Genomic DNA, 144179 nt, shown 5'->3' with positions numbered 1-144179 from the left:
GTCTCCCTCCTTTCTTGTAAGAAGTTAATTTTATGTGACAATGTGTCTGCTTCGATCCATTTATTTATTTATTTAAAAAAAATTTTTTTAACGTTTATTTATTTTTGAGACAGAGAGAGTCAGAGCATGAACGGGGGAGGGTCAGAGAGAGGAAGACACAGAATCTGAAACAGGCTCCAGGCTCTGAGCTGTCAGCACAGAGCCCGACGCGGGGCTCGAACTCACAGACCACGAGATCATGACCTGAGCAGAAGTCGGAGGCTTAACCGCCTGAGCCACCCAGGCGCCCCGATCCATTTTTTTAATAAACAAAGTAAAATAACTGGAAACTGGAATATGTTTACAATATGATCAAGTGTTTGGAAAACTTGAATCATATCTCTTGGGGTAGTCATCTGTCACATAAGAGCAAAGAGTAGATACTTCTTGATGGTGTGGTCTAAACTAAAATTTCATTTCCTAAATTTGGATAATGAGGAAAGTTCTTGGAAAGCAGAATGGAACAAAGCTTAATTATTATACATCAACCTCAAAAAAAAAAAAAAGTAAAGAAACGCAGTAACTACTGTATTTGGTAAGTTTAAGAAAAATGGTGTAAATGTAAAGAAAATGTTGTAAATATTAAAATCCATAATGCATATACTTCAAAATTAGATACTTGAGAAGTGTAAAAATGAGAATAAATTGTACCCTCTAAGCTCATTATTTTATGGTCCTTTGTATTTTAAATAGTCTCTGAAATGGATATTCTTATAAGCAGATGAGTAAATTACCTTTAATATTAGACTTCTGATAACTTTTTTTTAAGGAAAAACTTACAATAACATTAAAAACCACTTTGCATAGATAAAGTTATTTAGAGGACAGTATGCATGGATGCACTTGAATAATATTTTTGAACACAAAGAAATATAGATCGTGATTAGTAATCAAGGCATGGCAAAGTTATCACTTTTGCATGGGTAGCCCTATCCCTGGCACATGAGCTAGATTTTACACTGGAAGTAGGGACACCTGGGTGGCTCAGTCGGATAAGTGTCTGACTTTGGCTCAGGTCATGACCTTGTAGTCCATGAGTTCGAGCCCGGCATAGGCTCTGTGCTGCTTCGAATTCTGTGTCCCTTCTTTCTCTGCCACGCGTGTATGTGTGCGCTCTCTCTCTCTCTCTCTCTCTGTCAAAAATAAACATTAAAAAATTTACACTAGAAGTAGACCACTCCACATATCTAAGTCACCAAATATCTGTATCTATCTATTTGTATTTTTTTTTAATTTGCAAAAGGAATATTCCCCTTTACGCAGGTCTACAAACGAAACTTAAGGTGCTGGAAATAACCTGAAAACTTTAACTGCAGACTTCACTTGAGCTCGGACTTCATGTGGACTTCAGCTGGCATGTGCGTTGTGAGAATGGAATGAATCCCAGGAGCAGACATAATCAGTACCATTATTCTCAGCCTTACTTAAAGAATGGTTTATACAGTAATATGAGCAGCAAGAAATCTGTTCTCCTCCTCCAGCTGGAACAGCCATGCTGGGCTGATCTATTTAATAATTACTGGCTAAATATTTACAGTGAGTCGTTTTTGTTTTAAAGCACAGTCAAGATATTTAGAAACTATGATGAGTTATTTCCAGCAGTTAACAAATTGAAATTCTTGACTTTAGGGAAAGATAACCATATTTGGTATAATGTTTTACTCATGGTGATATAATATTAGAGCCCAAGTCCTGATGGGTGTGAAATACTGAGTTCTTCTCAACCAAAGCTAACCAGAAAGTCAAGGACTGGTTTCATCATTAATTTAATGCTTAAACTACTAGCAGTTTTAATATGTACTAAAGATGATAAAACTTGAACTAATTAATCAGCATGGAAAAGCAGCCTTGTGGGATTACCACCTAGTATTTTCATCAGATTTCATGAGAATGTACTTTTGTTTTGTTCAATCCTTCAGGAAAAAAAAAAAAAAAGGTAAAACTGTATCTAATGATGATCAGCTTTTTGGAATGCACTTTTACAGAAAGAAGTACATGTTGAGAATACGGAGTATAAAGCATTTGAATTATCTCAAAATAGCCCGCCACACATAGCGGATAGCAGTGTGCCTTTCAGCACAGTTCCAGAGGCTGCAGAGATGGGGGCCAACCTGAGGGCACCTCACTGCCTTCTCTGCAATGCCACAGTGTCTGCCTCCGTGGACCTCCGTATGCCCTTCTCCCCTCTGCATTAAGTAGCCTGATGGGTCGTGTGCCCTCTGTCCCTAACTTCTCCCTTCACTGTCCACCCCACCAGGTAGTTGTTTAAGTCACCCTTCCAAGTTCACAGCCTGTCTGTGTGAGTGTGTAAAAATAAAACCTATATAGAGAAGTGCACACACCTGGAGAGCTGGTGATGTGCTGTTTGCACTCTCTTCGTGGTATCTATTGAGGGACACAAGTTCTTTATTTCCATGCGCTCCAATTTGTAATCTTTTCCGTTAGTGTTTTCCGGGTGTGTTCTATTTCATAGAATTTTTCTCACCCAAGGTGATGACGGTATTATCTTATATCTCTTTCTGGACTCTTGATTGTTTTTTCTTCTCATAAACCGTTTTGCTTTTCATGATTCACCTGGAATTACCTTTTGTATCCGTGTCGTTATATTTGGTGTAAGGTAGAATTCTACATTCCAGTCCGAGAGAAGAGCCAGCACAAAGACTGAGATTTCAGGAAAATGAGTGTGACAAGGAGACTGGAGCCGGTGATGGAGGCAGGAGTTGTGGGGGAGAAAGTTGCAGAGGCAGATGCTGGGCAGGTAAGAGGGAGCCTTCAACCCTCCCTAAGCATTGTACTTTCTTCTAAATATCTGAGAAGCTATTGGAGAGTTGGGAGCTATTGGAGAGCTATGATGGAAAGTTGGACCAGGATCTTAATGGTGGAGGTGGGAGAACGTGAAAAGACTTGAGGTTCGTTTTGAAAATAAAGCCAACAAGATTTTCTGATGGATCAGATACGGGTCTGAGAGAGAAGAGAATATGAAACCTGATCCCAAGGTGGTATTTACTGAGACATGAAAACTATGAGTTAAAATTTCACTGGCTCCATGAAACTCTGGTCCAGGTTGTAAATGTTACCAGAAGTAGTCCATACCACCAATTTTGCACTTGATGGTAGAAAGTTACCTTACATTTAATAATGCCTTCTTTGTTAATGTATAAGCTCTTCAATTCCCAGGTCTCGAAATGATTGTGACAAATAATCTCCAGATTTTTACCAAGCATTCTCACAGACACTATTTGATCCCAGCATCTCCGTTAATTAGTCTCCTTAATTGTCAGCTGAAGAATATGATATGCTATTTAATAGACAGTGAAGTTAGGCCTTCAGCTAAGTCTTATGACTTCAGAATTCCTACCTTCTTTCGTATGTCTTCTGTTTCCTCTACAACACCAATATCAACAGCAGAGCGCAAAAACACTCATAAAATATTTGCTAATGTGTTTATTGAATGGACCACACCTGCTGTGCCTACGCAAGAAAGAGATCTTAGCTACCCACTGATTACACCAAAAGGCTCACACCTGGAATTGTATTTCTTGTACTTAATGGTTGTATATGTTTTTAATTCAGTTTATCTAGAAATATTTAACTTTTAAGGCCTAAACCTATTTTGTAATGAAAGTATATGGACACACCCTAAAATTACACCTTGGCTAATTTTTCTTTATCTGCTTGAATTCTCCCTAATGAGTGAGTGTGAACTGAAGCATGAACGGTAAAGAACACAATGCTGTTTCTACCTGAACTTAAAAATTCAACAGAAAGAGCAACTCATCAGCAGCAATTAGTGTGGAAACCCAGATGGTCAGATGAGACCAACCATCAGCTGATTGTATTAATTTCTTAAGAAAATGTTTAACGTTGAGATGGAGTCTTCAGAAATGCACCTGATATGTTATTTTTCCAATAGGCTAATTTAATTAATTCCAACTGGATTAATTTGAACACATTACCATTGTTTATCTAAAGAGAAAGGACAATAAGTTCTAATGTAATGGAGTGAACAGTACAAGACTGAATCTTTAAAACAACATGAATTCAAGTAACAAGAATTTATCATTTGAATACACTGAATATTCCCTCTCAGAGTAAGAATAACAAATTTATAATAATTGGCATTTATAACTTTCACAAAGCACCTGTATACATCATTCCGATTGGATCTTCACCACCCCCCTTAATAATCCCGGTTTACATACATCAAATTCTTGTGCCAGGCACCGTGCTCAATGCTTTGCACATATAATCTTATTTTTTCCTAATATTCTGCAAGTTTGGTGAACTGATTAACATTTGCTGATAAGCAAGACAAATGGATTTGCCTAACTTGAACAAAATAAAATTGCTAAATTTAAAAATCTAAATGCTAAAGTTGAAGCCTGGAACTAAGACTATTTGGAGGACTATTTTTTTAAGTTTATTTATTTTGACAGAAAGAGTGTGTGTGCAAGCAGGGGTGGGATGGGGGGGGAGAGAGGGAGGGAGAGATGGAGGGAGAGATGGAGGGAGAGAGGGAGGGAGGGAGAGAGGGAAGAGAGAGGGAGAGGGAGAGGGAGAGAGAGAGAAAGAGAGAGAGAGAGAGAGAGAGAGAGAGAGAGAGAGAGAATCCTAAACAGGCTGTGCACTGTCAGCACGGAGTCCCATGTGGGGTTTGAACTCACGAACTGTGAGATCATGACCTGAGTTGAAATCAAGAGTTGGACACTTAACCAACTGAGCCACCCAGGTGCCCTTGGAGCACTATTTTTTGGAATCAACCAGTTCCAATGTGTTTTTTCAAACTTGATGAGATTCAACCCAACGTTCACATACTTATCAAAGTCTATTTGGCTTGACTCAGATATTGTACTCATCTCCTTGTCCAGGTGCTTCAGTCTGCTTAACACTAATTTCTGAGCTTTGAAAGTGGAACTAAAGTAAGTTCTTTTTCCTCCAACCCATTTAGCATTTGCACAGAAAATTCAGCATATGAGTTGTAAGTTAGGGGGAAAAAACACAAGAGTCCCTGCTATCTCCCAGCTTTCTAGAATCAGCAGAGAGAAAAAGGGAGGAGTCTCAGGTTACACACAGATAACAAATAAGTGGTCATATGGCTCCTGAAACCTGCAGGTTCCTACAAAACTAGATAAGTCTTAGCTACTCAATAAGAAACAAACCTTCTGGCAATGGGTCCAGCAGGTTTGATGGTAAGGAGAGAGCTGGGTGCCCATGATGTACATGTCTAATCTCCCCTGGAGAGGTGGCCGTAGAACCATCCTCTCTCTTTTGTGTATCTCACTGGACAAAGAAAATAAAAATCCCAAGACATAACAGACAAATATGGGAGAAAACCACTGGGAGAAGGAAAGCTATTGGAACAGGTATGTGTTGTTCAAGCAGGGAGATAGTGAGCTTGCAGTCAGGGGTTGATGACAGCTAGCAGCAGCAGAGAACAGGAGGATCAAATTATGTTCTGATCTTTCTTTGCCCACTGTGTACCCTTAGGATGATCACTAGTAGTCCCGTGGCCTCAGAAGTTTATGGCAACTGCCCTGGGGTTGGTGTTCTCAGGAGAACCATCAGAGCAGCACTGCAGCCTGGCTGGGCATAGGAGCTGATGAAAACACATAATAGCTGCCACCCTTGGTGTTTTACCTCATCCATTCCAGCCCCCCAGGGGTGGTGGGTTAGTCTTTTGGGTGATGGCTTCTTACCAATTCTACTTTCTTCTGAGCATTTATAGATTGGCTGCAGTTGGTCACATGATGGCAAATCGAAATAATTTCTTCTTATGAAGGCTAAGGTGTGTCTTAGATTTTCCTTAATATGTATTGCAGAGTAGTTGATAGCCTTAGGACAATCTAAGCTTATGGGCTAAAGAAACAAGAAATTTGATAACCATTTTGAGTAAGAACAAAAAATCTACAAAACCTATGCCCTCAGTGGCAAATGCTATTATCAGTAGCCAATCATATACTCTTCAAGTGTAGCTTTGCATTTAAATTCCAACTACTATATTAAGACTGAACAGATGTGAATAAAATGCCTACCTGCCTGGCACATAGTACATAAGTAGGTATAAATTTCTCCCCTATGTTTTACAGGCATACACTCAGTAAGTGAAGAGCCAGATTTGTGTCTTTTTTTTCTCTGCACTGATATGTTTAGGCACTGTATTCGTTTCCTAAATTACCACAAATTTGGTGGCTTAAAACATTTTCTATCTCACAGTTCTGAAGGCCAGAATCTAAAATCATTCCCACTGGACTAAAAACAAGATGTTGGCAGAGCTCTGCTCCTTCTGGAAGCTCTAGGGAAGAATCTGTTTCTTGCCTCTTTGGTCTTCTTCAAGGAAAGGCAGCCGACATTCCTTGGCTTGTGCCTGCCGTGGTCCAGTCTCCAAGACCAACATCATCAAATCTCCTGCTCTGTCTTCACATGCCATCTCTGTGTCAAATCTCCCTTTGTCTCTTCCTTATAAGGACACTTGGGTTATACTGGACCCACCAAGATAATCCAGGATAATCTCTGCCATCTCAGCATCCTCAATTTAATCATGTCTACAAAGACCCTTTTATTTTGTCATACAATGTAACGTTCATAGGGATTAGGATGTGGGATCCATTTTTCATCATGTACCACAAGTACCTGTGCCTATGCTGAGTAAGCACTCAGTAAATATTTGTTGAGTAAAGTCTCTCTCCATAGTCTTTCTCATGTCTCTCCCAGCTCCTATAATCTATATTATTGATGGTGCTTTGTCCGACCCTTATATACTCCATAGATACATCATTTGTACATACCTTCTCCCCTGTGCTCCTAGTGATCATCTAACAAAAAGTATTTTAAGCAATATGGTTGTGAAGAAGGAAGCATGGACATGTTAGACTGGAACTAGATGTTGAGTTTAAAATTTTGAGTTTGGATGAAAAGTAGCAAGCAACAAGGGGATGGTTGGTTTTAAAATATATTATTTTACAAATCTATACACTTTTTAAGTCATTTTTTGAATCAGCAAGTAAGAAAGACATTAGGGATTCCTGTAACTCGAAGTTTGCCATCAGAAGTGTCAACTATAAGATTGACCTATCATGGATAACACCGGAATGGCCTTGAAGACTGTAGTTTTCATACTTGTACAAAGAATATGGCTATCAAAAAACAATGTCCTTAGTGATGGAATATCTTAAACACATGAAACACTAGCAGAAATGACTGGATTTTTGAACAGAGGATGTGTTCTAAGCCATGGATTGATACAGTCTGAATGACTAGGGCTGTAGGTGAGGACAGGCTTTGCTTCCGTATACTTTAAGTAGCCTGATATAGTTAAGGAACGTTTCGTAGTCATCTCACAATAGTGAAAGCAATTAGAGTTGGTCTTTGTCTTGTCACATAGAAATTACAAAGATAATGAACTTGTAGATGGAAACATAAGCAGTCAGGTGAATGTGGTACCCATAGCTCTCACCAGAAGCAAATAAACTAGAATGCTACTTCTTCATTCATCATTGTAGAGTGAGCATTCTGAATCAGTCCATCCAGATTAGGAAATACTTATTGAGCATCTATCATGTATCTGATACTAAGTGAGGTGCGAGACATATGATGGGGGAGCCAGACGGACCGAAGCCCTTGCTGCATTCCTCCATACTGACATAAGCATATCCCATAAAACTTCAACAAATTACAAAAAGACCAGTGAATATAGAGATGGATCAGCAAACATACATCACCACCAATAACAACAACAAAAGCATCTCATGTTCTCCACGATGTCATAGCCAAGTTAACACTAAGCCTGGTATTAACATTCATTCATTTATTTAATGAAGAACATACGTGGAGCATCTAATCTATTCCAGACATTCTACTAACCACTAATGATATAAAAATTATTAAAAAGAAGGTCATAATGGACACTTGTTTCATTAATTAACTAATTAGGCTCTAAGGACATTGAAATAAATAGAAATAATACTGAATCAAATAAATAACATCTTGGTTATCAAAAATAACAGATGTGACAAAATAAGATAACATGGTTGAGTAATACATATAAATTAAGGATAATATATCTTCACATTTTTATTACCAAAAAGAAGTGAAATATTAGAATTAATATAAAATTATACATCCAAAAAGACAATAAACTTCTATATGTAATGTTTTCAATTAACAAAGAATCTAATCAAAAAAACCATAAAAGAAGTTCCTTTATCAAGAGAAAATTCACTTAAAAAATTTTTTTGTTAATGTTTATTTATTTTTGAGACAGAGACACAGCACAGTGGGGAGGGGCAGAGAGAGAGGCAGACACAGAATCCAAAGCAGGCTCCAGGCTCTGAGCTGTCAGCACAGAGCCCAACAGGGGGCTCAAACCTGTGAACTGCGAGATCATGACCTGAACCTAAGTCAGAGGCTTAACCGACTGAGCCACCCAGGTACCCCTATCAAGAGAAAATTTAAAAGGAGCTTCAAATTAGCTAATTTCTGCATCAGACTACCTAGTGTAAGTCAAAATACAGAAACTGTAAATGTAGTTAAAATAACCATTAGATTAGCTTCCAAAGGAAAGCAGGTGAAGCCATTTCTGGAGAACTAGTATGACTCACAAGAAAAACAGATTATGCAACATACATGACTCACTTTTATTCCAAGTGACAGAGCAGATTTGACAAGCATTTACAGCCTCCCCACTAAATGACACATTCATCAATATCCCATCCCTATGTTCAAGTAACGCAAGACCTCTACATTTCATTGTAAACTGTCTCATTTAGCCTGTTGCTAGAATTACTCCAAACTCTAACCTTCTGGCACAGAATCCCTATAGGGAGCAAAGCAGCTATCCTGGGTCCAACTGGTTTACTACGGTATATAAACTTACCGCATGTTCTACTTGCTTGGGCATTTTGTTTCCTTTGGCAACATGGTCTCTTTCCGAAGTACTCTGTTGCAGGTGAGACAGGGTCAGAACTGTTAAAGGCATACAAGTGCCAGCTGACAGTGAGGAAGAGTCCAAGGAAACACCAAACAGAAAATCGCGGTTGTCCAGGGCATACTTGCCCATGGACTTCCGAAATCCCCAAGAGCAATGCTGGATTGCAGCACTTTGCTTGAAGTTCATAAGGGGCAATGTGAGTCATCAAGCAAATGTCAACCTATGTTCTAATATTTCCTTTTGACAAAGACTTGGGAATATTTAGTAAACAAATTCAAACTAGAAAGCTTTGTCATTTTAAAGGAGGCGCCAAGACTTACTCTCAAAAATTAACTTGGTTGAAACCCTCATGTTTTTTTTTTGGAAACTGGTATTATCCTTTCACCAAAAGATGCCTCACCAAGTGCTGTGAGATAAGGTTTACACCTATTGGAAGCTAAAATACCACTTAATGAAGTCTACAACATCTGAGGCTCAAATATTACACTCAACATACAAAAAAAAAAAAAACCAAGAAACTTTAAATGAATTTCTCATTCTAATGTGATAATAATAATAGAAATGATAGCAGGTAACATTTACTAAGCACTTATAATGTGTCAAGCACCATGTTGATTTCCTTACAGAGGTCGTCTGATTGAATCCTCCAACAATCCTAAGAAGTAGACATTATTATAATCCCTAAAGTACTCATGAGGAAATGAATACTTTCACTGGCTAGCCTGGGCCCTCCTATAGACAAATGACAGAGCTGAATTTGAATTCTGACCATTTGACTCTGGAGACAGTGCAAATCTCTGATTTAGGTAGATTTCTTTGTCATTGGATCAGGTGTGAGAATGTTCCTGAAAAAAAACTTTTGTGTTTTTTTTTTTAATTTTTTTTTCAACGTTTTTATTTATTTTTGGGACAGAGAGAGACAGAGCTTGAACGGGGGAGGGGCAGAGAGAGAGGGAGACACAGAATCGGAAACAGGCTCCAGGCTCTGAGCCACCAGCCCAGAGCCCGACGCGGGGCTCGAACTCCGGGACTGTGAGATCGTGACCCGGCTGAAGTCGGACGCTTAACCGACTGCGCCACCCAGGCGCCCCAAACTTTTGTTTTTTAAAAACATGTTTTTGTGCTCTCTCTTAAACCTAAATTTGTATTTAAAATGCATTTTTGTGGTTTCAAAGTGAAGCTGAAATTCTTGATAAAAACTGCATTAAGAATCAAAAAAGCTACGAGAGAAATTAAAAATTTTAAGGTATGCATCATATAACAGCAATCAGTCAACAATGTGTGGTTTCATCAGTTTCATGACTACTGTCCCCAAATGTGTAAAATTCCATATATCTTATTAAATTGCTTCACTGAATAAAAGATGTATTAAAACAAACTTGCTAATGTGTGGAATAAAGAGGCAAAATTAGGAAATGTATGAACTATAGGAAAAAATAAAAACTTTCAGACCGATTACAGCAAAAAATACTTTCATAATTATTACTGTCAAATGAATTAATACATTTGTGTAGCTATCAACACACATAGTCTCTATACTATTTTACCAAGATATTTTAAAGTGAAGAGCTTATGTTTTGTGGGTTCTGCCTCAAAAAGAAAGATTCAATTCTTATTATATCGATTTGTTTACAAAAACAGGTTAAGGCTTTGAGGGGCAGTTTAACCTCTTAAATGCCTTGCAATCTAATTTCTTCTGCAATTTTGCTTAGCCAATTCATATGCAGAGAGATTGAAAAAATATGTCCAATCCAGATGAAATGATCACATAGTCCCTAATTAGTGGAACCTGAGAATTTATGTGAGTTCTAATTCAGAAAATATTTAGACCTCTTTATGTAATTGACTGCTCTGTGCTTATTCTGAATGTCAAAACCTGAGTAGGAGAGGTCAGAGAAAGGACCCCAAATGATCTAAGCATTACATGTTTATTTGACTGCTAAGGAAAATTTCAACAAACATTATAGCAGCAAATTGCACGCTGATGATTCAGGCTCCTGTTTAGTTTGGTATTTTCAGGAAAATATAGTTACCTTAGCAACTAACATAGCACACGACACATGCCGTGGCATGCAGAATGTCTCCAAATCAAAAGCATGTCCCTCTGGAAGATATCATACCAGGAATAAGGAAAAGAAGTAAGCCAACATCTTTAGGTATGAATTATTTGTCTCCTTGATAGAAAATAATTTATATTTAAGTCATTTTTTCTTTGCTACAATCCTATCAAAATGACAATATGTATATCACCTAGATGAAGAAAAATACATAAAGAAACTACATAGGTACACAAAGTAAATTTTCAATCGAATCAACTTCTGAACATTCCATTGACTGACGTATAAACCTATGTATCTGAATAAATTTTGGGGGGAAGGTAAGATACTCTTAAAGGTTTAAATAATTAGTTATTATCATTGAACACCAAGAAGGAGAAGTGTTTTTATCCTGATGGCAGTAACTCCAAAGTTGACATAATTACAGTGTGAGAATTTAAAACTATGCCTCTACAAGTCTAGAACAACCTGTTTGAATATGAAATATGCAATTAAAGTGATTGCTATCTGCATTGTGATAGAGCCCCAAGTGGTACTAATTCAAAGAAAAGTAAGTGGCACGGTTTCTTTCAACCCCGTATTCATGCGCTGTAGAAGAAACAAATATTCACCTCTTGCCTTCCAAGAGCTCAAAGTTTTTAGTAACCAGACAGAAAAGTTGCTTGCTTTTGCAGAGTTGATGTTCGAGTTGGGAGAGACATACAACAAAGGAGAAAAGAAATAAACTGGGGAAATTATATTGTGCTGCCTGCCATGAAGAATCTAGAACAGGCCTCCTCTTCCTTTACTTCTTTCTTTTCTCTTCCCGTCATACCAAAGCTATTAGATAGGACAGAGGAGGAGGGCAGAGGGTGGAGGAGGGTAGTACGGATCATTAGAGCCTGAGCAGACTGAAAACACCCGCAGCAGTGAGGCAGGATGGACGACCCTGGAGAATGACTACTACAGGGGATTCATCATGTGAGAACATAGACTAAAAATAATAGAAGCCAGATTTGTAGCTGTTGGAGAAGGGAGTTATAAATTCGGAAACTGGGAAAACTAGAATAAATCCGAATCAGTTAGACTGGATTGAAAAAGTTAGCACTTTTAGTATATGTGCAGAAAAATACAGAAATAAACAGATATGTGTAGAAATACATATATTTATGATATATAACAGATATTTGTGATGTAAATAATATAGTATTATACACATATATATGTATTTCATGTATTTTCTGAGAGGGCTCAGGCACCAAACTCCAATAGCAATTAGCATACCTAGAACCCAGAAATACCATTTCCCACTGAAAGGAAACAGGGCTCTTTGAAAAAAAAAAAAAAAAAAAAAAAAGAAATGATTCTACGGCTAGGGCAGGGAAAGTACAAATGAGCCCAGAACATCTCATCAGACCAGAAAGCCAGGAAACACCACAACAATGACTGAAATATGTCAAAAGGAAAAAGTCAACCTAGAGAGGCTCCCACTAGCCAAACTTGGGACAGTTTCAGCATCAGAATAAGTAACGGTAGCAATGGGGGAAAACATGTTGAGTAAGATAGGGAACCATCAGTTCATATAAACAAACAAGTGAAAAAAAATTGGAAGTCTGACAAGGAAATGATATCTAGAGTTTCAAAGCTCCTCCTCACAAACTGCTTACAAACTACAAAGGGAAGTAAGGAACTTTATAGTGGAGAAGCCTGGCAGACACCACGTTAATCAAGTGATCAAAGTGAACATCACTTGTAAAGGGCAGAATCAAACCCTTTTGCCACCTGGGAGGAAGCAGTGAGAGGGATACAGCATCAGCTCTGTGATATTTTTGTCAGCGATGCACAGCTGAATCTAATCACAGGGAAATATCAGACAAATCCCATTGTGGAACATTTTACAAGATAACTGGCCTGTAATATGGTCGTGAAAGTCAAGGCAAGACTGAAGGACTTCCAGTTTGAAGCAACTAAGGACAAACGCAATATGTGATTTTGAACCGGATCCTTTCGTTATAAAACATATTATTGGGACAAGGCGAATAAAGCAAAACAATTAAACAGCAGTAGTGTGTTTATGTTCATTTTCTGACTTGGTTATATTGGAGCCACAAAGGAGAATGCCCGTGTTTGTGGATAATACCCACTGAAAGAGTGGAGAGAGACAGGGGCATCATGTCAGCATATTACTCTCAAGGGGCTTAGGGAAAAATTTCTTTGTATCATTCGTCCACCTCTTGTCTGTTTGTGATTGTTTCAAAATAAAGAATATGGGACTCCTGGAAGGCTCAGTCAGTTAAGTGTCTGACTTTGGCTCAGGTCACCGTCTTGCGGTGTGTGGGTTCAAGCCCCGCATCGGGCTCTGTCCTGAGAGCTCGGAGCCTGGAGCCTGCTTCCCATTCTGTGTCTTCTCTCTCTCTCTCTCTCTCTCTCTCTCTCTCTCTCTGCCCTTTCCCTGCTTGCTCTCTGTCTCTCTGTCTCTGTCTCTCTTTCAAAAATAATAAACAATAAAAAAAAATTTAACAAGTAAAGGATATGTAAAAAGCTAATATGGCAGATGGCGACCACACAGGAGCAACTCCTTTAAAATGTGTGTTGTCTGAAAAATATTCTCTGAAGAGGTAGCATTTTCAAGCTGAGGACTGAAAAATCAGAGTCGGTCATTCAAAGATCCACTTGAAGAGCATTCCAGGCCGAGGGAACAGCTGGTGCTGAGGCCCCAGGCGTGAAGGAATTTAGTGAGTTCCAAGAATAGAAAAATAAAAGCGTCCAGTAGAGCTGGAGCCTGGTGACTAGGGAGGAGGTGGAAGGTACACGGACAGGCTCTCCGGAAGGGCCCCTGGGTGTCGAGAAATCTGGAACTTTATTTGAGGTGCCAAGGAAAACCATTGAAGGATTTTAGCAAGAATGTAATATGAGCTCATTCATACTTTTGAAAACCACTTTGCAGAGAAAGGAGACCAACGTTCACGTGAAGAGACAAATTAAAGGGCTATGTACACTCGGAGGAAAAAAATGAAGAAAGACGGTATGTACTTTGGGAGTAAAAGTGATAGGGTTTGTCACCATTGTTCCTGAATGAGGATGTTGAGAAAAAAAGAAAATCAAGAGTAAAAAGAACAGTTATTCCTTAGTTAGAGCTTACTCTGTACCAGGCAGCTTTTAATCACTTTATGTACATTTATTTACGCATTTAACTCCCATAACAAGACGAGTACCAGTGCTAGCCCCATCTGGAGATACGGACATATGAAGATGATTTAAGGGACAAGACCAAAGTCACACAGGCTGTAGGTGGCAGAACTGTGATTTGGATCCATAACTGCACACTTAAATATACAGTATATATAGTTTTCTTTCTAAATCCACTTTCTGAGGTATAGTTTACACATAATATAACACACCACCTGTAAATGCACAGTCCAATGATATTTGACAAATGTAATTGTGTATCACCACAGAATATTTTAGCTACAGAATATTTCCACCTCTTAAGAGTTTCCACTGACCTTTTAATTTTTAGTGTTAATTAATTAACATTGATCTGCTCTCTGTGGCTCTCATTTTGTTTTTTCTCTTCTAGGATTTTATTTGAATGGAATCACACAAGTATGTACTCTTGGAGTCTAGCTTCTGCACTTAGCCTAAATGTGTTCAAGTCTCCACCATATTGTTACGTGGATCTGGAGTTTATTTTTCATTGCAGAATACTATTCCCTTGTAGCTAGAGAACATAATTTGCAATCCATTCATGTGTTGATGGACATTGTGGCTTTTTACAGTGTTTGGGTATTTTAATCAAAGATTCCAGGAACATTTGTGTATGAGTCTTCTTTAGAAAACACTTTAAAATTCATTTTGAATAAATAATCTAGGAATGGAATTGCTAGGTCATAGGTCTTATTTCATGAGGAAGTGGCAAACAGTTTTCCAAAGTGATGATACCATTTGATATCCCCATTCAATAAGGTTTGAAAATGTCACTTCCTCAATGTTGCTTTGTCCACCTTTGGTATTATCAGTCTTTTTAAACTTTAGCCATTCTACTATGTGTGTAATTTACATTTTTGTGATGACTAATGTTTGTCAGATACAAATACACAGAGTGAATATTTTCTCCCCACCTATGTCTTGCCTTTTCAGTTTCTAATGATGTTTTTTGAAGTTTTTTAATTTTGGTAAAGTTCAATTAATATTGCTTTCTCCTATATAGCTTGTGTTTTTGTCCTAAAAATTTTGCTTACTTCAAGGTTTCAAGCATGTTTTCCCAGATTTTCTCTTTAAAAGGTATACAGTTTTAGCTTTTATATGGATCTGTGATCTCTTTCTAGTTAATTCTGTATATGGTATAAAGTAATGACCAAGATTATTTTCTTTGATATGCATGGCCAGGTGTTCCAGCAACATTTTTGAAAAGACAATCTTTGCCCTGTTACATTGGCATCTTTGTAATAAATGAATTGGTCATATTTATGTGGGTCTATTTATAGCCTCCATATTCTGTTTCATTGATCACCATGTCTATTCTTACACTAATTGTATGCTGTTTTGCTTATGGCAGTTACACAATAAACCATGAAATCAGGCAGTGTCCGTCTTCTACTTTGTTCTTGTTCTTAATTTTTAAATAGATTTTACTGTGTACCACAGTTTCAGAAAACCTGTAAAGGTAGTACACAAAGTTCCCATACACTCTGCACCTAGTTTTCTATATTATTAACACATTTGTATGGTACACCTGCCACCATTATTGAATAATATTGATACACTATTAACTATTTTCTATCCTTTATTCTTTACCTAGTATTTCTGACTTAATTTTTCTTTCACCTAATTTTTTTTTTCTGTTCCAAGATGCCACATTACAATTACTTGTCATGTCTCTTATATACCACTCGATTGGAACAGTTTCTTAGACTTCATTTTTAATGACCTTAACATTTTCATGGAGTATTAATTATAAATTTTGTACAATGCCCTTCTATTGGAATTTATCTGGATTTTCATTTTATGGTTAAACTGGAATTATGGGTTTGGGAGGAGGAAGACCACAGAGGTAAAGTGCCATTTTCATCACGTTAGATCAAGGATATATGGTATCCATATAATTTACCAATATAATTTATTTATTTATGTAATTTATATGGTATCATCATTTATAATGACCTTGGTCACCTGGTTGGGGTAACTTTTGTTAGATCCCACCAGGGATCTAAGACAGTTATTCTTTTCCCCTGTTTCCAGACTGTACTCTTTGGAATGAAGTCATTACACCAGCCTATAGTTAAGAAATGGGGAGTTAGGCTCCACCTCCTTGAGGACAAAACATCTTACATAAATTATTTGGAATTGTTTTCCAAGTGAGCTTTGTCTCTTATCCCTCATTATTTATTTATTCACTTATTTATTTATATTAGTATGAACTTATAAATATTTATCTTATCATTTAGGTTATAATCCAAAACAACACTATCTTCTTGCTCAATGTGTTCCAGCTTTGGCTATCGGGAGCTCTTTCAGTTGCTTCCTAGGTCACTTGGACAAACACCCATGGATGTAGAGTTGGTTGTTTGTTTTTATTTTTGTTTTTGAGGTTTTCTTCCTTCCTTCCTTCCTTCCTTCCTTCCTTCCTTCCTTCCATCCTTCCTTTCTTCCTTCCTTTCTTTTGTTCTTTCTTTCTTTTTTTGGGTGGGCACTTTTGACCTTTTGGCCCTATAAGATGTTCCAGGCTTATCTAGTATATACCCTGCCCCGGTTCAAGGAAAGCTAAGGAATGCTATTAGAAACCAATATTTATTTACTTACTTATTTGTTCATAATTTTTCAATGTTTATTTTTGAGAGACAGCGTGCACACGCATGCACACAAGTGACAGAGGGGGAGAGGGGCAGAGAGAGAGAGAGAGAGAGAGAGAGAGAGAGAGAGAGAGAGAGATTCTGAAGCAGGCTCCAGGCTCTGAGTTGTTGGCAGAGTCAGACTCGGGGCTCAAACTCATGAACCATGAGATCATTACCTGAGCTGAGGTGGGATGCCTAACCAACTGAGCCACCCAGGTGTCCCTAGAAACCAGGATTTAGATACAAGGTGTGCTCTGCTCTTTATCAAAATTATCTTGGGTTTTTTTGTTTTTTGGTTTTTTTTTTTAGATTCCTTGCATCTCTATAGAAAACCCCACCTGTATTTTGATTGGGATCAGGCCAAATTCCTCCTAGATTTTAGCTTCAGCACTGGATAAACAATTGTACCTTTTACTCAAATTGGAAAATCTACAAGATAATTCGATGGGAATGGAGAAATCAAAAATTCTATTCTGGACATTTTAAATTTAATATTGAAATATTTCATCAAGCCTCCATACATCCTCCCAGTGCTAGGGCCAGAAGATTATTAATGCTAGTTGTGAGATAAGAAGGGCAACATGAGTATTAATTAATTAATTAGTTAATTAATTAAACAGTGCCTTAAAATCTTGGCTGGTAACATGAAAATTCATTAATCATTAATGATTTATGTACTTCTTGACATCAGGGATTATAAATTTATAACTGCAGCTATTTCCACGTGGTTGGATAGAATCTCAGAAGAGGGGACAGATTCTTAAGCACCTATCACATTTTAGATATTGTTCAAGCCTTTTGCACACATATCAAGACTAACAACAACCTAAAAAGCGGGTATTATTCTTCCTAGTTGGCAAATGTGAAGATTGAATTTTGAGAGATTAGGTAATTTCTCAAAGTCACACAGCAGGAAAGGTGGTGCTGGGATCCAATTCATTACCCATGGAATTGTATTAAAAAATTATCCATTATTTATTTGAAATTCAGACATAACTAGGAATCCTGCATTTTTATGTGCTAAATCTGGCAACCCTAATCTAGGACCATCTGGCTTCAAAGGCTGTGTTTTTTCCAGACCACAGTGTAAACACCATACATCAAGAGATACATGAGAAATCTGGGAAAAAATCCTCCCCTATATTCTGTATTCTAATTTGCTGTAGTTCCACATATGCATGAAAGTGGCCTATAGTTAACACTGAAAAGGGTGCAATATAGTCTGAAGATAAAAGGGACATTTTTGGTTTTGGTTTTTGGTGTTTTGTTTTGTTTTGTTTTGTTTTGTTTTGGCAGACAGCTACATAAGCCTTTAATAAAATTAACCTTTTGCTTCAATCAGCTGTCATCATAAGTTTTTCCAACCCAGTAATTCTATTATATGTTTAAACTGTTTTCTAGCACTTACAAATTCAATCTAAAATATCTGGGGAAAAAAACCACAAAGTCTTGTTATATGTGATGTTCTCAGTCTCTAATTAAAAATATCAGGGCAGTAGGATTGCTGCTGGACTTGTTCCTCTTCGGACGAACGACAGTATACCAGAAGAATTAATTGATGCCCTTGCAATCAACTTTCAAGGTACACTTAAAGTCTTCATTAGGAGCTTCAAGGCTTTGACATCTCTTCTCCTTTTAGCCTTATTCTCTTTAAGATTACGATTTTCTATCTAACATGTCCCCTGTTCTCAATTTCAGTATCTAACTGTAATCTTCTTTCCTACATTGATATATTTATGTACCTCTTAATGTTTGTAAATAGGAAAAACAATATACGTTTTGAAAATGTATATAAATATTTTTATAACCTTGGAGTGTAAATGAGACTTTCTAAACAAGATAGCAAAATTAAAAAAAAAAACTATAAGGGAGAAGACTGATAGATTTACAAAAATATAGGATTTCAGGGTAATTAAAAACAGTAACAAAATTAAGTCAAAAGCCAAACTGGTTAAAAATATATGCATATGGTAGCCAATTGTTCATTGGCTAATGTATTCAACATTCATTGACTAATTCTTTCATTTTACATTTTTAAGAATACACAGAAGTGTATGGTTTTTGCCAACATGCTCAAATTTTTCTGTTCTTTTTATTGTTACTTGCATTCCAGTCATTCCATCAGGATTCAGTTTTGTTATTGAGTTACATCCTTTAGTAGCTATCTCAGTAAGTGTCATGGATGGTCAATTCTCTTGGTCTTTCTACATCTGCATTTCACTCTAACTCTGGAATGATAGCTAACCATGTAAAGATTCCAAGGCTCAAGCTAATTGTTCCTTCAGATGGATTCAGTCTTTTCTGAGATTTATTTTTTTCTTAAGCTTTGATGTTATGCAGTTTCACTAGATGTGGCTAGAGATATGTGTATACCAATGACAGTTTTTTTTTAAGTTACAGACAATAATAGTATGCAATCTTACATGTATATATTAATATGCAAGTATTGAAACCACAACATGTAGAGGTCAGAATATATACACACCAAAAATGGACCCAAATTCTGAAGTCATGTCATTTTCAGTTGAGAGTCAAGATTCCCTGAGAGCAACTACGTACAGAAGCACGTGTAGGGTAACCAAGCAGGTGGAAGAGAGGTCAGGCTTGGAAAGCATTTTTTTTAGTCCCTTGGCTTGGACGCTGTACTTCTAAAGAATTATTTTTATATAGGAATTCCAATTTCAGTGGCAGCAGCTCAGTGGCCTAGGGCACACTTAGAGACCATTTCAGAGAAGGAAAACATAGCTGAGCCGAAAAGAGAACCCATGGTGAGTTGAATGGAATTACCACCTGCTGCAAAGATCACAGGGGACAAAAATGCTTCCTGTGCTCTCTTGTACCTCTGTCCTTGTTTCAGGTGTCTGAGGGCCAGAGATTGCACAATGACTTGGGTGAGGTTGGGGCATGGTGGGGGCTTTGGGATGGGATGATCCTGCTGGCTCTCATCTGAGGCAGCTGCTGACTTCCTCCATCCCCAGGTTGCAAGACTTATCCAAGTTTAAGCCATTTGGGGGTAAATCGTGCTTACAGTTTTGGTTAAGCTTCCTAGTGGCCAAGGAGGTGACCAGGAGGGATTAGGATTGAGCTAGGACTAGGAGGAGATAAGCATTCTGGGGAAGGAATAACAACTTTCAATGGAGAAAGGTGAGAATTTGCACAGTGCCATGTTTAGCCAGATGAACTTAAAGAGATCAGAGTAATAGGGTTTAAGAGGATATTGTTTGAAGGGAGAAGGTATATACATGAGCTGAATGTCCTTTGTGGGAATGTCACATTTACTAAGGACAGATTATAGCAAGGATAATATTTTAATATGCTAAACCCTTGTGCTGTTAATCACTAGCAAAACCTAGCTCTTGCTTTTCTCACAATCTCCATGATAAAAAACCAGCCTACTGTGACTAGACCAGAGTTGCCTTTATAAACTATAGAGTAGGGAGAACAAGGATATCAGGTAAATAAAGTTTCACTAAAGCAGGAAGGAGGAAGCTCGCCTTGTGTGTGGAGAAGATAAACTGGGAAGGATGGAATGGGAAAGGAAAGGCAAGAGGAGAGGAAGAAAGGCAAGAAATCAGATTTGAATAACTGTTCCCTCAAAATACAGCTGAAGATAATTTCCAAAGCAGAGATGCACATGTCATCCTGCCTTTGGGACTTTGGGACAGCAGGGCCCCTAGTGTGCCCTGGACCATAGCAAAATAACCAAAATTGTGAGTGTTCAGGCAGAGAGAGGGCTGAGTTCAGGCCCTGGTTTCCTGTGGATGTGTGGAGATTCCAGAAGATTCCTTGGTTGCCACATGCCCATGCAGGGTGAAGTAAAAGTGCCAGGAGGGCTAGAGACCAAAGGAGGCAAATCCAGACAAGAAATTAGCAGGAGCCGGGACCCTGTGACTGAATCAAGTGCTTTGGTAGCGGATGTCAGTGGCTTGGAGGCCTGAAGGGAGAAGTAAAATAGGGAGGGGTCTAGGGAGGCTGTATTAAGCACATGTTTCTGACACCTGGGTTCTTCCTGACCTGGAAGAGACTATTCCTCCCAGGGCTAACCAATTTCTAGAGATACTAAAAGACTTGGGTGGCCTGCAAGGTGTCTTTCATATGCACACCAACCAGTGCAGAATCTGTGCCCTGAACCATCTCCTTTATGGATCTCTCACATCCAGGCCACTATCCCCTTCCCTAATCACCCGGGAGCTAGGTATCAAACACTGAGGGACAGCCCCTGCACCCAGATGCTGTTGAAAATACCCAAATCAGCCAACCCTAAGCCTGCTCACCCATCCATTCCTTCATGTGGAAACCACAAAGCCTCTTGCCCACACTCTTCCCTTGTTCCCTCTGCCCCATGGCTGAGCCGGCTGCTGCCCCCCGAGGCTCCCCACATGGTATGCAGTGTCCCTGTCTTGGGAATAGTGAGTTACAAACTATCTTTTCAATGATACTTGTCTCCTGGTCTGTTGGCCTCAGCCTCGTTGTGCCTAAATAATAAAACTTACATTTTAAAACAGAGGCAATACCCAAAACCAGTGGAATAAAACGACACGTCCATAGGTGGGCCTGCCTCAGACCCCCTCCTCCCATCTATCATCCTCCTCATTCTGCGTTCTGAAAACATCTGGGGAAGGATAATGGGTAGGAGAGACTCCTTGAGAAGGGAGAAATGGTCTGATCTTTGAGTTGGCATAATATTAATCTAAAAATGACTTCTTAAACCAGGAGAAGTTTATCTGCATTTCACTGGAAATGTTTAACCTCCCATGACCCACAACAAACTCACATTGGCTGGTTAGCAGGCATAAAGGTTTAACAGAAAAGGGAAGTCAGTTGGAAAAAATAACACGATAGTGTTGCATAGTTGAGTTGAATTTTCCACCCTAGTTTAGGATTCCAGTCTTTAATAATTTGTTAGAGAAATAAATTCTGCCCCTTGGGATTAATATACAACTCTAAAGTAACACATATCCACTGCAGATAATTTGGAATATTTATAATTCAAGCCAAAGAAAAACACTGGATTTACTTTTCCATTGTTTTTGGAATGTGTCTCTGCACGTATTCATTTAGTGAGCATATGTTGTGCATAAACACTCTAACATGTTTTTCATTAAACGATATTTAAATTCATTAAACAATTTCAGACCATTAATTGGTCTTACTATTCATTGCTTCATTTATTGAGTCAGCCCCCTGTTGTTACTTATTTAAATTGTTCCTACAATTTCCTATTCTAAGTAATACTCTGACAGATATCAAAATACATTAAATGTTGGGCATATCTTGATCATTTCTAATTAGATAAATTAATAGATAACTAAATTAATAGAAATTGAGATAAATTAAAAGAAATTAAACAGAATTCCATTTTCAAGGCTTTCTGATCGTAGGCACACTTTCATGACTTTTTATTCATATCACGACATTTTCCCCAGGTATACAAATTTGTATACCTACCACCAACAGTGTATGAGAATTTCCATTTCTCTCTTCACCAAAAAACGTAAGATTTATTTTTTTTAATGTTTGTAAAATCTTTGTCAACAAAGAAAATTAAACCTTGTTTGTTTGTTTTTTAATCTCTTTCTTTGATAACCAACAGAGATGAAAATTTCTCATCTACCTGTAGGCTAATCTTTTATTTAAGTTGTGTATTCAGATACTTGCTTTTCTTTCTCAGGACATTTAGCTCTTTCCTACTGATTTCTGACAGTTCCCTCTATCACAAGGATCATTAGCCTTGTTTGTCATATGTGTCCAATTTTTCTACTGGTTTGGCATTGCCTTCTAATTTTGTGTTTAGAGGTTTTCTTTAATTTTCTTTAATACATGATATATATTTGAAGATGAAATACTGTGATGAGCTTATCCCTCCAAATTTCCCTTTAATTTACAACTATTCAGAGAACGTTTAGAATATGCCCTTACTGGCAGGGAGTAATGATTGTAGTAAATTAAGGAAACAAGTTTAAACAAATATGTGCTTACTCAAACTCTGTCTACCAGAAACTGCCCTTCTCTCAGCCTACAGTCTTTGCAGGAGCTTCAGGGAATCTCAATGGCCTAAAATGCCCTGGTCTGTGAGCAGACAGTAAATACAATAATAACTGACAAGGTCTAGGGTTTTATAGTTATCCCATTCTTCACAGGGAGAAGCTCATTAAACTGTAGAAGCTTGTGAATTTCATTTCATTGTACAAATGCAGAAATGAGCTTGGTGACTTGCCCAGTGACATTTGGGTAGTGAGTGGGAAGACATGACCCGTATACACACGTCGTTCTTTCCCCACCTTGAATTCCATGCTTTGTTTCTACAGGACTACTTTTCCATTGTTAAAAGACTGCTTAAATATAGGCTGTAGGTTGAGAAAAGTAATGAGAAGTTGAAAGTATCATCTCTGGGATAATATATGAAAAGTGAAATTTGAACCTAGGTTGGGCTCTTATAAGTTAAATGTTATTGTCAGTCTGTATGCTTGAACTTAAAAAGTAACCTGAAACGGGGAGAAAAAAAAAATATATATATATATATATATGTGTGTGTGTGTATATATAGAGAGAGATCTATAGATATAAAGATATAGAGATATAGATATATATAGAGAGAGAGATAGAGATATATAGATATATCTATATATAGATATAGAGAGAGAGAGAGATAGAGAGAGACTGACTCATCTTCCTCATCATAGAATACGAGCCCCATGGAGGATACAAGGCTATGATTCTGGGACCAGAATGAGGAGGTCACTGGCATGTCCACATGTGCTCACCTACGAGGGAGCGGGAGGTGGAACACATTAAAAACAATGGACCCAAGTATGTGGTTGTTAAATGTGTACCTTATTCCAGACTGAGGGACGATCTCTCAAGTTATCACCCCCAGCACACACTCAATTCTGCTCTGTATCTTAACCTGGCCTTAGATTTTTTCCTAACACCTATCCCCTCTCACCTAGTATGTATTTATTTGGTTACTTATCTATCATCGAGGTCCACACACTGAAATGTAAGTTCCATGGGAGTTATAACATTAGAGCCGGCTCCTAAAATAGTACCTGTGACACAGTGGGCACCAAATATTTGTGCAGAAGTCCTAGATGAGGTCTGAGCAACACTGGGATTTTTCAGACAGACCGCAAGAGGCCTCAGGCCCTCTCCTAATGTTTGTAGGATATCTGCAATGCACCTTCTCTTTGCCATACTCCCTTCCCTGGCCAACCTCAGGGAACTCAAATATCTTCCCAATTTGGAAATTTTCTTGAGAGTTAATATTTACATGATACTACATTGATATGACTATAAAGGACAACAGAGCTTGTTAAATGATAAAATATATTTCTTTTTCACTGTTATTTTTCAACATATTGACTCTATAAAATAATATACTCTGAACAGCTCCCATAGAACTGATTCACACAGACCGTATAGGATGGAGTTCCTTTGGAGTAACTGAGACCCTAAAAGACAGTAACTTACAGAAGAGATGAGCTTATTTTCCTTACATAAAAACCTGAAGGCAAGCAGTCTGGTACTTGTACTTGGTTCAATTCCATAAAATGTTTAAGTTCCTGGACTGTCTTGTTATTCTACTACTTATATGGCCTCCAATCCCACAGTCCCCTCATGGAGGAAAACAGCTACTTTAGCTCCAGAAATTCTGTAGCATTCCAGCCCACAGGAAGGCAACGGAGGCAAAGGAGAAAGGACAAAGGATGCATGATGATTGTCTATTAATGAAGATTCAAGGCTGCCATGTGACACTTCTGCTTATATTCTATTGATCAAAACTAAGTGACATGGCCTCATCTTGCTTGATGGAAGATAAGGAAATGTAGTCTTTATTCCATGTGATCATGTATCCATCTATAAAGTCTGGGACTCTCCTACCACATAAACAGGAAAAATGGGCACAAAGGAAAACTAGCAATTTTATGGAAGCATCTAATTGAGTGTCTTTTCTATTCAAAACAGTCATCCCAGGAGGCTAAGTACTTCATCCAATAATGCTGACATTGCCCCAATTTTTGAACTGCCTTTGGAGCTTACAACACGTTTTTATACAGGTATCAAATACTCTATCTTAAAGAGTAAATTTGATCTGTTTTGAGATATCAAAAAGTCATTTCTGATAAAATCTTACAGATAAGATATGTGACAAAATTAGCAATATCATTTGAGGCCAAAAGTTACTTATGACTTCAAACTTCTAATTCCAGTGCATCCATTAAAGCAATTTTCAAAAGGATGGTATTATACAAATTCCCCACTACCAGAACCATCTACTCGCCTCCATTACCACCATCACTCTCATCAGTACTCAGTACATTGCTGCTAGTAAGGAATGCCAACTTATAGTACTCAAGTAAATTCATTTAACGTCCCTCAACGGGTAACTTCAAGACTTATAGCCATTTGTCTGGATATGCTCTAACAGCTGATGGTATATCATTTAGTCTCCCATTCTACTTGGTATTCTTTTTTTCCTAGGATGAAAAGAACCCTATCTCCAAAATTTACATAAAGATGCCCTAAAATTAGGATCTTAGGGCAGAAAAGCTACTTGGGGCTGATTTAAAAATGCCATGTGACATTGCTTCCACCAATTAGCTACAGGTAAAGTGGTAATTATTTGTTCACTTTATCATGAGGTAGCTCAAAACATTAACTTTCCTTCTTCCAGAAATTTGACATTAGGAAAAATTATGAGTATTAGCTATGTTTTACACTTTCTAGAATTTAATACCAAATTCCTTTTGTTTTGGAATCATTGTCAATTTTTCCAAACCAGGAAAGTGGTTCTTTGTTAGTCCTTCAGAACTCAACTAAACATTGGGCACCCCAAGGTCTTTCCCAGACAGTGGTTTCCCTCCTGTGTGTCCGGGTAACATGCTATTGTAGTGTATTGTACTTGCCTATGAGCCTCTCACCAAACCTAAGATTCCTTTAAGGTGGAAACCATGACATAAGCACCAATTGTGTTTCCAGCAATATCCCTGAAATTAGCAATTCAGCAATATCCCTGAAACTTAGTAGGCATTTAACAAATCTTACACCGTTTTAGAACATCCTACCTTCCTTGCTAAAGGCATATTGTATATGTGCTTACATATATTCTTGAGTCACATTTTACTGGGAGTGACTTGCTAAGTGCCCATTGTGAGCTATGCTGGGAGAGGACTCTCTCACCGATACCATACAAACCATAGTTGTTGGACAGGAAAAGGGGATGAGCAAAGAAAGAAAAATGGAGGAAGGAGAAACTGTAGGAGAAAGAGACAATACTCAGAAAGTTGATTAAATATAGTAATTAAATATTAAAAGTGATTTTTGGAACACAAATAAATTTTATCATTTTCTAGCTTATTATGACCATGTAAAAGATACAGCAGGATTAAGAAAAAAAAGGTGAGTGGGTTATGACTGAAATATCTGCAATAATGGTATGTAAGTTAGAAATTCTGTGAAACAACATCATGCTAATAGGTCCAAAGGGGAATATATGATCCTTTCAAGTGGTCCCAAACCACATCTGACAAGATTCAAAATCAGTTATTCCTAAACATCCTTGATAGAATAAAAATACTTTTAAAATAATAATAGTTATTATTGTATAGTACCTCTCTCAACCCAAAAGTCAGCATCAATCAACATCAATAAGCTTAATGGCAAAGAGCATTACAATTAAAGGCACAAACAAGACCAGAATGCCCACTAATAACTCCATTACGTACATCCATTATGTATACTATTCTAGAAATATTAGCAACAGCACATCTACAAAAGAAAGAAATGACGTATAAACAGTAAATAAGTGGAGAAAACTACTAATATTTGGAGAGATCATAATTGTATACGACCTATAGGTAGATTCCATTAGTTTCCCATTTTATACATGAGGAAACTAAGACACAGAATGGATAAGTAGTTGACCAAGATCTCACACCTACTTTGTGGCAGAGACAGAACCTGAATTCAGGCAGTCCGTTTCCAGATTTTAAACTTTAATCATTGCACTATATTATAGAATATAGAGTAAACCCATTTCTCCCCCATTTCTTCCAAACACACACACACACACACACACACACACACACACACACACACACACACACACATTTTAGAGAAATATACGAGAGGAAAATGACATTGGATGCTTTGGTAAGAGTGGTAGGGGTGGGAGGAAGAGGAAAGACTTGTTTTTATGTTCTACAGATTATTGTACTGCATGAGTTTTCTAACTACACAGCTATTTTATTTCTCCTTTGATATAAACAGAAACACAAGAAAAGCATCTGAACAGACCCTGAAGCAGAAAAGAGCACTCTTTGAGAAACAAAAAGTTTTCAGGATTGATGCAGAGATGGATCCAGAAGAGAAATAATGATGAGCTTGGAGAGGAAAGCTAGTCTTTGTAGGCCATTTGAAATATATTTTGGAACTTGTCCTGGAGGTAATGGAAAATAATTTAGAGTTTTAAGCATGGGAGTAACATAATCAGATAAATGTTTTTTAAAAGATCACTGGGTCAACAGAGTGAATAATAGATTGGAAAGAAGCAAAAGGGACTTGTGAAGAGCAGCACTAGGGGTTATATGTTAGCAATGAATCACTAAATTCTACTCCTAAAACCTATATTACATTATATGTTAACTAACTAGAATTTAAATAAAAATTTTTTAAAAAGAAGCAAGGGATTATTTACAAGCAAATTAGAGTAGTGCAGAAAGAAGATGATGGGAACTTAGACTGCAAAAGTTTCAGTGAAGAAAGAAGTAAGTGGATGGATCACAAAGGTAGCAAGTGGGCAAGATCAATGGGACTTGGTGATTGACAGGATGGGGAGAGACAGAGAAGAAATAAAAATGACTCTCAGTGCTTTGGCTTGCATATTTTTTGTGCAATGTTGCCATTCACTGATAGGGAGGAAGAAATTATGGGGAGTGTGGAATTTGGAATATGTTGAGTCAGAGACAGCAGTATGAAATCCAAGTAAAGATGTGGAATAGGCAAATGGATATATGGCACTGGAGCTCAGATGAGAGGTCTCTGTTGGGTACAACAATGATCCCATGGGAGTAAACAAGGACATGTAGGGAGAAAGTAACTCTTGAACAGAGGCTCTGAAAGAGAGACCAGCTCTCTGAAAGGATTCAGAAAATAATTGTTGAATTGAATGAATTCTCTGAAAGGATTCAGAAAATAATTGTTGAATTGAATGAATGGAGAAGCCAAGGAGATAGAGAAAGTGTACCATGAACAAAGGGAAGAAAAGTCAGATACACATCATAAAAGAAAGTGGAAAAACAGTGGCCAATTTAGTCAAATGAGGTTAAGAAATAAATTTCATGAATACAGATTGATTAAAGGATTTATTTTTGAAAGAATTCCAATATTAACATTTTGTTTATAGAGATATAATATTGAATACCTTTTCCAAGTATAGTATTATGTAAATGAAAATATGATACTTTGGGGATAATTAAATGAGAGAATCAAAGAAAAATGCCATTTGGTCAATGTTCTCTGAAGAGATAGAATAACTTTTGATTCTGGCAATCTTTTACTTATTCAAAAAATTCAAATAATCAGATAATCCAATTTCCAAAACAAACCATTTAATAAAAGGATTTTTAACTGAGTGTCAAATATAATAGATGTAATTAGGAAACAGTAACATGATTTTAAGTGGGTAAAAATGTGATTGATAAATGTGTTAGAGTAGAATCCTACCAGATATTTCAGAAATAACAAATCATATAATTGACTTTGTAGTATTTTCATTCTTAATTTCATTTTCCCAGTATTTCTAGGCTGTTTAACACTTTTCATGCAGTTTTTTAGCATGGAGAATACCAAGGTAATTCAACTCAAGTTTCCTGCCATCAGGAAGCTTGCATTATTGTGAGGAGGGTAATGATAAATACATAATCATTTGCTTGGAATAATACAAATATGCAACAAGTTATAAGGGATTTCAATACCTGTCAGAGCGATATCCAGGAGAAAACACAGGAGTTGAGCTTTTAGGGCTGAGTAAGTGTCAGGCAGAGGAAATATAAAAACAGGCGTGGTAGGCAGAAGGAAGGCAATTTGATCAGAGAAGCAAAGGAAAGATTTACTGCATCCAGCAAAAACAAACATTGTTTGGCATTATTGCAGAATGATGTTTAGAACCAGAAGTGAAAATACTTGACACTGAATTACCAGGTATGGGGCTAGAAGTCATGGAGGCTATAAGGAGAAACTTGGACTTTAACCTGGAGGAGAATGGAACTTTGTAGGGTTTGCTATAGGTAGGTAACAGTTACACACACATGTGCATGCACACGTGCATGTACACATTCGCACTTGTTTAGTTATTTACTTCTTTACTTATGTATAATCAGGTCTCTGTATTGAAAATGGATTGGGACAGTACAGGACTTGGAGTCAAACAGATAAGGAAAGGGCTCATAACAGTAATTTAGGAGAATAATTTAGAAAAGATGAACAAGAGAAATGGAAGTAATTTCTTTATTATTTTTTTGTTTGTGCAACACCCCTTTCTCTGATTCTTCTGATAAAAGGCAGCTTCTTCATTTGGAGAATGAATCCCACCCCTGGAGCCACCCACTCTCATCACCAATAATGGCTACTCCATGGATGGATCAAAATCTGTTAACGCCTCTTACCCTCTTACCCAATACTTCCACCACAATAACTGGGCCAAGAAGTGGAAATATAGTCCAAACTGGCCAAAAAAATCACTTCTAGATTTGGAATTAGGAGAGAGAGTGCCATTTTCCTCTCCACATGAAGCTGTGAGCCCAGGGTTACCAGAGAGGAGGTAGCCAACACACAAAGAGAAGCAGAGATCAGTGAGGGGATAGTACAAGTGAGACACTGAGAGATTCAGAAAGACATGTGGTACCATGGATTCCCTTGTTGCCCAGCTATATTTCCACCAGTCAAGGTGACAAAAGTCCATTCAGGCACCCTCAGCTTTTTGAAAGTTTGAGTTACACCACTCTACTTTAGTGAGAGATCTACATTAGTACCTGTTTTCTCTGAGAGAAATCCAAAAAGGATTTTCATTTTTATGGAAAAAGGCAAAAGGTGAAAATAGCACTCAGTGTTTGTTTTGCAGATGCTGGTCTAGAGATAACATGCACCCTGAGGAGTGGTGACAGTGGCCCCGCTCAGCTCCTTTCCTGGGAAATATCCTCAGCATCTCATCATCAAACCACCATAGCTTTGAACTGTGTCTGTGAGCATCTGTGTTTCAACTCCATTTATTTTGTGCATCCGTCAGCAACATGTGACCTAAGGTATCAAAAAAGACTAAGAGAAATTATCTTTGGCTGGTAATGCTCAAAAAAAATTCTGTATAAACTAATGGTAATTGCTTCTTCACTTCATTCCATTTCAGCTTAGGCAAGGTTTCATAGGAAAGCTGTACTTTTGGCAGCAGAGTAAGTCTGTAGGTGATATTAGGAAAGAGTCGGGTAATATTAGGAAAGAAACAGGAAAAACAAGAAAATAAAAACAGTGCTAACTTTCTAGTTAGTAATCGGTAGAATATAGTACTGTTAAGTGAGATAGATAGAGGAGTATATGGAAGGATGAGCAGGTTTTGAGAAAAAGATGATGAGTCAAGCTTTACACATGTTAGGTTTAAGGTGCCTATCAGCCATTCAGGGGGGCATTCTGCTGACATAAGCAGATCTCAGTAAATGTGGACAGAGTTGCATCCAGCTTTGGAAATTTACAGGCTGGAGAATTATCCCATCAAGATGAAAGATGGACACTTCAAAAGTGATGCTATTAGACAAGGAAAATGTGCAGAGTAAGAAAAATAGTGGGATATAAATAAAAATCCGGAGAATGTCAACTGTAAAGGGTCCAAAGTGAAAGAACACATTAAACAGAAAGAGAAATACCATAAAATTACAAAACAAACAAGAATTCTCAGTAATATAGAAACGAAGTGGTAGAAAATATGTAGGAAGAAGTTACTAACTCTTAAAAGCTACAAAGAGGTCCAATGTCAGAAAAGTCTCCATGGCAACTGGAAGGGCTATTAGTGCTCTTACAGAGAACTGTTAATAGAACAGTGTGAAGAAAAACACACTTCCAGTGGGCTGTGATAAACACATGAGCTGAGGAAGCTAGCTACAATCAACGCAGTTCTCACATTTTCGTCAACAGAGGACAAAAAGGTTGGACCGCAGTTGGAAGGGAATACAGGCAAGGTTTTACCAGGTTAGGAAAGACACCAACGGGAAAACCACATACATACTCCTGTAGTATATGAAACACACATATGTGTAGTAGTATATGAATTGTACATATGTGTACAAAAAATAACTACATATACACATCTATTCTGAACCCCTACGTTTAAATCTCATTTTCTGAGGACAATTTGTATAACTTCCCTGTGTCTCTTTTATTCTTTCTGTAATATGAGGATAGTGGGATAATAAGTAGAAATTGTGTAATGGAATCATCGTGAAGGTTAAATGTGTTAACAGGTGGAAAGAAGAGAGAGCAAATCCCGGGACATAGTCAGCACTCAGGAAATACTAGCTACCATCACAATAAAGATAATCCATCTTTGCCTTCATATTTACTTGGAAATCTCTTTGAGGTTGCTCAAGTGTGTAGGTAGAGAAGGATGCCAGAGCTCACAGAAATGTATCACTACTTCAAGTTCTTAATAATGGACAGAACTCTCAATGCCAAAAATACTTTGGACTGGCTGACAAAGCATTAAGCATTGATTTTCTGGCTCTCTCTGTCAGTCTTCTTCCTTGTAAGTGTTTTCTTTTCCTCTCAACTCCAGGCCCCCAAGTGTCTTTTTTATCTACTTACACTGACTCCCAGAAGTGCTACTTTTCAGTGTCACAGAGAGCATGACATCATCACTGGAGGACAGGGTGCATATGCTTCATATATCAGTCAGTTGATGGCGCCTGCCTAGGTCTTATTTCGGCAAAACATCTACACTCATTCCTCACAAATGTTGAGACACATTCTTTAGACCACGTAGCAATTTTTTAAAATATGAAGAATGATTAAGGATGAAATGGTAATAATATGATGTAATAAAAATCAGAATTAAAAAGTTCATCGATAATACAATTTCAACTCTAAAAATGTATACAGGTGTGTGTTTATATTGTGCTTAAAAAGCACAGAAAAACTGGAAGAAATAGAACTAGCATTCTTCACAGAACTAGAACCAACAATCCTAAAATTTGTATGGAACCACAAAAGACCCCAATTGGTCAAATTAATGTTGAAAAGGAAAACCAGAGCTCAAGGCATCATAATCCCGGACTTTAACCCATACTACAAAGCTGTAATCATCAATACAGTATGACACTGGCATAAAAACAGACATATAGATCAATGGAATGGAATAGAGAACCCAGAAATGGACCCACAAATATATGGCCAACCAATCTTTGACAAAGCAAGAAAGAGTATCCAACGGAAGAAAAGATGGTCTCTTTAGCAAACAGTGCTAAGAAAACTGGACAGAGACATGCAGAATTAGACTGGACCACCTTCTTACACTGTACATAAAAATAAATTCAAAATGGATAAAAGACCTAAATGTGAGACAGGAAACCATCAGGATCTGAGAGGAGAAAACAGGCAGCAAGTTCTTTGACCTCAACCACAGCAACTTCTTACTTGACATGTGTCCAGAGGCAAGGGAAATAAAAGCAAAAATGAACTATTGAGACCTCATGGAGATAAAAAGCTTCTGCACAGTGAAGGAAACAGTCAACAAAACTAAAAGGCCATCGACAAAATAGAAGAAGATATTTGCAAATGACAAATTAGATAAAGTTTTCGTACCCAAAATCTATAAAGAACTTATCAAACTAAACACCCAAAAAACAAATGATCCAGTGAAGAAATGGACAGAAGACATGAACAGACACTTTTCCAAAGAAGACATTCAGATGGCTGACAGACACATGAAAAGATGCTCAACATCACTCATCATCAGGGAAATACAAGTAAAATCCATGATGAGATACCACCTCACACCTGTCAGAATGGCTAAAATTAACAACAGATGTTGGCGAGGATGAGGAGAAAGGGAAACTCTCTTGCACTGTTGGTGGGAATGCAAACTGGTGCAGCCACTCTAGAAAATAGTATAGAGCTTCCTCAAAAAATTAAAAATAGAACTACCCTAAGACCTAGCAATTACACTCCTAGGAATTTACCCAAAGGATACAGGAAAGGTACAGTCATCCAAATCAATGGTACTTTCTCTGGAATTGAAGCCAGTCACTTTACACAAGTATCTATGGAACCAATTATCCCACAGGTGGAGATTTCTTGGAGGGTGAACCTGGCTCTGCAGCCCTAGCTTCTGGGAATGTGGCTGAACTGGTTAATGAGGCCTCCCTTTGGTTTCTAGGAATAACAGTCACAGTTGCCCAAATAAAAATTTCCATGTGTCGAAATTCTGTTGGATGCTGAGACTGAGGTCTTTACCTGTCTTCTAAGAACTTCTGTGAGGACATTTGCAAACATTTGTTTTCATGCTATTTTTGACTTCAAAAATTTGTTATACTCTGTCCTGGAGTAGCATTCACAGTATCAGCATCCTTGATATATTTGTAATTGTTATAGGAAAAAAAAAAAAAACATCTGCTATTAAAAACAAAAGCAACTTGTGCTTTTGTGGGATAACAGGCAAATGTGTGCATTAATCTATGGAGCCGTGATAATAGAGATATCAGATATTCTTACTGTAAGACCCTCTGCTTTAAATATTTAGAATTTAAGCCAAAGCAATCTTGCCAAAAAGAACAAAACTGGAGGCATCACAATTCCAAATTTCAGGATTTACTACAAAGCTGTAGTATTCAAAACAGTATGGTAGTGGCACAAAATGAGACACATGGATCAACAGAATAGAGACCCCAGAAATAAACCCACAATTATATGGTTAATTAATGTATGACAAAGCAGGCAAGAATATACAATGGAAAAAAAGACGGTCTCTTCAATAAACAGAGCTGGAAAAACTGGAAAGCCACATGTAAAAGAATTAAATGGACTACTTTCTAACACCATACACAAAAATAAACTCAAAATGGATTGAAGACCTAAACTTGAGAACTTTCAGGCCTCAACCCCCTGTATACTCATAAAAATCCTAGAAAAGAACACAGGCAATAATTTCTCTGACATTGGTCGTAGCAACATTGTACTAGATATGTGTCCTCAGGCAAGGGAAACAAAAGGAAAAATAAACTATCGGGACTATATCAAAGCAAAAGACTTCTGCACAGCAAAAGAAACCATCAACAAAATAAAAAGACAACCTGCAGAATAGGAGAGGATATTTGCAAATTATACATCCAATAAGGGGCTCATATCCAAAATCTGTGAAGAACCTCTATAACTCAACACCAAAAAAACAAATTATTTGATTAAAAATGGGCAGAGGACCCGAATAGACATTTTTCCAAGTAAGACATACAGATAGATGGCCAAGAGATACATGAAAAGATGCTTAACATCACTCATCAGGAAAATGCAGTCGGTAGCTACACTTGTGGCGAACATAGCATAATATATAAATTTGTCAGATCTGATGTGTACTAAGTTGTACACCTGAAACTAATGTAACATTATGTGCCAACTATACTCAACTATTTAAATTTTTTTAATTTAATAAAAATAAAATAAAATACTTAGGATTCATAGAATTGCCTTCTCTAATATTTTCCTTATGTTTCTATACATGAGATATCTATGTATATTCTGAGACAAAGATGGGGAAAATTATTTGGAATTCACCAGGTTATATTACTTCTTTTTAGCATCCAAACCTACTTTCTCTTACAGAATTAATACTTATAAGGAATACAAAGTAAAAACAAAAAAAACAAAACAAACAAACAAACAAAAAAAAAACAACCTGGAGGGGGTTTGGTTTATTCAATTAGAAATGCTGATAACAAAATTCTACCAGCTCCAGGAAACAATTCTTCCTCTTACTATGTTTTCTTTCTACACATTTAAAAATAGTCGCTTCCACTAATCTATAAAGCTGCATGTTTCGAATTGGGGTGGGGTAGTTGTTTTGTGTTTGTTTTTTTGGGGGTTTTTTTTTGTTGTTTTTTGTTTTTGTAACTGGAAGTTTTAGCATGGAAACTGCAATGGACCTCTATGCTTCAAAATTATTTACAACTTCAGGAATTCTCCATTCCCAGCCAATCTTTGTGAACTTGTAGTCTGACAACAAAATCAGAATGAGCAGAAAGGAAGGTTGTTAGTAATCCTTTATCTAGCAGGTTTGCAAAACAAGGCCCTCAGTATCTATCATAACCATAAAAAACCACCCTTTTTGTCTTTAAGAACATCATAGGTACAATCTGGAAAAAAATAAGACGAAAGAGGAAGAAAGTGAGATGCAATGAGAGAAATCCCTAGTCCTCTGGAATCCTGATTTCACGCCTCCTAAACTAGTCTCAGAATCTATCAGCTATTATAGTTTTGTTTTCCAGGCAGGAAGCAGAATTCTCAGATAATCCAACGAAAGCCCTTAAAATTTCTCTTTGGGTTTTTTGTTCTATTTCCAACCCTGACCCCCCCCCCCCCCCCAAGCAATGCAATCTTTACTTATGATTACTAGTAACATGGAATTGCCAATGTGCTCTGATTAATTACCTGAGTCAGCCATTCATCAAGAGTGCATATCAGAGGGTATATACTAACAGCACAATGTAGCAATTCCCTTAGAGGTGTTTACAGGGTATGGGAGAAGAAAAATAATTATCCCTTGTTTTAGTTTTTACTATGTGCTGTACAAGATGTTGGAGAAAAACCCGGAGACAAACAATTACGGAGTGATTTGATAAGAGTTATTATGAAGGTAAGTGGAAAGCGTTAGCAAGAAAATGGAGGGTTGCATAACTTTGCCTCCTTTCCCCCCCTAGATAATGCGACATTTAAGCTAGGCTATTTAAGGTTTTTACTCTACCTTACTGCTGGTAATAGACACTAATCTGAGCTATCTTAATAAAGAAACAAAGCATGTTTTATTACACACATCAACAACAACTGAAGCATCCTGGAAAGAGTAGTGTGCAAACGGCAGAATAGCATAGCTGGACTGTGTGGGCTCACATCTCAACTCTGCTACTCATTTGCTGCGAGACCCTGAGCAGGTCACATAATCTGTGTTTCATGGTATTGAAGTGAGAGTCTATGTATAAAAGGCGTATAATAGTGCCTGGCACATGGCTCAGAACAGGGAAGATCACCTGTGGCTTCCTCGCTCACCGCTGTCACTCTCTGACCTTCAGCCTTTTGCTCTGTTCTCTTTCTCAGGCTATAGATCACAGGGACTTGGAAAAACAGGTCAAGAAAAAACAAAATGTAAAGGGCTTTGTATACAATGCTAAGACATTGGAACTTACTGTCAGTTAATGAGCCAGAAGTTTCTTGAAGCAGTGAGGTAACATGCTTATTTATAATTAGGATGTTTAAGAAAGATCACATAGCAGCATAGCGATTGGGCAGAAAGATGGGTGAGATCCCGTTTTATCCTTCAGATCTCTATTTACTATTTACAGGTATTTTTCTTGTCACCTACCTAAGATGAGTGGAGCTATATCTATACTTATGTATCTATCCATACAGATAGGGAAGGAGAAAGAGAGAAGAGACACGGTGTTTTGTTAGGGGCGACTAGAGGATCTTCTGAGGGGAGATGTATTAGTTTGCTATGGTTGCCATAACAAAATACCACAAACTAAGTGGCTTAAAAAAACAGAAATTTGGGGGCGCCTGGGTGGCGCAGTCGGTTAAGCGTCCGACTTCAGCCAGGTCACGATCTCGCGGTCTGGGAGTTCGAGCCCCGCGTCAGGCTCTGGGCTGATGGCTCGGAGTCTGGAGCCTGTTTCCAATTCTGTGTCTCCCTCTCTCTCTGCCCCTCCCCCGTTCATGCTCTGTCTCTCTCTGTCCCAAAAATAAATAAACGTTGAAAAAAAAAAAAAATTAAAAACAAAAAAAAACAAAAAAAAACAGAAATTTGTTTTCTCACAGTTCTGGAGTCTGGAAGTCCAAGGTCAGGGTGTTGGGAAGGTTTGTTTCCTCCCCTGAGGTGTCTCTCTTTTGGCTCTCAGATGGCCATTTTCTTGCTGTGTCCTCACATAAACTTTCCTCGGTTCATCACATCACCGATGTCTCTGTGTGTGTCCTAATATCCCCTTTTCATAAGGACACAGTCAGATTGGATTAGGGCCCACCCTAGTGGCCTCATTTTAATTTGATTACCTCTTTAAAGGCCCTCCAAATATAATCACATTCTGAGGCACTAGGGATTAGGGCTTTGACATATAAATTTGGTGGTGGTACAGGCACAATGTAGTCCCTAACAGAGAGTAAAATATTTTTGTTAGGAAGACAAGAATCCACAGTGGCAGCCAGAGCAGAAAGAAATGGATTATAGATGATTTTCTCATGTAGAATTAGGACTTACTGATTGATTTGATGTGGAACGAGAGCCGTAGGAAGAAGGGAGACTATCTGTAAGTGTTCTACCTTGGCTAGCTGGATATACAGCAGTATACTTAAAAACAAAACAGATTTAGCGTAAGATGCAGATTTGGGAGATTAGGGCAATCGTTTACTACTGCATTCAATAGATAGCTAGCATGTTTTTATTGCATCCCTAGCAGTTTTAGAGAAACAAATTCCCTAAGCTGGAGTTTAGGTCAATGGTTCTCAAAATATGTAAACTTTGAGGTATCTATTAGATACTGAGACGATTAGATATAGAAAAGTGCAGATGTTGGGTAAGCAGTTGAATGTACAAATGTGAATTTCAAGGGTTGGGTGGGCACTGTAGCTAGCAATGTAGAAGGCAGCGTAAATATATTACTAAAGCCATGAACCTGAGTGTGTTCACGCAAGAACTACCAAGGTTGAGAAACAGTCTCTGAATCAGGCAAATGTGAATGGGTTATAAAGAAGAGGAAGGCCCGGTAAAAAGACAAGGGAAACAGATCGAGCAGTGAAATAGGGGGAAAAAAAAAAAAAAAGAATGACTTCAGTTTTGACTACGTCCAGTTGAGATTGCCTACAGAATTTTAGTGTATGTACCTTCAAATTAGCATTATAGAATAGTAATTTTATTTTTTTAATTTTTTTTAACATTTATTTATTTTTGAGACAGACAGAGAGAGACAGAGTATGAAAGGGGAAGGGTCAGAGAGAGAGGGAGACACAGAATCTGAAACAGGATCCAGGCTCTGAGCTGTCAGCACAGAGCCCGATGCGGGGCTCGAACTTACTGGCCGCGAGATCATGACCTGAGCTGAGATCAGATGCTCAACCAACTGAGCCACTCAGGTGCCCCTATAGGATAGTAATTTTAAAATACAAGGTTTATATGGGGCGCATAAATGACTCAGCTGGTTAAGCATCAGACTCTTGGTTTTGGCTCAGGTCATGATCTCAAGGTTTGTGAGTTGGAGCTCTGAGATGGGCTCTGTGCTGATAACGTGGAGCCTACTTGGGAGTCTCTGTCTCCTCTCTCTCTGCCCCTCCCCAACTCACTGGCTCGCTCTCTCTCAAAATAAATAAACATTAAAAAATAATAAAAATAAAATAAAACTAACATAAAAAGAGTTTATATATTCGGGTCATAACAAATAATAACTCTATCTAACTGTGCTAAATGTACAAGTTCTAAGGAAAGGAATTTAATGTGTTACCTACACCAATCTGTAATCAAGAGGGAACAGCCCAAACTCTCAGAGTCCCAAACAGACCTTACTTTGCCTCTGGCAACCTTGTATAAAACGCTTATTTGCTTAGCATAGATTATGCAAAAGTAAACTGGAGCCGACTGGCTGTCACCAGCACCAACTTTGAGCATCTTGTACAATATTGACAGATACTTGCTCACCGCATTGTGTTTGCCCATCTAAATTTCCCTTGGTTCCCATTATTCTCACTAAGTCCCCAGACTTCAATAAGGTTTTCTCTTGCTTTCATGTTTCAAGCCTTTAATTACTCCTTCAGACATCCCTTCTCAGTTTGGCAGTGTAAAAACAGACTTCAGGGAAAGATTTTCTAGAATTAAACAAACGGATCACGTCAGTGTTTTCCTGCTCTTTTAAGAATTAGGGCAAAATTATGTCTTTGTCATGTAGTCCACGTGAGTTTGGGCCAAAGAGCACATTGGCAATGATTCCTCAGGGAGGATGTTAAGCCGTCCTTCGTCATCAGTCACAGATGATGCTGATAATCTTGGGGAAGACAAAAATGAAATTTTCTTCATTCCTCTGATAAGACCTTCATTTCCTTTCAGACAGTCTAATTTCACCATTAGTACATTTGTGCTGCTGGGACAGTGTAGCATAATGTGTCTTTGCCAGTTTTTTCCCCAGTCTTGCCAGTCCCAGTCATTCCCATTTTGTATGTATGTATGTATTTATTCATTTATAAATGGAAGACATGACTTTTTTTTTTTTAACGTTTATTCATTTTTGAGACAGAGAGAGACAGAGCATGAGCAGCGAAGGGGCAGAGAGACAGAGACACAGAATCCTAAGCAAGCTCCTGGCTCTGAATTGTCAGCATAGAGCCTGATGCAGGGCTCGAACCCAGGAACTGTGAATTCATGACTGAGCCACCCAGGAGCCCCTGTTCCCATTTTGTTTTTGAAAACCATCCACCTTTTGATTAGTAATCATCTTTTCCAAATCTGTCTGCAATTTTGCTTTCCCCAAAACATACACACAAGTGATTTTCTTAAAAAACAAATACATAAATATAATTTTAGCTCCCTTTTGTACTTCCTCTTCATAATAAGGCTATTAAACATTCTCCAGTTCCTAATACAGCCAAAATTAGAGGGGGACTCAGATTTTTTAACCTATTCTAACTGAGTGCCATTTTATAAATTAAATGCAAGGTCAACATGAACTTGTTCAGACACATGAAGGAGAAAAGCCAAAACTCTGCCATTTCCTCTCAAGTCACCAATCCTCACCCTACCCCACCTCCCATTTCTTTCTCTCAAGCTTCTCACCTCAACTTGCACACATAGTAAAGACAGTCTTTACCCATGATGTGGACCGTAGTCCAGAAAGCACAGAATAGTCCCAGGCTCTCTCAAATGGTGACATGGAAGAGAAAAGAAGAAAAATATGGGGCAATTAGCGAGGTCTCCCGGGGGTGTCAGAGGAAGAAGGCACGTGGGAGATCGTATCATCAAGGACAAGCAAACTCTCACATCTTCAGGGCCATAAATGACCAAAACCAAACAAAAATAGGTGTGGCCCAATGCAGAGAATACACCCATAAAGATGGAGCTGACACTACTCATGTCCAGCCAAAGGCTGCCATTCACAGCCGAGGGACCAGTGCTGTCAGAGCTCCTGATCCTTACTCTTACTTTTGAGAGTTGGGTCTTTTAATTTTTATTTTTTGAGATAATCAGAAAGGTTGTTGTTTTGTTTTGTTTTGTTTTGTTTTTAATATGTGTACCATAACTCGAGTGTAGGGGCGCCTGGGTGGCAGTTAAGCATCCGGCTTCGGCTCAGGTCATGATCTTATGGTTCAGGGGTTCGAGTCCCATGTCAGGCTCTGTGCTGACAACTCAGAGCCTGGATCCTGTTTCAGATTCTGTGTCTCCCTCTCTCTCTGCCCCTTCCCTGCTGCCACTCTCTTTCTCTCTCTCAAAAATAAATAAAAGCTAAAATAATAATAATAATAATAATAATAATAATAATAATAATAATAAAATAACTCGAGTTTGTAAGTCAACTGATTTTTCCTTGACACTGTTAGACTTAGAGGACACCAAGTTAAAACTTCTTTTACAAGAAAACAGTATTGCAGATGTCTACCAAAAGTCACACGATGATTAGCAGGCAGAACCCAGATCAAAAAATAAATTTCATGCCCCCTGAATATTCTCCAGCTGTTATGGTGATGAGTTTCCCAATTAATCAAATTTGGAAATGGAAATATAGAAAGCAAGGTAGCAAATTCTTCAATTAAGAAATAATAAAAGGAAGAATATTATTATTATTCTCTCCCCTTCATTATTTTGACATGCTTTTTGGTTTCTTTCATTTTGTGTCTTGTCAGGGAAGAAAGAAAAAGAAAGAGGGAGAGAGAGCTTCCTGGAGAGAAAATTAAATCTGTTTTGAAGGCTTGTGTATGTGCCAGATAACTTCCTTGGGACTTAAAAACAATATACTTAAAATATAAAGTCTATCTTTTAATCTTATGTAAGAAATTAGAGAGTAAAGTAGGTAAATAGTAAATGAAATGAGATCAAAAAAGCATAATTAATGTAAAACTTCCTTCACATAAGTTAAAAAAGAATTAAAGAACCTAAAGAATTTTGTGTGAATTGAATTCCTTAAGGTATTGTAAGGTAAACATGGGGTCTGGGACAATGCTAAATTTGCACAAGATTATCTAAAGGTTACCTCTGATAGTGAGAGAGAGACTTCTGATCCCTAACCCGTGCACCTCCATTTGAGGCCTTGCAGGCATGAGATACACAGGATTAAAATATTTTCAGTGCATGTTTGAATGGGGCTCTGCTAGGATCAGGGTAAAAGACTGAGTGGATACTTCTCGATTTATTCTAAATAGCACAGGAAACCACTGGAGAGTGGTAAGCAGGGAAATGACCTATCCCATGGGGAAGACTGACAGGATTGCAGAGGCTCTGTAAGAGAACAGAACTGGAGAGCATCCCTTCTCTGCATCCTGGAACAAAAGAGAAAATGCAGAAGAAAGACGGGTTTCTAAGCTCGATATACGTGTAACGCAGAGGCCCAGACACCTGCAAGGGAAAAGAGTCTCTGACTTGGGCAGCTTTGTGCCAGGAAGGTGATTTGGCTGACTGAATAAACACTGGCCAGAATTGGAAGAATGCCCAAATCTTGCTTGTAAAATACCCATTAAACCTCCAAGCTGCTTCATCAAAACATGGGCTTAAAGACAACCTACAGAGCCAGTTCTGACTGGAATAGAGACCACCTTCTCCAAAGGCAGCAGTGCTCGTGTGGGAGGCTGGCGGGGCTTAGCACTGGCACCACATGCCTGTTCATCTTACCTGCCAGCCTTTGCTTTGCATTTGTTTTTTTTTTTTAATATGACCTCTTTAGGGTCTGTGTGCATTGCTGGTAGCAACGTGAATTGGCACAATCGGGCCGTATACATTAAGAATGCTAAAAACAGGGGCGCCTGGGTGGCTCAGTCAGTTAAGGGTCCGACTTCAGCTCAGGTCACGATCTCACAGTCCGTGAGTTCAAGCCCCCCGTCGGGCTCTGGGCTGATGGCTCAGAGCCTGGAGCCTGCTTCTGATTCTGTGTCTCCCTCTCTCTCTGCCCCTCCCCCATTCATGCTCTGTCTCAGTCTCAAAAATAATAAACATTAAAAAAAAAATTAAAAAAAAAAAGAATGCTAAAAATGTGCATTCACTCTGACCCGACAATTTTACTTCAGTGACTTTATCTTGAGGGAATGATCAGAGATGCAGTGATGAGAGAAACAAATGGAGAAAGCATAAATGTCCAACAGTAGTGCATGGGTCAGGTACATTAGGGCACCTGTGCAGCCATTCAATGTCAAGTTCGAGAAAAAGACTTCATGACGGAAAAGAAATCTGCAACATAATTTTAAGTAACAGAGACTACAAAATACTATATGGGATGGGAGTCTGATTTTTTTAAGGATCTGCTTTAATATATACATATTTAATTACATTGTATATTATAATAAAGTGTTAAGAGTGGTTCTTTCTCCAAGGACTATACATATTTTTTTAATTTTTTAATGTTTATTCATCTTTTTAAAATATAATCTATTGTCAGGTTGGCTAATATACAGTGTATACAGTGTGTTCTTGGTTTTGGGGGTAGATTCCCGTGATTCATTGCTTACATATGACACCCACTGCTCATACCAACAAGTGCCCTCCTCAATGCCCATCACCCATTTTCCCCTCTCCCCTGCTCTCCCCTCATCAACCCTCAGTTTGTTCTCTGTATTTAAGAGTCTCTTATAGTTTGCCTCCCTGTTTGAAACTGTTTTTCCCCTTCCCATCCCCCATGATCTTCTGTTACGTTCCTTAAGTTCCACAAATGAGTGAAAACGTATAATATATCTTTCTCTGACTTATTTCACTTAGTATAATATCCTCCAGTTGCATCCACGTTGTTGCAAATGGCAGGATTTCATTCTTTCTCATTGCCAAGTAATATTCTATTGTATATATAAACCACATCTTCTTTATCCATTCATCAGTTGATGGACATTTGGACTCTTTCCATAATTTGGCTATTGTTGAAAGTGCTGTTATAAACACTGGGGTACATGTGCCCCTATGAATCAGCACTCCTGTATCCTTTGGATAAATTCCTAGCAGTGCTATTGTTGGGGCGTAAGGTAATTCTTTAATTTTTTGAGGAACCTCCACACCGTTTTCCTGAGCAGCTGCACCAGTTTGCATTCCCACCAACAGTGCAAGAGGGTTCCCGTTTCTCCACATCCTCGTCAGGATCTGTTGTTTCCTGAGTTGTTCGTTTTAGCCACTCTGATAGGTGTGAGGTGGTACCTCAATGTGATTTTGATTTGTATTTCCCTGATGATGAGTGATGTTGAGCATCTTTTCATGTTAGACTATATTTTTTAAAACTTATTCTCTATTTTCTTAAGTTTTTATAATGCACATAATTATTTTTGTAATTTAAAACACTTCTCTCAAAATGTACTGATATCGCCACTGAAAGCTCTGTGTCCAAAATGCTTACCTGTAACATCCTTAAGGCTTGTCTTCCAACCTGACCAGTAGGGGTTAGGGCAGCGACTCTGGTCAACAGAAACCTGGAAGATATGAAATGTTGGGTGACATAAGAGAAAGTAAACAGTCTGTTACACATCCCGACTTTGTAATCCCACATATTCCATATATTTTCATGTTTTTTTTTCTTATTTTCGGACTTGAGTTTCCCAAGCTTGATGCATTTGGTAGTGACATTCTCCTTTTCCTCCCAGATGCATGCTGCACAGTGCAGACAAAAGTCTACCCGGTCCATGCTTTATCTCCAGTGCTTACTAGGAGCTAGGTAAGTATTTGCTGAATAAAATTAAAAGAATGGATGAAGCTAAGCCCTATTAATAGGGAATCAGAGAGAAACATGGCATAGGGCATTGATAAACACGGGTGCGTTCAGGCCAGTTTTCAGTAAAAACAGAAGTACAATGTCTAGGAGGACTGAATTAAACTGTTTGCAAGGGTATATTATCCTGCAGATGTGGCTGGAAAATTCCCTTTTGCTCCAGCAGTATTTTAGGAGCTACTAATTTCTCATATGAAGGGCTTCAGACAGTGATTTCTTTTCCACAACAAGCAAGAAGATTAAGACCTATGGGGAAAAAAATTGATATTCATAGACTAGCACTGATGCCATCTCAAGGCATAGAATGAAAGGTTGTGGGGGGACTTCAGAAGGAAGAAGGAGAAGTAAAATAAATGAGGCTATGCAAATTACACACATTCTAAAATTATTTCTCTGTGCTATTTAATTCAAAAATTATAAATGCAGGGAGCATGTCATAAAACCCTATGATATTTTCTATAACCCAAATACGTATCAAGGATCTTGAAAACGTTCATCTCTCTAATGAAGTGTGGATGCAAACTAATTATAAATAATAAATGTAGACAAAGATTTTTATACAAACAAGGTTGATCCATGGATTCAAAGGAGAAATTCCATTTTATACATAAATCACAGGGAGATAGAGCTGAAAGGGACCTTGGCCATAGTAGTCAGAGTTTTCCAGGGAAACAGAACCAATAGGGTGGGGGGAGAGAAAACCTCTTTGAAGGAATTAGCTTATGCAATTGTGGAGGCTGACAAGTCCAAAATCTGCAGCAGGCTGGAGACCAAGGAAAGAGTTGATGCCTTAGTTCAAATCAAAAGGCAGCTACAGTCACAATGCCCTTTTTGGGGGTTAGGGGAGGAATCCATCTTTTTCTGTTAGGGCCTTCAACGGATTGGATGAGGCCCATTCATATTATGAAGGATTATCTGCTTTACTTAGAGGCTATTGATTTAAATGATAATCTCATCTAAAAAAATACCTCCAAACCAACATCCAGATGTTTTTGACCAAATATCTAGATAATCTGGACTAGCCAAGTTGACACATAGAATTGACCATCACATGAACCCATATGCACATTTGGAAGGACTCTCAGAAAAGTGAACTTCCCAAGCTTGTTTGCAAATAGACCATTGCCATCTTTCCTTGGTGTTGATATAAATTTTTTCCTGAAGTCTGCAAAAAGCCCTTGACATTCATTTCTAGAGCTAGAAGATATCAGACAATACCTTTTACTCTTTTATTTTAAGGATAGCGTGACTTGTTGCAAAAGTATGTAAATCATCTTTCAGGGATATGGATTATCTAATTCACTTGGCATCCCAGATGCTCTTAGAAATCTCATGATTTCCATATTGTAAGACTCCAATACCTGCTTGCTCAATTAAACTAAGCCTGGTTCTTAATGAGCTCAGTCAGAAATTTTTCATGTCACATCACCTAACTTCTCTCATTTTCATTTTACTTTTCTAAACAAAACAGGATTTACTAACAATCTCTAATATAATATAAGTGGTAGCTATGCTAAGTAAGAGCTTTAGAGGAGAGAAATGGCAAGAAAGGCTCTTTATGAAGGGGAGACTTGGAGAATAGGACACATGTAGTCAGAGAGGAACGTGGAGAACTGCAAAGGAAGGAAACTGCACGAAATGAAAAAGGACAAAAGGTCTGAGGCATACTCGCGCTGCGAATTGTGCACAGAGCTGTTGAGGGAAGATACGTGGGCATGTACATAGTGAACTTGAAGACAATATAAACAGTTTGTACTTTAAAGAGATTCAAGCGTTAGAGTTTTGTATTGAGAAGTAATGTCATTAAAGTGTTTTTTTACATAGAGGGAAAAAAAAACTATTCTGGTCATACGAATGTAACCTCTTTAAATTAATCTATTTGATCTTTTCCTTCTGTCTCCTGTTCCCCTGTTTTTTAAATGACAGAATAATCCAATTCCGTGTATAAATTATACAATACGAAGCTGAAAATCCATGCACTACCAAAAAATAATTTAGAAGTAATTTTGTCATAAAAATTATTTCAATGCAGTTGTCACAACGAATACCTGTTATTACATTTATACACAATTACTTGTCAGCGGCAAATTTTAAACAGGAAAATGTGGGCTGCAGAGAACCCCATTAAAATGAAACATGAATCTAGAGTGAAGGGAAGAACAGATATCAGAATTAAGAGAAAAGAGACACAGTCTATACCCAGATGTCATATTAAATGTTTCAAGTTACAAGTAAGGATTGGTGGCTTGCTACTTCTTTATTTCCAGCAGTAATGAATTGACTGGTTCAGTGTATCTGATTGTGGTAGGTATTTGGAAAAGAGAGAGTACTGTTGTGGCAATAACAGGTGGTGCTTTGGGGGCTGAGCTCTGTCTCTGCTACTATCTACTTGGTGACTGAGAAAGGTTTTTTTGTCCAATTCGCAAGAAAATTTCAGGTGATTAAAACCTACTTCTACAGTCCAGGTTGATGTTACTCTCTATGATGTTATTGGAATAGTAGATTAACTTTCTGCAAAGAGCCAGGACTGGAGAAAATGATTTGTTTTTTGGTAGTGTCGCAGGCCCTAATGAGGAGGTGAGCCCTTCTTGCAACTTTGTTCCTTGGGTTGCCCAAGGCTTGATTTACTACTCCTCTCAGTAAAAGTCCTGGCTTGTTCTTCTCCTGCTCTGAACAAAGGCTAATTTTCATGAGAAAAGAGTTAGTGAATGCTTTCCCTTAGGCATTGTGACTAGCTCCTTCCAGAGAATCAGGCTGTTGCATTACTTTTTGTCATCTTTCATCACAGAAGCGTTTGCTAAAGGCGGCAGAAACTGTGCTGGTCCCACCTGTCTCTGCTCTCCTGAAACCAGTGATGGAAATCACCTGTAAACAATTTTAACAACAAATATTTGCTGGCAAACCAATCAGAATTCATAGTAATTAGAGATGCACACATTTTCACAGAAGAGTCTAGGCACAGTCCATCCTGATTTGGTCTCCCGAGACCTGAGTGTTCATTGTTGGCTTTGGCTTCCCTGGTAAAGCTGATAACATCACACACTGAAAAACGAGAGCTGTTGAACGCAGCTCCAAGCAGCTTCAGGTTGGACGATGTTATCAACGGTGAAAAGAGTAACAGAGAACTCCAGGGCCTGGCTGGGTCTTGGCTTGTAAAATGTCTTTCAGTTCTGCCTCTAATATGTTTTTATGTAGAAAGTAGCTTGGGATCTGTTCATATGTTCCTAAACACCAGGAATTTTGCTGAAAGGGAGACGAAGATTTTCAAACCCTGAAGATGTGGTAATAAAATGGAGATATGCAAAATTTTATTTGTTGAAAATCGTATATATATACATATATATATAAAATCTATAATATATGATATATATATATTATACATATCACATACATATATATGCAACTAATTCCAGTTGTCTTCTGGACAACTCTTAAGGACCTATTTGCAAGCATTTTAAATGCAAGAGAATTCTTTACCCCCCCCCCCCAGCTGTGTCTCATGATTTATGGATCATTTAGCACAGCTCAGCTGCACAAAACAGGTTAATTCCTGCATAGAGGGCAGCTGAAAGGAGGGAGATGATGAGACAGAGCTTTCCCAGGAGTGCCTGGGTTCTTCTTTTCTGAGAGTCTGTACCTAGAAGCCTTGAGAAATAGAGGACATGAGAGAAAATGAGAACATGCATTCTAGGGCTCTGAATTCATTTCCAGAGTCCCCCCGCCCTACTGACCTGACTCCCAGCAAATGACCTGACATTTTGCATCAGGACCAACAGCAGTCAGCTGCTAGGGGCCTGGCTATGGGGCAGCCACACAGAGAAAATGATAAAAAAATAAACTTTGAGAAATCTTTAAAATAGAACTTTCCAGAACACATAGGTTTTCTCAAAAAATAAAATATTAATATGTTATTGTTCAAATATACTAATTCAAGAGTGGTATTAAGATATTTAAGATTATATAACATTTGCATCTAAGGGAGTACCAAGAAGAAGTTTAATAATGAGGAAAGCAGAAAATGAAGAAAACCATCTTTTCTTGATGTAGTTCTGACCTAAAGTACGGTTCAGCCCAGGTGGTTACTATACACACACACACACACACACACACACACACACACACACACACAGACACACACACTGGAGATTAATTAGAAAACAAAAAAACAAATTGTTAAGAAAAGGAATGCCCTATTTAATTTTTTTTAATTTTAAAATATTGCAAAACAATTTAAAAAATGAAGTATTACAAAAGTATTACTAAAGTAATTAAAAATGACTAAGTATTTAGAACGCTCTTAAATTCCATCTAACTTTTCTCAGCTCTGATATGATTCTTGGATTTTTTTTCCTCTTCATTTGGGTTTGAATATGGAAACAGATGATTAAAATTATAATACCATAATTCAAGATATTGAGATAAAATAAAAGCTTGAAAATAACAGTTTTCAAGGGCTCCTGGGTAGCTCAATTGATTAAGCGTCCAACTCTTGATTTTGGCTTGGGTCATGATCTCAAGGTTCATGAGTTGGAGCCCCATGTCAGGCTCTGTGCCAACAGTGGGAAGCTTACTTGGGATTCTCTTTCTCCCCTTTCTCTCTGTCCCTTTCCCGCGCATGTATGTGTGACTGCGCACATGCTTTCTCTCTCTCAAAATAAATAAACTTTAAAAAAAAGAAAAGAATAATTTTCAAAAGTTAGTCTTTTTGGGTTAGGCCATTATACTTGAGGCCAAGTGCATAGAAAAATTATCTGTGCCATGATCAAAGGCATTATCATATCCCAAATCCCTGAGGTCTTTCTTGCCTCTCTAGCAAGGTGCATTAGCCAACTAATAGTATTTCCAGATAGAAAAATGGAAAGGAAAATGCTGAGCCTGACACAGAGACAAGAGCCTAATAGGCTTGTGTACATACATTAGCCTTATGACTCACGATGGATTTGCAGACAGCACTGCCAAGTCTATCTCAGAGGGTCCGTCATTGACACTCACTGTGATCCCTGCTGCCTTTTCTCCCTTCAGATTCTCTTACAAGCTTTCTAAGTAGATGATTTAACTTAATATTTCTTCAAGGAGGAGAGAATGTAAGCAAGTTCAAGACAAGCCAATCCAATGTCTCATTTTCTTGGCTGATTTCAACAAATATTAAGTTCCAGATTTTGTTTTATTTATGGGCTCTATTAACAGAAAATGAATCAATACTGAGTCATTCAAGGGCTGAAACGAGAATAAAGAAGAGAGCACAACTCCTCTCCTTAACTAACAACAAATTACTTTCAAATTGTTTTAAGCTTTCATGATTTTTTTTTAAACACATAAGTTAGGTAACACTGGGCTAAAATGTACTGAACACACAAAAATCGAACAACTGGTAGTAAATTAATTTTATTTAGTTATCAAAATTACTCCCCTCCCCCTTGTTTCTTACCGTCTATTAACATGAGAATCAGAGATGTGACTGGAAAGGAGCTCTTTTTCCCTACATTAATAGAAAACTAGTACTTCTATTACCCTCTTCAAGTCCAGAAATAAAACAAATTATCCATCTCCAAATTTAAACATTCATTGAGATTTGCATGGTGGTTTCTCACTCTTTCATACTTTCTGGAAGATTCTATAAAGACATCACCTGCAAGAATTATTTAAACGTTTCCTGGTGTGGGGTAGATAATTTGCATTGCCTCTAAACAAAGCCCAGACTAAAATGCTAGCAGTAATCTAAAATTTAGAAAGAAATAATCAGAAACTCCTACAGATCACTCCTTTTTTATCACTTCTCTAGACACTAATGCTATTTCAGAAACAGCTGGAAGGGAAGTCTATTTAAAATGGCTTCAATTAGAATGAAAAATTAGTATTTAATAATTTATTCCTTTAGCATTTTCAGGGTTGAGATATAGAGAGAGTTTTTCACTGTTTCATCAGCACTGTCTTGTGCATGCCTCACCTTGCACTTTAGATGAAATCTGAGCTAAGATGTTCCATCATCGCCCCTGTTCTTCCTACAGAAGCCCTCAGAACTGGTTCTCCATTTGTAGTACCAGTTAAGGACCCCAACCAGGCTCAGTTGTTTAAAGATACCTAGACTGGGGTTCCTGGGTGGCTGAGTTGGTTAAGCATCCGACTTAGCCTCAGGTCATGATCTCACGGTCCATGGGTTCGAACCCTGTGTCTGACCCGACAGCTCAGAGCCTGGAGCCTGTTTCAAATTCTGTGTCTCCCTCTCTCTCTGTCCCTCCCCCACTCATGCTGTGTGTGTGTGTCTCTCTCTCTCTCTCTCTCAAAAATAAACATTAATTTTTTTTAAATAAATGAATAAATACACCTAGACCACATCCCTTCTTCTCCTGTCTCACTTGAACTACTTTTACTACCACTACCATTTCACTTCCACACTTCACCTACTTTCCTACCTCTAATGTTAACACAATACAATATTTTGGGATCCCAAGTCCTCCTGGAGAAATCACACCACCATGAAGTCACTGTTCCAGATGCCCAGTGACAGCTGGCCTGCAGCCCTCTCTGGTCAACTATTTATATGTTCATAATGAGTAGTCTCTGGCATTCCTCACAGTGACAAATCAAAACCATACACAAACTGGTTGTCCTTCATTTACCCTGCCGCCCCTACATCCTACCCTCTTTCTCGAAAAGCACACGTCTCTCCTATTTCACAAAGAAATTGAAGCTTCCCAGGTATTTTCCCTTCTGATGTCTAGGCTCCTGCATCTGTCCCTCCTTTACACGGTCTTTTCTACTTGTGTAAGGTCTCCAAGGGGGTTTCATCAGCATCTCCTCCCTCCCTTGTGTCTTCAATGTTTTTTTCCTGTATCCTCACATTCTATGTACCTTTAGGAGACTATTACCTGGTTTCTGTCTCCACTCTGTTAAAATTTTCTGGCAATGATTGCCAATGATCACTTCATATTGCTTGACACAAACTCACTTTATATTAACGGACATCCTAATACTATTTGATATAGTTGATCATTCTATTCTTCCTAGAATTCTCTCCCTTCTTCCCTCTGTGACCACATTCAGTCATGGTTCTCCTCTTGTATTTCAGACCTTTCCCTTTCAGTCTTCTTCTCTGATACTCTTTTATTCATCTCCTAAATGCCTGCGATACTGGGGGGAGCTGAAGCAGTCAAACCAGTATTCAGAGTCAGAAAGTAGAACTCGAGAGCCCAGCAACACAGACCCCATGTTGCATGATGGCTAAACCCAGTGGCTTCACAGGTGAGCAAAAAAAGGGTACAAATCCCTGCTCTTCCACTTACTAGATGGATACTTTGGGACAGGTTAGTCTCTTTGAGTACTGGTTTTCTCACACATAGAATATAGATAATAATACTTTCCAGAGACCGCTGCTGTGAGGAATAACTCTGATAATAAATGCAAAGTGTCTATAAATATGGCTTTCCAATAAATGACATCTATTATTATTTTATTGGTTTTAAGGTTCCTCAAATATTTATCTCTGTTTTCAGAGTCAAGCATGAGACAAAACAGTAATGTGGGAAACCATTTAGGGCGGCATTATATTAGGAAAGAGAGAGAAGCATTCTTGCTACAATCCAATTGAACCAATTTAAAAATTATCTGAGCTATTCACCTAGCCTAATTCGCCATTAAGTTTAAGAGGCTTCCATTCTTTCCAGAGCAACACTGACTTGAATGCTTCACCAGCACTTTTAGCCAGAGTTCCTCACAGTATCCCCAGCCCTGACCCCTGCTGCCAGGTAACCTCAAATCTTTATGGACCAATGATCCCAGATTTGCAGAGTGCAAAGCATATTAGCACATCACCCCATTATCTTTAGGACTATCTTTGAATACCAAAGACACAAATATTTAATAAAAAATCTATTAAGCAAATCAACATTTTTAAATTTGTGGTGGATTTCTCTACCTGCGAGTTCATAATGCAAAGAAAGAATGGAGAGCCTATCAACTATTTAAAGTTCTTGCTAAAGGATTATTTTAAAAGGTAAAATCATGATTGTCATACAAATATAAAGCAAATGCATGTAAAAGATTTTATCTAACTCATTAATTACTGAGGGAACCAAGAATATGTCCCAACCTAGTCAAAGAAGAAACCTTAGTACACATATATAGAGGTCCTCTCTATATACAGGAATGTGCAAATGAATATTCAGATAGATGTGAAACTGTCAATATCCACCCGGAAATAATTAAGTTCTGCCATACACAATACATCTGTGTTTCTAAAGATAAAATTCTCTGTATTATCAGAGCTGTAAAAGTTTGATGACTACAAAGGGAGAGGTAATCCTAACAGAACACTCAGTTATTGTTCTTTGCTTGTTTCTAAGTTTTTCTTTTTTCTTTTTTTTTTTCTTTTTCTTTTTTTTTTTCTTTCTGACACTGTATCTTTTGAAGCTAGGAAGGATTCCAAGGGCACAGTTTCCTCTGTCTTGACACTATACACAGACAGATAAGCTCTCGGCAACCAATGAGACAGAGTTAGCATGTGTTAAGGGGTCCTCAAATAATATATAGCAGTCAGAGTCTGAAGAGGTTAGAGAACTCCTGGTTTCTACTTCCACAGCCAATGCTTTGGACACGATGTGTTTCCATTAACATATATGTAATGTGACATTTAGATCTGTTCTATTCAACAATCTTAGACAGCAGCAATTATATAAACAGGAAAAATAAGATTCACCACTTTAGATGTAACAAGAGTAATGACTGTTCTGACATTTCCCCCTCATTCTTCCTCCCTTCGTCACCCTTCTGAATTGCATTTTGTAAAGCTTGAGACAGGACCTCACTGGGAAGGAGAGGGGTGGGAGCTGGTGCAACGTGCACTGAGCTTGATAGAGCATCATCGTGGCATTTCCATAACGGGCTTACAACAGAATCTTTGTCAGACCTCTCTTTGCTTTGACCCTGATGCTGAACATGAGGTCAGGGCACATGCCCCACAGTTCATCCAGCTGGAGTTCTAGGAGAACAGGATGGTGATGTCAGTTTTGGCACTCCGTGTAAGGACAACAAAGCCTGCACCTAGTGAATTACAAGAAGATGGATCCCAGCCCTCAGCTCTGTGTTTACAAAAACATCAGCAATAAACACACATTCATTTTAGAAAAAGAAAACCACAGCCCTCTCATTGTCGTGATGAAAACAAAAACAGATTTTGAAAAATCACGGGTAATTTAGAAAATACAATAAATATAACATAAGACCCCTCCCTTTTCTAATTAGTTAATATCACAAAAGCATATAGGAAGGCTATTGCATTTTCCATAAACTACAGCCTTTTGTCACTTGTAGCTATAGTGATAAACATCAGTTTTTACACTGGCCTTTGGGAAAGTTTACAACTTCCATTTTAATTATAATATACAGAAGAACAAAGAATTTAGTTCTGCAAGAATTTGGGTCAGGTGTTTTTAAAATTCTAGTAGCTCTCCTGACACTTCAGAAGAGGCTCCATTCTTTCTCCAAGCACAATACTGATATCTGATTTTGCCACCCCTAAATAACAATAGCAGTCATGAAACACAACTGTTTTCATTCTCTTTATAAATAGCTTTCAGTTATAACCTGCTCCCTCTAAGAGACACACCCATTAGGCATGAGTCTTAAAGTTCTTGCATTTAGGGCTTCACTGGAGAACACTCTCAAAGTCAAAGACCCGGGAAGGAACGACTTGTTTGGAGAGACCACAGCCTGGTGAGGTCAAATTCATTTGAACATCTGAAAGCCAATCCTTCCTCTTTTTCATTAAAAAAAAAAAAAAAAAAAATCCTGTCATTTGTTTGAGACTATTGCCATTTATTATGTTTATTTAAAATATAAGTGTGTAGGGGCACTTGGGTGGCTCAGTTGGCGAAGTATCTCACTCAGTTGCAGCTCAGGTCATGATCTCACAGTTCCTGAGTTCCTCACATTGGGCTCTGAGCTGGCAGTGAGGAGCCTGCTTGGGATTCCCTCTCTTTCCTTCTCTCTCTGCCCCTCCCTCACTTGCATGCTCTCTCTCTGTCTCTCTCAAAAGAAATAAACTTAAAAGAAAGATAAATGTGTAAATATTTAGTTGAAAAATAAGTCAGAAATACTTGCAAGTATATTGTTTCCCTGAACACACATACACACAAAGCCTCAGAGAAAAAGGAACTTGCATATCGTTACTGAGTTTCTATTGGAAATTAAAAAAAAAAATGTTGAGGAAGATAGATATACAGCTGTTGGAAAATAAAGTGGAACCATTTCGCTTTTAATCATTACAGAACTGACTCAAAACCTACAGTTTCAGTTCCATAAAAAAAGTAATTTTGAGATTTTTCTCACTAATTCTTGCCTTTCATAATAATAGATACCATGTGATAAGTGTTTAACACATGCCAGACTCTGAGTTGAGTCTTTTACATGCTTTAATTATTTCTACCACTTAAGAGCAATTTATGAGGCAAATACTATTATCATCAGTCTTTTTTCATGGATAAGGAAATCAAGGATTCAAGAGGTCAAAACTTGCCCAAAGTCACAGAGTTGTTATGTATCCATGGCAATTAGTATCTTTCCTACATGTTGCCACATGACTTAAAAAAACTCAATAGTTATGGTATAGGAGATTCCCAGATATAAGTAGCGAGACCAGGAAATGGTTTTTAGGCTCTGTAACAGTGTTTTCACCCCTTTCCATTCCTCCTTAGGGTTCCAATACACACAGCGACTTAATGTGTCTTTCTCTGAGGTTTTGCCATACTCTCTTCGGCCCAAAAACTCTAATAAATTTTGCCGGCAAAATTTCCTGTGTCCTCCTTGTGTCTTTCTCTATTTCTCTAACTACACCAGAATTTCAAATATTGTCCTTTTCTTACTATTTGTTGTCTATTGACATGAAATCCTCTTGATATCCATTTGGATATCCTTCCTGGTTCAACAGGAAACTAGTTAATGCCACAAAATAAGTGATAAGGCTCCAGGGAATGTGTTGAGCAAAGGAACTAATTTGTCAGAATATTTTATGCTTGTTGCTGAGGTAGTATCTTAATTGTTTAAAATTTTAAGTAATAGGAAGATAATAATCATCCCAAATACAAAAATAATGAAATATTCGTCTCAAAAGAGACAATCCTCCTCACTTTCTTCCCTCAGCTTTCTGTTTTTTGGGTTGATTATGAAGGCAGCACATATTTTCCTCCCAGAAGTTCCTCAAACATGAACTTTTTTTAGGGCACCTGGGTGGCTCAGTTGAGTGTCCGACTTCAGCCCAGGTCATAATCTCATGGTTCATGGATTCGAGCCCCACATCCCCCTCTGCGCTGACAGCTCGGAGCCTGGAGCCTGCTTCAGATTCTATGTCCCTCTTTCTCTGCCCCTCCCTTAATCACAGTCTGTCTCTCAAATAAACATTAAAAAATATAAAAAAATAAAACATGAACTTTTTTCAAGCTATGTGGACTGTAAGAAGGGGCAGGTGGATCAGTAAAGTATCCTCCAGACTGAGAAGGCGTTTTAAGACAAAAAAGTAAGACAAAGCACTTCGTATAGTTTATACAACTTTTTCAGGGTAACTTACTGACAGGGGGCAGTGGGCAGACAGATGATGGAGGCAGATGATGCTCCACCATAATCTGGGGACTTTAATTCCCAGCTTTTATGGAGCAAAGGGCAGGGTGGTGGGGTCACAGCATAGTTATCTAACGTGGTGCCATCTGCGTGCCAGAGAATCTCCACTAGTTAACTCAGGTAGGGCCTTCTGTGCACCAGGCATCTTTCTGAAGATCAGAATAAGCCTTCCAACACTCCATGCAGGACACACATTAACCTCCGCAGGGCCTGGCACTTGTAGCCCAGCCAGAGATCATCACCTGGGCATAAACAAGACGGAGGGCCAAATATGGAATCCACATTGTCAAGCACTCTTACAGTGGACTTTCTCTTAACCCACAAGAAGGAAGGACTGAAGCTTTATCATTAACATCTTAATTATCTTGACTTGCTCCCTGATTAGGTACCTACCATCAGGACAAAATGAAAATATAGACTTCTAACATAAGTGAGGCAGGACCTTCCCTAATTCCACTGACCCACTGTTAGATTACAAGTATTTCCCAAACCGACACATGTACACACACACACACACACACACACACACACACACACTCCTCCATGATGTCCTTCATCATCTTCACTCTTCTGTTATTCAATAACTCTTCTTAAGGACTCATTATTTTGTTCTCTTTGAAGGCTGAGATCATACCTTCTTTAGTCAGAAAAATAATCTCCTGCTCTTAGGAAGCACGTAGTTTAGTGGAAGAAGGTGAAATGACTGAGAACTTCTAAATATAACACAGCGTGCATAATGGCATTCTCAAAGTATCGGAGGAGCCGAGCCCGGGAGAGTCAGGAGACATATTGCAGAGGGAGAAGATCATTCGATTCCTCTGACTCTTGGCCCTGCCTGGACCACAGCAACAGGGAAACCAGTTTCCTCCTAGGGTCAGCTAAATAATGCATGGGGCCCAATGCAAAATGAAAATGTGCCTTTAAAGGTACTAAAATATAAAGCATGATTCTTTCTTTCATGGTCTGTCTTGACTCACCATGGTGTTTTAAATTTGCTATTTAACATCATATTTCCCGGGGCCTAACACTGACCCTCACAGGCACCCTACCCCCCACCATCACCTCTGGGTGCATACACATTCGCCGCCCTCCCCCCCCTTAAGCTGCTGGGTCCCTCCTCCGACACACCACAACCCTATGCCGCTGGCAATATGGAATGAGCTGTGCCTGGCCAGGGGCAGAGAGGTCAAGCTAGGCATCTCCCTTTCCTTCTCAGCCTCCTCACCGTGGGTAAGTGACCTTCAAGAGACTCCAACCTCCACAATGAGAACTGCCTGGTACCTGGATTGGGAGTGAGCAAGAGGCTCACCCCATCTGATGTCTGCTGAACATGTCTTGCTTCTTCCAACTCGGGGCAGTGACCCTGGCTGCCCTGTCTGGCTCCAAAATGCCCTGAGACATTTGCCTCTGACCTCCCCACCTCTGTGCCTTCCACCCCCCCTCCCCCCCACCCCCCCCACCTCCCCACCCCCGACCCAGGTCACAGGAATGAGGAAGCCAGGTGGAGGTGTGGGGACAACAATGCCAGGCCTGGCAGGATAGGCTGAGTGCTGCTCATGAGGTCAGAGGCCAGGGGAGCAGGCGGCTGCTGAGAACCCCAGGAGGCAGGGAGGTGGCAGGAGAAGGATGCATAGGAGCTGAGGCGGCAAGCCCACTGCATATAATCCATTATTCAAGTTATCATTATCTTTTTGAATATCAGGGCACCAACCACAAAGCCTTAAATCTCTATTATGAAGCCTTCTGAGGACAGGGTGGTGGGCCCTGTGTGCCTGCACCAGCCTGATGCCCCCGTAGCCAGTCCTGCTGCTTGCCACCAGCCTCCCACTCTGTCGTCCTATGGTTGTCACCTGTTCCTCTAAGAAAGAAACTTATTGTGCATCCTTTTGAACTTTTCTTGAACAGCCATTCCTCTAGGATGAGGTGAACATGCCCTCGCCTGGCATGAAGGAGGCTTCTGAGTTCGGCACCACCTACTGCAGCCACACGTCTTCCTGCCCCTCTTCCTACTGTCCGGGTCTTTGCTCTCACTGCTCAACTCCCTAAACATGCTTGTGTCTAAGCTTCCGTGCGTCTGCATTCCTGTTTCCCTCACTGGAGAAGCCTGTAGTCTCAAGGCTGTAGAGGAAGGTTTTATCTTTGTAATCCCTCCAGACCAGCTCCTCCCACCTAGCATCAACAATGTTCCTCCTCTTCTCCTGTGTTTTGGCACAGTTCCTGGAGCATCCTTCCAGTGATCAAAGCCCAGGAAACTATAAGATATTGCCAATTCAAATATTCGACCCTGTGCCTGGGTGGCTCAGTCAGTTGAGTGTCTGAGCCTTGATGTTGGCTCAGGTCGTGAGTTCATGGTTGGTGAATTCCAGCCCCGCGGCAGACTCCTGGCTGACAGCACTGTGCCTGGGTGGAATTCTCTCTCACTCTCTCTGCCCCTCCTTCACTCGAATGCTTTCTCTCTCTCTAAATAAATACATAATGATTAAAAGAAAAATATTTGACCCTGAATTAAAGTCCACCCCAACTTTCTTGGTATCCTTTTTGCATAGAGGGAGGAGGGGTGTAAGGGCAACAGAGAAGGCAACAGACAGCTGAATTTTCCCCGATGGCTATGACCTGCCATTGTGAGAGGCAGCAGGGGCTACTCACTAGAAACACATGAGTGGTCGGCCAGAAGGGCTGCAGCCCAGGCGGGTGTGGGCATCCAGAGCTGCACCAAGCCACATGGTGGTGTGCTTTCTCCCCCAGAATTCAAGCACTTAAAATACTGGATTGGTTTATGACTAGGGCTAGGTAGGTGGGCTAGGTGGAGGGCAGGAAAGGACAAGTAGTAGAAGGGAAATGGCGGGGCGCCTGGGTGGCGCAGTCGGTTAAGCGTCCGACTTCAGCAAGGTCACGATCTCGCAGTCCGTGAGTTCGGGTCCGTGAGTTCGAGCCCCGCGTCAGGCTCTGGGCTGATGGCTCAGAGCCTGGAGCGTGTTTCCGATTCTGTGTCTCCCTCTCTCTCTGCCCCTCCCCCGTTCATGCTCTGTCTCTCTCTGTCCCCAAAAAAAATAAATAAACGTTGAAAAAAAAATTAAAAAAAAAAAAAAAAAAAGAAGGGAAATGGCAATGCTAGCAAAATTGCCTGAAGCTAAGGAGGAGGAGGAGGAGGAGGGTTGTGATCTGGCTATATTTAAATTTTGTTTTGATTTGTTTTTAGTTTTGAGCCAGAGAGTAAGAGAGCCAGTGAGTGATCATGGGAGGGTCAGAGAGAGAGAGAGAGTGAGAGAGAGAGAGAGTGAGAGAGAGAGAGATTGAGAGAGAGAGAAAGAGAAGGAATCCTAAACAGGCTCTGCCCTGTGAGCACAGAGCCTGATATGGGTCTTGAACCCAGGAACTGTGAAATCCAACCTGAGCAGAAATCAAGAATTGGAGACTTAACTGACTGAGCCACCTGGGCATCTGGCCTGGCTCTATTTAAACAACTGAACCTGGTTGGGGTCCTGAGCTGGTAAAATAAGAGGAGAACCAGGTTATGAGGCTGCTGTAGGATGAAGAACAGGGGTATGAAAAGAAAGGTGATAAAAAGCTTGGAGAAACCTCACTCAATTGATCTATTGAGCAGCATAAATTCTGGTTTTTTGTCTTTGTTTTTTGTTTTTTGTTTCTCAAACGTGAGAGAATAAAAATGGCTAAAAATGTTTAAAAGAGACCTCCGTTTGAATCTGACTGATCCGGAAATGGTTTTTCTAGTAATGCTTATGAATAGAGTGGTTTGAAAAATAGGAAAGGGCCCTTAAAAGGTACACGCTTGGAGCCCGCTGGCTCCCAGGGAACTGCTGTGGGGCTGGTAGTCCTCTGAAGGCGGACTTACTACACCTATTAACTGCCTACCTTGTGTAACATTCTCAAACTTCCCGCAGCTCAGGAAAAACACAACTTGCACCTTACAAAACCACTTTCTTCCGTTTCACTTTCTCAAATTTGACTTGTGAGTGAATCCATGGAGCCATTTTTATTCTCTCAGTCTTGAACCACGTCACAAGGCTTCTAGAGGATGAAGAACAAAGGTCTAAAGAGAAAGGTGTCAAAAAGTTTGAGGAAACTTGTAAGATTTATCCTCCAAAATGTCCTATTTTTGATGCTATTTTAAATGGTATTGCTTTCTAAATTTTAATTTTAATTTCCAAGGAGACTACATTCATATGTACATCAGGACACATCATCCATTTTGATTTTCTGGGGAACTACGTTCAAGTCCTCATGAATTCAAAATTCCTACAGAAATTGTCAAGGCATCGCATGGCCACATTTCTCTTTTCCACTTAATCCACTGAAGAAAAGTCCTGCTTTTCTTCTCCTAAGTACACCTGTCCCACTGATGGCACTTCATTATTGAAGTACCTTTGGGAAAATTAAGAGACTCTCTTTGGTAAGAGACTAAATGAGGTTATTTCCTCAATTGTGAGGATGGCTTTGAGGGAAATTTCTTTTTATAAACTTCTGAGGGTGATTCATCTGACAGTAATACCCCAGATACTGAGTTTCTTTCTAGGACAGTACTAACTATAAGGTTATTTTGATTAAGCTTCCTTTGAACTAAAATGGATAAAACTATGAGTAAACACATGTGTTTACCTCCCTATATTATATTAATTGCTAGAGGACAATTTAGAAAGTTACTTTTTCCAGAGCACTGGAGAGTGTTTGGTTCTCTAATGGGATTAATTTAACTAAGACTTAACTGAATCAATTTATTCCCCCAGAGAAGCTTTTACTCACCCTCATTTTCCACTGAATTAAGGCTAAGCTACATTTCCTTTCTCTTTTGTGTATTCATATTTAGCATTATTCCTCTGGTAACTTAACAGCATTTAAATTACAAAATGAGTTAAGAAAAAGATTGATTATGGACTTTGGCAGAAGCTGTAGAACTATTTGGTAAAAGCTTAGCGTGTAATTTATTTTTAAAATCACAAATGAGTGTGGTCTTTTCTCAAGACCCATTGAATCATACTCTGGAATGTGGGTTTTAAAAAACAAATCTCTATCCAGATTTAATAGACTTTTAGAAACCCTGTGAGCTGAGAATCTGAAAAAAAGACAGCCATTTGTGTGTGTGTGTGTGTGGACACTAATAAGTGATTAGTCATATTCTTGCATTCAGTCTCAGATTTAGAGCCATTTTTACAGATTGGTAAGCATAACCAGAAGTTTTAAGTGGACTGCTAGTCAATCACATAATTAACTGACATACTGCTCAAAATAACATTGACGGTAGTCATGAACTACAGAACCCAAGCTTCCTGCTGCATTCATAGATCAGCATAAGCACTGAACAGGGACTTCTTAGATTTGGATTTGGGTCTAACATTTGCCATGGCTAAAAGTATAAAGTTGGATAAGCCGTATTACTCCTTTGTATTAGTTTACTAGGGTTTCCATAATAACATACCAAACACTGGGGGGCTCAAACAATAGAACTGTATCTTCTCACAGTTCTAGAAGTGAGAAGTCCAAGATCAAGGTGTCAGCGGGTTTGGTTTTCTCTGAAGCCTCTCTCCTTGGCATACAGATGGACACTGTCTTAGCACAGGCTGCTGTAATAAATACACCACAGACAGGGTGACTTCAACAACAAATAGTTATCTCTCACAGTACTGGAGGCTAGCAAGTCCAAAGTCAAGATACTGGCAGATTCATTATCTGGTCAGGGGCCATTTCCTGGTTCTTCAGGACTGTCATCTAGTTGTGTCCTCACATGGAGGAAGGGACAGAGGGGCTCACTGCAGTCTCTTTTGTAAGGACATTAATGACGTTCACAAAAGCTTTGTTTTCATGATCTAATCACCTCTGGAAGGCCTTATCTGCAAACACCATCACATTAGAAATTAGCTATCAAGAGGGGGTCTGGGTGGCTCAGTCGGTTGAGTGTCCGACTTTGGCTCAGGTCATGATCTCACAGTTTGTGGGTTCGAGCCCCGTGTCGGGCTCTGGACTGACAGCCTGCAGCCTGGAGCCTGCTTTGGATTCTGTGTCTCCCTCTCTCTCTGCCCCTCCCCCACTCATGCTCTGTCTCTCTCTGCTTCTCAAAAATAAAGAAATGTAATTAAAAATTTTTTAAAAAAAGAAATTAGGTATCAACAAATGAAGTTGGAGAGTGGACACAAACATTCCTTCTATGGCAGATGCCTTTTCTCCATGTGTTCTCACGGTCACCTCTCTGTGCATACATCTGGCTGATGTTTCTGTGTCCTCATCCCCTCTTATGACACCAGTCATAGTGGATGAGGATTCAGCCTAATGACCCCATTTTAACTTAATTACCTCCTTAAAGGCCCTCTCTGCAAATACACTCATAGTCTGAGGGACAGGGGGTTAGGGCTTCATTGTATGAATATTTTTTTTGGAGAGGGACAAAGTTTAGCCCACAACACTCTTAAAACCTTGCTTCTCTATTCACAAAATGTGTGACTTGGTTAAAATATCACTAAAGACTGTCCAAGATATACAGGATTAATTTTATTTTGAGAAGGTGACCATTGTCTTTTCTACAAACAAATATTGTGACTCTTAGTGTCCTTGGTTGCAGGCATCATAAAACAATTCTGGCTTAGGGACACCTGGGTGGCTCAGTTGGTTGAGTGTCCAACTCTTGATTTCGGCTCAGGTCATGGTCTCCTGATTCATGGGATCAAGCCCCACATCAGGTTCCGCGCTGACCGTGTAGAGCCTACTTGGGATTCTCTCCCTCTCCCTCTCTCTGCCCCTTCCCTGCTTGCACTGTCTCTCTCTCAAAGTAAATAAATGACCATTAAAAAAAAGATGATTCTGGCTAACCTAGTTAAAGTAAAGGGAATCTATTGATAAACTACAGGGGAATCAGAGAAGGGGAGGCTAGCAGCTTTGATCAATAAACAGGAAAGACCCCAGGAGCTGTGAAGGGCCTCGTGGCAAGGCACTTAACTTTTCCTTGTTTCCCTGCATACAGGAAGAAAAGGGAGATCTGGCACGTGGGGTGTTCACTGTGGGAGGCTGGCACCAACTGCCACCAAGACCACACAGAGTAAAAGGGGTGCAGGGGACTCCTGAAAGGGAAATGAGGGGTCACAGCAAGATGGAGTGATAATATAGAACACTCCTGCAAAATTACAGATAACCACCAAGCACATCCTATACTATCTAACTAACATTAAGTTAAAAAAGATTGCAAGAGCTGACAAAACGATAAAGCAATCTCCTGACATTTTTAATGGCTGTTGATAATCACATTTTGACAATCAGTTCTCTAAATAAAATTCAAATTAGGAGAGGAAGAAGAGGGGCACGTGGGTGGTTCAGTCGGTTGAGTGTCCCACTCTTGATTTTGCCTGAGGTCATGATCTCCGGTGGTGGGATCGAGCCCCACATTGGGCTCCACGCTGATCATGGAGGCTGCTTGAGATTCTCTCTCTCCCTGCCCCTCCTCTACTCACTCTCCCTCTCTCTAAACAATACAAAAAATAACAATAATAAAAGAAGAGGAAGAAGAAAATGTTACATTCAAAAGCTGCCCTATTGTTTTTCCAATCAGAAATCGCTCTAGACCTCAATAGTTTCATCTGTAAAATGGGCATGAAGCTGCTTTATTTGCTAAAAGCAAGACTTCGAAATAGATGAATTTTGCATTTACACCTTACAGCCATAAATTTTATGATTACTTATTAAAGATGCGATAAATGTTTCCCCCAACTTCCATCAGTGCCTCTGTTATTCATCTTTCACTGGTTCTTTTTGGAAAGGTTAATTCTCCCAAGGGAGGAAAACTACTCACTATAAATTGGTATTTTCTTTTTATTTATTTCCATAACCTCAATTTCCTTACAGATATTCTTCTATGATCAATTCTGAAATACATTTTTTTTCTCCAATAGCCTTCCTGGAGATTACTATCTACATTATGCCAGAATGCAAGTAATCACATTTAACTATTGCTTCATCTGTAGATTTTGTTACATCCCTTCTTTCCTTAACTCAACTCTGAAATAGGAAGTGTTTGGGGTTTTCTTTAATTTCAGATATGTCCTATTTTGGTCCAACACTAGATATATAACATAATCATTATTATAGTCTAGCTATTTAAAACTTGTCTTTACATATGAAACTTTATTTTGGATATCCTAAAAAAAATCCCAAGGTTTTTAGTGAACTCACTGTTATTCTCACTTCATTTTCAAATATTTTGAAAATTCTCGATATGGATTCTTATTGTGTTCATTTTTGGTTGAATAAACCACCTCTAAAACCCTGATTGCTGTATTTTTGGCTTTTCCTTTTCATCCCATTAGGAATTACATTTGTGAATGCTCATTCATTCAACACTTATTTAATGAGGAGCTACTATGTGTCAATTAGGGTCACGGATGTAATTGGTGGTGCTCACTAGTATTCCTTTGTAAATCATGATAATCGCACTGGTTTTTCTGTCTTTGTTTTTTTTGCTACCATACCAAACTTTTAGAAGTGACAACAAAAAGCCACCCTGCTCTACTGTTTTTGCCTGGCGTGTAACAGTAATGGGGACATTCTTCCATTCATTCACTTCTTGCAAACACACACCTAAGCTTAGGGAATTCTTGAAAATCAGAAGAAATTATTAAATTATCCATATAAAAGGATCTATTTCATACTTAGTTCCAAACTTTTAAATCATTTTTTTTCAAGAAAAATCACACAGAGGGCTCGTTTTTGTTTTTTTTTTTTTTTTAATTTTTTTTTTTTCAACGTTTATTTATTTTTGGGACAGAGAGAGACAGAGCATGAACGGGGGAGGGGCAGAGAGAGAGGGAGACACAGAATCGGAAACAGGCTCCAGGGTCTGAGCCATCAGCCCAGAGCCCGACGCGGGGCTCGAACTCACGGACCGCGAGATCGTGACCTGGCTGAAGTCGGACGCTTAACCGACTGCGCCACCCAGGCGCCCCGAGGGCTCCAGTTTTTTAAAACAGCCAGAATTGCTATTTTTCTAGTACAAAGATATCGAATGTATCCAAACGTGTAACTTTTATAATTTCCATATCACTAAATGAGAGCAGTGGGCCAGTTTTGATGAACACAAGAAGTTGAATATTGGAGTGACACTATGGGTGACATCTGCAGTCACATCACTCCCAATATCTCATTACTTTTCTGTTTTGCTAAAGGTACACAATTTTACAAAGATATGCCGTTGCAAGCAGCGATCTTTATTTGCCACTTTGCCTCACCCTTGAGGAATATTCCTCAATTTGCTCTAATCTAGACATTGGACACAGGAGGTAGTTCATTTTTATCTCAAAGTTAAATCCCCTACAACATCTGCCATCTGCTCACCTTCCCCTTCACAAAAATGAAAGTCAGACAAGAAGCTCACAAAACCTTCTGATAAAACCTGTAAAAGATGTTATCGTGACTTGGCACGCTTCCCGCTCACTCGCTTGCTCTATTGCACAATGACTCCGAGGCAGTGTGAACACATGTACAGGGCAGAGGCATCTGAGCCTGAGCTGACATTTAATTGAACTTGGCACACGGATGCTGTGGCCATGTACCCACTCATACGTTTTTATTTGAAAGAGCAAGCACAGGCCTGAAGGGAATACAGAAAAAGAAAACAAGTCTTCCTAATCAAATGCACATTTGCAAGACGTTCAAATATATGCTAACAGACAGTAGGTCCTTTTTCCAAGGACTTTCCTCCAACAAGCTAACCTAGAATAGCTATTGAGGGGCTTGCCTGTGTTTCAAGAGATATAGTGAGAAAAGCCCTAATCTCGCCCAGCTATTTCCCTTCAGGGGTAAAACACAGACCAGGATAAGTAAAGCACATGATGTGCCCACGGTACAGGGATCATTCTTAGTCTCTTATGCTTTGTGTTCAATAATTTTTTTTTTAATGAATACATTTATGAATGGATGACTTGATGAATGAACATTGGCTGTTCAAATGAACATCTGCTTATCAAAAAATCTAGGACAAAGTTACAGACCTATCACCATATATAGTTCTGTATGTAATTCTAATGGATTTTCATTAAAACAATAAACAGTGTTCAAAGAAATATGAAACTTATCCTCCATTCTGATCTCTGGGGTATGAGCTGATAATTAGTCTTATTTCACCCACAAGATCAGAGTGCTTGTACTTTTGAATTTGAAATATACCTTTTTTTTTTTTTAACATGAGGGAGTATTTTAAAGACTAATAGAGAGGATTTATAAATTCAAGCATTTCATTTACTGTTATGATTCCATCCATCCAGGTATATCTAATAAAGCTACTGTCAAAATGGGAGCCTTATATGTCCACTTAAAGTAATTCACATTCCTTGACAAAATGAACTCTACAAAATGTCATGCAGCATAGCAGAGAACCATCACAGTCTTCTCCACTTCTTAATTCACAGACGGGCACCAAGCTTCCCGGTCAGGGCAGACCAGCCCTCTGAGAGAGACCAGCCCAGTGCACAGCTCTAGAGGGTGCTGCTTTCTCTGTAGTCCAAGTACATGGGAAACCCCAGGAGTGATACAGTGCACAGCTACCCACTGTGGGCTGGCAAACAAAAAGAAGAAAGGCATAGGTAAGGGCCCAGGACAGAACAGAAAGACAAAACATACGTGTGATGCAGTTAGCTGGTCTGATTCTAGGTCCCTTTGGAGTTAGGCCTGGGCACCTTCCGGAGACGGAGAGGTCAAGGGCATGAGTAACTGCTTACAGCTGGCCCAGAAAGCCCAGCAGGATCTTTTCACTGTGGGAGGGTGGCATCCAGGTGGAGCTCCCGAGAGTTTCCAACACTGGCTACTGGTGACTTTCGAGTCAATTTAATCTGGGAACTGGAGAGAGAGCAAATACGTCTCGCAGTCTGAGATTCCCTATTAAGAGACGGGGATGCTGCGGCCAACCTGAGACAGAGCCCAGGGGCCAAGCAACAGCAGCAAGCGGTTGAAAAAGAATTGCTGCCAGAAAATGTTACATGGGAAACTTTCGATGTGCTCTCTTGTTTCTCGAGGTCCTTGGAGAGGCTTTCTCTCTTTTCTGTTCATGAAAGCATGGGATGTGAAGGACCAAAGCATAAATCTAAATTAATTTTAAAACTCGTCTCACTGTTTTTTTTTTTAATATTTATTTGTATTTGAGAGATTGAGAAAGACAGAGCATGAGTAGGGGAGGGGCAGAGAGAGAGGAAGACACAGAATCTGAAGCGGGCTCCAGGCTCTGAGCTGTCAGCACAGAGCCCGATGCAGGGCTTGAACTCGTGAACTGCCAGATCATGACCTGAGCCAAAGTCAGATGCTTAAGTGACTGAGCCACACAGGCGCCCCATCACCATTTTAATTCTTACCTTTATTGGCTTGCAAGCACCATGCAACTGGTGTTTTTTTTTAAGTTAATAGCACTTTAAACATGACTTGCCTAGGAGAAAAGGTCTATGAGTATGTGTGTTTATTAAGAAAGAGAGATGGTTGGCCCAGTTAGTAGAGCATGTGACTCTTGATCTGGACATTGTAAGTTCAAGCCCCACGTTGGGTATAGAGATTACTTAAAAAAAATAAAACCTATAAAAAAAAAAAAAAGAAGAGGGAGAAACGGCAAACAAAGACCGGAGATTGTGTTGACTCACTGAATTACAAGAAATGTGTAAAGGAAAACTTGTGACTTTTTAAGAAAAAACAGACCAGTGCAGAAAATCAGGCCCGTTTCAGGCATCAACAAATGCTAGTGGCCAAGGAGTTCTAAGAATTCCATGATTTGAATGCAAAAAAATGAGGTGGGCTGTGAGGGCAAACAGCCCAGAGAATAAGAGTACAACCTTCCAGTGAAACAGACTTGATCCAACTCCTGGTTCCTTCACCCTCTAGCTGTGTAACGTGGGCAAGTTGAGTCTTACAAAGTGTCAGTTTTCTCTTCCATAAAATGGAAATCATAATACCCCATAGGGTTATTACGAAGGATAAATAAGATAATACATGTAAAATGCTTGGCATTGGATTTGGCCCAGGATGAGCAACAATACATTTTATCAGTGATATTATTATCAGGTGTCACTTAGGAAGATCAGCACCCAAGTGAAAGTTATGACAATGAAATGGGATGAAGGCGCGAAAATACTCAGGCACTCCAAAATGTTTAAGAACAATTGGCCCAAAATGGATTCAGGGTAACAAAGTGTGAGGAGTAGTAGGAGACGGAGCTTCAGAGAGAAATTGGAAAAAATAGTAAAAGAGGACAGGACGGAGGACCACTGGTGGATCAGTGGTTTGCTTCGAAGCCCCAGGGTGAAAATGACTGTCTGGTGTCATTAACAGGGTCACACCGAGATTCAAATTTGTCTCTGGGATTTGGTAAAGCAGAGATGGTTGATGACCTCTGTCACAGCAGCACCAGAAAAGAGAAGATAGGAGTCAGACCTCACGGCGTTTTTAGTGTTTGGAAAATCTGGAAGGAGGGTCAGCCTCTGACAAGCTGGGATGAGAATAAAAAGCAAAAGAGGAGGTAGCACTAGAATGAAAAACAAAGATTAGAGAGATGAAGGTATTTCCATGGTGAAGGATAGAGAGAGTAGGGGGGATCCCAGGTGGTCTAGCGCCCAGGGCAGTAAAAACAGATGGCCTTGTGAACTAATGTAGAGCGGAGGGCCTAAAACAAGAGACGGTTTCTTTCCTTCTGTGCACGCAGGTGCAAACAGGGGGAAATGGGTTTAGATGCTACAAAAGTAGTAGTAAGAGTGATGATAACAGAAAGAAGCTCAGAATGGTGGACTGAGCACACACCAGCTCTCCTTCCTGTCAGAATCCCATCGGTGATAACATAGAAGTATTCAAAAAACAAATGAGAAACCCATAACACTGAAAGGAACCTAGGCCGGGATCATCAAAGAGGAAAGAATAAGGATTTTGAAGCATGACAGAAAAGTAATGCAAACAGTACAGAACATGCTATAGAGGGAGCTCCCACCAGGGGCCACAGAGTGCAGCCAAGTGCAGCCAAGACAAACCAGGGGATTAAAAGTCCCCATAAGGAACAGCTTCATCAGTCAGCTACTACCTTTTCTTCCTCTGTTCCTATCTAAGTGAGCAGAGGCCTCTCATTTTCCTCCACGGGAAAGGAGAAGCCTTATCTAAAGAAAGATAGGAACAATTAGCAAAAGCCAAAATGTTAGTGTGAGTGTTAGTGTCACAAATGAGAAAGCTGACCAGCTCCCCTCTCACCTTAAAGCAAACACTGCCAGTCACGTGCCAGGCCCTATATGCTGACTTTGTAGGGATGTTCTGCCCTGAGGGGCTTCCTTAGAGACACTTATACCTACCAGAGCGGAAGAACCACAGCCCAAGGCTTAGGTCATAGACAGAAGCAGGCAACCAAAAATCAACAGGCATAGCAAAAGAACCAACCACACACACACACACACACACACACACACACACACACACACACGACTGGAATCAAAACAAAAACTGGCACTAAGATGTCTTAGAGAGCAGAAAAGAATATAATAATAAAAACGACCACCATTATGTAGTAGATAGAGTCACACAAAAATCAAAGAGAGTTTGCATAGATACACTACAAACGTAACTGGAAGAGCTAGGGAAGGACACCCAACAAAACTTTTACCAAAGAGAACAAAACGTAAGAAAAAAATGAGATGAAAAAGACCAACTTAGAGAGTCCATGAATCAACTAATTGGAATCCTAGAAAATGCAAAATCTTTAAGGTAAGAAAAAAATATTTGGGTTTTTAAAAGGAAAGCATTAAAGAAAACAAAAGAGGAGGAAGAAAAAGAAAAGAAATGGGGGGCACCTGGGTGGCTCAGTTGGTTAAGCATCCAACTTCAGCTCAGGTCATGATCTCGTGGTTTGTGAGTTCAAGCCCCATGTCTGGCTCTGTGCTAAGAGCTAAGAGCCTGGAGCCTGCTTCAGATTCTGTGTCTCCTTCTCTCTGCCCCTCCCCCACTCATGCTGTCTCGCGTGCTTGCTTCCTCTCTCTCAAAAATAAATAAACGTTAAAAAAAAAAAAGAAAAAGAAATGGAAGAAGCAAAATGCATAGAACTAAAGAAGGTCTTAAGAATTCAACTTGCAGGACTCTAAATTCAAAAAATAATTTTAAAAAAGTGGAATATACTAAGGAGAGGGTAGAAATACAAGAAGAAAAATTAAAATTGATTTGTAATTGTAATAAATCAATTACCATAAATTAAATCAATGATAATAAATGTAAAAAGAGTACAATTTCCTATATTAAAAAGTAGTCTTCTGTTTGGAGTTTTTAAATATTAGCTATATGTAGCTTACAAGAAACATACCAAAAAAGGGAAAAACGAAAAGGAAAGCAATTGAAAAATATATATGATGCAATTTTGAGACAAAAAAGAAAGTTAATGACTCTATTAATGTAAGAAAAAAAATAGAAAAAATCAAACTGGTAGTGTTTGATTTAGTAGGAATAAAGACAGGCACTACATGATACAATAAATCAAATGAAAATCTAGGATAATGATAAACTTGAACACACTTGAAACCATACCCTCAAAATATGTGATCCAAATACACCTCTAGAATTATAAGTAGAAATAGACAAATTTTACAATCATGGTGGGAAAATATAACACAACTGTTTAAAAAGCAAAAGAGGGGCGCCCGGGTGGCGCAGTTGGTTAAGCGTCCGACTTCAGCCAGGTCACGATCTCGCGGTCCGTGAGTTCGAGCCCCGCGTGGGGCTCTGGGCTGATGGCTCGGAGCCTGGAGCCTGTTTCCGATTCTGTGTCTCCCTCTCTCTCTGCCCCTCCCCCATTCATGCTCTGTCTCTCTCTCTCCCAAAAATAAGTAAACGTTGAAAAAAAAAATTTTTAAAGCAAAAGATAAAATTAATATTAATAAAAATATAGAGGCTTAACAGCACAATGAGGAAATTATTCTAATAAAGAGATCCATGACTTCACCAATAGAAGATTTAAATTATTTTTATGCACACTTAGACACTAACCAAAAATAATCACTTATTAGTTTTCAAAAGTATTAATATATTTAAAAAATTAATATAAAGACTGCTTCCTTATCATAATGTGATTAACATGCAAATCAATAATGAGGAAAACAATGACAATTTTTTAAATTATGTATTTTAAAAGTAACTCATGAGTTAAGCAAAAGGAAATCATAACGGAAATTTTAAACTATTTACAATCAACAAAACAATGAATATAAAATATATCAAAACTTGAGAATACAACTTTAAAGTAGTTCTTAGATGAAAACCTCAAATGGATTTGAATACCCTTATTTAAGAAAAAAAATCAAGATTGAAAATAGGTTAAACCTAAAGTAAACTGAAGAAATAAATAGTAAAGATAAAGGCAAATAAAATCAATGAATTTTAAAAAATAAAAAGAGCTAACAACATAAAAATCAGGTTCTTTGAAATTAATAACAGATAAATGTCCAGCAAAATCTGTTAAAAAAAAAAAAAGAAAGATAAAAACACATAATAGAAGGAACCAAAATAGGAGGGCAGAACCATAGACAGAGATTTTAAAAACCATCAAATACTATGCGAATGTCAATACATTTGAATACCTATAAAAGGGATACTTGTCTTAAAAGACAACTTACCAAATTGATGTAAAAAGAACAATTAACTATTAGTAAATCAACAGTTAATGAAGAAATCTCTCCTCATTTCTCTAGAAAACAAACCCTGCATAATGGTGAAAAGTTCTGAAGCAAAAGCAATTAAATTGAGGGATGAGAAAAGGCTATCGTCTACCACAGCTCCTTTTCAAAACTGTAATCAAAGTCCTAGCCTGAGCAAGAAGGAACTCCAGTGAAATCAGAGACACAGAAATTGAAAAGGAAAAGAGGAAACTTTTCAATACCTGCATTATTTGGCTGCCTAAAATATCCATGAGAGCCACAAACTAGGAGACAGAGGGCTGTTACTAAAAGTATTAACCAATTAACAGTGTATTATGAGGAAAGAAAACAAAGCAATAGCTAGTAAAATATGAAGAACTTAGGAAAGTACACATTTTTCGATATGTAAATTACCTGTGAGTGAAATCATGGAATAGTACTTAAGAGCACCAAAGAATAACTTCAAGATGGAAAAATGGGACATGTGCTTAGAACTCATGATGCCATTCACATCCAGCTTAAAAGTACCTGAAGCAACAGTGTCAGTTGCTGTGGAATATGAACATACATACAAGTGTTCAGAGAAGTAAAAGTTAGTGGTACGGAAGGTGGGAAAGGGGAAAGGATTGAGGTACATGATCATGCATGGGTGACACAGTTCTTAATCTGGTGAGGCTATGGATGGATGTTACTACTCTCTGTACAGTCTCAGTTCTATTTAGTTTACCTAACTTATTGTTCTCTGAGCCATTATTTCTAGGTTACGTATTGTGTAATTTAAAAATATTCATGGGAACTATGTGTTCCTTTTATAGGGTTTAAAAATTACAAGCAAAGAGGAGTTGCGGCAAGATGGCGGCTTAGGAGGACGCTGGGCTCACCGCACGTCCTGCTGATCACTTAGATTCCATCTACACCTGCCTAAATAACCCAGAAAACCGCCAGAGGATTAGCAGAACAGAGTCGCCGGAGCCAAACGCAGACGAGAGGCCCACGGAAGAGGGTAGGAAGGGCGGCGAGGCGGTGCGCGCTCCACGGACTGGCGGGAGGGAGCCGGGGCGGAGGGGCGGCTCGCCGGCCAAGCAGAGCCCCCGAGTCGGGCTTGCAAAAGCGGAGGGGCCGGGCGGACTGTGTTCCGACAGCAAGCGCGACTTAGCGTCTGGGAGGTCAGAAATTAACAGCTCTGCTCGGAAAGCGGGAAGGCTGGAGGACAAAGGGAGGGAGAGCTGCTGAGCCCCCTGACAACAGAGCTCAGTTTGGTGGGGAACAAAGGCGCTCGCCAGCGCCATTTCCCCCGCCCATCCCCCAGCCGAAATCCCAAAGGGAACCGGTTCCTGCCAGGGAACTTGCTCGCTCCGCGCAAACACCCAACTCTGCGCTTCTGCGGAGCCAAACCTCCAGCAGCGGATCTGACTCCCTCCCGCTGCCACAGGGCCCCTCCTGAAGCGGATCACCTAAGGAGAAGCGATCTAAGCCTGCCCCTCCTGCCCCCGAGCACCTTGCCTACCCACCCCAGCTAAAACGCCAGATCCCCAGCATCACAAGCCTGGCAGGGTGCAAGTAGCCCAGACGAGCCACACCACCCCACAGTGAATCCCGCCCCTAGGAGAGGGGAAGAGAAGGCACACACCAGTCTGACTGTGGCCCCAGCGGTGGGCTGGGGGCAGACATCAGGTCTGACTGCGGCCCCGCCCACCAACTCCAGGTATACACCACAGCACAGGGGAAGTGCCCTGCAGGTCCTGACCACGCCAGGGAATATCCAAAATGACCAAGCGGAAGAACTCCCCTCAGAAGAATCTCCAGGAAATAACAACAGCTAATGAGCTGATCAAAAAGGATTTAAATAATATAACAGAAAGTGAATTTAGAATAATAGTCATAAAATTAATCGCTGGGCTTGAAAACAGTATACAGGACAGCAGAGAATCTCTTGCTACAGAGATCAAGGGACTAAGGAACAGTCACGAGGAGCTGAAAAACGCTTTAAACGAAATGCATAACAAAATGGAAACCACCACAGCTCGGCTTGAAGAGGCAGAGGAGAGAATAGGTGAACTAGAAGATAAAGTTATGGAAAAAGAGGAAGCTGAGAAAAAGAGAGATAAAAAAATCCAGGAGTATGAGGGGAAAATTAGAGAATTAAGTGATACACTAAAAAGAAATAATATACGCATAATTGGTATCCCAGAGGAGGAAGAGAGAGGGAAAGGTGCTGAAGGGGTACTTGAAGAAATCATAGCTGAGAACTTCCCTGAACTGGGGAAGGAAAAAGGCATTGAAATCCAAGAGGCACAGAGAACTCCCTTCAGACGTAACTTGAATCGATCTTCTGCACGACATATCATAGTGAAACTGGCAAAATACAAGGATAAAGAGAAAATTCTGAAAGCAGCAAGGGGTAAACGTGCCCTCACATATAAAGGGAGACCTATAAGACTCGTGACTGATCTCTCTTTTGAAACTTGGCAGGCCAGAAAGAATTGGCAAGAGATTTTCAGGGTGCTAGACAGAAAAAATATGCAGCCAAGAATCCTTTATCCAGCAAGTCTGTCATTTAGAATAGAAGGAGAGATAAAGGTCTTCCCAAACAAACAAAAACTGAAGGAATTTGTCACCACTAAACCAGCCCTACAAGAGATCCTAAGGGGGACCCTGTGAGACAAAGTCCCAGAGACATCACTATAAGCATAAAACATACAGACATCACAATGACTCTAAACCCGTATCTTTCTATAATAACACTGAATGTAAATGGATTAAATGCGCCAACCAAAAGACATAGGGTATCAGAATGGATAAAAAAACAAGACCCATCTATTTGCTGTCTACAAGAGACTCATTTTAGACCTGAGGACACCTTTAGATTGAGAGTGAGGGGATGGAGAACTATTTATCATGCGACTGGAAGCCAAAAGAAAGCTGGAGTAGCCATACTTATATCAGACAAACTAGACTTTAAATTAAAGGCTGTAACAAGAGATGAAGAAGGACATTATATAATAGTTACAGGGTCTATCCATCAGGAAGAGCTAACAATTATCAATGTCTATGCACCGAATACCGGAGCCCCCAAATATATAAAACAATTACTCATAAACATAAGCAACCTTATTGATAAGAATGTGGTAATTGCAGGGGACTTTAACACACCACTTACAGAAATGGATAGATCAACTAGACACATGGTCAATAAAGAAACAAGGGCCCTGAATGAGACATTGGATGAGATGGACTTGACAGATATATTTAGAACTCTGCATCCCAAAGCAACAGAATATACTTTCTTCTCGAGTGCACATGGAACATTCTCCAAGATAGATCATATACTGGGTCACAAAACAGCCCTTCATAAGTTTACAAGAATTGAAATTATACCATGCTTACTTTCAGACCACAATGCCATGAAGCTTGAAATCAACCACAGGAAAAAGTCTGGAAAACCTCCAAAAGCATGGAGGTTAAAGAACACCTTACTAACGAATGAGTGGGTCAACCAGGCAATTAGAGATGAAATTAAAAAATATATGGAAACAAACGAAAATGAAAATACAACAATCCAAACGCTTTGGGACGCAGCAAAGGCAGTCCTGAGAGGAAAATACATTGCAATCCAGGCCTATCTCAAGAAACAAGAAAAATCCCAAATACAAAATCTAACAGCACACCTAAAGGAACTAGAAGCAGAACAGCAAAGGCAGCCTAAGCCCAGCAGAAGAAGAGAAATAATAAAGATCAGAGCAGAAATAAACAATATAGAAACTAAAAAAACTGTAGAGCAGATCAACGAAACCAAGAGTTGGTTTTTTGAAAAAATAAACAAAATTGACAAACCTCTAGCCAGGCTTCTCAAAAAGAAAAGGGAGATGACCCAAATAGATAAAATCATGAATGAAAATGGAACTATTACAACCAATCCCTCAGAGATACAAACAATTATCAGGGAATACTATGAAAACTTATATGCCAACAAATTGGACAACCTGGAAGAAATGGACGAATTCCTGAACACCCACACGCTTCCAAAACTCAATCAGGAGGAAATAGAAAGCTTGAACAGACCCATAACCAGCGAAGAAATTGAATCGGTTATCAAAAATCTCCCAACAAATAAGAGTCCAGGACCAGATGGCTTCCCAGGGGAGTTCTACCAGACGTTTAAAGCAGAGATAATACCTATCCTTCTCAAGCTATTCCAAGAAATAGAAAGGGAAGGAAAACTTCCAGACTCATTCTATGAAGCCAGTATTACTTTGATTCCTAAACCAGACAGAGACCCAGTAAAAAAAGAGAACTACAGGCCAATATCCCTGATGAATATGGATGCAAAAATTCTCAATAAGATACTAGCAAATCGAATTCAACGGCATATAAAAAGAATTATTCACCATGATCAAGTGGGATTCATTCCTGGGATGCAGGGCTGGTTCAACATTCGCAAATCAATCAACGTGATACATCACATTAACAAAAAAAGAGAGAAGAACCATATGATCCTGTCAATCGATGCAGAAAAGGCCTTCGACAAAATCCAGCACCCTTTCTTAATAAAAACCCTTGAGAAAGTCGGGATAGAAGGAACATACTTAAAGATCATAAAAGCCATTTATGAAAAGCCCACAGCTAACATCATCCTCAACGGGGAAAAACTGAAAGCTTTCTCCCTGAGATCAGGAACACGACAAGGATGCCCACTCTCACCGCTGCTGTTTAACATAGTGCTGGAAGTTCTAGCATCAGCAATCAGACAACAAAAGGAAATCAAAGGCATCAAAATTGGCAAAGATGAAGTCAAGCTTTCGCTTTTTGCAGATGACATGATATTATACATGGAAAATCCGATAGACTCCACCAAAAGTCTGCTAGAACTGATACAGGAATTCAGCAAAGTTGCAGGCTACAAAATCAATGTACAGAAATCAGTTGCATTCTTATACACTAACAATGAAGCAACAGAAAGACAAATAAAGAAACTGATCCCATTCACAATTGCACCAAGAAGCATAAAATACCTAGGAATAAATCTAACCAAAGATGTAAAGGATCTGTATGCTGAAAACTATAGAAAGCTTCTGAAGGAAATTGAAGAAGATTTAAAGAAATGGAAAGACATTCCCTGCTCATGGATTGGAAAAATAAATATTGTCAAAATGTCAATACTACCCAAAGCTATCTACACATTCAATGCAATCCCAATCAAAATTGCACCAGCATTCTTCTCGAAACTAGAACAAGCAATCCTAAAATTCATATGGAACCACAAAAGGCCCCGAATAGCCAAAGGAATTTTGAAGAAGAAGACCAAAGCAGGAGGCATCACAATCCCAGACTTTAGCCTCTACTACAAAGCTGTCATCATCAAGACAGCATGGTATTGGCACCAAAACAGACACATAGACCAATGGAATAGAATAGAAACCCCAGAACTAGACCCACAAACGTATGGCCAACTCATTTTTGACAAAGCAGGAAAGAACATCCAATGGAAAAAAGACAGCCTCTTTAACAAATGGTGCTGGGAGAACTGGACAGCAACATGCAGAAGGTTGAAACTAGACCACTTTCTCACACCATTCACAAAAATAAACTCAAAATGGATAAAGGACCTAAATGTGAGACAGGAAACCATCAAAACCTTAGAGGAGAAAGCAGGAAAAGACCTCTCTGACCTCAGCCGTAGCAATCTCTTACTCGACACATCCCCAAAGGCAAGGGAATTAAAAGCAAAAGTGAATTACTGGGACCTTATGAAGATAAAAAGCTTCTGCACAGCAAAGGAAACAACCAACAAAACTAAAAGGCAACCAACGGAATGGGAAAAGATATTTGCAAATGACATATCGGACAAAGGGCTAGTATCCAAAATCTATAAAGAGCTCACCAAACTCCACACCCGAAAAACAAATAACCCAGTGAAGAAATGGGCAGAAAACATGAATAGACACTTCTCTAAAGAAGACATCCGGATGGCCAACAGACACATGAAAAGATGTTCAGCGTCGCTCCTTATCAGGGAAATACAAATCAAAACCACACTCAGGTATCACCTCACGCCAGTCAGAGTGGCCAAAATGAACAAATCAGGAGACTATAGATGCTGGAGAGGATGTGGAGAAACGGGAACCCTCTTGCACTGTTGGTGGGAATGCAAATTGGTGCAGCCGCTCTGGAAAGCAGTGTGGAGGTTCCTCAGAAAATTAAAAATAGACCTACCCTATGACCCAGCAATAGCACTGCTAGGAATTTATCCAAGGGATACAGGAGCACTGATGCATAGGGCCACTTGTACCCCAATGTTCATAGCAGCACTCTCAACAATAGCCAAATTATGGAAAGAGCCTAAATGTCCATCAACTGATGAATGGATAAAGAAATTGTGGTTTATATACACAATGGAATATTACATGGCAATGAGAAAAAATGAAATATGGCCTTTTGTAGCAACGTGGATGGAACTGGAGAGTGTGATGCTAAGTGAAATAAGCCATACAGAGAAAGACAGATACCATATGGTCTCACTCTTATGTGGATCCTGAGAAACTTAACAGGAACCCATGGGGGAGGGGAAGGAAAAAAAAAAAAAAAAAGAGAGGTTAGAAAGGGAGAGAGCCAAAGCATAAGAGACTGTTAAAAACTGAGAACAAACTGAGGGTAGATGGGGGGTGGGAGGGAGGAGAGGGTGGGTGATGGGTATTGAGGAGGGCACCTTTTGGGATGAGCACTGGGTGTTGTATGGAAACCAATTTGTCAATAAATTTCAGAAAAAAAAAAAAAAAAAAAAAAAAATTACAAGCAAAATAACATGAGATAAAATTGTTAAAAGTCGGTAGCCTGACACGCACAACAATACAGACCGTTTGATTTACTTCAAATGCAGTGATTCTTTGATTAATACTTCTCGGTATTTAGTAGGAAAAAACAACTTCTTTTCAGCCACAATGATCTCAGAGTCCCCAGGTTTCTTTCCATTTGACAGCTGTCATAGCTGCAGAGACGATCATCTTTATGTTAAGGGAAAAAGGGGAGCCTGCTGTAAAATGTTCAAATTCTGGATTTACTGAAGCATGAACACAGGCTATAAATCTGATGCCACAAAAAAGGGACTAACTGCTAACTACCATTAGAGTAGAAACATTAAAAATCTGCATCTTTCACTTAAAAACCCTAAGTAAAATACTGAATACTGGAAAGAATTGAACGTAAAAGTGGGTTTTTTGTTTTGTTTTGTTTCCTATTGCCTTCTCTTGTTTGCTTTCATAGCATATGGCATAGAATAAGATTATCCCACTTGAAGAACCACTGGTCGAAGAACAACTCCAGTTTCCTAACTACACGAAAACCAGCATATTAATTTCTTTACAACATAATTTAAATAATTATTTCCTGTGTTGAGTTAAAAATATTTGACATAAAAGTCACTTTCCAATCTCATGTCTGTTTGTAAAGTGACTCTCATTTAGTAGGACTCCACAGCTCTCACTTTAGCAAACTTCAAAATCATCCCACCCAGACAGAGCTTGGGTTTTCTCTTTGTCTTCCACCCTTAAAAAGACACCTATCTGAGCTCCAAGAGACTGAGAACTTATCAAACACCACTCTACTATTGCAAAGTTTTCTAGATGCAGAAAATTCATAAATTTCTAAGAGATACAATAGTCAGTTGGTTTAGCACATCAAAATTTGAATGGGATGCATATTCTTCATAGAATTCTTTTACAAAATGTAGATGTTTTTGCCAGTGTTTCTCATTCTGGCATTGGATGTTTCTATTCTCTGATTTTTAGCATTTACATTATATTATTGTCTTGCGGTTGTATTTTTTTTATTTTTTTGTAATGTTTATTTATTTTCGAGAGACAGATGGAATGCAAGTGGGGGGGGGGGGGCAGAGAGAGAGAAGGAAACACAGAATCCGTAGCAGGGTCCAGGCTCCAGGCTGTGGCTTGAACTCACAAACCGGGAGATCATGACCTGAGCCAAAGTTGGACATTTAACTGACTGAGCCACCCAGGCGCCCCAGTGATTGTATGTGTTTAAATTATGTATCCTAAAAATGATAATTGTGGCTGACATTTATTGAGAGCTTGCTTTAGCAGAACTTATGCTAAAATCTTTGTGCGATTGGCTTTACTTAATTCCCACGACAACTCCCTTAGGTAGGTACCATTGCTATTCCATTTCACAGATGAGGAAATTAAGGCATAAATATGTTAAATTAACTTGACAATGTCACCAGATTAGTAAGCGGCAGAGCCAAGATGTGAACTCAAGCAGGTTGTTTCAAGAACTGTAAATGTTACTAGACTCTTCACCAAAAGTTATGATCAGGTATACGTCTCTTTTTGTCCCTCCAGAATGTACAGAACTATCATAGATGCGTTACTTCAGTTTTCCACAATCATGCCTTTTCCATATGATGAACTTAGACCACAGAGAATTAGAGACATTTCCTCACATCACACAGCAAATAAGGACTAAACTCAGGTGTGTTTAACACCAGATCCAATGACTTTTTTTCACAGTATCATAGCTCACTAGAAAATGTGACCATTTTAGAGGTTACTTGGAAGTCTTATTTCTAACCAGTTTCAAGACACTGGTACATGCAAAACAAATTTTAGTATTTTAGTTTGATGTTAACCACTGTTGGGGGGGTAGGGGGTGGAAATTAGGGAAGACAAATTTTTATTAGTTCAAACAAGTACACTTTGTATAGTTCTAAATGAAGAAACTGACCTAAACTACTTAAAGAAACATACTAGATTTCAAAGGCAGATGAAAAACAAGAAATGAAGAAAAGTCCAGCATTGGACTGGCAGTGGGCAACACTGACACAAATCTTTCTCTGGGTATGAAGATGATGGACACAGTTTCATCCCTTTAGACATCTCCACTACACGATGATATACTGATGATTACATTGGACGTTATTTAACTTCTATGTGCCTGGCATTGTTGTAAGGAATTTACATAACCTGACTGCTAACTTTTTTTAGTTTTCACAAGAGCTCCATGAAGTATATGTTGTTACCACAATCATCAGGTGAGGAAACGGAAACATAGAGAAATTAAATAATTTGCCCAAGATCAAATAGTTGGTCTGGCTCCAGAGTCAGTGCCCTCAGGCGACCTAACAGTGTGAGGGCCTGCTTATGCCATGGGCTTTATATACATTTTTGCTAATCCTCACCATGACAACGTTGCAAAGTAGGTTTGGTTATCCGCACTTCACAGATTGGAAGCTGAAGATCAGCAGGGCTAAGTGATTAATCCAAAGTCACCTACCAACTAAGGGTTGAAACTAACATTCAAACTCATGTCCACCTTAATTGGAAGTTCAAGTTCTTTCCACTCTACAATATGCCTCTTCATTCTAGAAATAGAATCCTCTTTGGGAAGAAAAAAAAAAGTTACAACTGGTCATACTTGCCTATTACATCATTAGCATATTTTACATACACACAACTATACAAGCATAGTGGCACTGATACACGAATTGCCTTTTTAAAAGCAGACTTGATACTTTAGATTAGTTTCAGGTTCACAGCAATATTAAGGAGAAGGTACAGAGATTTTCCACATACCCCTTATACTCCCACTTGCATATGCATGGGTTCCTCCATGTCTTTATATGGCATTTCTTTTAAGCACTGAATATAGTCCATTGTCTGAATATACCACAGTTTCTTTATCCATTCATCTACTGAAGTATACCTTGGCTGCTTAACAGTTCTGGCACTTATGAACAAAGCTACTGTAAACATCCTTGTGCATACTTCTGTGTGGACATAAGTTTCGAACTCCTTTGGATAAATACCAATGAGCAGAATTGCTGGATTACATGGTAAGCATATAATTAGTTTTGTAAGAAACCATTAAACTGTATTCCAAAGTACTTGTACCATTTCGCATTCCCACCACCAACAAGTGAGATTTCCTCCACATCCTCCCCAGCAGTTGGTCATCAGTGTTCTGGAGTCTGGCTATTCTATTAGCTGTATAGGGTTATCTCATCATTGTTTTAATATGTATTTTGTGGGTGAAATATGATATGAACCATCTTTTCATATGTTCGCTTGCCCTCTGTTGGTTTTCTTTGGTGAGATGTCCATGAAGGTCTTTTTTGTAATTAGTCTGTTTTCTTGTTGAATTTTAAGAGTTCTTCATATATTTTGATATTAATCCTTTACCAGATACATCTTTTGAAAATATTTTTTCTCAGTCCATGGCTTATCTTTTCATTCTCTTGACATTATCTTCTGCAGGGCATAAATTTTTAATTGAAAAAAATTTTTTGAGTTTATTTATTTTGAGAGAGAAAGTAAGCAGGGGAGAGGCAGAGAAGGAGAGAGAATCCTAAGTAGGCTCTGTGCTGTTAGCACAGAGTCCAACATTTGAACTCACAAACCATGAGATCATGACCTGATCTGAAACCAAGAGTCAGATGCTTAACCAACTGAGCCACCAGGCACCCCAGAAATTTTTAATGAATTCCAGCTTATCAATTTTTCTTTCATGGATCATGCTTTTGGTGTTGCATCTAAAAAAGTAATTTCCAACCTAAGCTCATCTGGATTTTCTCCTATGTTATCTTCTAAGACTTTCATAGTTTTGCATTTCACAATTAGGTCCATGCTCTGTTTTAATTTTTATGAAAAGTATTAGGTCTATGCCTAAATTCTTTTTTTTTTTGTTTGTTTGTTTTGCATGTGGATGTCCAGGGTGTTCCATCACCCTTTGTTGAAAAGATTACTTTTTAATTCATTATATTGCTTTCACCCCTTTGTCAAAGATCAGTTGACTATATTGACGTGGGTCTATTTCTGGATTTTATATTGTTACATTGATTTACTTGTCTATTCTTTCACCAATACCAAACTGTCTTGATTGTTGTAGCTTTACAGTAAGTCTTAAAGTTGGGTAGTGTTAGTCCTTCCATTTTGTTCTTCTTCTTCCATACTGTGTTGGCTATTCTCAGTCTTATGCTTCTCCATATAAACTTTAGAATCAGTTTATCAATATCCAAAAAAATAGCTTGCTAGAATGTTTATTAGAATAGAAATGAATGTATAGATTAACTTGGGAAGAAGTGAAATCTTGACAATATTGAGTCTTCCTATCCATGAACATAGAATGTCTCTGCATTTATTTCTTTCTTTCATCAGAACTTTGAAGTATTCCTCATATAGATCTTATAAATTTTCTTAGATTTACACATAAGTAATTTTTAAACTGTTAATGTAAATGGTTTTACTTAATTATACACAAGTAATTTTTTTTAAAGTGTTAATGTAAATGGTTAATGTAAATTTTCAAATTCTAGGTGTTCATTGCTGTATATAGGAATGTAATTAACTTTTGTAGTTTAACCTTGTATTATGCAACCCTGCTATAATGACTTGTCAATTCCAGGAGTTATTTTGTCAATTATTTTTAGATTTCCTACATAAACAACCAGGTCATCTGCAAACAAACACAGTTTTATTTCTTCCTTCTCAATCTATATCTTTTTAATATTCTTTTCTTATCTAATTATATTACCTAGAACTTCCAGTATAATGCTGGAAAGGAGTGGTGAGAGAGGAGATCCTTGATTTGTACTTAACCTTAGAGGGAAAGCTTTGAGTTTCTCACCAAGTACGATGTTAGCTTTAAGTTTTTTGTAGATGCTCTATATCATATTGAGGAAATTTTTTGTATATGTTCTGTATCATATGGAGGAAGTTCTTCTCTGTTTCTTGTTTACTGAGAGTTTTTATCATGAATGGGCATTGGCTTTTGTCAAATGTTTCTTCTGCATCTACTTACATGATTTTTCTTTTTAGGCTTGTTGATGTGATGGACAACAATAACTGATTTTTAATGTATGAGATATCTGATTAAAAAAATGAAAAATCTGAACTACCTGAGCATCAGACTTCAGTTTTATTAGATGTTTCTTGGTAATGATCCATTTAATTTTAATAAAGGTAAGCAACAACATTGAATATTTTGGAATATAAAATTTTACTAATACAGTCAGACTGTTTCCACAGTCTGAGTTAGGAGTCTACCCAAAGTGCTCAATGGCACAGCACAGTTTAAAAATAAAGCAAAATGATGTGTCAGTGCTGGGTCATTGATTTTAACAAATGCACTACTCTAGCACAATGTCGTACATGTGTGGGGATAGGGAGTACATGGGAATTCTGTACTTTCCGTTCAATTTTTCTATGAGCCTAAAACTGCTCTAAGAAATGAAGTCCATTAAAAAATAAAGACAAAAAAAAAAAAAGACAGAGAGAAAGCCTTGGGGTACCTGGCTGGCTTAGTTGGTAGAGCATGTGACTCTTGATCTTGGGGTTTTAAGTTCGAGCCTCATGCTGGGTGTAGAGATTACTTAAAATAAAATCTTAAAAAAAAAAACACCTTAGTACAGACAGTTGATTTACCATTTACAAAGAATATCATCTAAATGTAACCTAAGATGTGAGACTGAAATATTTGCCATTTTCCTACAAATGGAGAACACCATTATGAAAACTATATACACAAGATTGTTGACTTGACTATTTTTGCTTCCAGAAACAAAGCAGGTACATTCTTCACTTCACCCCAGAATTAGATTTAGAGTGAGCCTCATCATTTCTTTACTTTTGTGATCAAAAACTGCGTTAAAATGAATTAGGAGTCCAAAACATTAGGAGAGAAAGAAAAAGAAAATGGATTTTTTTTTTTTTTTTTTCAGAAGGAATGACATCAGGAGTGGTAGCCAGACTGCCTGGAAACAATTTTCCTTTTGAAGAAAAATTCCAAAAGGGGCAATGATCCAATGTATTTTTTACCGTACTGAAAGCAATCTTATCTCTTTCGGCTACTTTAATTGTATTTTTGAATGAAAACATATCATTCAAATAATGCTTCCTGTGATATCATACGTTTAGACTTCGGGAGAGGTGAGTTAGAGGAAGAAACTTTGCCCTTTGTTGAAGTTCTGTACACAGTTACAAAAGTTCACAATTACCTGATAGTTCTTTTCATACCTTATTTTCTCTCCCAAAGTATAAAAGAGTTCCCTAATGCCTTATTCTGCTCTACAGATTTGTTCTTTTGGCTGTTGCTCAACCCTCAACTTGGATGCTCAGCAAAATTTGAATAAACTTCTCCACCCTTGTTCTAATTCCAGTTTACAGGCCCTTTTGTTTTGTTAAAAGGTAAGTAGGTGGCTAACTAAAGACAGACATCAGGCCTTATTGGTTCTGTCTCTGAAGCCACAGGAAACTGAAGATGTTAGCCAAATGTTCAATTTTCAGTGCTTCGTACATACACTTGGTCAATCTTATGACTGCTTCCTCAGCTCTCTGCAGTCATCCACACTTTTTTTTTTTAATCTCATAATTTCCTGAATTAGCCGATGCAATACGGTGTCCGCCTCATACACTAAATGGCTTTCAGTCATTCTTGTATCTACCACTGGGTCCCCTAGTTCCTATGACAATAAGGATACAGGAGACCAATATTTACCCAGAAAGAGAGATGACAAGGAGACAGTGTAATTTCTTCACATAGTGGTTGTTCTGGAATACTCAAGAGGGCTTTGATCTGTTCTCCCTAGTCCCAAAGGATACAAATTGAACCATTAAGGGAGAGTAGCATAAATGTAAGTGTGGTCTAAAGAATGAACTTGCTATTAGATCTGTCCAACAACACGCTGAGAACAGGAAGCTGTGCAGGCAGAGTCCAGGCCCTGGAGGTGTAACAGCCAAAACTAAGGCGGGGTGTGGCCCAGCGAGAGGGACCTAAGATCCCTCCCAACCCTGATATTCCACAGTTCTCTAATTCATCGTGGGAACCACATACAGAATACGGTGTGCATGGTATTCACAGAAGACATAGGGAAAATGCACAGATCCTCATTAGAACCAGGACATCATAAGCTGTTTTATTTTTTTTTTTTAGCCCTGGCTCTGTCCTGACTTGCAGTTTGGGGATTTGGGGGAGGGATTTCATGCTTCAGTGCTTGTTATTCATGTGCAAATGAAAGGTGGGCCCCTGGTATCACAGTCCCTGGGAGTGAGACCTGAATTCTAGTCTTGGCTTTGTCACCAGGACACTGTGGGCGAGTCATATGATCTGTGTAGGTCTCTGTTTTCTCACAGGCAAAACAAGCTAGTTGGATTAGGCAAACTCTGAGGTCCTTCCTGCTTTGAAAATTTCAGGTAAAGACATGTCTCAAGGCAGTTGATTAAAAAGAAAAAGGTGAATACAATGGTACTCAGACTTATGAAGTACCAAGTGATTGTTTTTTAGTCAGTCATTCTCCTACAGAGAATGACAAAATGTGATCGCCTTTCCCCTCTGGCCTCAGGAAATAGTGTAAACGTCAGTAGGCAAGTAGGAAAAAAAAAAGTATTTCCAGATTATTAACATCTGCTTAGTGCCAACTATCAACTAGGTTCTTCCAGAAGGAGAAGCTTTAAAATGTTCATTCAGTCAGCAACTATTTGTTGAGCACCTATAAAGTTCCCAACACAAGCGCTGAGGATAAAATGGTGGATCACACGTAAGGAAATGTACGTTCTTCACATGAGAGGTTCACTGTCTCGTGGAAAAGATAAACACACAGTAGGCAATAATAATAAACTAGTATACTGAAGCACAAACTAAGATTCAGGACTAAATGGAGCCTAAATGCTTGGGAAATGTGTATGACCTATTCTGGGCGCTCCAAAAAAGCAAGCCTGAGTGCTGAGTTTTTCTCCTCCCCATACTAGGAATGAAGAAAGCTCAGCACACTGAGTCATTAAGGCTTCTAATTCAATGGCAGTAATACCTTCCTTCGTGGTGCAGGAAGGGCACAATTAGCCTTTGCAACTTGTTACAGAAACAGATCCACTACTCCCTAAGGTTAATCCACTTTGAACATGATAAGGCATGAAGAAGTGTTGACACCCTGGGACTTCCCTCCACTCCATTCAAATGCAGTCCAGAGCCCCACAGCCAACTGTCACATGTACTGTCGGAACGAGACATGCTTCTGCCCGTGATTAATACTGCTTTGGAGTTTAGTTTAGAGAATCAGATGAATAAATATCAGTTTCTGCTTTCCTTTCCTCCTCTCTTCTCCCTCAATCCACTCTCCCAGACGGCAAATGGTCTCTGTTCTTTCTGCGGGTGGATAAGGGAGTTTTAGACAAACACTGAAAGCCTCCCTTATTCGAAGATTTCAGCTCAGGACTGATGTTTTCTGTCCCTGGAGGACACTTGGACAATGAATTGCCTCATTGTTTTTGAGGAGAGCGATTCAGCGAGGAGTGTGGGTGTCGGACTGAAAGACTACGGTTGTGCAGGGCCAGCCTGACAGTAATGCTGTCCCCAAGAAAAAGGGCTGGCCTGCCATCTAGTTCAAACAGGCTGTTAAAAATGCAAAAACAAAGCAGACATTTCACATGTGCAAAAGGTCGCTTGTAAAAAGCCCTCATGGAATTCAGATTAATTTAGATGTGATTTTTTTTTTTTTTTTTTAACACCAGTATTTAAGGCCATTTACTCTGAAACACGTTAGGCCTTAGGAGACTATTTAAAAACAATCCTATACATCTTTGGTCATGATAGAGTCAAGGCAGTTCGAAACTATCTATATGGAAGGACACAATTATTTATTCTATTTAGGCCGACTTTGTTTCAGAAATTATTTTAAGTGGTCAGGCTCCCCTTGAAAAGTCTGCCCTCATTGCAAACCCAAAGCAGGCTCAGTTTCTATTTGGGAACTTTAGACTACTTAGAATTTTATTTCACTTGCTGAAATGACAATGAAGTGAAAGCCCCAGGCAATGCCAGAAGGGCTGCCATTGTGGCCATAAAGAGCCGGACTTACTAGACATCCCAGTTGGCCTGGTGTTTCATCAGCTGCTGGCTCTGAGGTTGGCTGGGAAACACGCTTGGCACAAAGGTGGAGCATTAAGAGCACAGTTAGTGTGAAAGCAGCGCCCGCACAAGCCCTGGGAATACTCAAGCCGGGAGGCTGAAGGGAAAGACAAGCCCAACGTTTGTCCAGATTTCTCTCTGGCTGCACTCAGAGAAATGGTCTCTACCGATTCAGCCTGCCTCAGCGCCCAGTCGTGGGGCCCAGTGAATGCCTGTCAGGTTATGTCTTCTGTAAGAGCTTGCATTCTTCTATCCATGGCAAGCGTTTTAAGCCGTGTGAACAGATGTCAACACAGCATATTGACAGCCATAAGTGGCTACCCACAGTGAACATTTTCCCACTCCCTTCTCCATTCATTTCTTCACTAGATCTCATTGAAAAGGTCTTCTGGTAATAGCACCCCACCAAAATTCTCATCAAAGTTGCCAACAGTCATTTCTAGAAAGTTGTATTACCTGATTTCTCTGCAACGTTGGACAACTTGACCACTCCCTCTCTCTTTCCTTGGCTTCTCTGATGCTCTTCTTTTACTCATTTTGGCCTTTTTTCCCCCTCAAAGTCTTTCCTTAAATGTCATGTTTCCCCAGGCCTTGATTTTAGGCCTCTTCAGTTTTTTATCTTCCTCCTAGACCATCACATCTGTTCCCAGTTCCCAAGTATATGGGATGATTTCAACAAGCACTTCCAAGTCAGTTCTCCTTAGTGAGTGCTAGTCCTATGCAGCCCATTCTTTCCTGGAAATAACCACATCGATACCACCATAGCCAATACAGGACTCGTTCTCTCTTCCCCATGTCCAATTTTCTTTCTTTCTTGATTGTCTGCCATTCCCTTACATGGTGTACCATGTACCAGAGGGAGGAATAGGGGCCATCACGGACTCTTCTGTTTGCATCCCTCTCAGATCTCACCCATCACCAGGTCCTGTCGAGTTTGCTTTCTGAATGACTCCTGAATCCATACATTCTTCTTTTTGTCTCCTGCCATCAGCGGTCACCTGAATTGCTGATCTCCCATAGCCACTCAGGACCTCCTACAATCTAAAGCATTTTCCAGCCAGATTGTTGGTTTCAATAAACATCTGACTTAAAACTAATAAATGGTCTCCCAACGCCCTTGGGATTAATTCCCAAATCCTAAACATGCCCCTAGGGTCCTGTGCTGGCCTCTATCCAGTCCTGTTTTGGCTTCCAACTATTCATTAGCTGTGACGAGGCAACGGGTTTCTCTTGTATGGTCTTTCTAGTCTCAGGGCCTCTCACATGCTATTTTCTCGTCAGCACAGAGAGATTTAGTCTTATTTGGCCTTCTAATTTCAAATTGTGCTCCCGTTGCCCAGGGCTCTGTCAGCCCTATATGTCCCCCTATTGTAACAGTCATTATATTTTATTCTTTTTTTTTTTAATATTTTTTTTAAAATTTTTTCAACGTTTTTTTTATTTATTTTTGGGACAGAGAGAGACAGAGCATGAACGGGGGAGGGGCAGAGAGAGAGGGAGACACAGAATCGGAAACAGGCCTGATGCGGGGCTCGAACTCCCGGACCGCGAGATCGTGACCTGGCTGAAGTCGGATGCTTAACCCACTGCGCTACCCAGGCGCCCCTCATTATATTTTATTCTAATAGTGTTTTTGACAACTGTTTTCTGCCTATACACTGTAATTCAGTAAGGGTGGGATCTAATTTATCTTAATGTCCCCGGGGGACATAGTAGAGCCTCAATAAATATTACTGAGCAAGTGAAGTAGTGTATTTTATATGCATTGTTGTGTAATTATGAGTATAATTGTAAACAATTCTTAAATGCTTTACAGTTTTTTTGCTTAGGGAACAAATATAACTTTGATTTATTTACAGGAAGAAACACTAGCATTTTTCTGTTGGTTGATATTTAAAGAAGAAAATAAGAGGGTCCTGTTTCTATCATCCCCTCAATATAGAAGCCATCTGTTCTCTGCTTAAAAAAAAAAAGAAAGGAAAAAAAAAAACTTGTGGGAAGGATAAAACTAAACCCAAATGAGTTGTGGTAAGCTGAAATTTAAAAATTTTATGTCAGTTTTTTTTCTTCCCCAAATTATTCATACTGCTGCACATCTCTGTGGGATGTAGGGGGGAAGAGGAGAATGGCGCAGGTCAGCAACAGATACATGGCAAGGAGACGGCAACTCTTAGAGCGACAGCAGAATGCATCATCTGGGCAGAGGCCAGCGAGGACAAAAGAGTAATGGGCAGAGATGCCCCTACCCTTGCTCCTGTGAAGTTTCTCTCCTTGTCCAGATACCACACTGGGAAAAGGAAGAGCAAACCCTTGAGAAGGAAACCGCTCTGCCTGGGAGGTCCAGCTTCAATTGGGTAGGTGATATCCTGAAGTGACTATACAATTGCCTCCAAGACGCTGTTGTAAACAGAAAGAGACTGAGTTATCCTCAAGTATAAATAGTGGACGTCATCTGAGAGTGGAAATAAGGACTTGTGAGCAAGTCAGGTTTGTTATTGGGATAGTGAAGAACTTTAAATTCCTGGTCATCTGAGTCATGATATATAAGAGCAAAGGTGATGTAGAGAGAAGTCAAGTCCTCAATACAATATTCAGGAAACTGGCTGCTCATCTGGGTGAGCTATCTGAGTATAAAACCTAGGTCCCAGCCACTGAATTGACTCAAGAAAGAAAGTGTCAGTTTCAGATGTGAATTCTTATCCTTTTCAAGCTACTGTGTTAATGAAAATATGATGAGAGCAGTCTGGGGGAGTGGGGGAAGACACCTGGGCAGCTCAGTCCGTTAAGCCTCTGACTCAACTCTTGGTTTTGGCTCAGGTCACGATCTCACGGTTTCAGGAGTTTGAGCCCCATGTCTGGCTCTGTGCTGACAGTGTGGAGCCTGCTTGGGATTCTCCCTCTTTCCCTCTCTCTCTCTCTCTCTCTCTGCACCTTCCCCACTCAGGCTGTCTCTGTCTCTCTCAAAATAAATAAATAAATATTTTAAAAATTAAAAAAAAAAATCTGGGGTCACAAAGAAGCTCCCTGAGAAAAGAATTGCATGCTTTCCTACTCTTGATAGAAGCCATCTTTGTTCCCACCTTTTCTCTTTTCCGCACTTCCTACATCTCCCTCTCCCTCACTCCCATCCTTCACTTTTAGCCATCTTTTACTCCGCAAACATGAATAAAAATGAAATTTGAAAAGCAATTGAGAGTTTCAATCCTTTGATATTCTCTTCCAGTCTTAAGTGAAGTATCTTTAAAAATGCTAACTGGCATATACAATCAAGAATTGGAAAAGAGAAGTCAAGACAAAATATGAATGATAATATATAAAACGTAATTTGAATAATACTTTTTTCTCCTTGCCCCCACAGAGGTGATGTAATTTATTTTGTCAATATTTAACATAACTTAATTACAACTATTGGTGATGAACTAACAGCAACACACTGACAAATTATACCCTGTAAAACTAAGCTCAGGATAGAAAGTAAAACTCTTACACTTGGTACTCTTGATTAAAACTTCTTAACAAGGTCACTTTATCACATAATGAGTAAAGGAATTCCTCTCTCCCGTTCACTAGATGTACTAGAATTTCCAGTGCAGTCTGTGACCTCAGGATTCATGAAAAATTCTTGTAGAATTTCCTAACAACTTCCTAGAGGATTCATAAATAATACCACATTGCTACCAGTACATAAGGAAAATTGAATGCAATTCTGACCACCAGGAAAAATGTACATTGTTACACAGCTTCATTTTTATTGCTCTATTCCATTCTATTGTTTTGAGTTTATTTTTTGTGTGTGTGAGAGAGAGAACATGCACATACACACAAGAAGGTGAGGGGCAGAGAGAAGGAGAAACAGAATCCCAAGCAGGCTCTCGACCATCAGCACAGACCCCAATGCAGGGCTCGAACTAACAAACTATGAGATCATGACCTGAGCTGAGATCAAGAGTCAAACACTTAGCCAGCTGAGCCATCTATGTACCCCTGTATTCCATTCTATTATATGGATGTGCATGTAAAAATATACATGTATAATATATAACTATATAACTGTTTGCAAAGTTATGAACCTATACATCATCAAGGACAAGCATGCACGTGTAAAAGCCTTAGCACGTGCAAATCCCCTCAGCATCCACTGAGCACCATATACATACTGGGCCTGTAGAAAATGCAGTGGGCTTCTGACCACAGGGAGCATATTACAGCAACAACTGTGATGCAGATCCTTGACAGTTTAACCAACAGGCCTGCCCAGGGGAGTCATATTGGACTGAATTCTACAAAGAGGGACCATGGAGGATGATGGTCACAAATGAGACCGGAGTATTGAAAGTGAGGATGTATTAAGTGTGTTTCAAGTCCTGATTTTTCAAATGCAACATGCTCTCATCTGTTAGGGTAAGGATAGGAGTTCTAATTCAGGGAAGTTCCATACATTCTTAAAGTAAAATAATAATGGCAACGAAAAGTAGGATTTTGTAATGAATCCCCTCTGTACTGGTATGTGTTTAATGCAAGACTCTACAGTTCTAGGCTCATTCTGGATACGTGATGTGGTCCCTTGGTCACCACAGCTCTCAAATCAATCTATTTCTTCTGCAAAGCTACATCTGGAAGACTTACAAAAGAGTGGCTTCTTTGGGCTGCATCCAGAACCCCCACTTCCTGTAGGGCCCAGAAACACAACAGCAGCAGCTCATCTTGTGATACTTTGGCTCCTCTGCTCTGACCAGTGGCCAGAAACTGGGAGTGGAAGAAAGAATTAACCTCAATAAAAACATTTCCAATTTTTACAAAATATAAGGTTCAAGCTAACTAAAAATATAGGAATGAATGAGGGGTCAGAAATAAGTGTTACAAATGATATCTTGCATTTTGGCAGAATCACTTAGCACACGTTAAGTTCTGTGAAAGCAAAGGTCATGTGTCTTGCTCCTTTTTTTTTCCCCTCCAAAATCTGGCAGTGGGCTTGTACACTACTAGGTCGTCAGTAAATACCCGCGGAAGAAAAGAAGGAAGAAAGACAAAGACGTACTAGACTACTTGTAGTACGGCTGAAGGACAGAGACTTGAGTGAGTTCAATGCCACCTTCTGGTTGATTTTTCTTCAGGTGAAAACCATTACATGCTGGATTTAATTAAAATAAGAGGCTTAGTGCAATTCTTATTAACAAGCAGTTTCATTCATGGAGAATATATGCTTTCTAGAGGTGCGTAAGAAGCCCAAACAGAGAAGAGGCCTTATTATCAATATTTCTGCCCACAGAATCCTGACCTATACGTCCCCTGAACAACGCCAGGAGGAAGATTTTTTCTTTGGACTCAGCAGCACCTCTGATTTTGCTTTCAGAGGTAAAGAGCTTTGAAACTTCACTTACAACTGACACGGTGAAACAAGATGGGAAAGGATGTGTGAAAGATCCTATGAGATGTGGTTGCTGGCTGAAGGGATTGAGAGTAGAGCCAGACATGTCCTGATGGCTTCATCCATTCATTCACAGACATCCACCGCTGTGAGCGCTGCTTGGTGCAAAGCACGGGGTGTGGGGAGTTGTAGACCAGAACCCTCATGCCTAAAGATATTATACTCTGCTAACTCCTTTGCCAGATGGCTGTTTCCTACGGTACTTTCTTCAAGATATAATTTACTTTACTAAAACGTTTAGCAATTCTGGTTTACATATCTACATATTGTTACAAAATTCACTATGCTACAGTTATCTACATTTTAATAACTGGCATTTATTTTATTAAGCCTGTTTTTTATCCTAACTTGTTTTGATTACTACTTTTTTTTGTGCAAGTATTTAAAATATACTGCAAGAAAAATAAAATAAAATAAAATAAAACAAAATAGGGGCGCCTGGGTGGCGCAGTCGGTTAAGCGTCCGACTTCAGCCAGGTCACGATCTCACGGTCCGTGAGTTCGAGCCCCGCGTCAGGCTCTGGGCTGATGGCTCAGAGCCTGGAGCCTGTTTCCGATTCTCTGTCTCCCTCTCTCTCTGCCCCTCCCCCATTCATGCTCTGTCTCTGTCCCAAAAATAAATAAACGTTGAAAAAAAAATTTAAAAAAAAAAAAAAAAAAAAAATAAAACAAAATAAAATACATTGCAAGGGTACCTGAGTGGCTCAGTCAGTTAAGTGTCTGACTCTTGAAATTGGCTCAGGTCATGATCCCAGGGTCATGGGATTGAGCCCTGCATTGGGCTCTGTACCGAATGTGGAGCCTGATTAAGATATTCATTCATTCATTCATTCATTCATTCATTCATTCTCTTTATCTTTCCCTCTCTCCTTCTCTGCTCATGCTCTTTCTCAAATAAATAAATAAAATATATTGCATACATGAAATTCTACCCTAAAAACTCCAAAACAAGAAACATTAGTTTACGTCTTTAAAGAAGAAACTATTTTTATATGTTCAAAATAATATTATCACATTTCACAAATGTCATAATTTTCTATTATTAGCTAATATAAAATCCATATTCAAATTTCCCCATTTGACATCAAAATGTTCTTTACAGGTTGCTGTCTTTTTAACTTTACCCCTTAAAATTCCCACCCACATCCACACTTCCCATCATACACACACATACTCGTATAGATCTTTTAGTCCCTGTCTTTCCTCAGGTTTTGAGTATTGTGATAGTTGGAAGTCTGTCCCTCCCTTGTCCTCTCCCAGGTCACCTACCCCCCTCAACACCCCCGACCCACCCCTTCCTCCTCAGCTTCCCCAGGACAGGACGGAAGATGTAGGTGGTCAGTTTTACAATTAAAAACACATTTCTGAACACACTGTTCCAGAGAAGCTTTCTGCTCCAAACCCATTTTAGGACTTGGACTGTTTTAGCTATTATAACAGTTCTCAAAGAAGCACTTGTATGATTCGGAAGAAAACTTGCCTTGATTTTTGGCCATATTTTTGTACTCCAGGAAGTACACAGGAAGGACAAACAGCCCTCACTAGTATTGGCACAGATGACCAGAGCTGGGCCAGTGTCCCCAGAAAGACTGGGCCTGCTTTCAGTCTGGAACCTCTGTAATCCCCTCCTTCCCCATCCTAGTTTCTAGAGCATACCAAATAAAGTTGGCATGCATGAGTATTTCCAGCCACTGAGAATACTGATGTGAAAGCTGGGTCACCCGCACATGAGAAAAGGACACTTGGACGCTTACACTTTCTGAGGCAGGTGTTAACGTTAGTTCTGAATCCTCAGAAGGTTACTGACACTACTGAGAACCAAAATTTTGATGGGGGGTGGAGACAGTGGAGCATTTTCTCATTTTCCTTCCCATTCACCTGATAATGTTTTGCAGAATGACTTCATCACAAAAAGCAGTCTTTACATTTTAAAAGTACCTATTAGTAGCAGCGACTGCCTAATTCACAGGATCCAACTTGCAATCTTTTTACCTTTCAGCATACAATTTGGAGCACATTTCTTCCCGGACCTTGTCCAGGTCCAGATGTCCCCTATTACGGGAGGCACAGTGCTGGCTGATGGGAGACAACACGACAGGAGGGCTGTGAGGAGTGGTTGTAATGCACAGAGGGGACTCCTTCACGGACTCAGGGCTGTGTGTGATCATTACAGCACCATCCCTATGGCCACATATTCCAAACATGCCATGTTTAGAACACTTAGTGATGGGGCAACATTTCCTGAAGCAATACTATCTTTCAGAATTCCTTTTTCTTCCAGGTATGCACTTTCATGTCAACATCAGCCCCGTTCCCCAAGGTGGTGTGCAGTCAACGGCGTCCCCTAAGATACTAAAGGACTTTCACTAATTAAGGAACACCTCCAGCCTACAGGGCACTTTTGTGGTTCTCATGGATCTCATGGTTCATGAGTTCCAGCCCCTCACTGGGCTCTGTGCTGACAGAGTGGAGTCTGCTTGGTGTCCTCTCTCTTCCCATCTCTCTCCGCCCCTCCCCTGCTCGCTCGCGCTCTCGCTCGCTCTCTCTCTCTCTCTCTCTCTCTCTCAAAATAAATAAAATAAACATTAAAAAAAAAAGAGCTCCCTCTGGAAAGATGAGTAAGAAAAGTGACCCTCTGAGCATATGCAGCCCGTCCCCGGAAATGGCTAGGCAACAGAAACACCCTTATGCAAAGGAAAAAGGCTTCTCTTCTCTCAAGTACCCTGCTTTAGGGAACTGGGTAAGCAAAGCAGGGCTGCGTCTCAGTCCCAACCCCTGCCCTTGGTGGAGGGCCCTACCCAGACTGTATACCCTTATTTGGCTGGCCTGCCCCCAATTCTTAACTAACCAAATTCCTGAAGTTGCTAGTCTTTGTGTAAACTTACATTCTAACACAATGTATGTTTTTCTGTCCACACTTTTGTAGCACATATAGCACTATCATTGTCTTTGGCCTAATCTGCATTAAGCTTCAAAACAAGAAAAACGGAAAGCAAATGAGATCATATAAGAGTAAGAAAGAGGCTGGAGGAAAGCCACCCTTTGTACTCACTACAGAAGAAAATGGAAGGCAGTCACTCTACTGGTCTGGCGGAGACAAGTGATACATTATATGAACAGTTCACTGCAGAAACAGAACCCCGTGCTAGTGCATGTATTTCCAAGATGAACAGCAATATACACGCGGCACTGTTGGAGACGGGGCTAAATAACCTGTGCTGTAAGTACTGCACTGACCCAGCCTCACATCCACAGGCACCCCCTCCACATAATGGCCATGGATACAAGGCACATAGTCTCTCTGTCTCTGTCTCTCTCTCTCTCACACACACACACACACACACACACACACACACACACACACACAAATACACTGTCTCATGGCTCACGTGTTAACTTATGATTTTAAACAATAAGAAAGGGAATGTTCTTGCCTTTTAGTCTTTTTCCTACTTCTAAAAGTCCCCTTTGATCTTCCCAGCTCATCTTCTGGTGGGCAGAGCCAACATAAACCTTAATCTAAATCTCTTTAATATTTTATCAGAGAAGATTACATGGGAGTTATTTATATTCCAGGCTGTAAAATTATAATGAATATACTATATAGTCATTTTAACGTGGCCAAAAAAAAATGCTTAAAGCTTTTGGACAATGGCATGAAACAAGAGGATTTAACTCTTATAGAAAAAAAATTTTAACAATTGAAATGGTGTATCATCCCATACCTTTCAGAGAAGTTGTAGTCGAAGGAGTTTTGACTCAACTCTACCAACAAACTAACGCCACACTTTCATTAATGTGAAAATGGAAAATCTTGCATCATCCTTCCATTTTCTTATTCTGTACTTAAGTACCCAGTGCAAATGCTAAGGGCACAAGTACACAGGTATTGAGTGAGGACAATGTAAGTTTCTTTTTTACGTATTAAGTCGAAAATTTCACTGTTTTGAGCCCATATTATTTGGACTCCTATGCCCCATTAAAATGTAAACACACTTCTGTAATTTAAGATATAGGGACTACGAAGGGCATGAAGAAACTCAAAACCCATTCAAAGTCCCTGAGTGCTGGGTATGACTTTCTCCTGCCCACTGGTGATATTCTATGCCACCTTGACAACTTATCTGATTGTAGTCATTCCAGGGCGCAGTGGGCGTTTAAGGATAAAATACAACCTATGACAAACTCTGCCTCAGGATTTAAAAAACCCAAATGCCTGCAGGGACCAAAGTGAAAAATGAGTGAAGGGGAGGCTTGTCTATTAAACATGTAGAACCATCTTGTAATTCCCCTGAAAAAAAAAATACTCTCTGTTTTTCTTGAAACAGGTAGGGGAGTTGGCATGGCATGGCATTTGTTAGCCCATAATTGAGAGAGACATGAGCAGCAGAGAAATATTTCGAGTGCTAAAAGAACAACAACAAGGACATCTGGGTGGCTCGGCTGGTGGAGCATCTGGCCCTTGATTTCAGCTCAGGTCATGGTCCAAGCGTCATGGGATGGAGCCCCATGTTGGGCTCCATGCTGAGTCTGGAGCTTGCTTAGGATTCTTTTTCTCTCCTTCTGCCTCTCCCCTGCTCACACGTGCTTTTGTCCTCTCTAAAGAAAAAAAGAAAAGAAAAGAAAAGAAAAGAAAAGAAAAGAAAAGAAAAGAAAAGAAAAGAAAAGAAAAAACAACAAAAACCTGACTGTACTAGTGTAATGATTGATAACTGTCTCCAGCTTCAGTGTTGGACAGAACAAGTGATCAAATCTGTCCTGTCCTAGAAAGCTCATGTCCTATCTAATGGGGTCAGCTGCTTCTCAGTCCAAGATATCATTGTCACATGGAAGCATGTAAGTTCATTGTTTCCCTATCTTCCAATTTTTCAAGGGAAGATGGAAATCCAGATTTTTAGATAAAATCTCCCAATTCTAAAATGTTAGCTTGGCTTCTTTAAAATAGGGTGAGTCAAGGAAGACACAAAAGGCCCTTCATCTTGAAACCTCTGGTTACACCACACAGTCTAAAGCTAAAGGGACTCCAAACATTCTGAAAATTTATTAGAGCTTAGAACAGAAATCAACAAACAACTGCATATCAACGTAGAAGAACTGGCATTCGCATCTGAGGCAAAGCAAATCCTTTACCCGTTTGTATTCATTGCAGAATAAAAGGGGTTGTGTCGCCCCTCCCACATGTCTGTGATTCTGACTTCTTATTTGCAGCCTTTTTTCAGCATTCAACATCTGCGTCATGTACTCAGGAAGGACATGCTCTATTTCAGCTGTGTGCTTCCATTCTGGATATATATTTATACCTACAGATCACGAGGTGAGAAGCTTCCTTGATGCTTCTCTACTCAATCAAGAATTCTGTCTATGTTGGTAATAGTTGCTACACAAGTCCCTGGAAGATAGGGCAGGTGCACTTAAGGCACGCATGTTGCCAAAAGCATGTTACCTGCCTGCTGAAGACATGACTGAGGCCAAGAACCCAAACTACTGATTTCCTGCTGGGGCTCTGGTGCTCTGCTTATGGTATATGAAGGACTCCCGGTGAACACACACAATTTTACTAGTTTGACTTTCAGGAACAAATCCCTTGCTGTTATCCCACCTTCAAAATATGAACCAGACTTGTCAAAAAACTCTTGCTTGAGCAAGAGGCCTAGACTCTAGTGGAGGCTGCTCCACGCCCCACTTTGACTCCCATCTCTTTTTCCAAGAAATACATTTCTTTAGACTTCACGTAACCACTTCAGCTGTGTTGGAGAAAGAGATCAAATAGAAAACCTTTCTTCCCTAAGGCTTGGCTTGGTCCAAGGTGGACAGTGAATGCTTCCTCCCTTTAGGCACTCTCCCTTGGTCCTACCTGGCCTTCCAAGGATGAAGACATCTTTGAAACAGAGTATCTCCCATACTGCCATTCTGGAATATCTGCCAACACTTCCTTCTCTCAATCTCCACCTCTCTCTCTTTGCCTCTCAGTCTCTTCCCCCTTTCTTTCTTTTGCTCCCATATGTCATATCCCACAATTGCCCACAATAAAACAGTAGTCATTCTAAGGTCACTGATTTCGCTTAAGTCACACAGCAAGCTCCAAGAGTAAAGTAATAGTGCTCAACATCTTCAGCATTAATCTTTTTCACTGTTAGCCAATACAAGACTTCCCTGGACTTGCCAAGGTACACATTTCCAAACAAGTTTTTTAAACTCAAATCAAGAAATAAAACCAAGAAAAAACAAAACAAAAAAGAAAGAAAATTTGGAGTTTTCACCTATCTTTAAATTTAGCTCAATGTTCACATATACAAGAGGTTTTTGATGAAAATTCCTCCCAAAGTTTTAAACTTTTAAACCCCAAAGTCAACACACACAATTCAAACCTGAACTCTTTTGCTATAAGTGGCCTGTTCCCATCCCCTTTAAGGATTAATCTCTAAATTTCAAAGGGAATTCTTCATTGCATAGGTTGATATTGGGGAAAACAAGCGAACTGTAACTCAGAAATAAACCATACCATGTAACACCTTCATTAAACTGCTGGCATTTGACATCGACTCTGTCATTACTGGACTTGTGCTAAGTCTCTACACATATGATACTTTTCTACAAAAGAATGGACAGCCAGATGTGACTCAAGCCACTGTTTATGTGCACATCCAGAGATTCTGTAACGGCTGTCAGGCAACCACACTGATCTCTGTGCGGAAGGAGAGGCTCATATTTGTGTCCGAGAGAGAACATCTGTGCTGGAGGCAGGCAAAGGCTAATCCAAGGGTGCTGACCAATCTGTCATTGGAGAGGAAATGAGAGCAGGTGCTCTGATAAAGCATGTACTGTTCGATATTCAGCCACTGGGCCCTCCCTTGCATGAAGTTGCTCCCAGGTGTCAGAGCAAGAGCGCCAGCTCCCGCAAAACCCAATCTTCATATTCAGGTGATTCTCAAGCGCAACACGTTTGCAAGTCTTCCTCTTCCAGCTCAGGGATAGACATGGTTTCTTGAGAGCCATGCAGGACCATCATTTGGTTAATGAGAAAGCAGCGAGGCCATTTGTATTGATGGAGCAGGCACCATGCCAGTTGAAACATTCTTACACAACCCAGCCACTCGGGATGATTTGTACATCTTGGAACCAGGCACAATGCGCAGCTTAAGATACTTGGAGCTGAGAAATGAAAACAAAGGATGTGGTCTCTCCGTGGCTCCCTGACCTCAGGGATCTGTGTGGTTTCCATGATTATAAATTACTTTAAAAGAAAATTGAGTTTTAGGTCTAGAGAAATTATTCTGAGTGGCGAGATCACAATGACTAAATTGCTACACCAAAATGTCAGAGAGTCAGTCTGGTTTTGTACCCTTGAAAATGTTTTTATGGTGATGTTTGCCTCTAGAAGTCACCTTTTGGCTTGGCAAAAAGGAACTGCAGACTGGAATATCAAGGACATGAGATTTGGGGTTCCCAGCTGGGTTGCTGTAAATGATTCCATTAGAGCACAAACATGCTCCACACCCATATTTGGGCAGGGCAAAGTTCACTCTCAGGGGTGGGGGTTCTCTACAAGGACTCATTCTGCTTTGGCTGATAAGGAAGTGTGCTTCCTGTTTCTCTCAGGACAAGAAACTTAAAGTGGAAGTTGAGCCAGCGCCCCAGAGCCTTGGGGCTCTCCCCACCTAACTTGAGCTTCCGGCCTTGGTCTTCTAGAGCTGCTTTTAGCTAAAGAGCTCTTTGGTGTCTTCAGTCTTGCTGTGGAGAAGAGGAAGGGGTTTGCTGGCTTCTGTCCTCTCCCTGACACCAGACTAAAGGATCCCTTGAAGATATCATAAATGAGACACTTGTTACCTAATTCTAGATTATTGTGTTACTATTTTTATAGCAATACATTTTTACCACTAAGCTAATATATCCCTGAATGCAATCTAGCCTTCTTGTCATTTATTTTTGCTATGCCTAGCATTCAATCTTCTTCTTGTGTGGGGAGAATTTTCCTTATGAGTATTGGTGGGAGGCAGAGACCTTCTCCCTGAAAACAACTTGAAAAATTACTTCCTCAGTGTTCCTGAAGCCAGGACAGAGGCATATGCCAATGAGATGCTATCCTAGGGGATGCTGGTGTGGGAACCACCATGCAAAATACATTCTTCAGGCTAGGATGACAAGACCTTGGGTCAGCTTCCAGCATGTTGAGTATCAGCACTGTAGGTGATTCGGAGTCTGTGCCTAGAAATGGTGGCTTAAGTGTCTACATAAGACCACTTCTGCCTGGCTTGATTTTGGGCAGTGGAAAGTTGAGTCAGTTCCTGGCTAAAACCTTCAAGCTCACTTGGGGATAAAGTATGTTTCTGTTTAAAGAAACCAAATTAATTTCTGTTGTGTGCAACTAAAATCTCTGTCACTTCCTAAGCCTCAATCTCAAATCCCTTCCCAAGCTTTTCTCTCCCTCTCCTTTTCTCCTTCCCGCCATTTCTCCCCCTCTTCTCTCCTTTCCTCCCCACTCTCCTCCCTCCCCCTCTCTCCTTTCCTCTTCCTACTTCTCTTCTGCCTCCTCCCCATCCAGTTCCTCTTCCTCCCCTGCCCCTTACCTTCACTTCCCCCCACCCTCATTATCTTGGCTCCTATGTTCAAGTCATTATCCATAGCCCTATCTTGAAAGTGGCAGATCTGAAGAGAAACTCTCCACCCCCATTTTGTAGTTGGTAAAACTGAGACCTAACAGATATACCCTGATTATTTCAGTCAAACATCTAGAATTTAGGATGGCTTCTTCCTAATCTAATGCTACTAGAACTAAGTTCTCATATCACCTCAACAGTGGATGTGCCATATTCTCTGAAAAGGATGAAGCTACTGATTTAATTCTATAGATATAAATGAAGGAGAAACATTTAGTAGAAGGAAATTTACAAAATATTATTTCTATAGTTTTCCATGGTCCTTGAGAAAGAAAAAAGTAAATGGATGTGTGTTTGCTTCTAGTCCATGTTTATTTGGTAACTTCTGTGTTTATGTGACCATGTGAAAACAAGTGGGGAGGACACCTGGAAAATCACCTCTCTTGGCCCAGTAAACCAAAGGTCATCTCGTCTGTATTAGTATTTTAAACAAGGGCGAATTGTTTGATAGTTTGTATCAACACTTAACAGTGCTCTTTCAAAACGTTAATCCCGTCTTCTCTAGTCAAAAATCATGGTTTCACTTAGAGTCTAAAATCAAAGCAGAATGACCAGATCACTTGGATTCTGCTCTGGGACACTTGTGAGAGGAAAGAGGTCCTATTGGTCACCACAGCGAGACAGCAGGGCACAGGCAGACCATGTCAGCCAAGAGAGATGCCAGGTTACCCTATCCACTTGGCCCTCACTTTCTCCTTAACCTCATGTAACACCACTAAGGTCCCATCTCTGTTTTCTTTCACCCTCCAACATTCTTTTTCTTTCAGCTGCTCCCCCCATCGCACCCCCAAACACCCTAAGCTAGATTTCTCCCCCCAGAACCTTTGCACTTGCTATGCCTTCTGCTGGGAACTCCTTCCCTATCTATTCACTTGGCTGCTTCCATATCATTCTGGACTCCACTCAAATTTAGTTTTCCAAGAGAGGCTTCTTCTGACTATCCTAATACTGCACACCCCTCCCAACTCCCCCTTCTACTTATCTCTTATTTAAAATAATTGTGTTTATCTGTTGGTTTAATGACCACAAAGGCAAGGACCTTGTATCTCAAGTCCACTTCCTTATCTGTGGTACCTAGGACAGTGACTAACACATAGCAGTTACTCAAATTTATTTCTCAAAGGAATGAATATGGAGAAGTAAAATTAGAAAAAAGATTATTGTATAACTGTACTAACAATGATTGCAAATGTGTAGTCAAGGACATGTTAATATTCTATAGACACACATACAAACCACGGCAAAAACCTAATCCCTGTGAAAGCATCTTTCTTTCTTTAGTGATAGTAACCCTATAGAAAGTTACATTCATATTAATAGCCAAAGGCACCAAACTATTTCAGAGAGGTTCATACATTGCACAGAAGAAGAGATTCCATGAATTCATGGGCTTCTTCACTAGCTTACAACTATTCACTTTCTGCTATTCTTGTTTCATCGTTCCCTGTGCTTACCCGAATTTTAATTTCTTGAGAGAATTTTAAATCCCAGGTAGCAAAACATTTTTACGTGCAGGTGCTTGAGTATATATGTATCTCTTGCCAGCGATGCTTATGTTAACACAACAGCATTATTACCATATCTAACAAGATTAATAAATTATTCATTAACATCTAACGTACAGACCGTGTTCAATTTTCTCAAAAAAATGTATTTTGATACTTGGCTTGTTTGAATCACAGAATAAATGAGAACCAAATGTTACTTTTCATTCAAATGTCTCTCAGGTTTCTTTTGATCTCTAACACTCCCTTCTATGCCATGTATTTGTTGAAGAAATTGGGTCATTTGTCTTCCAATTTCTCACATTTTGGATTTGGCTGACTCTATCTTCATGGTGTCTTCAACATGTTTATCTGCCATGTTTCTTGCAAGTTCACGATTAATGATTCAGTCTTTTTTTTTTTTTTCTTCTACCTGGTGCTACATTCTTCCCATCATATCATATCAAGAAAGAAAGAATGTCTGGATGTCACACTTTCAGTAATGCTCAGATAGATCCCTGGGTTCAGGCCGCTAGTCCCATCCATCTATTCTAACCCCACCTCATCCCCACCCACTTTCCACCTACTGATTAGCAGTCATTAATTATCATTGCCTGAATCTATTACTTTATTAGGAATTTCAAAGACAGACTTTGTTTTAAGCCTATAGTTTCTCCTTCCTCTGTGAAGGAGAACGGTTTTTTATCAGCTGTTTGGTTGCCTTAAAATCTGGTCCTTAGAGAAAAGGCAGAATAAATGCTCTAGACTTTTTTTTAAATCAATTTTCAGCACAATGAGTTGGTATCCTAGTGAACTCCAAGGGTGACCACTGGGTTTTAATTTTTTTTTTTTTTTTTACATTTATTTAGTTTTGAGAGACAGAGAGACAACGTGAGCAGGGGAGGGGCAGAGAGAGGCAGACACAGAATCCGTAGCAGGCTCCAGGCTCCGAGCTGTCAGCACAGAGCCTGATAAGGGGCTCGAACCCACGAACCGTGAGATCACGACCTGAGCCAAAGTTGGACGCTTAACCGACTGAGCCACCCAGGTGCCCTTAATTTTTTTTTAATATCATAAATTCATTGAGTTTTCAATATTTTATTTAACATGTTCAATTCACAGCAAGTAATATTTGTTTCCTGAGCCCTCCCAACACCAGCCGATGGGGGTTCCTTCAGGTTTGCTCCTGTGTTCATTTGACACCACCCAGATTTTGTGATCGTTTGCTTTTCAGACACAACAATATGGTCAAAACACATTTTGTACATTTCCTGCTTGAGACCTGGAATCAGCAGTGTTCTGAGAAGTCTTGGTTCTTTTCAATGGAAATATATATTTTTAAACCACAGTCTGGGCACCAGGAGTGTTCATTGTTTCCAGGTGTTCACTGCTTCTAGCTTTTTTTTTTTTTTAACAAAACAAGTGAGAAAGTACGTATTATTTTAGAAAAATAAACCTCATTCCTAAGTTCAAAGTGATATTTTCACCAATCCAAATGAAGGATTCCAGCGTTTTTACTTAAATTCCTTGGTTTCATATTCAATCATATTTCCCTTCCTCTGAAAATATCCTGGCTCATGAAAACATTAACATAATTCATTATTTGCTTTAGTTCAATATATACAATACTTTCAAAATAACAATGAAAATACTTCCAGTATCAACCAACCTCCTGAATGCTTCTTAAAATTTCTTTGCGGTTTTTTTTCTCCCACAGAATGTACAGTCAAAACATTATGGTTTATAGCCACTTGAAATGAACTCTCCCGATGTCACTGCCACATACTCAATATACGGTGTCATTCATTTGTTTCAAGTTTTTATAATCATTTTTAGGGGTTGATTTTGATACAACTTTTGTATAATTGTGTAAAATATAAGCATGATTTTAATTTCAGAACTATAAAATAAGGTATAATCAGTTTTAGAGAAATCTAATTTTTATCCCTGCCCCTACCCTCTGTTTTCTCCTTCCCTTATGGGTAATGTATTTATAGGTTTGGGTTTTTTTTTGTGTTTTTTTTTTTAATGTTTCTTTTTGAGAGAGAGAAAGAGAGACAGAGAGACAGTGAGAACAGGGAAGAGGCAGAGTGAGAGGGAGACACAGAATCTGAAGCAGGCTCCAGGCTCTGAGCTGTCAGCACAGAGCCTGACATGGGGCTCAGACTTACAAACCATGAAATTATGACCTGAGCTGAAGTCAGACGCTTAACCGCGGAGTCACCCACATACCCCTATTAGGTTTTGTTTTAATCATATTAAAATATCATATCAAAATGCCTGTCTCACAAAAGGCAGCACACTATCCACACTCTTGTACAACTTGATTTTTTAAAAATATTAATTAACAATATATCTTGACAACAGCTCCCTTAAAATGTAGAGAAATGTTCTTAATTTCTGTCAGCCTACACAGTACCTCCACTATTTGAGCATACCCAGTTTATTTAATCCATACTCTACTGGTGGCATTTGGGTTGTTTCCAGTCTTTTTCTGTTACATATCGTGAACCAGTCCCATTTTCAGACTTTTTCTTCCTGGGAAAGCTATAGAAAGTCCATTCAATGACCATTATTAAGTGTCCACTATCTTAAAAGTCCTCGGGAGGTGTACATATATCATAATGTGGTTCTAGCCCTACGGGAATTCATATTCCAACTGTGGAAGGAATCCTGGATGCTTTTGTATATATGGCTTCACCATTATTTAGCTGTGTGACTTCATGGTGTGTGTGATCTTGGGCAAGATAATTAACTTCTCCGGGTCAGTATCTTCTTTGTGAAAAGTGATTAGTGGGATCTGCCTCTCAGGTAGGTCATGAGCAGTAAATGAGACATTTTTAAAAGCACAATGCCTAGCACAAAGTAAGTACTTAATAACTACTATCTATACAAGAGTATAGATATTTTGGATAAAACACACTATCTGCAAAAGTTAATATCCTTATCATGACATCATGATTTTTAAAGTAGTATGGTAAAATAGGAAGAACAAGGACTTTGCAATTAGTCAACATAGGCCTAAATACTAACTCTATGTTTTCCTCTGTCCTCCCTTGAGCAATATACTTATTGCCCTTGAACTTCAGCACTCTCACCTAAAAAAATGGTTTATCTGGCTTTGGATTTTTGATACTATCAAGTGATTGCACCAAAGACAACTTCAGGTATAGAGTAAGCAGATAATGAATATTGCTTTCTATCTCCATCCTGTTTGAACACTCTCAAATACAAAGATTTAAAGTTGGCAATTGAGATCCAGCTAACATAAAAGTGGCCCTTGTAAGGGTCTGCTGGGCTAAATGCCTTTTGCTTATGCACAGCTAAGGGTCCCAAGGGCTTCCTTGTTAGGCTTCCCTCTAGCCAGCATGGTTCTGTTTTCTTAACAGAGCATTTCTTAGTGTATCTGAGGACCTATCTCTCCCCTCAGAGAGGTTTTCTTCTGTTCCTGTCTTCTGACCTCTTCTGTCTTCTGAGGTTTCATGATCATAAACTACTCTGCACAGTAGTTTAATGCCACACTGCCTTACTAGAAATGGTGGTCTTAGGTTCAGATGACAATCAAACTCTCAAGGCAAGTGGGCATCACTCAGTCCTAAGTATACAAGATAAGACAGGAAACAACAAAGCATGCATACCAACAGTGGAGTGGAGGTCTCATGATCCCCAGTCATGAGACATTCCAGTCATTTTATATTTGGGACACGTGGTCACAAGAGGCAGACTGAATAAATAAGGACCCTTCAACTCAGGGAAGAAAACAGCTGAATGGTTCCTTCCCCATTCACACCTATGCAAATGACTGCCTGAATTCTTATCAGCTCACATTACTTATTACACCATCTCAAGGATGAGGTAGTGTAAGTGCTTGGTCTAGGACTTCGTCATTGGACAGATTCTCACTTATCTTGGATATGGTATAGATAAATAAGGCTTTGAATTAATCCTACAAGGAGGAATGACCAACAAGAAAATCCTCAGGTATCTCCAAAACTAGAGGTTACGGAACCAGCTATTAATCCTTGCCACTCCAAACATGTATGGAAGGTAGCATACTATAATATCATGTAGTAGGTATAGTGTAAAACACTTATATATATATATATATATATATATATATATATATATATAACACATATATATATAACATATATATATAAAGATAATTATATATATCCTTGCCACTTCTTATATATCCTTATATATATATAAAGAAGATAATTTATATATATCCTTGCCACTCCAAACATGTATGGAAGGTAGCATACTATAATATCATGTAGTAGGTATAGTGTAAAACACTTATATATATATATATATATATATAACATATATATATAACTTATATAACTTATATATATGTAACATATATATATAATTTATATATATATATAAATTATCTTCTTTATATATATGTAAGTTATATATATATATATATATATATATATAAATTATCTTCTTTAACCCCTCTTGACAATCATGTAAGATAAATATCATTTTATTCCAATTCTGAAGATGAAGAAATGAATTACAAGTTTGAACTAATAGGTCAAAGTTCAAATCCTGATTCTACCACTAACTTGCTATGCTATTTGCCCTTGGGAAAGATACTTAGCCTAACCCCAAGCTTCTATTTTCTCGTTTTAGGTAATAATACCTACTTCTAGAGGATCATGAACAGTTGGGAAGCTTGTGTACCACAAAAAAAAAAATGTGTGAGTTAACACTAAAATCCAGCCTGTGCTCCTCTCACTAAACCATGTGCCCTATTACTTTGTCTTTCCAGGTTTCCAGGAGCCTTTTCCAGTTTGCAAGGAAGCATTTCATAGCCAGCCTTGCAACTGTATATAATTCATGACTTTTGTTAACGATTAAGAAAGATAAATGTAGATTGGCATATACATAAAAAGCATGTAATTAATGTCTATTTTTTCATTCCTTACAACACCTCATTGATGGACTTTTCCTTTAACAAAAACTGTAGGTGGCCAGTAACAAATTATACTTCAAATTACCCTGGAAGTTGGGTCTGTCCTGTTACCAGAGAGCTCCAAATAAAGAGTTCAGCCTCCAACTACAGAATTCAAGGCACACACTGTTAGTAGAAGATAATCCCAGAGATGTGGGCCTTCTCATCCTGACCACATTAAAAAGACCATCACCCACTCTGCTTGTTTACAAGGCAGCACTTCTGGGGGAAGGTGGTATCTCTACTTGAATCTGCAAACAGAACTCCAGTTGACCTGAAAAATCCAGCCTACCTCCTTATATAGAAAAATCATCCTCGCCAGTTACCTGAAAAAATTAAAATTTCCAAGTCCATCAGATCCACAAAATTCCATGAGACCTAAATAATCTGCATTAGCACAATCCACAGTATCAATGCCATAATCATTTCCTGTAACTACTTTGTATACCAGTAAACTTAGCATATCCTCAAGACATGTCCTTAAATAACTATTTTATCTGAAAATCCACAGGGAAAATTAATGTGATCCCATGACAAAGGGTATGCAGAAGAGAATTTATTTCCTTTTCAATGAAAATGTGTTTGTGTCATTGATTTCTAAGTCCTGGGAATCTTAGTACTCATTTTCATGATCATAGAAAGTAAGGACCCCTAATGTGACAATAGCCACTGTGCAAAATATATTTTCTTACCATCCAGTCAACAGTGTGGCCGATAAAGCCACAAAACATCAAGTTGCATTTGTGCAAGAGACACTGAGCATTTCCAGAAATGATAGAAGCAATTTGAAGGTCAAAGATCTTTGGTCATGGGGTAAGACAGATGAAGTCAGGAGTGGGTTTCCCTCAAGGGAATAGGGTAGGGTCAGCCAGAGACTCCAAACCAGAAAGAATGACTTGAGAGACTGTCCTCCACCATGCTTTCTGGGAATTCCTGTTTCTGTCTGAGAACCTCTTATTTGAGGTTCTCCTGAGTCAGCCCACAAATGCTTTCTCATTATCTTTATATCCCCTTTGTATTTAGTTCATGTAATTGCACAATTTCTCAGAAAAGACATTGCTTCCTTACATACTCTACTTTCCTTGCTATTCCTCCCAAACAAAGGACAAATTCAAATAGGATTTTACTGTTGTCCAATATCAGTTCAACTCAATATTAACCTTAATTTAAGTCTTAGCTATGCGGGCAGCATGGGAGTGCTAGGGGTTGTTGAATAATGTCCCTGACACAGGACAGAGTTCCTGTCCTCAAGGAGCTTATAAACCTCTCACACCATATTGGAACTTTATGTCACCTTGTCTGTCTCCCACCACTAGACTGTGAGGCAAAACAAAGCAGAAACAAGACTTCTCCAGTTCAGTAACTAGTATTTCATAGTGATTATGCACACAGTGAGTACCGATTGGGTGGGTGAATTAATTGAAGTGAATCAAGGATGTGGCTTGATTAGGATAGAAAATACTTAGGTGGAAAAGAAAAAAATCAGCATAGGAATGGGACAGAGGGCTGATGGAAATGTATGGAGTCTCAAGTGGCTCTATCCACAGACTGTGTTGAAAAGCAGTGGGAGACAGAACTGGGTGGCCAGGGCTCAAGCCTTTGGGTAAAGGAGTTGGGACTAAATTCTGTCTGCAGTAAGTTGCATATTTTAGGTTCATATTTTAGTGAACAGAACTTCACTAGAGTAACCATGCAGTGTTGTGCAGAATGGACAGAAGATCTGTTTTCTGTATGCAGAACATTATCTGCTTGTGCACAAATGGCAAAGTTTAAATATACCACATGTCTGGGGACCACGGAGTAATGACACCAATGCTCCTACCAGGGGATGCAGCTGGGCACATAATTTTACGGCATCCCCTTTGAGCATTTTTCTTCAAAAATTAAGCCACTATTGATTGTTGTGGTTGCTGCATCTTTGGCCAATAATCGGAACCAGATTTGGCTGAACCAGGCCAAAGTGGGGTATTTCTGCCCTTGTTACTGAGCTGAGAAATGCAAAGTCTCTTTTTAAGAATAACTGTTGAAATCCCAAGAATGTAAAAGGAAGTTATGAAGGATTACTTATTTATTTATTTATTTATTTATTTTGGAGAGAGAGTGTAAGAGCAAGGGAGAGGTACAGAGAAGTAAAAAGAGAGGGAGAGAAGAAGAAGAGAAAACCCTAATCAGACTCCACACTCGGCACGCAGCCCAACATGGGACAGGATCCCTGGACCCTGGGATCATGACCTCAAAATCAAGACTCAGACGCTCAACCAACTGAGCCCACCCAGATGCCCCAGAAGCATTACAGTTTTAAATCACTAGGCACAAAAGCCTAGCCCTACAAACTTCTAGTCTGACAGGATCTGTGATTTACCCAAAATAGTGGTTCTATGTAGAATCTGTTTAAGGGAAGTTAGATTTTAACAGAATTAACAGATTTAAGGTAAGTTGGGATAGCAGTTTCAACTACAAGCCCTTATCTTTTTCCCCACCTATTCTGTGTTGAAGTGCCTGGAGACAGAATGTCTCCTGACCTAAATAAAGCATCGTTCTTTGTCTTGCCAACCCCTCCCCACCTTGGGACTATTGGTTGCTTCACAGCTGGTTTGTAATGGCTGCCTAGTCCTCTTGGATTAGAAGTTGCTTCAAATCGGATTCCTTGATCTGATCTCACCACCTGTTACCCATCTCTACCTCCACTCTGTCGGAATTTAGGAAGCCAGGGACTCTCGAACTTTGGCATGTGCCGGAATCCCTTGGAAGGCTTTTGAAAACACGGATTCCTGGACTCCGTTGCAAGAGCGTCTGATTCAGGAAGTTTAGAATGGAGTCTGCAAATCTGCATTTCCAACAAGGTCTCAGGGACTGCTGCTGCTGCTCTTCTGGGGGCTACATTTTGAGAACTGCTACAGTAGAGAATTTAGTCCCACCCACCCTTCAAACCTGGGCTCCAAAACAATGACTGATACCTAGTCTCAGACTTACATGTATAGGGAATGCAGACATAATGCATATGAAGTATTTTAATAACTAACGTTTACTGGGTACCTGTTGCATATGTATTAAATCATTATAGTAACCCTATGAGTTAGGTATAATTAATGTAGTATTAATATTCCCATTTTAAAAAATAAGAAAATTGAGGTTTAGATAAGTTATACAAATTTCGTAATGTCACCAAGCTGGGTTTGAACTCAGATTTCTCCAACCCCGGTGGAAAATTCTGGTTGCTCAAATTGTGCCTACTGGCTACCCTTTGATGTTTTAATGGCAGGCGTGGGGGGGCAGTGGATCTCAGATTTTCATGTTCAGAAGTGGCACTTTTTCCCCCCCAATGAAACTGAAATAATCTGATGTGAGAAAAGAGTTAATTATTTCCATTTATGTGGAGTAATCTAGTATGGGAACACTATCTCAATGTGGATGAATTTATAATCCATGGCTTTGGAAAGTCACATCATCCTCCGGTTCTCAGCTTCCAGATCTGTAAATCTATTAATTCTGTTAAAATCAAACTTTCCAAATGCTCTTAAAATTTCTTACCTTCTTTCAACATCTGTGGTCTTGAATTTACAAGCCAAGACTTTACTGCGTCAACCTATACCGATAAAAAACTACCAAGGAATTAGAATGTTCACCGTACTCTTTCCACAAAGAATGTCTACGTTAGAAATCATCTACACGGGAAATCATTCTATCACAAGGCTAAAGTCAGAGCAAAGAGAGTTAGACTATTTTAAAGGAAAATGTCATCAGGCTAAAGTATAGGCTGTTCTTGCTCCCCTGAAAGAAATAGAGCTGAAAAGGCATCATGCGATTTCTATAGAGCCTAGAATTCTGCTCAGGAAGGACACTGATAGTTTTTCAGACATTATCTTTCTCTACTACCTTCTGCTATGCATCTAATCTTTTCTCACACAAAGTTCTATTTGCCCCCTTGACACTGGGAAGATATTCTTGTCCCATCATCGGTAAGCCCACATACAAAGCCATCGAGGCACTGAACTGCACTAAGCAGCATACTTCATTTAACTTGAGAAGCAAAGTCTGACATTTTCCCATACCATGTTGCCAACTGCTGGGGTGACACCCTGTCTGGAAACTACAGACCATAGGTACTGACAACAAGGAGACTTTGTGTAAAGAATCAGACTTTTCCTCCCCAGCTGTCTGTGGAGAACAGCACAGAAAGTGTACCTACGTGCATCATGTTTATGAAGTGACCATTCATTGTAAAAACAAACATATAATTGGTGTAATGTGGGTGGGAGATGTCTGGTGGCCATGATGGCACTAGTCATGAATAAAATTAGAAGGCAGCATCATGATTTTGAAAACTATGGCCTTGATGCATAGTATTTCTCATTTAAAGAGACATCTTAGCTGCCTGACTTTTATTTCTACTATCTGATTTTTTAACATTTCAACATCCAGGCATTTTATTAAGAAGACCATTACCAAAGTAAAGCATCTATTGAAGATGCTACTAACGAGAATACAAAAATTTGTTGGAGGAGGGGAGAATGTTACTTCATATGCCTTTAAGCACTCTCTAATTCTGTGAGATGATATGAAATTAATTTCCATAACCAGTATCAAAAAAAATCAAATGGGGTAAAAGAGAATAGAATTGAAGCAGAATCCCTCAAATGTTATACAAGAAAGTACCATGTTGTGAAGTTTTTACTCCAGTAATATGCATGTACAAACGTGTGTGTGTACTAGTTCGAAGGTATCATGTATATCTTACTGTGTGTTACAGTTGTTTTATCTTTTTAATATTTAATGTTTATTTACTTTTGAGACAGAGAGAGAGCAGGAGTGGGGGAGTGTCAGGGAAATAGAGGGAAACACAGAATCCGAAGCAGGCTCTAGACTCTGAGCTGTCAGCACAGAGCCTGAAACGGGACTCGAACTCACTAACTGTGAGATCATGACCTGAAGTCCGATGCTTAACCGACTGAGCCACCCAGGTGCCCCTGCAGCCATTGCATTATGGACAGCCCATCACTCTTCACACAATGGTATAGAAAGAGGTTGTAGCCTGATTCGACTCTTCCCCAGTGGTCTATAAACCAGACCAGGTAGATTTTCATAAAAACATGCAGTGATCCAAGATCACAGAAAAGATTTGTGTGGTGTTTTATATTACAGTCTGCATAAAATTTGTGCCCTGGCTTCCAGGATGAGCAACTACATTTAATATGGTTTCAGTGGCCGGGACACCTGGGTGGCTCAGTTGGTTAAGCCTCCAACTTCAGCTCATGTGGATCTCATGGTTTGTGAGTTCGAGTCCCATGTCAGGCTCTGTGCTGACAGCTCAGAGCCTGGAGCCTGCTTCAGCTTCTGTGTCCCCCTCTTTCTCAGCCCCTCCCCCGCTTGTACTCTCTGTCTCTCTCAAAAATAAATGAACATTTACAAAATTAAAAAATATACTTACAGTGGCCATTTGAGTTCTGATGAACAGACAACTGGCTAACTAGAAAATGATCCTTATAAATGACCCCCCCTTTTTTTTTGCCAGCCAGGATTGCATGGACATAAAAATATCAATGACAGGGCAAGTACAGGGTAAACCCAATGATTAGAAGAAGTGAGTCCCACCAGGATCCAGAGGATGGAATGATCGACTCACTCAGGGCTGGAAGTGAAGAAATACTTCCAAAGGAAGGAGTGTTTGACCGAGGTAGGTAGACAAGCATTTTGCTTGCTTACAGAATGGCAAGAAAAGATATGGGGATATTCTTTTTCCATTTCATTTATGTGATGACAAAGAATGAAAAGATGTCATAACGTGATTTTTAAAGAATGTGTTTTTAAAAATATTTCATGTTGCTAGCTTATGGATGGGAAGGGACATCATTAAAACCCAGTGGATGCCTACACCTTGCTAAGCTCTCTGCTAGAAGCCTTACATGTATAATCTTATTTCTCACCTCCACAGCCTCATATAGGAGGCAGCATAATTACCCTTTTATAGGTAAGACAAGTAAGTCACAACTTGCTCAAATCCCTAGTCTGAAAGTTGGGGAGTTGAGGCCAAATATAAATTTATCTGGGTTTAAGGCTAATCTTGTAAGAACAATCTGATTCTTAAATTTGTTTTTCTTTAATATTTATTTATATTTGAGAGAAAGAGAGAGAGAGAGAGAGAGAGAGAGAGAGAGAGAGAGAGAATGAGTGGGGGGGGGTGTGGTGCAGAGAGCTACAGAAACAGAATCTGAAGCAGGCTCCAGGCTCTGAGCTGTCAGCACAGAGCCCAACACAGGGATTGAACTCACCAGCCATGAGATCATGACCTAAGCCAAAGTCTGGCATCCACTGACTGGGCCACCCAGGTGCCCTTAAGAACAACCTGATTCTTTTTTTTTTTTTTAATTTTTTTTTTTGTTACATTTATTCATTTTTGATAGACAGAGATCGCTTCTCAGCCTTTTGGCTAAGATGAAGTGGAGAGACAGAGAGAGACAGAGAACAAGTGGCGGGAGGGGCAGAGGGAGAGGGAGACAGAATCCGAAGCAGGCTCCAGGCTCCGAGCTGTCAGCACAGAGCCCGACGCGGGGCTCAAACCCACAAACTGCGAGATCATGACCTGAGCTGAAGTTGGACTCCCCACCGATTGAACCACCCAGGTGCCCCAAGAACAATCCTATTCTTAAGAAGAAAGTCAATTTGGAAGGTTTTCTGGCAAATAGCACTCTAATTACCTATGTTTACATGCTGTTCTTAGGTAAGGATGCAGCAAATTTCTCTGCAATTTTTGTTTTTCTATTATTAGAAAAGAAGTATCTTAAAATTGCCCTCTATGTGAATTAGTGCCACTTCATAAATTGTGGCTTCAAATATTCAAACGATTATTTCCTGGATATTACCAATGTCAAGTAAAGTCAAAGAGTTGAGTGAAAGGCATCCTCAACCACTAGATTCACACTCAACATTTTACTGAAGGATTAATTTTCAGAGAAACTTAATGCAGGGTTTTAAGATTTTTAAAAAAAGGTGTTTTGAAAACATTTAAAATGTAAATGAAACAGACATTTCAAGCTACAACATTCTTTTTTATTACTGCTTCGGGGTCATTTACTACTTCTATTTGAAGTGACAGATTTTATGGTTTCGTGTAACAGAAAAATCTACTTTGCTCAAAAGACTGGTAGAGATCTTCTTAAAACTGGGAGAGCCAACTGCCTTGGGAGGTACAATGAACTTAGCTGAGATGTGAAAAGAGTCAAGTGAACAAAAATTAACCCATTACCCGTTCTTTTGAACATTTGAGTGATATGTATTTTCATTCTGAATATTTCCAAAGTTCTCTTGCCCTCATAACCCACTGTTCTTAACTAGAAAGTTTTTCTGAACAATTTTATTTCATTGAATCTTAGCCGTTACAGCTAATATTTATCGAATATTTAATCTGTGCAAGATACTGTTTGGAATGAAGTTTATGATTTAAATTCTCACACAAATCTTTGAGACACTTAGCATTCCTTTTTTTGTATACAGAAACCGAGTTTTGGCAAGATTAAATAATTAATAAGTTATAAATGTGGGTTTTTATGCCACAGGTCTTATTTTGCACCAAAGCTTTGAAGTAAGCATCTTTATTTATGTATTTGAGACAGAGAAAGAGACAGGGAGAGAGGGAATTCTAAGCAAGCTTTGCACTATCAGCTTGGAGTCTGATGCAGGGCTCAAACTCACAAACTGTGAGGTTATGACCTGAGCCAAAACTACCAGTCAGACGCTTAACCTACTGAGCCACCCAGCCACCCCCGAAGTGAGCATCTTAAACAGTTTTCTCAAAATAGGTTCTGGAGAATAGTATCCCTGCAGGCTATTAATAGTCATTTTTCAAAATCAGACTCCAACAAGGTCTGAGAAGTGTGCCGATGCATGAAAACTTATTGCACAGTTCGGCAGAATGTTTACTATGGGGTAACAGGCATTGTGCATCTTCGAGAAAGAAGAGACACAATATGCTCTATATGTGTTTATGTGAAAGTTCTCAAATTAGTGGGGCCTTATATTGTCCCTTGCACATCTGGGGCATTTCCATTCCTGTGCTCTAAATGTAACCTAACTCAGCAACGAATACAAAGCTGGTAAATACTGTAGAGTACGGCATAAAAAGAGAGCATTGTGATACTTCTCTAAATGTAACATAAGAACGATAGTAAGTTTAATATATATTTTAGAGTACAGTATAACATAATGAAAACCACTGTGAAACTCCAAAGTTTGCATCCCTTCCATAGAACTTAAGACTCAAAAGTGTTATAAACAAAAATAGGCAAAAAAAAAAAAAAGTGTTCAATACTGACCAGAAGAGTTCCCTACTCTGAAGCATTGGAATTACAGTAGCCTTTAACACACCTGATAGTCACCCTCTTACTTAGTCTAAATTATACAGGTTTAATTTTAAACTCTTTCCTGAGTTATACCGACCTTACCTCATATGAGTGGCTTTTGGTTGTCAAACTAAAAGCTTTATTCTCCTGTCATGTTTTCAGAGTAATGTTTTAGAACCCTGCCTTTAGCATTGGGGAAGACTCTGTCCTAGTTCCACGGGAATAATCATCTTTATTAGGGTGGTAATAACGCTAAAGTATGAATACGGCATTGGTAAATGTACTTTATGATAGTAAGAGTAATTATCGTGTCAAATCATACGCTCTACCCAGCACAGTGGCAATGCATACGCACAGGTACATACCACACACACACACACACACACACACACACACACAGCAATACATACACCTTCAGTTTTTCTGGATACCTTACCCTATGAATGATCTAGGAAAAGGTGTTATGGTCTGCTACCATCCACACAGTCTCCTTTAACTGATGTTCATGGCACCATCTACTTAAGAACATTAATGATTCAGGACACCCAGGTTCTAGTTTGACTCTAAAAACTACTGGGCCTGTATCCTTTGGGCAATTCATTTACTATCTGCAACTCAGTTTTTTTATCTATCAGATAGGGTTAAGTAATACTGTACTGTGACTTAATTGATTTGTGTCAGGTCCAAAGTGAAATATGAGCATGAAGTTGCTTGGGTTCTGTTTTCTATAGTTATGACTTCACTCTTCATGAAGCTTATATTCTCCTTATTAAGTAACTTTTTCTTCTGGTGAGGGGGTCCATTCTTCCTGCTTCTCAGTCTAATTTTTGACTGCGTGTCAGGCATTGTGATTGTTACATTGGTGAGTTTCGGAGTTTTTTTGTCTTTCTTTAAAGAATATTTTGTCAGTTAACTGGCAGACCAGTTTGATTGCACTGAGTCTTGTTTTCAAGCCTTGATAGAAAAGGTATTCACAGTTCTTCTGATCCAGAGATAATTTAGCTCTACTACTGAGGTATGATGTTTTGGGATCTCCATGGAATGCCACCAAGTGATTACTGAGAACTCTTTACCATGACTGGTTGGTCCTCAAATGATACCCCAGCTTTTCTGAGCTCTAGGAATTATTCTGCTTATAACCAGATTGCTCTTTGTCTGATGTCATGGAGGTTTACTCTCCCAGGCACTGGCTAGTGCTCAAACAAGATTCACAGTGATTCTAATACAGATATCTGGAGATGTTTTGTATTATAACTTTCCTTTCTGTAACTCTACCCTGCAATTTCCAGCCACCTCAGCCTCTCTGAGCTCCCATTTCCGTCTCCTCAACTCCCTGAGACCACTGGATTCTGGGTTTCTGCTCCCTGGTGGGCAGAAACTGCCTCTAGGCAGGAAGCTAGGGAGACTGTAAGACATCAATTTTTCCCACCTCTCAAAAGTCACAGTCATGGGTTGCCTGTTGCCTGAAGTCTAAAAATATTTGGGGCACTTGGATGGCTCCGTCAGTTAAGCATTCTCCTGTTTCTAGCTCAGGTCATGATCTCATGGCTATGGGATCGAGCCCCACCTAGGGGCTCTGAGCGCAGAACCTGCTTGGGACTCTCTCTCCCTCCCCTACTCACTCTCTCTTTCTCAAAAGAAATAAACGTTAGAAGTGGTCTTTTGTTTGTTTTTTGTATTTTATCCAGTTTTCTATGTTTATAACCAGAGGCTGAACCTAGTTCTTATTCCATCCAGGCTAGAAGTGGAAGTTTGTATACGAAGGTGCTTTGAATTCTTTGAAGTATTATATTGTTTACATTTTACTTTCTTTCAACTATTGCTTTCCTAAACTTTTAGTGTAGAATACCCTGAGATAGAATGTATTGCTGTTATGTGCGTGTGAGCAAGAGTGAGAGAGAAAGGGGAGAGAGAAATACTGAACATTACAGAAAACTGGTTTTTTTTCCCCCTTCAACTTTCTGGTTTTGACTTTTGAGTGGTAGCCTTTTTTTAAAAAAAATTTATTAGTTTATTTCAGTACGAATTATAAAATTAACATCAAAATTGTCATTTTATATATTGTATTGCCTAGAATATAGCCAAATACAAAATGAGTATTGAGGACAATATTAAGCAAATCATACTAGACATAAAAAACCAATAATGTAAAATTTATGAAGTGGGGCATCCCTTACACTGCAGAAGGACTAGATAAGAAAGCCGAAGAGTTCAAATACTCAAAACTTTTTTGTACGCTGCAACACTACTTTTCATCTCTTTGGAAATGCTGTCTACCAAAGATATAGTCATACTATTGCCCTTTACATGGGTCCTTTCATATTTGAATTGATAACTGGCTATATCTAGAAATCAACAGCAACACATTAATGGCACTATCGACTTCAATCAGGGATATATGGATGTGAGCCCAATCCTATGTATCTCTTCTTCATCTATACTTTTCTTTTCTCTTGACAATTACACACTTCTTCCATTTATTAAGGGGGAAAAGGGGGCCCATGAAGCACTCTTCAAATAGAGCTATTAAATATAAAAACAAAGTTTAAAGTAAGAGGGACATTTTGACAGAAGCAAGAAGTTAAATAAAAATTCATATATATTTACCATCTTCTTATGCTGTGATTGTGTTGGAGGGTCAGAATTCAGGAGGCAGATCCTGTCTTCATGAATTAGTTGGATGAGCCAGTTATCACAGAGGAAAAGAACTGAGTGTGCCTTCAGACCCTGTGACTACATCAGTTTAACCTAGTTCTGTACCTCTGACTCCCAGTGCTTTAAGGAATGAGTGTACTGTTGGTTATTTGAGATCAACTTAGTTGTGCCAAACTTTTCCACTAACCATGGTGACTTTTCCCATTAACAACATGAAGGCATGGAGGAAGTATAAAGACATAGCTTGTTATATACTATCAGCAGCTCTGTGAATCCACAGCCTTGTTGAGTCCCAAGGTTTGGAGAGCAAGGCAATAAAGATCTGAGTTGCAAGGAGTTCTCTTTTACGCTTTTTCTCTACCTCCTCTTTCCATTTCTCTCAAAGTAAAATTTCTTCAGTGTGGGACACAGAGTCACTTGCCTGACTCCTTTAGCACCGAGTAGTCATGAGAAAACATATTGTCAAATCATACTGCGAAGGGAAAAAAGTGAAGTTCTGCCACGTGGTTGTTGAATGTCTTTTAAGAAAAACTGAGTGCTTAACTCCGCCTGGGGTTGCAAATCAAATAGGCAAATTAAAAACTTAAAGATGACCTGATCAATTATAAACAGGAATAATCCTATAATATGTAACTGAAAGTACCAAATGCCATCCTCATGAAGAGATTTTCTATTCTCTTCTGTGAAAGACAAGTACCTAACTGAGATAAGCACCACCCCTCCCCATAAAGGAGCCTTGGAAGAGAGCATAAATGGGAGGTTGTCAGGGAAGGCAATGGCAGTGACCTCATTTCTTCAGGTCTTTATTATAAAACAACAAAGACAAGCTATTGGAACTCTCCCCCTGAAACAGGAACCAGTTAGAATGAAAGTTGGCCACCAGGTGGCCTCGATGTCTCGGTAACATTTCTTGGACCACCGGACACAGCTTGCCCTGCCACCTCCAACTCCTCACCTCCAGATTCACAAGCAAAACTTTCCTAAATTTGTAACTACTGCTGGTGGAATCAGAACTCCTCTTTATAACTCCACACCCCTCCCTCCTTCCCCGAGTGGAGAACAGAACCCCCGTTTAACCAACTTTAACTTCTCTTAGGCTCTCTACATTGTCTATAATTTCTAAGGGTTTTCTTTTCTTCACAGTTCCATTTTTTCTACCTTTTATTCCATTTCCAGCTTTTCTCTTTCCTCTTATGTCCTTTCTTCTACCTGTGAACATGCCCTGAAATATTCCTAGAATTCTGCACAGCTAGGCATAAAGGTCAATCTTGGATGTCATTCTTGGCTTCTCCTCCTCCTATCATCCCTCCTACATCACAGGAAGACTTCTCTGCAAAGAGCAAGATGAAATATTTACTTTAAGTTCCCTGTTCCTGGCTCTGCTAAATCATGCCTTCTGCCTCACAGAAGCAGAAAAGGAAAGCAAAGCTATTGAGTATAAACCTCTTGTGATTTTGTTCTCTCTTAACAGACATTTCTGCAAATTTGCCTTTAGGGACATTGAGCTTCCAGAATTTCTTAATCCCTTTTCTTCATTTTGTTTCTTCAGCTGGGGGTTCACACACAAGGACACTTCTTTAACAAGATGTCATTGCCAATATCCACTTCAAAAATAAACTACCTCAGTTGAAGCATCTGGGTGTCTCTAGAGAATCAAGCATAGAACTAGTAACAAAAGCTGGAAGTTAACCTGGATATTATATTGAACATTCATCTCAAACTTTTATAGAGGAAGGATCCATATGTGTGTGTGTGTGTGTGTGTGTGTGTGTGTGTGTGTGTGTGTGTATGCACACGCACGTGTGTATTCCCCGGAGCCCTGAAGTTAAGGGGAGGGGGGTTTGGTGGGGTTTTACCAAAATCAGAGACTGACACTGGGGTTGGGGAAAAGATATAATTGTCAATTCTATTTCGTTCCCACCCAGGGAACCTGCACAAGACAAAGGAGCTGGATTATGAAGGAGACCTTTAGGTGCAAAGGCAGTAACTGCTGAGGAATTTCCTAGATATTTTAAGTTTCATGGATAGAGACTATATCATATTTTAGAGAATAATTGATTCCTGAAGGGGCTACATGTGTTTCCTAAGATTGCATGTAGAGTTAAGGGAGGAGAATTCAGATTCCTGGAACACAGACTGCCCCTCTGTACAATAGCTCTATCAAATATTCATTTTAGGTAGTTCTATGTTGAGGAATAAATAACAGCATAATCTACCTTGCATAATACGTGACACCAAGTAAGGGAATCAATACATATGACTTCCTTTCCCTAAGTAATAAATAACAAGCGGTTAATTGTAGGCTTAGAATAAGACAGATCCATGTTAAAATTTTGCTTACTCCACTCACCCTCATATTTTTATCTTTTGAAGTTTAATTTTCTTCTGTATAAAGGAGATATAATAGCATCTGCCTTATGGGGGGGGTCCCTTGTAGGGTACAATAAATGCTAATTAATTGAATCTATTAATATTATACCTGTTTTGAGGTAAAATTGATGAAATATATCTAAACAACTGGAAAGGGAAAAGTGAGCTGGGCATTAGAACTGACTATTAAGCTGGGCACACAAATAATTGTTACTGAAGGCTCTAGGACACATTATCTATGTAGTATTCTCTACTCTAGAAGAAATTTCTCCCTAGGAAAAAAATGGGAACAAAATTGAATATTTTTCTTTTGTTTCTGGCCAGAGGAAAGCTATTTAAAAGCATTAGGTGATAAAGGTAGCTAGATTTAGTAGAATTACTTAATGTCCATTCTATGTCTTTTTACTCTATTACTATTTTAAAATGCACTTAATTCCAGTCAAGAACTTGAATTAAAAAAAAAATAACTAAGAACATTTATAACAAAGGTCATTTCTTTTTCCTTAATTAGAAAGAATTTCAACATCAGGGCTAAGTTTGATTTTTTTAATGCTTTCTCACTTAACAGATATAGAAATATACTCCCTTCTCATGAAACAGACTGAGTTTTGTAATAATAAGAAAATTATTCAATTAGCAAAGCAGAGCTCAAGCAGGATCACCAAATATCCAATCTGTGTTCAGGCTGTAGCTTAAATACTGTGGTTGCAAAAATAAGTTATTTCCTTACAGTAAGGACAAGTCATACAATAAAAGTTGATTGGAGACAGAAGTGACCAGGACATTACCAACACATCTAGTGTTGAAAAATTTAAAGACTGTAATTTTTTCATTTAAAAGAAAACATTAAAATGTCATTGAACTCTAAGCATAGTGAATTTGTGCGCATCTGAAACCTAAACGTATCTGTTGTGTGTGTTTTATGTTTAGAATTCAATCGATTGTAATTCACTCTGTATTATCATGCCTTACAGAGAAATCAGAAATAAGATTTGCCCTTAAATGTCCTCATGGTGGTGAATCATGATGGAAATAAAGCTCATTTCAATCATGATACTGCAAAATAGAATCCAGTGAATCAAAGTGAGGAGGTCCAGATATATGTAGTTTAAATTATGGAAATTAATACATAGGTCTAGGACATTCGTTTAACTCAGGAAAATTTGTCACTTTTTTTATTAAGCTCCTGATAACCTATACATTTAAGATAGTGTATAAAATGTTAAAGAACAAGGAACAAGCTTGAACATGAAATACATATTACATTTTATGCGAAAACTAATTCATTGTGTATATGTATGTACCTCGGCCTTAAAGGATAAAAACCTAAAAGCAGAAATCTATACCAGTACTCTGTTTCTGTAAAGGAAGATTGAAAACCCTAAGTTCAGCACAATGTAAATAGAACAGCAAGTCAGAAGGTAGCTCTCTTACTCATAAAAACATACAAAATAGAGATAAGCAGTTACTGATAATGGTAGGCATATTTTTGGCTTGACAAAAAAATGAAGGAAGTATGATTTTCAGAGATCCTTAAGCAAATAATAGCATGCTATCACCACATTCTATCTTTTGCATTATTATTCTTAGCTAGCTTATCATTTCTTTTTCCTGAACAGATTGTTCTAGATCTATTCCACTAAGCATTTTCTATATTAAAAAGTTAAAAGCCATTACATGGGCGCTGTATTAAAAAATAGCACACAAAAGTACTTTTCTAAATAGGGGTTTCCAGAGCTAATCAAAGCCTGTTGAGGGTGCTTCTATTTAAGAATGAGATGGTATCGGTTTAATTTCAGGATTATAAAGCTTAAATCTTTCCAAAAGAGGAAACAGGGGGCCAATACAAGTAAATGAAAAAAATTGTCCACCAAGTTGAAAACTAACATAGTGATCATAGCGTACCTGCCAAGTTTATTCTTTCTGCGTGAACCCAAGTCACAGGTTCTGTCTGATGTCTCCTCTTTCTGAGATGCTCTCCTAAGTTTTTCCTTCACTGACCTTGTTATCCTTCACCTCCATTTCCTGGTCCTTAAGCAGTAAAGCCATTCTGTTGATCACTTTGGATATTTGAAGTAAAAAAGAAATGCCTTGATTTCGTTTAATTATTCCTTTAGTCTTTTGAGATCCTATGGCGTGCCAGGGGCAGAGTTCTGGGAAAAACCATAATAAAAAGTCCCCACTCCCCTGGAGCTTTCAATTCTGGTAGAGAGAGACAATAAGCAAATAATACATCCTATGCAAGTGCTGATTAAGGTTATTAATAAAAATAATGCAAGGGAACCTAACAGTGATGGAGAGCAAGAAGATCCTATTTTAAACTGTATGTCCAAGAAATAACTCTCTAATAAGGTGACACAGAGAACTGAGGATATTTAGGAAGCAAACTAAGAAGCTGTATCTAAGGAAAAGAATTCCAGGCACTGGATATAGCAATTGCAAAGTCATTGAGACAGGACCTACCTGTTATGTTTGAGAATTGTGGAAGCTATAGTGGGAGGTAGGAGAGGGATAAGAGATGATGTCTGAGAGGTACCCACCTGCAAAGTCATGGGGAACTCGGGTTTGCGTTCTAATAAGGTAAGGGGGATTGGGATTCAGGATCTGACTTGCATTTTGTTTATTTAATGTTTGTTTATTTATTTTAGAGAGAGAGTGAGTGAGCTCAGGGAGTTTGAGTAGGGGAGGGGAAGACAGAGAATCCCAAAGCAAGCTCTGTGCTATCAGCACAGAGCCCATCGTGGACTAGAACTCAAGAATTGTGAAATCATGACCTGAGCCAAAATCAGGAGTCAGAAACGTAACAGACTGAGCCACCTAGGCACCAGCTAGGGGCCCCCTTGCTTACATTTTAAAAGGGAGAATGATTAGGCTCTTAACTTTTTCTGTCTCCAAAGGCAGCAATCAGAGCAGCTAAAGAGTCAGCTTTGGGTCTGCCTTCACACCAAGCTCTGTAACTTTAGCTGGGCAAGTATAGACGGAAGCTATACTGGGACAGTTGAGAGGCTCCGCGAATCTTTATCCTCACTTGGTTGTGCACAGGTGCCATTTCATTTGCCTTTAAAATATTTCATGACATTTTCCAATTGTTTTTCAGAGTGTTGTGTTTCTTGGCATCCCAACACCCAAACTCAACCAAGTATGACCACTCAGTGATACAGCTGACATTTTAAAGTTACAGATAGGTTTTTATCAAAATAAACAGGATCACCTGACTTCTTTTTGACTGATTTTTGTGGAGGTGAGCAACAATAAGCATAAATGAAATCTTTGTTATAACAAAATGAATCAAAATATTGTTACCAGTAATTCATTTTGTTGGTCAGTTTTTCAGCAGATTCTTATATTTCGTGGATTGCAAAAGTCAACAAGACATTGAAATTAAAACATAAGCAATGATTTAGGGAAATTAAGGAAGATTTTTTTTTAATTATACAAGAATCTCTAAAAAATGGAGTAGAAAGAATTTTACATCTGTTTCTCTCCCTGAAAATAGTGAAAGGAGTATTTCCCCCAAGATGAGTCTATAAAATGTAGGAAGAAAGATTTTAATTATACAAGAATCTCTAAAAAATGAGATAAAGGGGTGCCTGGGTGGCGCAGCCGGTTAAGCATCCGACTTCAGCCAGGTCACGATCTCGCGGTCCGGGAGTTCGAGCCCCGCGTCGGGCTCTGGGCTGATGGCTCAGAGCCTGGAGCCTGTTTCCGATTCCGTGTCTCCCTCTCTCTCTGCCCCTCCCCTGTTCATGCTCTGTCTCTCTCTGTCCCAAAAATAAATAAACGTTGAAAAAAATTTTTTTTAAAAAATGAGGTAAAAAGAATTTTAGGGAGTAGCCAAGATGGTGGAACAGCATGGAAGTTTTTTGTGTGTCTAGCATCCATAAAATACAACCAGACCAACACTGAACCATCCTACACACCTAGAAAACTGATTGGAGGATTAACACAACAATCTGCACAATCTGAACCACAGAATTCAGCAGGTACGTGGTATGGAGAGCTGAACTTAGGGAGCAAGAAGCCCCAAAAGGGAGAGAACTGCTTTTGTGGGTGGAGAGAGAACAGAGACTGGGGAAGGGGTGAGAATATGTGAAAAGCACCACTCCTGAAAAGCAGCTGGAGATAAAGTAGAAAATTGCAAACAGCCACAGGGACTAAACCAAAAAGGAAGAAAGGAGAAAGGAGAGGGTTTAAATTCCATTAAGACTTCCCTGTAAACAAAGGGAGCACAGAGGCTGTAACTCCGCAGCTCTATACCTGGCAGTGCTTTGGTGGGAAAGGCAAATCCCCAGGAACAGAGTGGGGCCCAGGAGGTTCTCGGGACACAATGGAAAAAGTGGTTCCACTGCTGGAAGGACATTTGGTAGAGACTGTTGAAGCCACCTGGTCCCAGCAGACCCCAGAAGGCAGCGACATTCTCTGGTGCTGGAACAAGGTCATTAAGGGTGAAGCCTGGTGCCAGATGTGTGTTGTGATTTTCCATAATCCCTGAGACGCTGTTGCTACACTGTCTCGTGAACATTTTCTGGGACGTGCTGGCACCTGGCCGCAGCCTTGGGGCACTGGCAACAACAGGGCCCAGCGGGTATACCTGGGTGGGGCTGATATTCGGCCATTGCTCAGTGAGACCCTCCTGCAGAGGGGCGGAATGGGTCAAAGCCGCAGTTCTTTGGAAGTAGGGGGCAGGGCAAAACAGCCACATCTTAGACAAGGCTTGGGAGAGAGGTGCTGCCTGGGACCTGGTCATGGAGAGTGAGGAAGCGGGGAGTGGACGAGAGCTGAAGACGGAGGACAGGTGCATGACTGCTGATCCAGAAGAACAGACTGGGTAGCTGGGTGGCGCCATTTTCATTGCCCCTGCGCATGCGCACATACAGTTACAAGCCCTGCAACAATCTGCCCCAGTAGGCTAGCAACACCACCTAGTGGAGAGCAGAGCTGTTACACTGAGCCCCGCCCAACTGGGCCAACTTCGCTCTTCAAGAACATGAGTCTCACTGTCGGCTTAATTTATGGACTATAAAGAGCTACATGGACTGACCTCTAGGGGAAAACGAAGCAATTTCAGTCCTACTTCAATCTGTTAACAGGTTCATCTATTCAATTTTCTATTTTCTTTTTCCTTTTTCTCTTTTACCATTCTTTTCTTTTTCTGAATACAGAAAAAGAAAAGATTCATTTTTTTCAATTCTTATTAAAAATCTCTTTAATTTTTATTACTATACTTTTTACTTTTGTGTAAATGTTTTCAAATTCTATTTTACTTCCATCGTTTTATTTTAGTCTACTAGAGTATAATCACTTTTCCAAATTTTCAAATGATTTTTTTCTTTTTTATCTCTTTATCTTTTTCATTTTTCTTTTTTTTTAATACAGAAAATGAAAAAAATTCATATTTATTTTTACTTTTTATTAAAAATATTTTTCTTTTTTTTCTACATTATTTACTTTTGTGTATATTTTTTTCAAATTCTATTTTACCACAATCATCTCATTTTAGTCTACATCAGTGTATTCATTTTTTCAAATTCTCTATTTCCTTCCTCCCCCTTTTTCCCTCTAATCTGTCAAACCACTTTCAATACCCAGACCAAAACACACCTAGGATCTAGCATAATCTATTGGATTTGTGTGTGTGTGTGTGTGTGTGTGTGTGTGTGTGTGTGTGTGTGTGTTTTAATTTTTAATTTCAATACTTTTTAATTTTTTTATTTCAATTTTTCTACCTCAATTATTTTTCTCATTTCAAAAGGACAAAATGAAGGAATTCACCCCAAAAGAAAGAGCATGAAGAAATGACAGCCAGGGATTTAACCAACACACATACAAGCAAGATGTCTGAACCAGAATTTAGAATCACAGTAATAAGAATACTAGCCGGAGTCGCTAATAGATTAGAATCCCTTTCTGCAGAGATGAAAGAAGTAAAAAATAGCCAGAATGAAATTAAAAATGCTATAACTGAGCTGCAATCATGGATGGATGCAGCGGCAGCAAGGATGGACAAGGCAGAACAGAGAATCAGTGATATAGAGAACAAACTTAGAGACAATAACGAAGCACAAAAAAAGAGGGAGATTAAGGCAAAAGAGCACGATTTTAGAATTAGAGAAAGCAGTGACTCATTAAAAACGAACAACAACAGAATCATAGGGGTCTCAGAAGAGGAAGAGAGAGAAATAGGGGTAGAAGGGTTATGTGAGCAAATCATAGGGGTCTCAGAAGAGGAAGAGAGAGAAATAGGGGTAGAAGGGTTATGTGAGCAAATCATAGTGGAAAACTTTCTGAACCTGGGGAAATACACAGACATCAAAATCCAGGAAGCACAGAGGGCCCCCATTAGAGTCAACAAAAACCAACCATCAACAAGGCATATCATAGTCAAATTCACAAAATACTCAGGCAAAGAGAGAATAATGAAAGCAGCAAGGGAAAAAAAGTCCCTAACCTACAAGGGAAGACAGATCAGGTTTGCAGCAGACCTATCCACAGAAACTTGGCAGGCCAGAAGGGAGTGGTGGGATATATTCAGTGTGATGAATCAGAAAAATATGCAGCCAAGAATTCTTTATCCAGCAAGGCTGTCATTCAAGATAGAAGCAGAGATAAAAAGTTTCCCAGACAAACAAAAATTAAAGGAGTTTGTGACCACCAAACCAGCCCTGCAAGAAATTTTAAGGAGGGTTTTCTGAGGGGAGAAAAGACAGATAAACAAACAAACACCAAAAGCAACAAAAGATTATAAAGGACCAGAGAACATCACCAAAAACTCCACTCTACAAGCATCATAATAGCAATAAATTCATATCTTTCAGTACTCACTCTAAATGTCAATGGACTCAATGCTCCAATCAAAAGACATAGGGTAACAGAATGGATAAGAAAACAAGATCCATCTATATGCTGTTTACAAGGGACCCACTTTAGACCTAAAGACACCTTCAGAATGAAAATAAGGGGATGAAGAACCATCTTGTATCAGACACTTTAGACTTTAAAATAAAGACTGTATCAAGGGATGCAGGAGGGCATTGTATCATAATCAAGGGATCTATCCACCAAGAAGATCTAACAATTGTAAACATTTATGTGCCCAATTTGAGAGCACCCAAATATATAAATCAATTAATCACAAACATAAACAAAGTCATCGATAGTAATACCATAATAGGAGACTTCAACACCCCCCTCAAAGCAATGTACAGATCATCTAATCAAAAAATCAACAAGGAACCAATGGATTTGAATGACACAGAACCAGATGGACTTAACAGATATATTCAGAACACATCATCCTAAAGCAGCAAAATATACACTCTTCTCCAGTGCACATGGAATGTTCTCCAGAATAGACCATATACTGGGACACAAATCAGCCCTAAGTAACTACAAAAAGAAAGAGATCATACCATGCATATTTTCAGACCACAACACTATGAAACTCAAAATCAACCACAAGAAAAAATTTGGAAAGGTAACAAATACTTGGAGACTGAAGAACATCCTACTAAAGAATGAATGGGCTAACCAAGCAGTTAAAGAGGTAATTAAAAAGCATATGAAAGTCAATGAAAATGATAACACCATAACCCAAAACCTCTTGGACACAGCAAAGGCAGTCAAATAGTAAAGTATATAGCAATCCATGCCTTCCTAAAGAAGGAAGAAAGATCTCAGATATACAACCTAACCTTACGCCTTAAGGAGCTGGAAAAAAGAACAGCAAATTCAACCCCAAACCAACAGAAGACAGGAAATAATAAAGATTAGAGAAGAAATTAATGCTATCAAAACCAAAAACAAACAAACAAACAAACAAAAAAAACAGTAGAACAGATAAATGAAACCAGAAGCTGGTTCTTTGAAAGAATTAACAAAATTGATAAACCACTAGCCCGTTTGGTCAAGAAGATAAAGGAAAGGACCCAAATAAATAAAATCAAGAACGAAAGAGAAGAGATCACAACTAACACAGCAGAAATAAAAATAAGAGATTATGACCAATCATATGCCAATAAAATGGGTAATCTGGAAGTAATGGACAAATTCCTAGAAACATATACACTACCAAACTGAAACAGGAAGAAATAGAAAATTTGAACAGACCCATAACCAGTAAGGCAATTGAATTAGTAATCAAAAATCTGCCAAAAACAAGAGTCCAGGGCCAGATGGCTTTCCCAGGGAATTCTACCAAACATTTAAGGAAGAGTTAACAACTATTCTCTTGAAGCTGTTCCAAAAAATAGAAATGGAAGGAAAACTCCCCAACTCTTTCTATGAAGCCAGAATTACCTTGATTCCAAAACCAGACAGAGACCCCACTAAAAAGGAGAACTATAGACCAATTTCCCTGATCAACATGGATGCAAAAGTCCTCAACAAGATATTAGCCAACCAGATCCAATAATACATTAAAAAAAAATTATTCACCAGAACCAAGTGGGATTTATACCTTGGATGCAGGGCTGGTTTGATATCCAAAAAACAATTAATGTGATTCATCCCATCAATAAAAGAAAGGACAAGAACCATGTGATCCTCTCATTAGATGCAGAGAAAGCATTTGACAAAATATAGCATCCTTTCTTGATAAAAACCCTCAAGTAAGTAGGGATAGAAGGATCATACCTCAAGATCATAAAAGCCACATATGAAAGACCCAACACTAATATCAATGGAGAAAAACTGAGAGCTTTCCCCCTAAGGTCAGGAACAGGACAGGGATGTCCACTCTCACCACTGTTATTCAACATAGGATTGGAAGTCTTAGCCTCTGCAATCAGACAACACAAAGAAATAAAAGGCATCCAAATCAGCCAGGAGGAAGTCAAACTTACACACTTCGCAGATGACATGATACTCTGTACAGAAAACCCAAAAAATTCCACCAAAAAACTGCTAGAACTGATTCATGAATTCAGCAAAGTTGCAGGATATAAAATCAATGCACAGAAATCAGTTGCATTCCTATACACCAACAATGACACAACAGAAAGAGAAATCAAGGAATCGATCCCATTTAAGGTTGCACAAAAAATCATGAAATACCTAGGCACAAATCTCACCAAAGAGGTGAAAAATCTATACACTGACAACTATAGAAAGCTTATGAAAGAAATTGAAGAAGCCCCCCCCCCCAAAAAAAAAAAAAAAAAGGAAAAAGATTCCATGCTCCTGGATAGGAAGAACAACTATTGTTAATGTCAATACTACCCAAAGCAATCTACATATTCAATGCAATCCCTATCAAAGTAACACCAGCATTCTTCACAGAGCTAGAACAAATAATCCTAAAATTTGTATGGAACCAGAAAAGACCCCAAAATGCCAAAGCAATCTTGAAAAAGAAAACCAAAGCAGAAGGCATCACAATCCCAGATACTGATTTAGTATCCAAATACTATCCCAGATACTATTTAGTATCCAAACACAATCCCAGATACTATTTAGTATCCAAATACTGAATCAGTATCCAATATTGATTTAGTATCCAAAATCTATAAAGAACTTACCAAACTCAACACCCAAAAAAACAAATAATCCAGTGAAGAAATGGGCAAAAGACATGAATAGACACTACTCCAAAGAAGACATCTAGATGGCCAACCAACACATGAAAAAATGCTCCACATCACTCATCATCATGGAAATACACATCAAAACCACAATGAGATACCACCTCACACCTGTCAGAATGGCTAACATCAACAACTCAGGCAACAACAGATGTTGGTGAGGATGCAGAGAACGAAGATCTCTTTTGCATTGTTGGGGGCAAAGCAAGCTGGTGCAGCCACTCTGAAAAACTGCATGGATGTTCCTAAAAAAACTAAAAATAGAACTACCCTATGACCCAACAATGGCACTACTAGGCATTTATCCAAGGGATACAGGTGTGCTGTTTCAACACATGCACTCCCATGTTTATAGTAGCACTATCAACAATAGCCAAAGTATGGAAAGAGCCCAAATGTCCATCAATGGATGAATGGATAAAGAAAATGTGGTGTGTGTGTGTGTGTGTGTGTGTGTGTGTGTGTGTGTGTGTGTATACATTTATACATACATACATACAATGGAGTATTACTCAGCAATCAAACAGAATGAAATCTTGCCATTTGCAACTACATGGATGGAACTGGAGGGGATTATGCTAAGTGAAATTAGTCAGAGAAAGACAAAAATCATATGATTTCACTCATATGAGGACTTTAAGAGACAAAACAGATTAACATAAGGGAAAGGAAATAAAAATAATATAAAAACAGGGAGGGGGACAAAACAGAAGAGACTCATAAAATGGAGAACTGAGGGTTGCTGGAGGGGTTGTGGGAGGGGGGATGGGCTAAATGGGTAAGGGGAATAAGCAATCTACTCCTGAAATCACTGTTTCACTATATCCTAATTTGGATGTAAATTTTTAAAAATAAAAAATAAAATAAAATAAAAAGAATTTTAAATCGGTTTCTTTTCCTGAAAAGAGTGAAATGAGTTTTCCCCCCAAAATCACAGCCTATAAGATGCAGAACCATTGTGCCATTATCCAAAAAGCATTTTATGTGTGTTAAATTCACTAATTAAGAGGGAAAATGATTAGTGCTTCTGAGAGAAAATACACAGGTAACTTAATTTATGAATCATACCTTTTTCTCCAACTTCTTTCACTGGTAAGATTTTGTAAAGTAATGTAGAAATAAAATTTATCCACATTTACCATGCATGATGGGCTTTTAGTATAAATTCAGGGGTTCTTATAGTTGTAAGCATTTTTTCTTAAGTGAAATATGGGATGGTAGAATGGGATTGAGATAGAAATTTGCTGGAAAGATCTGAGAATAAATTTTTCCTTTGCTGCTTAATAATTCTGTGATGCTGCATATATTTCTAATCACCTTTGAACTTCCATTTCCTCTTCCCAAGTGCATGAACAATAATTTATATATTTTAGTGTTGTTATGAGAATTGAGTTACATCCTCCCATTTAATCCTTAGTGAATACACAGTGTCAATAATCCTAGTCCCCTCATCTGCTTCTAAGAGCGTGCCTCAGATACCAGTGAATATTCTCATATGAAAGTAAGCACACCTCACCCTGTATTGTAAAAACAACCCAGTGTCCTTTCCTTCTGCGTCCTTTCCTAAAGGTCTTCTTTACCATTTACGCAGAACACTATACTTTTGATTCTCCTGGTCTCCACATGCGTGGTGGTTTTTCCTCACAGCAACCAATTCTCCGACACACCAGCTGAGAGTCCTGTAGTTTAACTTAATTCTAACACTATCTACCTGGAGATGGTGTCAGACACCGTAGGTGAAGGGCTCAGTCCCACAAGACTGTTTCCACCATGCTTCAGATGCCCATGGCAAGTAATAGGTCCCGAGGTTACTGACACTTTGTCCAATTTGTCCACAAATTGAACATTCCTGTGACCCCTTCCTCAAGTTCAATTAATCTGCCAGAATGGCCCACAGAACTTAGGGAAATTCTTATTTACGTCTACTAGTCCATGAAAGAATGATAAAAAATACAGATGAAGAGTCAGATGAAGAGATACAGAGGGCAAAGTCTGAGAGGGTGGGGAGCACAAGAGCTTCTGTCTCCATGGAGTTGGGGTGCTTCTCTTTCCCTGTGTAGATGCGTTCACCCACCTGGAACCTCTTAGATTCATACTGGGACTTTCTGGAAGCTTCCTCAAATAGGCATGGTCAATTTCTAAATTCATTGCTAGCTCCTGTCTCCTCTCTGGAGGATGGGGCTGGGGATGACAATTCTAAGCTTCTACTTAAGGCTTAACCTTTCTGGTGATCGGCCCCCTCCAGGAGAATTCTAAGCCCACCCAGAGTCACCTTAGTAGAATTAAAGATGCTCTTAGTGCTCTTACCGCTTAGGAATTTACAAGGGTTTTAGAAGCCCTGTGTCAAGGATGGGTCAAAGACAAATGTTACAAGAGATGTTGCTAGTGTTCTTATCTCCTAGGAAATTTTAAGAATTTTAAGAGTTCTGTGCTAGAAACAGGGGACAGAGATCAATATACACATTTTCTATTGTCTCACACACCCCCATATACATATTAAAAGAAAAACAATTTGAGTTAAAATATTCATGTTTCTCTCTAGCTAATTAAGCTTCCCTTTGATAAACTAGTTAAGTTTATTAACTTCAAAAAGGGAAACAACTTTTTTCACAATTTTTAGTATTTATTTATTTTTGAGAGGGACACACACACACACACACACACACACACACACACACACACACAGGCAAAGTGTGAGCGGGCCATGGGCAGAGAAAGAGGGAGACGCAGAATCCAAAGCAGGCTCTAGGCTCCAAGCTGTCAGCACAGAGTCTGACACAGGGCTCGAACCCACAAACTGTGAGATCATAACCTGAGCAGAAGTTGGACGCTTAATGGACTGTGCCACTCAGGCACCCCGAGGGAAACAACTTCTAAAATTGGTTTTTATTTTTGAACTTAGGTTTGTTGTGACATAAGATAGTAAAAGGTACAAGATACTATTTCTGTCTTGGACTTACACTGTTCTAAACATTCTAGTTATCCTGATAGTTGCTGGGTTAGACTAGTAGCCACTGGTGTTAATGGTTGACAATTACAGATGCTTTTGTATTGATTCAATCAGACAAAGCCCCCATGAGCTAACTCAAAGAAGTGAGAGAAGTCAAGAATGGAGTCAGAGTGGGGTTCCTGGGTGGCTCAGTCACTTAAGTGACCCAACTCTTGATTTTAGCTCAGGTCATGATCTCACAGTTCATGGGATTGAACTTGGATTCGATCCAAGTTGCTTGGCAGTCTCTCTCCCTCTCTCTCTGCCCTTCCCCTGCTCATGCACTCATTCTCTCTCTAAATAAATAAACTTAAGGGGCGCCTGGGTGGCGCAGTCGGTTAAGCGTCCGACTTCAGCCAGGTCACGATCTCGCGGTCCGGGAGTTCGAGCCCCGCGTCGGGCTCTGGGCTGATGGCTCAGAGCCTGGAGCCTGTTTCCGATTCTGTGACTCCCTCTCTCTCTGCCCCTCCCCCGTTCATGCTCTGTCTCTCTCTGTCCCAAAAATAAATAAACGTTGAAAAAAAAAATTTTTTTTTAAATAAATAAATAAATAAATAAATAAATAAATAAATAAACTTAAAAAGAAAAAGAATAGAGTCAGTAACAAGGCCAATGGAAAGGAGACACCCCAAGCAGTAACCATTAGGCACAGTTTACAGGTCTTGTCCCAGGAATGTGCACGGAAGCTGCTATATTTGTTTTCCTCCTGGAGGGATCACCAACTTTGGTTGTAGTCAATGCAAGCTTGATTCCTCCTCTGTGAAAAAGATGGTAATGAGGAACTTAGAATTTGAGAAATATACTTTACCCGTTCTGGAAAAAAAGTCCTATTAGATGTTATGGAGACAACAGAACTAACGTAAACTAGATAATAATCAAATACTATGAGGGATGGGTACAAAGGATTTAAGGATCAGGATGAATAAATATACGTTTTAGAATATGGCAAAAAATAAGAGAAAGAAAAATTAAGATGGATATAAATATGATGAAAGGATATGTACTTCTTCCTATAGATAATGACCTCAAACCTTCATATTAGACTTGACCAGGGAATAGTACTTGACAAATTGTTTTCACTTTTGATTTTCCAGTGCCTAGAATGGTGCTGGGCCTTAATAGTCAATAAATGTTTTCTGATTATAGTTATCAATATATGGATGAATGAATGGATGGGTGGATGGATGGATGGATAGATGAAAAACAATAAATAGATAAAAGTCCACATAGGACTGATCCCTTAAACTGTGGAATTTAATGCTATCTCCAGGTAGATAGTGTCAGAATTGAGTTGAGTTGTAAGATACCTTGCTGATGTCAAAAGTTTGGAACTAGTATGGGAACCCTCACCCTCCCTGGTTGGAATTGGGTACAAAATCAAAGTCATACTTCATACATTTAGTTGAAAAATATTTCCTCCTCCACTATTTTCTGAAATAGTTTGGAATAATCTCTTCTTTAATTGATTTATAGATTCACCAATGAAACTTTCTGGGGCTGGGCTTTTCTTTGTACAGAGATTAATAACTAATTGAACTTCTACATTTATGTTCAATCATTACATTTCTTCTTGCTGCAGTTTTGGCAATGTGTGTCCTTCTAGGAATTCATCCATTCTATCTAAATTATATAATTTGTTGGCATAAATTGTTTATAATACCTCCTTATAGTTGTTTTGATTTGGAATTCTCTACAGTTGTTAGTGATGGCCTCTCCTTCATTCCTGATTTATTATTTGAGTCTTTGCTCTTACTTTTTTGGTCTAGCAATGGTTTGTCAGTTTTCTTGATCTCTTCGAAGAATCAGCTTTTGTTTTCATTGAATTTCTCTATTTTACTCTCTTCCATTTTGTTGATTTCTGCTCACATCTTTATTATCTCCTTCCTTCTTCTTGGTTTGGGATTAGTTTACTATTCTAACTTAAGCTCCTTAAGTTTAGGGTACTGATTTAAGAATTTTAAGATTTTTTTCTTTTTTCTGTTATTTTTATTCTTTTCTCATGTGCTCTTCTATTATTTTATAAAAATAAAGGTGCTACTACTATATGTTTTATATCCCTAATGTTAACTTTGTCACAGATACAAATCACTAGCTATGTTAGGAATGGCACAAATTTGTCCCAATTTACTACTTATTGGACCTAATCTAGCTGGGAGTTCAATGGTGAAGAACAAAGTGACACTGGGAATATTAAAACGAAGATTATCTCTACAGAAAGAAATGAAGTAAGAGATTTTATGTATTTTGTTATAATCCTGGGACAAAAAAATTCTCACCTACCTTTAAATAAGTCATTATTTGGCTATGATACATTCAACGTTAATACACTTTACAAAGGCCCACGTTGGGCAAAAATAGGAGATCCTCTTCACTACATTAAATTTTCATTCTAAGGAAAAAAATGACTTCAAGTTTAAAAAAAAATACTTATGTATCACGGTCCTACAAGATAAATTCCAAATTCCTCTACTTTCGCATGATGCATGAGGTCATGAAGACATGACCTCTGCCACAGAATCAGTCTGAAGTTTCCTTGATAACACCACCAAAGACTTCATATTGATACTTTTATATTCATTATGTGTCTGCTACCTTGATAAGCTATGTGACTGCAAATCATAATTTTGTTTCTCTTAGATTTTCTGGAATGATCTGTGACTTTTGCCTTCAACTTCAGCTTGTTGGGAATGAATATTAATTTTGGTGATCATAATATACTTCCATCAAAATTGTATAGATGATTCCATTGTCTTCTGACACAAAATTGACAGGAAAATTCATCTACCTTTTACTGATAGCTTTCTGTGTCTGAGCATCATTTTAACTATGCAAATTATTCTTCAGGGACATACTTACATTTTCCCTGCTCCATCCAGTTCAACCATCTTCTTCCTCATATTTCATTCCTTTTGTCCTTTTTTGTTATATTCTGGTAGATGCACTTACATTTTTTTCAACTCTGATTTGATATATCTCAACGTCAAGGTTACATTTAATCTATCAAGTGTGAAGTTTTATGTTTTTCCTTATATTTTTATTTTACCTGTTTTTATCCCATAATAATATTTTAATTACAACCTATTCTCCTCATATATTTATTCTCCCCTTTTATTATATACTCACATACATATATAGGTCAAATATAATGAATATTTATATTTTCTTCTGGTTCCTAAAGTAAAATAATTTCAGAAATTTTTCTCACTGACCTCTAAAAATTACATTTGTTGTTCTTTGTTATGAGATTTTGCCTCAGATCCATATTGTTTGTTTTTTAAATAATGACTGGCTCTACAGGAAACAAAGAGATCTCCAGACTTAGTATTTGTCAACCAATGAGATGTGTACAGTGACATTGGGTTAACACTATTTTCTTGTATTCTGTTCTAAACTCCTTCTCAGATATACTCAGATATACTCCTTTAATGCTAGGTATCATGCTGATATGAATAGCACTTAATCTAATTTCCACATTTTTAAAAGTTGCACCTAATACAATTCTACTAGACTGAAGTCTAACCTATTTTTTATGTCCTCCAATATATAAAGTGATTCACTCATTCATTCCAAAACATCAACTATTAATCAAGAACAAATTTAGGCCCTGAAAAAAAACAGCAGTAAATTAAACAAGGTCCCTTACCCCCTGGAGCCTAACTTCTCAGGGTGGGAAATGGAAAACAAAATAAGTGCGTACTTATTTAGAATGTCAGATGATGATAAATGCTGAAGAGAAAATCGCAGCAGAGAGAGAGGAATAATATGGCTCTCCCTGTGGGGCCATTAGGGACAGCCTCATTGAGAGGTGAAAAATGTGTACAGATATGAAGGAAATGGGTGAGTTGTGCAGCCATCTGTGGGAAGAGCATTACAGGCCAAGGCAAATGCAAGGTCCCTTGAGGTAGAGGCATGACTAGTTGGTTTATGGAATTTTTAAGGGATCGTTGAAACTGGAACAGAGTGAAGCAGAGAGAAGTTAGAGACAAGATAAGAGAGATTTCAGAGGTAGTGAGGGGAGAAGATCAATTTATTCTGTAAGTTGTTTTTTGTTTTTTTTGTTTTTTTTGTTTTTTTACTTAAACTTGCTATAATAGACCATCAGAGCTATCCCTGATGCTACTCCCAGAACAGCATATGGGGAAAAAATTTAGCTCTCAGAATGTGGCATGCCATAGTTAATATCCTGCCTACCTCCCTCCCTGCCCAGTCTCCCACCATCATCATTTCCCGCCTAGCTGTTTTCTGCAAATTCCATCTCCAAGAGCGAGTGGTAAAAGAGAAATCTATGAACAAATGACACGGGACTTGGGGATTGGGGTGGAAGCAGCATTATGAGTTACTCAGAGAGAATCCTCCATGCAGTGCAGAGCAAGTTGCCAAATGTTCAGGTCGTTCTGAACCTGAACCATGCACTTACCCACGGGGACAGGTGAAGACACATTCTTTTTTTTTTTTTTAATTTTTTTTATGTTTATTTATTTTTGAGAGACAGAGACAGAGACAGTGTGAGCAGGGGAGGGACAGAGAGAGAGGGAGACACAGAATCTGAAGCAGGATCCAGGCTCCCAGCCATCAGCACAGAGACCAACATGGGGCTCAATCCCACTAACTGTGAGATCATGACCTAAGCCAAGTCAGTCGCTTCATCAACTGAGCCATACAGGCACCCCCCAGATTATTCTTTTCAACATACTTTCTTGGGACTGGGCTAATGCTGTTTCAGGCCAAGCAGCACAGGTAACCAAGGCATACCAAGAGCGTATTTCAGTAGACTTGCTCAACACTACAGTTAGCAAACATTTAATTTCTATCACAAGCATCCAATCAACAGTTCTAGTCTGCATGTATTTGTGTTGCAAACATATGCATGTTTTTCTTTTTTTCTCTTAGTATTTTAGGGGGGATTTGGGAAAGGCAGTGTCAGGATATAGTAATACCATTTAAATCCAAAAGCAATACATTTGTATCCAAAAGTAAAATCTAATTTTTAGATTCTTAGGGGGGTGGATTTCAGAAGTTCAGAAAATATATAGGTTATATATATATATATATATATGTATATATATATATATATATATATATACATACATATATTAACACAGCCTTAGAGTCTGAAAAAAAAAAATAAAGCAATTTCTCCCCAGTCCAGAGGGAAACAAAAGATCCACAGTGAGTCTGAAATGACTGCACAGATACTTATGAGCTCAGCCACTAAATAAACACATTGAGAAGAAGGAAGAAGGGACTCTAACTTAGAATAAACACAGAAGACAGAAACAGACATGTAAGTTAGGCCAGAGGAAGTTTGGGCTTAAAAAAAAACACAGAATACATAAAATGAATACAGTTGGTATGTTCAGATGAAAAAGAAGGATGAGCTTGCTTAGAAGTAAGAAAGTGTAATGGAAATGGTTGACAGTGAATGATGAAGTGTTTAATCCCTTACTTTTTTTTTACTCCTTCTATCTAGAAATCTGGAAAGAAGGAGATGTTACTAAGAGGAAGCCAAAAACCAAAAGCAGATGAAGACATCTTCCAACATCACCTATCAACTCTTAATTAGTTCAGGCCTCCTACCTCCAATTCATAGATCCCAGGGGCTGAGGGAACCAGAAGATGAAATGGGTAAGCAGTTGCCAATGACCAGAAAACAAGACCAAGTTCTCAAACCAGCAAAAGTCAGGCAACTCTTATTCTAGGTTTCAAAGAAGTAGAAAATGTGTAAGCCACAAAATATGTCTGGTGAGTCTGAAAACAACTCTAGGGAAAGTTTTAGAGTGAGTTATTTATTGAGCAAAGGAAAGGACCATCCATGAAGCCACCATGGATTCAGTAAGAACATATTATTCCAGACTATTCTCTTTTGTAAAGAATTACTGGAATAATATTTCAGCAAGGGTAATTTCTTGCCAAAATTGAGGCTAGAATGACAGTGTTTTTGCAAAAAAAACAAAACAAAACAAAAAAAACCAATAGATTAATGAAAATAATAAAAATGTCATTTCGGGGAACCTGGATGGGTCAGTCAGTCAAGCATCCAACTCTTGATTTTGGCTGTCATGATCTTGTGGGTTCAGGAGTTCAAGACCCACATCAGGTTCTGTGCTGACAGCACGGAGCCTGCTTGGGATTCTGTCTCTCTCCCTCTCTTTCTGCTTCTCCCCTGATTGTTCTTGCTCTCTCTCAAAATAAATAAACTTCTAAAAATTAAAAAAATTTAAAAATGCCATTTATATGTGTATTTATTAAATCAAGAGCATATTTTTTTAAAAGATGGTATATCCTTCCAGAAAAAAAAAAAAAGGTCAGCATTACAATCCTGTACATAATTTTTTGAATTCTGTTCTCTTTCTTAAATTGTTCAAGAAAAGAATGTCTGGAATTATGCTCTGCTGAGGCAGATTCTCTCAGAAGATTTATGACTCACATTTCTCTTATTTCAGTTTTGCAGGCTATATCAAATTTAACTGAGAACCCATAAGAGAATTCAGTAAGATGACTAAACTGCAAAATAAATGCATAAATTCAATACCATCTGTAAAACAAAATAGCAACCATTTAGAATATTATGGATAATGCCCAACATCAATAAATCATATAAAACTATTATGAATAAAAGTGACTAGAAATATGTGAGGCTTATAGGACAATAAATCTCAACTGAAAGACTAAATACAATGCATGTATAGAGACATAGCCACGGTCTTGCAAAAGACGACAGCACTGTGCTCATGTTAATTCTCTCCAAATTTACATACTATCTATCATTTGACTTCTGATCAGGACTTTCTTTGGTGCTCAACATAAATGGTTCTAAAATTCATCAGGAAAAAAAATGTCCTATACAGGAAAATTCAGGAAAAGGATTGAGAACTTGCTCCACCAAATATTCAGTTGTATTTGAAAGGTAGAATAATAAAAACTGTGGTTCAGGTGTGAGAACACATAGATGAAGCTCATAATTTCTCTCTGCATTATAATAACCCTCTTCATCATCATCATCATCATCATCATCATCTATTCCCTTTGTTGAATGTCTACTATAGGCCAGCCACTACTTTAAGTTCTTTCATGTATTAACTTACTTAATTCTCATGTTGATATTGAGTCATAGCCTTAATCTTGCTTTTACCCCCCAATGTTCAATAAGATTATTTAACCCTGTAACACAGAGCTGGTGTGAGTCTAATAAAGAAAAGTGAAAGAAGGGTTGACATTAAGATGTTGAATAAAACAAATACAGGAACTAGACTGAGTTGTAGGCATGGAGGACATTGTTTGAGTTGGGGGTTGTGGAAGCCACATACCCTCTTCACTTTGGCTCTGCTAGACAATCAAGGCATTTCTGGTGATTCACACAGGAAAATTGGGACAACCAGGCTTCTTCCTCAAGGCCAGTTTATTGCTGACCACCAAGTAAGTGCCACTCCTGAAGCTGCCTCGGCCCTCGCAAGCACCCCCAGCCTATATAATTGATTAGTCTTTCTTTGTGTATCTATAGATCAGGCATTCTTTCCTAGAAAGTACAAAGTACCTTTGCAAGTCATGAAACAGAAACCAGACACTGCCCCCCTCTGTGCAACCCCCAGGCACTAAGGAACCAGACCACCTTGCACAACGTCTGGGCACTGAGGTATCATGTCTGTAGCTGTAACCATCGAGTCTACACACAATCAAGAAATGTTACGGGGGCACCTAGGTGGCTCAGTCGGTTAGGCCTACCACTCTCGATTTGGGCTCAGGTCATGATCTCACAGTTTGTGAGTGCAAGCCCCGAATCTGGCTCCACGCTGTTTGGGATTCCCTCTCTGCCTTCCCTACTCATTCTCTTTCTCTCTCTCTCTCAAAACTAAGTAAACCTAAAAGAAAAAATGTTACAGACAACTGTACTCCTTTACTGATTAACTGCCCAAAACTTCTTATAAAACCCCTGGGCCAGGCAGAAACTATGAGTTGACCTCTGGACAAGAGTCCACCTTCTCCCCAGGTGGCTAGCCACCTGAATAAAACTCATAATCCTTTCCAGTCAAAACTCATATCTTGAGTATTGACTTTTTGAGTGATCGGCAGCCGAACCTGGGTTTTGGTGTTACTCCTAGGATGCTCAGAGAAGGGTGATGGCAAACATCAGTGGGGGGTCTTGCTATGCAGGGTAGATACATCCAGAAGGTGCAGTGCTCCTGGCTGTGTAAAGGCATCTCGGTCTAGTGGCAACGTCTGCAAAGTGTTAAGCAATTTGAGGAACAACAACCTGGGACCAATCTTCCTATATCTGTTTTAGATGCAGGTCTTAAAAGTGTCTTGATTTGCAGGAAGAAGGCCACTGATACTCACAGTTTTGGAGTCAGATTGTGGAATACAAACATCTTTCTCCTGTTTTCCCATCTAGTGATGAAAAAGCTTTCTCTATCCTGCTTTTGAGTGCTCATAAACTTAAGACCACTCACTTGTCATTCTATGGCATCATCCACCCGGACTCACCACTCTGCTGGAGTTGTGGACCAGATGACTAGAGCAAGGGGGAGAAGCGAGGGCCAGGACTCTGCGAAAGCATGGTATAGTTTGTGAATAGGGGACTGGTTTCCAGGGAATGAGTTTTTAAGTTTTTTTTTTTCCAATTCCCCACTTCTACATATGGGCAACATGATAACAGTAACTAAAGGACTCTTCAAAGTGGAGTGATAGCCAACAACCAGGAGAGGGCATGCACTCCCCAGGAATGCCAAGACGTACCAGGTTAAAGAAACAGACATTCAGATATAGTTAAGAAAACGGTGATCTCAGAAAGCCAGAAAACTTAGGATACTTAGGATATTTAAGACCGTGTGTACACAAGTATTTTTTCTGGCAGGATATGTTTTGAAATGTATCTCACAGGGGCTCAGTTGGGTGTCATTTACCTTTTTTTCTTTTAAACCACATATGCATACACACACGTTTTATTGTGTAATAAAGATAAAAGGTAACTTTCGACCAAAAAGAACTTAGTTCTATTTTTACAAACTTGTGTTAATACTATCAATATATGTCCTACACATCAAGGCCTTAGTGAGTGGAAAAATTAGCAAAGGCATTAGTGCTTGAAACTAAGTCCTTAAGGAATTTCTGCAAATGTGCACTGACAGCAATGTAATCTATGCCCTTCCAGAAATTATACCAGCATTCCTAAATATGTCACCAAAAAGCAGTTCAGACAAGTGCCAAAAAGTGGGTCTTTAGCTCAGCTCTCTCCTCTTCCAGCACTCACCCATAGCCTAATGAAAAAACAACGATACATGCCTCAACATGAATGAACCTCAAAAGCATTATGCTAAGTGACAGACATCAGATGAAAAAGACTACTTATGTTATAATGTCATTGAAATGGAATGTCTACACAAGGAATAACTATAGACAGAAAACAGATCAGTAGCTGCCCAGGGCTGAGGGCAAGGACTGACTGTAAAGGGGCACAAGGTAACTTTCTACAGTGATGGAAATATCCTAAAGCTAGATTTTAGTGATGGTTACACAACACTGTAAGTTTACCAGAATCATTCCAGTACATCATTTAATTATAGCAGGTAAATTTTATCTTATCTAAATTATACCTCAATATAGCTGCTAAAAAATAAAAACAGCATGGCAGTGATCTCTCTAGATTCCTATGGAATAGGATCCCATACCCTATAACAGAGTTCACAGCATATCCCCAGTTCACCTGGGGATGGCCTGAAGATTAAGGGAAGGCAGGGAATGGCCTTCAGATGGCCTGAAGATTAAGGAAAGGCAGGGAATATCTAATAGGTGGGATGCTCATCCAGGAATTTTTTGCAATACCTGACAGGTCCTTGGGCATAGCAAACATAAATCTCAGTCCACAAATTCTTGTGTGCAAGAATTATCACATCTCTTTTCTTTCTAACCCAAATCAATTTCTATTTTCAACCTCCATCCTGCCTGGCTGGTGAAACAATTATCCTCACTGCTTACTGGGAATCCCACTTCTTGTTCACACTCGAGTTAGGCCACGGAGCCTAAACACTGGTGGTGGAGGTGTCTTCTGGTCCTGGATCATCAGTTTGTGTATTACCAGGGCCCCTGTCTGCCCCACGACCTCTTCAGACCAACAGTCCGCTGAGACGGCCTGCAGGCCTGCCCACACTACGGGTTGCAAACCAGTGGCACAGAGGCTACATCTGGCCTGCACATGTGCTTTGTTTGGCCCACACTATGTTTTAAAAACACTGTAGCCAACTTGCGAAAGTCAGGAGAGTTCACTGCAAAATAAAGATGTCTGGCTTCTCTGGAAAGTCAGAAAATCTAGCGATAACGGGCCATCTAGCCCCATGGCAACAGTCACAGAAGCTGAGGAGGGGCCCTATTGTTTTAGCTCTCCTGTTTGCCATAAACCCACCCCACCTCAGTTGTCTCTCCAACAGGTACCAGCTGACGTTTTCATAATATCTGCAAGAATTTATTTTTTTCCACACCAGGCCCCTTGCAACTCTATTTGGCCTGCCTTTGCCACAGCAGGTGCTTGAGGGCTCTGGTGTGGCTGCACCACACAGACACCACCTTCAC

The sequence above is a fragment of the Prionailurus viverrinus genome, chromosome C2, assembly GCF_022837055.1.
Source record: "Prionailurus viverrinus isolate Anna chromosome C2, UM_Priviv_1.0, whole genome shotgun sequence".
NCBI classification, from domain to species: Eukaryota; Metazoa; Chordata; class Mammalia; order Carnivora; family Felidae; genus Prionailurus; species Prionailurus viverrinus.
The sequence above is the reverse complement of the archived record's forward strand: the minus strand, read 5'-3'. Positions refer to the sequence as shown.